Source organism: Amphiura filiformis, chromosome 3 (genome assembly GCF_039555335.1).
Source record: "Amphiura filiformis chromosome 3, Afil_fr2py, whole genome shotgun sequence".
Classification (NCBI taxonomy): Eukaryota; Metazoa; Echinodermata; class Ophiuroidea; order Amphilepidida; family Amphiuridae; genus Amphiura; species Amphiura filiformis.
Window position 1 is genome coordinate 22,756,376 of NC_092630.1, and position 144,179 is coordinate 22,900,554.

General features: G+C 36.7%; 4 protein-coding genes across 8 annotated transcripts; all 4 read left to right on the forward strand.

The window, feature by feature from the left end:
• The first annotated feature begins 10,342 nt into the window (after nt 1-10,342).
• Nucleotides 10,343-19,186, forward strand: LOC140148231 (uncharacterized). The gene is made up of 6 exons (XM_072170099.1): nt 10,343-10,925; nt 11,744-11,860; nt 14,586-14,702; nt 16,585-16,695; nt 17,861-18,088; nt 18,879-19,186. The coding sequence occupies exons 1-6, from the start codon at nt 10,814-10,816 to the stop codon at nt 19,115-19,117; spliced, it is 924 nt and encodes a 307-aa protein (XP_072026200.1). The 5' UTR covers nt 10,343-10,813; the 3' UTR covers nt 19,118-19,186.
• An 11,123-nt stretch (nt 19,187-30,309) lies between these two features.
• Nucleotides 30,310-51,150, forward strand: LOC140147653 (uncharacterized). Of its 3 annotated transcripts, XM_072169424.1 has the most exons (12): nt 30,311-30,570; nt 31,967-32,086; nt 32,722-32,853; nt 38,317-38,427; nt 39,638-39,748; nt 46,435-46,545; nt 47,320-47,430; nt 47,617-47,727; nt 48,197-48,307; nt 49,054-49,164; nt 49,259-49,369; nt 50,651-51,148. In XM_072169424.1, the coding sequence occupies exons 1-12, from the start codon at nt 30,480-30,482 to the stop codon at nt 50,923-50,925; spliced, it is 1,506 nt and encodes a 501-aa protein (XP_072025525.1). In that variant the 5' UTR covers nt 30,311-30,479; the 3' UTR covers nt 50,926-51,148. The 3 variants fall into 3 exon arrangements, with proteins under 3 accessions (XP_072025526.1, XP_072025527.1, XP_072025525.1); XM_072169425.1 differs by lacking the exon at nt 47,320-47,430 and having other exon boundaries at nt 30,310-30,570; nt 50,651-51,150; XM_072169426.1 differs by lacking the exon at nt 46,435-46,545 and having other exon boundaries at nt 30,310-30,570; nt 50,651-51,150.
• Nucleotides 51,151-53,264: 2,114 nt separating this feature from the next.
• LOC140148232 (uncharacterized) lies at nt 53,265-95,467 on the forward strand. The gene is made up of 26 exons (XM_072170100.1): nt 53,265-53,644; nt 61,832-61,889; nt 62,754-62,888; nt 68,543-68,733; nt 69,111-69,264; nt 71,081-71,437; nt 72,302-72,372; nt 73,216-73,491; nt 75,305-75,361; nt 76,015-76,132; nt 78,152-78,274; nt 79,864-79,945; nt 80,706-80,817; nt 81,295-81,347; nt 81,894-82,005; nt 84,829-84,935; nt 85,849-85,951; nt 86,737-86,887; nt 87,746-87,812; nt 88,864-88,930; nt 90,067-90,152; nt 91,565-91,685; nt 92,359-92,400; nt 92,596-92,679; nt 93,526-93,553; nt 94,496-95,467. The coding sequence occupies exons 1-26, from the start codon at nt 53,594-53,596 to the stop codon at nt 94,507-94,509; spliced, it is 2,820 nt and encodes a 939-aa protein (XP_072026201.1). The 5' UTR covers nt 53,265-53,593; the 3' UTR covers nt 94,510-95,467.
• A 24,345-nt stretch (nt 95,468-119,812) lies between these two features.
• On the forward strand, nt 119,813-133,390 carry LOC140148233 (uncharacterized). 3 transcript variants are annotated; one of them, XM_072170101.1, is made up of 18 exons: nt 119,813-119,990; nt 121,043-121,117; nt 121,283-121,321; nt 122,042-122,170; nt 122,749-122,859; nt 124,006-124,116; nt 124,868-124,978; nt 128,992-129,102; nt 129,352-129,462; nt 129,888-129,998; nt 130,162-130,272; nt 130,436-130,546; nt 130,710-130,817; nt 131,005-131,112; nt 131,845-131,952; nt 132,229-132,267; nt 133,209-133,240; nt 133,345-133,390. In XM_072170101.1, the coding sequence occupies exons 1-18, from the start codon at nt 119,837-119,839 to the stop codon at nt 133,348-133,350; spliced, it is 1,686 nt and encodes a 561-aa protein (XP_072026202.1). In that variant the 5' UTR covers nt 119,813-119,836; the 3' UTR covers nt 133,351-133,390. The 3 variants fall into 3 exon arrangements, with proteins under 3 accessions (XP_072026202.1, XP_072026203.1, XP_072026205.1); XM_072170102.1 differs by having other exon boundaries at nt 122,048-122,170; XM_072170104.1 differs by lacking the exon at nt 124,868-124,978.
• The last annotated feature ends 10,789 nt before the right edge of the window (nt 133,391-144,179 follow it).

Below are 144,179 nucleotides of genomic sequence, written 5' to 3' on the forward strand. Positions count from 1 at the left end.
TCAATTGTTTTTGCGCTGAAATGCGCGAAAATTTTGACTTTCATCGCTTGGAGGGGCGCAGAATCGATGCTGAATTGGTCAATTTGGCGCCCCTAAGGGTGGCGCCTGAGGCACGTTGCACCCTGTCCCCCGCCCCCCAGTTAGCCACTGCCTTTTGACAATTTAGGTTAAATGTGTCTCCACACTTTTCAAGACGGGTTGACACCACTCTCTAAGATAGTGTCCCTTAAAATATATATTAATTTAAAAAAAAATAGTTTTCAAGACATCTACCAAATTTACTCGTTGCTCTCTACTGGATACAGCATTCTTTACTCATTGCTTTATTGCTATCTATTGGAGGCAGCTTTCTTTACTCATTGATGTCTACTGGAGACAGCATAATATCTACTCATTGCTATCTACTGGAGACAGCATTGTTTACGCATTGGTATCTACCGGAGACAGCATTATTTACTCATTGCTATCTACTGGAGGCAGCATTATTTGCTCGTTGCTATATACTGAAGACATCATACTTTACTAATTGCTGTCTGCTGGAGATAGCATTATTTGCTCATTGCTATCTACTGGAGGTAGCATTATTTATTCGTTGGTCTCTACTGGAGACATCATTCTTTACTCCTTGCTATATACTGGAGACATCATGCTTTACTAATTACTGTCTATACTGGAGATAGCATTATTTACTCATTGATATCTACTGGAAACATCATTCTTCATTAATATCTACTGGAGACAGTATTTTTACTCATTGCTCAAGTTCAGTGATTCTAATAAAGTAATTAACCATGCCAGCCTATAGATCCACCAATGTCGCCACCAATATCAATGTCTCATGTAGGCGTCCTCGCATATCCACGTTAGATAGCACAGGACTTGACATCCCATCGTTTTCTACGTAAATGATTAGAAATGCCCATTGTAACATCGGAACCTGTGTACGTGTGCTATCGAACAGAAAATTATATCTGATACTAGACTGTCTCCATTAGTGTAAATACAATTCTGAAATTAGGGACCGTTCACAAACACTTGTTAGGGGGGCCTGATGCAAAAAGGGGGCCTCTGAAAATTTTTGACCCTCCTGAGGGGGGGGCTGAAAAATGACCACAAATTTTCCTGGGAAAATTGAGTTTATATGCTTTCCTTTTCTATGGGGTTGTCCCATAATTTTCATGTCAAAAAAAGGGGGAGGGGCTGAAATTTTCGAGGTCTGTACAAGTGTTTGTGAACGGTCCCTTAGGTCTGCTGACGTATTCCGGATTTGGGGTCAACAGGTCACTGACATATTAATAGCGAAAATTAATGTTGTTTACAAAAATGTCCCAAAATGGCTCACAAAATGGGCAAAGATCCACGAGGATCAAATTTCGTTCGGTATAGTCCCAACAACATATGAGTCAATAACGATAAGGGGATGTGCAATAATTATCTGTCCCCGGATTAAGCAAATTTCAAATGGCATGCCAAAAACGTCTTCCCCCTCTTGGCCTGCCAAAATTGCTTGCTCGTCCCCCTCTTTGCACCCGCTTTTGCACATACCGATTTTTGGTAACCCGGGAACCCGATTTGCAAGTGTGCGAGTGAAGCGAACAGAAAATTTTGCAGAACGTTTCCGTACTATTTAATACCTATAAACCTAATATACCTATAGAGCGGGTTTCCTTTTGACTTGCCAAGAATCTCTTGCCCTAACCCCAATCTTCGACCTGCTAAAATTGCTAAAATTCGACCTGCTTTGGCCCTGCTTTGGCCCTGTCAAAAATTGCTAGCCCCCACTCTTTTTTTGCCCGGGGCAGATAAATGTTGCACAGCCCTTACAAAAATGCCACAAAATGTTTTACAAAAATGGGCAAGGATCCACGAGCATCATATTTCGTTCTATTTTATATCATGATTAATATTGTTTTGTTCTCTTTTTCTATGTCAAGTTCAATGTTTTTCACATGACCAAGAAGTATCAAGGGAATGGGATTGCCTCAAATTACATCATGTTTTATTCGTGACCGATTCGTGCGTGACTATTTGCATGTAGAGCATGGGCTTACACGAATTATACTAGTAATACAGAGGGGTCTCCCATTGGGGACTGCTCTATAATCCGACGCTTCTATAATCCGAAGGTTCTTTAGTCCGAAGGTTCGCTAGTCCGAACATGTGTTCATAGCATTCGCTAGTCCGAATTTTAAAAGAGGTTCTTTAGTCCGAAAAAAATTAAAAAGAGGTTCTTTATTCCGACGCTTCTTTGTTTCGAAGGTTCTATAGTCCGAATTTTAAAAAAGGTTCCCTAATCCGAATATTAAAAAAGGTCCTTTAATCCGAATTTTAAAAACGGTTCTCTAGTCCGAATATGAAAATAGGCTCTATAGTCCGAATTTTAAAAGGGTTCTATAGTCCGAATATGGAAATAGGCTCTATAGTCCGAATTTTAAAAAGCTTCTATAGTCCGAAATTGCAAAACGGTTCTATAGTCCGAAACAGATACCGTGTTCTTTAGTCCGAATTGGTAAACGGGTTCTATAGTCCGAATTTTATTTTCATCATTTGTTTCAGTGTCAAATCATCAATTGTTAAATACATATCCGATGAAGTTCAACATGGTTGCTTTTTCTGGATATTTTCCGTAGCATACATTGACGTTTATCTTTATTCTGATGGTATTTTCATCATTTTTATCTGTTATTCATTCCGTTATAATATTATATACTAGTAAGAGACTCAACACTCTACGGTGTATTTGAGCTGTAGTTTTAATAGCGCTATCCTGCGATGCATGTAAATGATGCGGCTTTTGTCCAAAACAAATTTGTTTACAGAATAGTATGATTTTATCTTGCGATTTGAAGGGGGTGTAAAATATCCTGGCTGGCTTTTATCAAGGATGCGAGCGGGTAACATGCATGCAATTGGCAGTGATGGCGGCTGGCCCTGGGATTGCTTGTCCCTTTTTTGTGTTCGTTTTCATTCCGTCTTTCATTGTTTTTTCTTTCTTTCGTATACCTCTTTCCGAATCGTTCTTCTTTTGTTCGTCGTTTAGTTTGTTCTTTAATTCATTTGTTCATTGTTTCATTCTTGATTTTGTTCGATATTTTTAAATTCCCTTTCCCATTTTGTTTGTTTGTTCTGTATTCAAAATGTAGTATACGTTAATGTTATAAAAATTCGGACTATAGAACCTTTTTACCAATTCGGACTAAAGAACACGGTATCCGTTTCGGACTATAGAACCGTTTTACAATTTCGGACTATAGAACCCTTTTTTAAATTCGGACTATAGATCTTATTTTCATATTCGGACTATAGAACCCTTTTTAAAATTCGGACTATAGAGCCTATTTTCATATTCGGACTAGAGAACCGTTTTTAAAATTCGGATTAAAGAACCTCTTTTAATATTCGGATTAGGGAACCTTTTTTAAATTCGGACTATAGATCCTTCGAAATAAAGAAGCGTCGGAATAAAGAACCTTCGTAATAAAGAACCGTCGGATTAAAGAACCTTCGGACTAAAGAACCGTCGGAATAAAGAACCTTCGGAGCGGATGACATGATCGAGCCGGCAACTTGTGAAACCGCCCGGCCGTATGGCATTTTCCAATATAGTCGGTTAGTTTTGTGGGGTTCATTATCGAATCCCAACGGTTTTAGCTTGTACGGTATTTATATTATTTATCAACATATGTCTATTTGTTTGTGATATTTCAAGCGTTTTAAAATTTCAAAATAATCCCATTCAATTACACGGTTGACGATGAAAATTTACTGAATTTAGAGAATGCAATGCGGCCACCACCTGGTTTTAGGTGTCAGGGGCATGCCTTTGAAGGGATTGATTCAGGGATCCGTCGACATGGTCGAAGAGCTAAATAAAAAAAGCGCAGTGATTTATAGTGCGCTACGCACAGGCACAATGCCTACACGTTAATCCACAAGCCTCAGCACACTTTTCAGGTTGTCGCTGACCACTACGGCCCCACATCATTCCATAAACCGTTTCACAACAAATCAGGGACTTTGCTGCTTCAAGAGCGCACACCCTAGACATTCCACAAATAACCATCGCAACCAGGATCAGCTCCCCGAGTTTCGTACGGGTTACAACGAGACAATTAGCAGTAAGTTCCTTGTCCAGGGGAATTTGAAGCTAACTCAATTTTCCACGAGAGCATATTATAGGAACCGCCAGGGTTCGAACCCGCAACCTCTCACCATAGTCGAACGCCTTAACGATTAAGCTAACTTGACTGCCGTCATAAATCTATAAAATTTCATTAGAGAATGAATTTGGAGAAAACCTTCCGATAATTACAAACACTCGTTGAGCAGCAAGACCTTCCCTCTAAGCTTTTAATCCGATAAGCTGATTATCTATTTGTTTTCATGAATTGGAAGACATTCTTTGATGTAGTACTGAGCTCAATCATCTGAAATTACTGGAGCGTGAGTCACCCAGGCTGGTGGCTCAGCATAGTATTTTATTAACAGGTTTTCTCCAAATTCATTTCCAAATGTTCTGAAGTTACAGAAAAATGGTTAATAAATCCGGAAATACCCTGATAAAAAATTTGTGTCCAGACACAATATGGAGAAAACTGAATGAATACCACCGTATTTTGATATCGCGTTCCCAATTTGAACGGAATCCCTTATGCCGGGACATGAAAATCCAATGTCTAACATAAAAACATACCACAAAGGTTTTTCGCGGGAGTGAGTTAATGCGCCAAGATTTTGGGTATACCTTTTCAGCAATTTTGGAATATCGACGGGTAGGATTTAAGTGAATAGACTGGCTCTATTTTAGAAAAATCGCGTTTCTAGCGGCAAGTTTGCGTAAAATTTGCCAACCAGCTTATTTTTGTTAATTTGGGTATGCTGAACTCGAATCTGTTGTCTGCCAAGCAATATTTTGAGACCGTGAACCTCAAAAAGATTCCCAAATGACCACATAGGATCGTATAGGGGCAAAAATTAATGTTGTTCCTATCCTAACACTTTCAAACATATCAAATTATTCCCAGAAATGTAATGTTTGTGCGTGTACGACCTATCGTTAAGGAGATTGCGGGGCAGAAAAAGAATAGTTTGCACTATCTAGGGGATGTCTAGTTAGCATGTTACACAGCAAAGAGTAAACAACTAGAGCTAATTGCGCATACACATATACGCGACCTTAGCAATAGCTAATTAACTAGGCCTATAGCTAATTAGCCCAGCTATATAGCATGAATGCATGTAAGCAGTAGTATATTATGATGATTTTACTGAGAGGTCTTTTTTGAAATGCACTATAACTTTGGAATTTGGCTAGAGACCAAGGTTAATTTGTTAGCTCACCTATAGCATATGCAAGTTCAAAAGGTCCAGCATATATTATGTATAATTCCTTGTAATATACATGTATGAACAGATGTTTGTAGTATTATAATAATAATAATAAATTATATTACATAATTATTTTCCATAATATTACAGTATGTGAAATCATTTTGATAAGGCCAAGTAAAATAAAAAAAACATGTTTCAAAAAAGGAGGAAGAGGGGCTTTTTATTTTTATCGTAAAATTGGTGCAAATACCCATAATTAGAACTGTTTTAGCGCACACAATAATGCCCGGAAAAAGGAGGAGGCCTCTTTTATATCTTGTTCAACGAGATAGGCCTCTTCTAATTATCACAAAACCTTCCAAAAGTGTTTCTTGTATATTAGCAAGGCTATAGAAAGCATCTTTACTCCCTAGACATAAAATTATAAACTGAAGAAACCTCAAAAAAGGAAGCGGGAGAAGACGCGAAACATGATTATTTTTTTATTCGGCCTAACCAAAAATTATTCAAGATTCATGTAAATATTTCTGTGCAACTTTGGTCATGCGCTATTATAGTGCGACTTCCTAAGGTATTTTGCTTCATACTGGAAGTAATACCTACATGAACTTTGACCCCAATGAACTTTGACCCAATGACCTTTGACCCCAATGGATGTATGCAAGTAATGTCATGCTATATTATAATTTGTGGAATGACTTAGAATTTTTAGTAACAGAACAGAAAATCACATCAGCCATAATGACCTTCGTATGACCTTTGACCTCAAGGCTAATGCATGTGTCAAGTGACGTCATCTTGCTGTGTAATTCGTGTAAGGAGTAGCAGTTTTAGTAAAAATAATAGGAAATAACATTTTCGGCCATAAGGACCTTTCCATGACCTTTGACCTTGAGTTGGTCATGTGACATTTGTGCCACCAGCTATTGTACCTGATGACCAAGTAACATTGTTGTACTATATATATTTGCGACAGCATCAGCATTTTAGGGTATTTGGTCATATACCGGAAGTATCCCTTAATGACCTTTGACCCCGATTCTGACATTAACTTTTAGACACTGGGTATAGCTGATGCATGTACCAAAGTGCCATCATCGTGCTGTGTAATTTGTGGAAGGAGTAGCATTTTTAGTGAAATCACGTTTTTGGCCATTGACCGGAAGTGGATGACCTTTGACCTGAAGTTGATCATGTTTCATTTGTCCCCCCACCCAATGGTCCTAATGACCAACTATGGTCAACATAGCTCAAAGCATATGGCTACGGTGGCTCATTATAAGATTGACAGAAAGAAAGAAAGAAAGAAACAAACAAAGAAAGAACTTGACAGAAACAGACCTTAGCAATTTTGCAAATTGCTAAGGAAATATCTAGGATTCAATGGAACTTGTATTTATTTATCATCTATCTTCTGAACTTGAATCGCAGATAGTAAAACCTATTCTTTTCCTGAATCTCTTTAACTGGCACTACCACCATGTTCCAATGGCAATGATACTGAATATTTCAAGTCTTTATTTTCCTACAGTGGTGTTGAAGTATGGAACAAAATTAATCTTGACATCAGAAAGTCACCTAGTATTTAATGTTTTAAGGGGGTACTACACCCCTGCCCAATTTTGTGCCTATTTTTGAATTTTTCTCAAAAATTATAGCGCATTAGTGACAAGTAAGATATGTATATTATAGTGGCAAGGACTACAACTAATGCACTGGAAATTTTATTTCAACACAGACAACAGTTGTGGAGTTACAGTCAAAAATGAGGGAAAACCAATATTTGATCAATAAATCAATAACTACTTGCCTTGAGTTGTTGAATGTTCAGCGCAGTAGTTGTAGTCCTTGCCCCTATAATATACATATCTTACTTGTGACCAATGCGCTATAATTTTTGAGAAAAATGCAAAAATAGGCACACAATTGGCCAGGGGTGTAGTACCCCCTTAAAGGAGTATTTCGTGATCCTCTTTTTATGACATTTTTCAGTACATATCCACGAAAAAAGCCTACTCCCAAAATTTCAGTTGATTCCGATTTTGCGTTTGCGAGTTATGCATGATTATGTGTATTACACTGCTCCATAGACAATGTGTTGTAATTTCGTTCTGGTGCACCAGAACGAAATTCAAATTTCACGATATCTTTGCAAAACGAATTAATCTGCAAGAAATATTTTGTACATAAACATTATGTAGCCAGAGGTTTCCAGTGATATAAAAATCTCAACTTTTTTTGAGAAAAGTGGGGGATGAGGCTGTGGATCACGAAATGCCCCTTTAAGCGCATGTGCAATTTATTATCAAATGGTATACTTCCACGTACTTCTTTGAGGAACATAACATTTGTTGCTTAGGACCAATATACCAATACAATATTACTTTTAGAGTATGTCGCATATTTTGGTTAATGTTTATGAATTTGGTTGTTATTTGCATCTTATTTTATCTTATATGAGTTCAATGAGTTTGCTTTTGATTCGGATTTGTGCAATATATGTGCTGATAATTTTGTGCCATCATGATAACTTAAATGTTGAGTTTCCAATATTAGTACTACTCATTAGGGAACGAATGTGGAGAAAACCTTCTGTTAATAAAATACTCTGCTGAGCCACCAGCCTGGGTGGCTCACGCTCCAGTAATTTCAGATGATTGAGCTCAGTAATACATCAAAGAATGTCTTCCAATTCATGAAAACAAATAGATAATCAGCTTATCGGATTAAAGGCTAGAGGGAAAGTCTTGCTGCTCACTTGTTTTTTTCACTCCAATACTTTGCACGAATGGAGCGATTTTAAACACTCCATCGTAAAACTGTAAGTTCATATGTTAACGATAAGTTCTATGAATCTCGTGCTAGAAATAAACTTTGATTTATACAAATCAATGGAATTTAAACTCCCAATACTTATGTTGGGTCAGAAATACCTGTCTATTTTATTGTTTTAAAACCTATAATCATTAAATGTCACTATTATTTTTTGTTCAATCAAAGTCTCAAAGAACATGAAGAAGTAAATGAAAATTATTTGTATAATTGTATTAGGGATGTTCACCGTTTATCATAATTTTAAATGTTGCAATTATTTGTATATATTGTTTCTTTGCGTCCTGTAATTCTGAAAATATTAGTATACGCTTCTGATTAACAAATGCGATATTTCTAACGGAGCTGAAAACTATATACCTGTAAAGCGTTTTGTTTCGGAAACCGAAAATGTGAAGCCCGCTGCGAATTGATGCTATCCTTCGATTGACCCCGGACCACCAGACAAGATGCATAATAGCTCATAATGGGTATCATACAAAATGAAATTGAACGATTCTACCTGGACTTAATCGTTGCTCTGTTTTCTATAAATTAAACTAATTTGTCTAATTCTATTCAGTTTCATATCGATAATATAAAGATCAGACAATTGTTTCACTGCTTATTTCAAACAGAAAAACAACTTCATTCATGTTTTTTGGCATTATTTTGTATATATTGTTGGCATGGATACAAACATAAAGTTCAGCGTCCTTTTAAATCACATAGGCTATGTTAGTCAGTTAAAAATAAACCAGTTAGTCACTTGGTCAGTTAGTCAATTATTGCTGTTAATGAATGGGTGTATTAATCAGGTCTATTGACAGGTTAAGTAGCTGATTAGTTTAGTCAATAATCTTCCAAACCACGGGTGCTAAGCAGTCGCTTAGTTAATCAAGCTGTCCATAATTATATGCCTACTTATTCAATAAAAAACCTCTTTGGAGTCCTATAAATTTACACTTTGCCCTATATATAAGTGCTTTAAGGCATTTAACAATTTAAAGATTTGACGTACCGTTTAGATGGTTGAGATATTTAACATTTTGATTAATAATTGCTAAAAATCATGCACATTGTAAAAAGATTCATGACACTATGATGTATTTTGTAGGCCATAAATATGATAAAGTAATATAATGTGTACGATTGTATATATGTAGCGAATCAACATGATCAAACGCCTTCGAATCATCGGTTTTATCATACCACTCCTTATAAATAATAGATTGACTTGTCAAACATAAATTTACACCTGGCGTACAGGTATGCTTTATAGGGCTCTATAGCTTTATTTCAGTCGTTGTGTTATTTTTTCAAGTGTAAAATACTTGAAAATCTTGACATTTTTCCCCCAAAAAGAAAATTGGGACAAAATCGTCTGTACTTTGGTCAATCATCTGTGACAGAACATCAAGTTGGTCTTAACCTGCGCTATATCTCTTCCTTAAACTTTCTTTAAATTTGCGACATGTGTTCACATTATTTCTAATAGAACCTAAATCAGATTAAGGTTTACCTAACTCGCTCAACTAAGCTTCACCTTGTCGATAAACATTTCTCAATTTTCGTTGATAAAGGCGTTGGTATCAGGTATCACATTCTAAGGGATTCTAACATCTTGAGCGATGCTATAAACGCTGATTCGTCAATCTATAGCCCCCAAGCAGGCTCTTTTTTCAAACTGGTTATATCTTTACATTAAATTACAGTTTAAAAGCATATTTGAACTGTTTTTCTTTATACTAACAGTTAACATTTAAAAAACATTATTTCACAGCGTTGCATCGGGATTGCGTCAAAACTTTCTTTCTTGATCTTAATCAGCTCAACATTTTGGCTCATAAATGTACAAACAGAAGTCGACCGAAAGTCGGCATTGAATTATCTTATCTAAAATTTGAAATATGTTTAATTAGAATTTCAATATGTAATCTAGAGCAATAAATGGAAGTATAAGCCAAGACTTACATTGACATTGACATTATTGGAAAGATGTTCTGAATGAAATGATGATTTTTTTTTCTGGAGCATAACCCAGTAGTCTTGTTCGGCATCAATGATCACCGAGACGTCATCGTCGGGGCATCGTCGTGGGAAAACAAACCTAAAACATACGCACACGCTGGGAGCATGCCGCGCCAATTTCGGACAAAAATATCTATTCTCTGATCATATCATTCAGAAATAAGAAAACAACGCACTTTGCCTGGTCACTTACACCATTTACCATCCAAACTTATTTCATCACATCAATGAGGTAAATAAACTATCCTGGGAGAACCGCTTTTATGATCATATTCAACAGAAATCGGGACTGATGAAGTGAATTATTTGGCAGGCGATATAATCAAATCCCGGGAATCAAGTGCAAGTTCGCGAAGAATTCATCACCGATCACGTTTGCAGCATTTCTATTATTTATCTTATTTTTGTGGAAGGGTCACGACGCGCCAGGTCGTATATTCAGAAGCTATAGCACTCAATTACGATATGAGGAGCGGACGAGTGAAGGAACATCACGATTTGTTGAGTGTTAAAAATAGGACATGTTTCTCCCGGATGTTTCGCATCTTTTAATCCTATCGTGGTTTTAAGACATCATCAGGCTTCTACAGTAAGCATTACATGTTCAGCTGTTCATATGTTTGTGAATGACACTTGAACCATGAATTTGGGGCCAGTTGAGGCAGTTTTGATATGTGCTGTGTTTGCTAGTTTCTGTAATTTTGTGCAAAATCAAACTGAGGAAACGAAACCTGATGAGATCGACTATTCAAGTAAGTGTATAATGTTATTTTTTGAAGCACAATTTTCGTTTAAATTTAATAATTGATTTGTTCATATCCGTGACTATTAGCTACTATTGGGCATGGGGGTGTGTTACTGAGTTCGCGGGTGGGGGTGAGCTGGTGGTGTGGTGAATGTTTGTGTGTTTTAGACATATTAATTTGTGTATTGCAATTGGGCTTGTATCTACATTTATGAATTGTGGTTCAATTAATATGTGTTTATGGGGTGTGTGATGTGGGTGCGTGCAGGGAATGTTAGGGATGGGGGCCGTGTTCGCGTTTCGCGAGCCTGTTGGGGGTGCGTGCAGCGTGGGGGGGGGGTGCATGTGGATATGACGGTGTGCATGAGCACAGCGGGGTCACATATAAATGTGCCCCGGGAAATGTGCACATTTATTTGTTGGTGGGTATGCTCCCCGCGGAACTAGAAATGGGCTACGCTTATTCCGAAGGACCGTCCCAGTGTACGACAGCAAAATGACGTTAATACAACGTCGGAACGTTGTATTATGGTTGTATATATGAAAGATTTTTTGCCGGGATTTTTTGACTTAAAGTCGTTGGTTTAACGTTGTGTAATAACAAAATTTCACGACCGTGGGCACATTTTGGTTGGGTTAACGTTGTAATAACAAAGGTTTACACCATGCAAAAGGCAAGTCACATAACTTTTGTAAGCTATAGACCTCGTGGTCCAGCAAATACTTTTCTGTAATGTGAATATAAATCATAACAATGTTGATTTCTGACGTTTTACACCTATTGCAAAATTACCCCTTTTCTCTCTTTTTACTGGCCGTATGAAGTATGTGAAGGGGAGGTACAGTTTTGCGACAATGGAGGACGATGCGTACCGAACAAATCTAAGCGAGGATACAGTTGCGATTGTCCGGGGAAATATGTCGGCGACAAATGTCAACAAAGTGAGTATTATAAATCTTGAAGAAGCCAAAATAAGTGTCTATGTATACAGGGTGTCCTAAAATGAATAGACTATAGTGATGTGACGCGACGTGTATCATAAAATTAAACTTTTCAAACACATCAGTTGTCACAAAGTCGGATCTTGTGTGTGGGGTGCGTGTAGATCCATTGCATGTTACGATGTTTGTAACGACTGTTGTGCATGTTCGTGCATGTACTGCCTCCGGACCCCCACCCTCAGGTCCGTGTATCTGCAGGTAGGCCATATAATGCTTGACTGCCCGAACTTTGAGAACAATCCTTTTGCATCTCATTTAGAGAACATTTCAGAGGAAAAACAAGCCTTTTTAAAGCAATTTCGCGATTTGTTTGGTCTTCAACAGTGCCCCTTTTTTTGGTTAAAAGCGCGAAAGATATTTACCCTTTTTTGACGGAAACGAGTGCAAGTTCCGAAACTGCGCATTTTGGTTTCCCAAAATAAAATTTCAACCAATAATATGCCGAATAATAGAATGTGCACATTCTATAGGCCTCCTTGATTCACAGATGTAGAACATGCCGACCCCCCCCTTTTTTTTCTTTTTTTTTTACAATTTCGCCGCCTTTTCGTGAATGTGTTTTGAAAAATGTCCCCTTTTTTGTGTATTTCGCGAATCGCGTTTGATATTTCGCGAAATTTCCGACGAGCGGATACACGGAGTGCGGGGCTGGGACATGACCACGCATGATCAAATAAACTTCAAAATGTTAAACACTATCATAAGGAGCATGCACGTAATCATTTTGGGACACAGCACTGTAGAGCTGAATGGTTGTCCGAGTCTCTCGAACCTTTGGACAGTATATTGGTGTAGTTTCAACAGTAGTACGCCATAGTACAGTTATGTCCACGGCAAATTCACCGTGACCTTTCCAGCCATAAACCCGCTTTAGTGAAGATTAAACCGAGATATGCAGTACTAAACCATTATAGTAATCGATTGTCCAAAGCAAATTTATTACCACGTGATAATATTAATCCAATGAGCGATCGAATTATCCGCTACGGTCGACTAATCCAGTCGATAATGACGCTATATTGACATGTACGGGCGGAGCTCCACTGACCGAGTTTTGGGGTATTTTTCAATGGTTTGCTGTCATTTACTCATCAAGGTGGTCCCCCGTTATTATAAGGACTATGCTAATGATTTAAAGATTGACATGTAGAGAATAAACCATACTTGATTGGCAGAAAGTACTAAATTTGTAACTATTACGGTTTCGTGACACCTCTCTTCCAAATGCGACCAAGCCAGGGCGGCCCGGTGAAGCAAAATGTGCATTGGAATAACACGGGAGTTTGGATAGATGGTAGGATTTCTTTCTCATACAAATGTATGGTTCCCCCGTTATTAAAGCTTGCAAAGGGGTTGAAAATGCAGATATTTTGAAACGAATAAGTAATTGAAACATAGAGCAAGTACTAAAATCATAGCTTTTATACTTTTTGATATATGACGCTAACTAGCTCATCTCCTATATCTACAACACAGCGCTACCAGTAGGGGTCAATTGCCTATTGTGAGTGTCCCTGTGTTGTGTGCATACATGTAGGCAACAATAACTGCATGATGCCTATATATTCAGGAGGAGAACGCCGGGAACTCAGGGTACCGTTAAATTCACACAATCATGTTTATCCACTTCGCTTTATATAATAACGATCCTCCCACATGCTTCTCTCATCCCCCAGCCCCACCGTCCTCGTCTATTTTATAAAGTTTTCATTTTTAACAATCTGGATTTACTCAAGCACATTTTTGTCATGTAGGCGTATTAAGTTAACCGTGTCTACAGCCGACGGGCTTGGCGATAACCCAACTAATATAATGTTAGACCGTATATAAAAAACAAAAACAAACAAGGCAGTTCGAAAAGTATCCATATAGTCTACATTATAGGCCTTTTGTATATAGAAAATATACAGACGGAAAAAACATCAGATTTGCAATTATACAAAACATGCTTATTTAATAAATAACCCTATTTTGTACAAATCTGATTGGCAGTTGACGTCATTATTATTCCAGCTATTTTAAGAATAGTCTCAAATATCAACCTTAATCATTGAGGAATCACGAATGCAAATTGATCCGTTGACTGACCAATAGTGCACACCACCTCTCAAATAGCCCATTCAGCCTACCATGCGAAGGTTCAACGTACACTGACTACTATATGGTTCTATTTACACTAAGCCAAAAAAGAAAAACAATTGGGGGACTTTTAATAATTTATGTTCTTTAATATACTTATAATTTTTCACAAGGTCATATCTTAAAATCCCGTGCATCAAAATGAACCAAAATTACACACAGGATTACATCAATACTCTACTCTAAACACATTTCAGTAATCAAGCAGTTGTGCAACTGACACAACAGCAAAATGTACTTACATTGAAAAGCTTCCTGGACAACATTCACAGACCAATAATTGGCACCCAGCACAAAAAATCAGTTTGAATGCGCATGAGATCCTTACACAGATGACAATTTCCAGAGAGTAAATGGAATAGTGTGGAACGGGCGAATTTCTGTTTTTTACGCACTTTCTTCAAGAAACAGGTCTTGGTCTACACTATTCCACATATTTCTTGTGCTGGGTGCCATTTATTGGGTTGTGAATGTGGTCCAGGAAGCTGTTGTTGTTAAACAATTATTTTTAATGTTTATTTTTCAGTTAATCATTGCTATTCGCTACCTTGTAAAAACAAAGGCGAATGTATCGTAAGAAGATCCGGATTTAAATGCAGATGCGAAAAGCCATTTTATGGAAAAACTTGTGAGTTAGAAAGAGGTAGGTACATGAGCTCTTCCACGCGTTACGTAATTAAAACGCCCAGTCAGATGTATTTCGCACCTGCCATGCACAAGTCACCCAATTTCGAAAACTGGACCAGAGAGTTGATATTCTTGAGAGGGCACTCTATTCACGTGGTTTCTTTTCCAACGCTAAAAGATCACGAATTTTGGTGGTTTGCAAATGAAAAGTGTCCGCACTATCGATTGATTACGTAACTGTTATGAATAATTAATTTCAATGCAATCGCCTCGACCCATTAATACATATTATCTGTATTATCAAAGTACTTGGAATAGCAATCCGGTGAGTTCACTGAACTACGCCCTAATACTGATGGAGTTTTAATGGCGTTTAATGGCGCTAATCCTCTCCATACACAGATGAACAAATACAATAGATGAAGGTCAACACGTATGACCTCCTATGTGACATGTTATATGTGATGTACAAAAACCTGAATATCATAAAGATCAGTATTCGTTTGTGCATATGAACTGCACATTGCTAAATATTACTCATTATATATAATGACAAATATTGGTATTGTGACAATACAGTATATACATTGTATATAAAACGACTAATAGATCCTACTATCATGGCGTCAGGTCAATGTTCATCATACCCCGTATGTTTCTTAAAATTCATTCATATTTGAGACAAATTGATGTGCCAATTTTATTGGTGCACAAGTAGATCCGTGTTTTTTTTAATTTCCATTTCCTTTTAATGAAAGAATTAAGGTTTTCCACTGCACGGGGGCCACAAGGGTGATACTAATTTTAATGCTATATTTTCAAAACGAATACGTGCTCCCGGTTGGCTCTATAGCGATTTCACAGAAAAGGTATTTCTAGTGCAATGCAGCGTCGGACTCTAGCTGAGAGCGTAGCCTAAGTCATTCCGGACTTCAAAAAGGGCTCTCCATACACAAATGAACAAACACAAAGGAGGGTAGTCTCCTCCGTGACCAGCTTGATTTCGATGGAGCGGAACCAAATTGGCTGCGGAGGAGACGGGTCATTTGGATATGCAAATTAGGTAGTGTCGCTGCCCTGACTGGACGTTGAATGTACACTCTCATGAATATTGATTGGCAACATTTTTCCAATATGTCAGCGCTCTAATCAGACACAATAGGACAAAGAACGTTGCAGCCCGCTGGAAATAACAACAAGCAAGCCCCGAAATCTCTGAGTAAACTATATCATTTACATAACAAAGGAACCACTTTAATCAGAGCCAACGCCATTTATATCAATTTAGTTGATACCTGGTTTGTCATGATCGATTGTACACAAATCAGAGTTTTATGCATAAATGTAACAGCCAGAGTATGGGCAAGTGGACTAAACAATAACAATATTATTAGTGGGCTCAGTGGCACAAAAATAACTTTTGGAAAAATTTATACAAAATGCCATAACTCTATAATATAATTATGCAATATTGTCCATAATGTCATAAATGACCGTGACTTCTCTCTAGTCCGAAGGGTTGCTAGTCCGAAAGTTTTCTAGTCCGAAGGGTCGCTAGTCCAAAAACCAAATCAAGTTTGCTAATCCGAAGGTTCGGGTTCGGGTTCGGGTTAGGGTTAGTGTTAGGGTTAGGATTAGCGAGCCTTATTCTATATTCAGACTAGAGACCCATATTTATTATTCGGACTAGCGAACCTTCGGACTAGAGAACCCGATATTCGGACTAGTGAACCTTTTTCAGAATTTGGACTAGCGAATGGTAAATTACGTGTTCGGACTAGCGAACCTTCGGACTAGGGAACCTTCGGACTAAGGAGAGTTGTCACCTACATTACCTTAACAATCATTTGAATACAAATTATAACATTATTATTTTATCATTATATTTAAATTTTCAGTGAATAATTGCAACTCATTGCCTTGTCTTAACAAAGGGGAATGTATAAGTAATAACGCTGGCTTCAACTGCAAATGTCTGCCTGCATACACAGGGAAATTCTGCGAACAAGGTATTGTGAGAAAAAAGTATGATCATGAGGCCTATATTATCGAGGCCCAATTGAACACAGGGCAAGTGGTGGTGGACACGGTTATGTATAAGCAGTATTGCCGACACCGTCAAATGTTATTGGCAAGTATCAAAAACGCGGGTTTCTCGATCAAAAAACCTTGTTTCTCATTTGAAAATTCTGTTGTGACATGATGCTATACATCAACGTCAAAGGAGCAGTCCTAGCTGTCAAATACCGTTTGTTTCATTCATTTTGGTTTCTGCAATCCAGAGATCTGCTTCACTAAACACAATGTATGAAAACCCTTTTGTTCCACTTTTTAGAAAATTTAATAGAATGTTATCTAAATACCTGTACAGTACAGTTATAAATAAAAGAGCATTCATTTGTGGGATTAGAAATGATCATGTAACAAACGTATACGATATGCAATATTTCGTTGACATGATTTTAATTTTACAACAGAGTGTGCAATATATGTTTGTCTTGTTGTGGTGATATATTTTATATCCCATGCCCTTTTATTTTCATTTATTATTTGATCAAAATTATAGCGTCATTCACCCCGAGTAAGAAATCACTCTCCCATATCATTTTGGTTAGTCCAACGGAAACGTCACAATGATCTTTTGTTTCCAGAGTTCTTGTGGAACACGCGAGCTATGATTTAGTCGTAGCTTGTAGCATTCACTCAGAGAGTTAACATCTCATTTCTCCCATGTACATCCTTTTGAAGATTTGGAAATCACCTGATAGACAAGAGCGAGCATAATTCTCACTATGTTTAAGAAACACAAAAGGTTCCTTATGAGCTCCTATAGAACCAATAGGAGCCCCAAAATTTAGACTAAATACACTTTGGAGAACCTGTATTGGAATTTCAAACCATCTCAGGTGTGCCACAAGGTACAAAATTTGGTCCCATAAAAAATACGGTGTCTAGGCGAGTGATGTGCTGAAAATGACATGTTGCATGATGGCTGTTGATGATTGCAGTTGCAATCAGGCATAATACCGGCAATACCGTGAATCCATAGCACTGCTTGATTGATTAAAAAATGTAAACTGTAATATTATATATATTAGTTTTGCGCTGTTTTTCATCGCCGAAACAATTGTCATTATAATGGTCATTTGTTATTATTCTTATACTCTATTTCAGAAAGTAGCATCGAGGAAAAGTGTCGGAATATTACAGAAAATCTTTTTCCCAGATGTTGTAATATTTTAAACAAGTGCTGTATACATGAGCCGAGAGACTTTGTATGTGGCACATGGGACGATGGCAAGAATCCAGTACTTTACTACAATAAGTGTGAATTAAAGAAGGCACGATGTCTGAATCCGACACAGTGTATTCTCAAAAGAGAAATGTCCAACTGTGAAGGAGGTACGTATATTATGACAACTGAATTATTGTAACATTTTCAGAACCTCAAGCATAATATGTGACCGTACACCACGAATGAGCCGTAAATGTCCTAAATTGTATTCTGAGTTACAGGTCGTATACATAGGTACCCCAAGTTGGTGCTACATGTATCTCATTTTGATAGCGCCAGTCAAACACCTTTTAAACCAATCAATAATCCTATTGTTGAAGAGGATAAGCTTCTACTTATGTCTATAGAATTCTTAAATAGCTCTAGCCTTTGTTTGCTAAATCCTGTTCAAGTGGTGGGTTACAAAGCATTGTATTTTGTCTACGTATGTATATATGGTATAACTAACAATTAACAACGAGAGGACATTCCTGAAACTCGTTGACTTGGGGATGATTTGAAAAGACCGCCAATTATGACTGTTTGATTACCAGCAATGTGGGAAAAGAGACACATGTAGAACCGAAAAGGGTATACCATTTTGTTGAAGGAGCAAAGTGCAACAAACCATAACCCCGCTTCTGGATATCATTTGAAGTCATATGATATACCATGTTAAAGCTTATGACATATATTTTCTAAACAAAACAAAACAAAACAAAATTGACCGGGCCGACTTTACGGCTCATTCGTGGTGTACGGTCACATACGGTATGTCATCTTAGCAGTCAGTATGTTATCAATAGCGAAAAAAATGATGTAATCTAAAAGACGCAACGCAATGCGCCCATTGTTATTCGTCACTTTGCGAAACCCACGATGTTAAAGAACAACACCTTTTTGTCTATTATTTTGCAGATGAAGAGCATGTGTACATAATGACAAGACCTACACCGTGTGACCGATGTCCATGTGATGCAATGCAGATACATAATCAGACTATAGAAGATCTTGTACAATACCATAATGTACGGGAAAAACTTGGTGTTAATTGCACGGTAGGAAATTGTGACAATGGCGCTCCGCCAGAAGTACCATTTTGTCTTAAAGAAGCTGTGAAAAGATTGGAACCTAAGTCAATTTGGGATAAGCTATAATAGAAATACATTTAACTGCAGTTATTTTTTTTTGTTATGAGTGTTACAATAGAGGTTATCCGTGTTCTATTCGCTACTTGCACGGTTCCGCCATTATGCACTATGTGCGGGGAGAGCCTCGAACTGGCAGCATACATGAATGGGAATTGAACTAGTCATAACGTTCTGTGTAAGGTTACATAATTCTTCCTTTCATGTATGCTGCCAGTTCGAGGCTCTCCCGCACATAGTGCATAATGGCGGAACCGTGCAAGTAGCGAATAAGCTGCATGTCCTATCAGCGACTGCTTGCTATACCTTGTTTAGGATTTTCAAAAGAAGCACCTGCATGTGCAACCATGACTTTTGCAAATTAGCCCGCCAAAGTCATGCAAGTATCTCCGAGGTCATGTATTGAATTGGTTTGAATATGGAATACTACGGGAACCAGCTCCCTCACAAATGAGTAACGTGGATAACCTCTATTAATCATAGACAACGTTCCATGTCTATGATGTATATATATTTTATTTAAATGCTACAAATATAAGGAAATGCTCGGGAATTAAGACAGTTAACGAGAGGTTGTGATTTCTTACGCCTAAGTACTTACGCACGCCTAAGCTAAATTTATACTCCATTGGCAAGCGATTGGTATTTGACCAATGAGATATTGCACTTTTACCAACGAAACAAAAAGCGCGTTACCTCATTGGCTAGAAACTATGAAAGTGATGTCTCTTCACTGAGTGATGTAGTATAAATTCAGCCTCCCAATTCTAAATCACGTCACCGGAGTGTGATTTTGTATGGTTTTACTGGTGTAAGCAACACGGCGTATTAAGTAATCTCTACTTCTCAAATCTTCGAAGTTACGAAACCCTCCCTGTTCATGATGTTTTCATCTCATTATCAGAATGCTTCGACTATATTTATAAATACGTATTTATAAATACGCACGTGACCACCTCTGCGCTGCCATAACAGCTTGTAGACAGGAAGTCAGGAAGTGACCTTCGGCACGGCGGGTGGTATTCCTGTACAATTTGAATGCAAAGGCGGTAAAGGACACCAGATTGTGCAGCAAAAGTGTCTATTTTGTTTAACTCTGTGATATTATTGTAAACGTTTCCGTCGATAAATATTTTTTCCGTCTGCAATTACTTTCAAAATGTTGTTTTTCATAATATATTAAAAATTTGGAATCCCCAATGGATAATTTTGCTAGTTAAGTTAGTATAAACTTGATGATATTTATCTTTAAAAAATCCTTTCCTGTCTGCATTGATCAATAGCATGAGGATTTGGTCACAGTCGAGGCACATTGATTATGTTCATAGACTTTTATTTGGATATGAAATCTCAGATCGTAGTTTTTATTTTTTTTCTATAACGACTGAAAAATAGAGACACGGTGATCCAAAATCCCAAGGAAGATTAGATGCATATTCAAAAGTTGCAATGGATGACCTTCTGATTTGTACATCTACACCAAGCTTTTTTGAACAAGATAACTATAGGATCGTACCTGCCATTGATTATATAGAACTTTAAAATGCAACTTTTGATGTCGTTCCCTCCTTGGGTTTTTGATCATCGTTTCATTAATTCTCAACCAATTTCAACAAATGAGGTGTTAAAGCAGAGCTAAAGGGTACGGGTATTCGCTGCTGATTTTAATTATGACATATTTGTCTTTGTTTGGGATATACAAAGGTGACCATAAGTGGTACCTTAATGTTATTGCTGTCTGTATTCTGAGATAATAATTTTATATTAAATATAGTATTGCAGAGACAGACACATGTATACATGTGTTGTTTATATTTTCCGATACGTTTCACCACATATGAATACTAGATTTGTGACAGTTTTATTCAAAACGACGTGAGACGAGTATTTTAAGTTTAAATAAGTGATAGTTAATAATTAAACAAATCTGTGCAGCTGAGCAAGTAAGCAATGGATTGATCTGAAATTTAATGCCATACATAGACACAATGTCATCTACAGTAGCAGGCCCGCACAGTAGCAGGGGAGGTGCAGCCGCACCCCATCCAATTTGTAAAAGTCTAAAAATCCCCCCCAAAAAAAATAATTACGTTTTTACGCCTTTTGGTCAAAAAGGTCCAAATTTTGGGAAGAAAGTCCACTTTTCTCAAAATCACCCCCTGGGAAAAGGCCCACTTCAAAATCCTGCGTACGGGCCTGTACAGTAGCCACAAAGTAGCTGGGCAACAGAACCTCGAGGAGTGGCAGCAATGAATCTGGTAGTGTCGACATGGTTTGTCGAGTGGTGCTAGGTGTGACAAAATGCAAGATTGTGTTTTATTTTAACAATAAAATTAAAATCAATAACAATAAAAATATCTGGTATATTTTTCATAATTGAGTGATTAATCAATGATATTACCTCTTATTATACATATTATATGGTTATGTTTGTTTACGTATAGTAATAAATTGATATGAATATAATTTGATTAGGCTATCAGTTATTATTTTTATCTTCGTGTTTCAAGTCATCTATAAGGTAGTATTGGACGTAAGTTCCTCTTTAAATATAGTAGCTCACGCTCTGGTAGTTCCGATATTGGGCGGAAAGGCTGCATAGTTAGCAACACTGTGCTGAATTTAGCTAAGTGTGAATGGCCATTAAGGGGGAATATGCCTTTGCAAGGGCTTAAATTAGAAATGATATATTTAAAGAAAGGGGAAAATTACCTATCTTTCCCTTTTTGTTTGACTTCAATCGGAGCTTTCGTTCAAAAGTTATGGTCAAAAATGTAACTTCGTGAATTAGAATCTCTTATGTATTTTATTGTTTTTCAACCTGTGATATTTCTTATGTATTCTATTGTTTTTTCGAGCTGCGATATTTAATTTTTCCACTTTAAAAATGTATATCTCAAAAACTAATAAAGCTTTTAGTTTCAAATTTTCAGAAATACAATAAAATACATAAGAGATTCTAATTTACGAAGTTGCATTTTTGACTTTTGAACAGAAGCTCCGATTGATGTCAAACAAAAAGCAAAAGAAAGGTAATGTTTCCCTTTCTTTAAATATATCATTTCTTATTAAAGCCCTTCCAAAGGCATATTCCCCCTTAATTTGACTACTTTCCATATACCACTGACCTGGAAAACTGTCCCATAGAATATGTTTCTTAATAAGGAATGTTGCCTCCACGCCACGGGGAACTACCACTATAATTGAAGACCGAATTAAAAAGACTAGTTTGCGTCTGACTAGTTTGCGTTGGTGTGATTGGTTGCTGACCTGCGCAGTACACCATTTTTGGTCTGGTTGACAGGACATCAGACGCAAACTTGTCCTTTTTAATTCGGTCATAGTCGTGATCATACAAGATGAATTATTTGTCGCATTATTTGATTTTGAGGTAAAGTGTCGGAAGAAGTGTTGGGATTCAACATTTCGGAAACTCCCGAAAGCTTTGCAATTGGAGCCTTACTGAAGTATCATCGATGCCTTTTACGTTTTGCAAGTCGAGCAAACATAAAACGATTTCGACATTTAATAATCGCGAAAGGTTAGAAAATTTTGCCAGAAAACGTTTAAATATCGGGTTATATAAAGGGTATAAAACGTTTTCATGACACTCAAAAATATTTTTTTTTAAAACTTATTCAAAATAGTGTAATATGTTTGGTGTGGGGAACAAGACAAAGACAAGATAAAAACTAATGCAGTATGTAAACCATGAGTGTACACTGTTGCTGCACTAGTAAAAATCCAAAACCACAGGGATAGTAGACAAACTTAAACAAAAATACAACCGACGTTTCGAGCACATAAACTGCCCTTCCTCAAACAACAAAAATATATGCAGCAAATAATTGAATCTAGTTACAAGTGATAGCAAGCATAAAAAATAATCAAATGCTGGGAGGTATGTTTTCGGTAAATCCCATAAGCCTTTGCGAGAACACATGAGAGCTCGTCATTTGACGTCACGCCGATCTGCACCGATGCGCAAATCGTTTATCGAACATCGTTACTGCGCATTGCATTGTTGGCGACAATTTAAACCATTAATTATTGTACAGACCAAAGCTATTCAGATTGTTTTCCTTTCACTGAAATAGATATTACCAAATTGTGCATGATGGTAAAAGTTTCGAAACTGCATATACAGGATGTCCCTGAAAGAATTGAAAGTCCCTGAATTTTTACAACTGACCGCTCCGTTTTTGAAATAAAAGAATTTTACGAAACTACCTCATATTCAGCTCGTTCCACGGAGTCAAATATCTGTTAATGACAATAGACGCCTCTTGCGCTGATGATGCGCAGTGATTAGCACTCCGAATACAGATCATCGATTGATATTTGAATCCGTGGAAAGGTTTGAAAATGAGGAATTTCGTGAAATTCTAACATTTCACGAAATGTATATTCAATTGTCAAAATTCAAAAAGTATGTAATAGCTGATAATTCCTCAACCACACCAGTTATTTAGTTATGTTTAGTTGAGGTGTTAAAATACCTACACATTTAAGTTTCCAACGATACAGTTCTTTCAGGGACACCCTGTATACTCGAATAATGATCCACGACACGGTCTTTCACTTTTGCTATGTGATATTCTTTATAAAAAGCCAATTTGTTTATGATCGAAATTGAAAAAAAAAAACACCTTTTAATGCTTGTAATAGAAAGATGAAAGGTATACAGATATATTTTGATGTCAATCAAATCGGTGTTAATACTTTTCAGCATGTCATGTGAACTAGAGTAACAAGGATTTGTTTCGATTTTGCGTTATTCCATTTGAAATCCACACTACCCCTGTGGACGATTGTGGAAATATGTTCCACAGAGGGAGTGTGAATTTCAAGTAAAATAGCACATTTGTAGCTCCATTGAATCTCACGCTCCCTCTGTCATGTCTGTAGAAAATTCAGGTTGAAATTCATTCTCCCTCTCCCTCTGTGGAACACTGAGACGAATATACCTAACATGTTTCCGAAATCCTCAAATAAAATAGCCAATTACCCTTGTTTTAATAACGGGTGGGACAATTTTTCAAACATTTGGCCAGAAATTGGAGGGGTCTGCCATGTTTACTATGAGTTTTTGAGAAATATATATCATAGGTACAACTTTGGGGTGCATGTGAAAGAAGGAAGTCTACAGATTAATATTTTAACATGTTCATTTTTGTAAGCACAGGAAATTCTGTATATAATGTTGTAGTTTGGTTCATGCTCGTGCAACGGAATTATTGTTGAATCTTATCAATGCAGATAATTCAACGTAATCAATCTTTCTAGTTCCTCTAAAGATTATTATCATTTTAACTTGAAGTTTCACTTCACATTTTATTTCTCATTATTTCTTTTGAATTCTTTTGCTTTGAGCATGTCATATGATCTAGATAGTATAAACAAGGTTTGTTTCAATATTGCCTGTATTTAATAAACACAATACTTTGTTCTTAAAAATCCTGTAAAGATTATTATCATTTTATAGTTTCACTTTCCATTTTTAATCATCTAAAGATTATTATCATTTTAAACTTTCACTTCCGATTTTGTTTCTTTCTCCCTGTTGCTTTTAAGCTTCATCTTAGTTTACTGCAAAATTGTTCCCTGTCAGGTCTGGATTTCATTCCACTCTCCCGATTCTTGCAGAACATTATTATGTGATAGTTTTCGTGTAAAATATACTAATTCTCTATCCACATCAGCATGGCATCTGCAAGTCTTCTTTTCATCTACATCGCTGTTATTGTATCACAGATTATTGTGTTGGGATTCGAATACCCAGATGGCGTCATACCTTGTAAACTTTCCAACAATAGTTTTTTGGATTGCCGGTACAGACTTCTTGCTGAAATTCCGCCACTTCCAGAGAACATCACCTGGGTAGATTTGTCACGGAATTACCTAACGAACATTTCACAAGATGTATTTTCAAGCCAAAGACAACTAGTCGATGTCAACATGAAAGTAAATGACTTCGTAACCATTACCGGATCACCATTCTTAGACCTCAATATGACTCAAAATTTTGATATCTCCAATTGCTTGTTGAATAGTTTGGCTTCAACTGCGTTTCAAGGTTTGATTAATCTATACAAATTGGACCTCAGTTCAAACTATTTGACTGAATTTCCAAATGACTTGTTCAGCGATCTAAAAGAACTACGTACACTGGATGTTCATATCAATTGCCTGGTGGAGATTCCAAGCGAATCCCTAGCATATTTACGGTCACTTCAAACTTTAAATATGGATTTCAATTATTTTATGTCTTTGGAGTTTGGAGAAGGATTCAAGAACTTATCAAATCTTAACGAGCTGTACGTTCGTTCTTTAGAATTAGGTTCGTCAACTAATCTCACCATGATTGAACGCTACGATAGTTCACATCAAAATCATGTCGTGCTGGCCAACGATACGTTCATCAATCTCGTCGATATTCCGCTTCAACGTTTATTAATTAAGTTCAACGACGTAGATAATGTGACAGTTGTTGTAGAAGATGGTATTTTTAAACCATTTAAGGATCTTACAGATTTAAATATATTCTACGATTTTGAAAAAGCTTTGCCATCTCTCCAGTCAAACTTGCAAAGACTTAAGCTAGTTCTAAGCCCGACCGATATGAAGTTAACAACTTCATCATTACAATTTATTTCCCAATGGAAACATTCGCTCAAACACTTAAACCTCAGTTTCTCGTTTATAAAAGGAATATACGGGTCTCCATTTGATGGCTTCGTTAATCTTCGGACTTTGTATCTAAACGGAGTCTTATATTCAATGCAACATATATCTCCTTACGCTTTCAAAGGTCTGCACAACTTAAATGAATTGCACTTGGCTTATAACCAAATCAACACGTTACCAGTAAACGCGTTTAAAGCCTTTGCAAATGGATCTTTGAGGGTTCTGGACTTGAGCTTCAATGCATTAACTGGCAAGTTTGAAGACGATCAATCCTTCGCATCTGTGTCTACTGTCACACATCTGAATCTCTCGTACAACCCAATAAAAGCGATAGGTAAATGGATACATGCTTTTACAAATCTTCGAGAACTCAAGATGAACTCTCTGACGTCCATACTTCGAATATATTTCATCGCATGGACAACTCCGATTGATTCTTTAAGATACTTTTCCCTTCGAAGCCCTGAATTATTTAACATTCTTGATTACGATCGGGTTTCTTTAGCTGAAAAAGCACCTAATCTCACAACTTTGGATCTCGCTGAAACTCGTATATATGAATTTACGGTAATACGAAATCTTTCACACCTTGAATATCTCGATGCTTATTACTCTTTTGGCAATTTCAAATATTTTGAGACGTCGTGGAGAACGAATATAAGTTTTTCCAAATTAAAGACGTTGTTGCTTGGCTATAACAAGATTAAATACATAGACAAAATGCAGCTGAATCTCACAACACCTCGGTTAGAATATCTTGATCTAACTTTCAACATGATCCACACACTTCAAGATGCTTCATTAGAGACGTTATTTTATCTTGAACATCTGAAACTGGATGACAATTGGTTACTTTCACTCGATGGAATATTACATCTACAAAAAGTAAAAATACTCCAATTGGCCAAAAATTCCATAAGTGAGGTACCGCCCACCTTTCTCGATCATATCGATAGTTTGGTAACATTGGACATAGGTGGGAATCCGTTTGCTTGTACTTGTGCTATTGAACCATTCCGGAAATGGATTCTATCGGACACAACTGTATATCTATATTCATTACTGGGGTACACATGTAAAACACCGGAAAATTTAGCAGGGATCAGTATCACAGAAGTTAAGCTGGATTGTAGCTCATATATTGAATTGTATATATCTATTGGAGTTGCTTCTGGATTTCTTGCTGTAGTTTTTGTCATTGTTCTGATAAAATATCGCTGGCATATTAGGTACAGATTGTTTCTGCTTGGCCGAAGTTGCAACTGTCGAAAGCCAAATCAACCACTTGAAAATGACGGCATCAATAATGGCGTGAGATATGATTGCTTTGTTTCATTCGCGTATGAGAACGACAGAGATTTAAATTGGGTCGTCAATGATCTTCGAAAGAACATGGAAGAAGGCATCGAGCCGTTACGTCTATGCATTGGTCATGCAAGGGACTTTGTTCCAGGAACGCCTCTCCTTGAAGCCATCACTGAAGCCATTCACAACAGTCGAAAAACATTGGTGGTGTTGTCACCAAGTTATTTAGAGAGTGAGTGGTGTTACTTTGAGACACAGCATGCATGGTTGAGACTATTAAATGAAGGTCAAGATGTGATCATTCTGGTGTTGTTAGATCCTATTCCAGGCGCCAAGATGACGATGTGGTTGAGACAGTTTCTCTGCAAAAAGGGATACTTAAAATGGCCTAAAGATAAACCTGGTCAAAACTTGTTCTTTCGTTGTTTACGAGAGCTGATAAAGAAACCTAATGCTGTAGTAGATCGAAGGATTGATGTTTAAACATTATACCAAAATAAGTGTGGTGGTAGCTACTCTGATTTATCATGTTTATACGCCCTCAATATAATTTGCCGAATATCACTTTTTTCTATAAACAATGAAATAATTGCACTTATCACCCAAAAGAATTCTATCCTATTTCACCCATATTTTTTGGGAAAATATATCTTTTTAAATAGTACTTTTAAATACAATAATAGTAATATTTCAACACACTAAAATGTCCCGAAACAAGTCATCGAGAGGAGGATAAGTGTTTTGCTGTTGCATTATAAACAATTATTTGCAATTGACTACTACGTATAAATTTTGTAAATTCTTGTGATAGTTTTGCAAAATAAACTGAAATCATCGACACTGAAATTGGTGTTGAATTTTCGAAAGATTATGCTAGGCTATACACTGCGAAATGAGAACAAATAAAACAAAAAGTATAATTGTCGATGCATACATGCAATGTGCGCTGTGAATATGTTAGCGCCGATGTTACGTCATCAGGGGTCGAATCTCAAAGATTTTCCGAAAAGGTGTATATATTTCAAAGTTTTTCTTCGCAAAATTCCAATAAAAACTCACGTTTTCCAGACAGTTTCTTTTGCATTTCTACGGAACGTTTAAAGGAAATCTGTACCATAAACTAATCAATGGCTATATAGTTGCAGTAATAATAAAAACGACAAACAGTAAAAGTCCCAAGCTTATATACGTCCAAATAAAGGAGAAATTCTTAATTCCTTACGACAATCAGCGATCAGTTTGTAATCCATGGTGGCGGCCATATTGATACCCGATGTATTTTATTACGCTGTAACGGTACCCCGATTTTGAAACCAGCGAAATCCGTGCCACCAGCCTCGTCCCTCGTGAACTTTGGTGACACGAAGCGAATACTACCAAAGTTCAGATTCAACATTCGTTCAAAAGAAAACGCGACAATTTTACCCATAAAACTACAGAAGAACATAAAAAAATGTATTTTAAGTAATATTTATGATCAACAATGTCTTTTGAGAACGAAAAGTAAAAACAGCACTAAAAACCAAAATTCGCTGTGGGGTCGCGAATGCCATAGCAACACACGCTCGCCGCGGGTCTATGTGAAAGGTTACACTACCGCTTGTGGCAGAAAGGATTCGCAAGCAGCTATCATGGCGGCTTCCATGAATCGCAGAAACGAAGGATTAAAAGTGCTTTTTCTTTGTTAGGAATATTCCGAAATTCATATAGACCGTCTGGTATGTTTAATTTAGGGTTATATAACTATATTAGCCATTGATTAGTTTATGGTACAGATTTCCTTTAAACTCCCACCCGACAGGTCCGACTTAGCCACATGGCGAGATAATTTATGTTGCAATGTCGACTTATTATCAAGATTATGTCGACTTATAGAGCACGAAACGAGCAGAGAAAACTGGCATTTTCACATGTATTTCAATGGGGCGATTATTACGTGGTGTGCCCCTTTAATTTCCCTCATTCTTCAGGCCCTTGTTTATAGTTTTAGCTTGATCGCTATTGTTTTTGAGCACTATTGATTTTGACTATTTGTAACCTTACGGCCGCAGACTGCGGGGCAACCTTGAACAATATTGTTTTGGGGCGCTTTTGTTTACAACACTATTTACGGCCGATTACTCGTTTTTATATTCTATGGTGTCAAAAATATCTTTTCATATATGATGAGCTTGTTTCCAAACCACCATGTTAAGTCCACAACCACATGTTTCTCATTTGTTTGTGTGATACAATCACAATTACTTTGACAAGTTTAACATTAGCAACAATGAGTTGTACCATCAACAAGCCATTAAAGACCAGAACAATACTGCCAAACAATATATGCAGACTATTGTTCTCTTTTGGGAACCAAAGGCCTCTCACAGTATTGTTATTGTGCACCCATCCACTGTTTGCTTAGTAATGGTGCATCCAACTGAAATTACAACCCATTGCAATATCGCACAGGTAAATCAGGTTTGGAACCAAGCTCTCCATATCTTCTAGGGTAACGTTGACCAACAGAGGGCGTCAATATAGGCATCCTAAACTGCTGTATAAGTCGAGATAATATTAATTATAAGTCGACATGTGGTTGGTTAAGTCGGATGGCACTTAAAACGTTCCGTACATTTATCATGAACATTTAATAATTTGAAAATGCGCGATAAACGGTTTTTGCCCCGGGGTTATGATTGCGTAATGTAATGTGAAACCGGTGTTAAATACGGGCATGCGTGTGTAAATACTTTTAGGGAAAACCCCAAAATATAATTTTTGTAAGGCTGCTAAATGGTAACCCGTTTGTTTGGCTATTTTCATGATTTTGCATAATCACCAAAACAAGCTGCATTCAACGCCAGCGTAAAAAAAAAAGAAAATTTCTTTGTATCAATGCAATATCACAGCTGTATAATTAACATGTGATATGGTATATTGAAAGCAACAATGTGACCTCAAAACTGACGCCGACGTGATTAGGAACAGTTCAATATTTTCGCCGGGGGAGTGGGAAATTTTAGATGGAAATCCGAATTTTTGGAGGCCTTGATGGAAGAATATGAATATTTTACTTGAACCATGTCAAGTTTTAAATGGAGGGGAACGTCCCGCGATTTTTGTGTCTATTTATTTGTCAAAACTCCTGATCATCCCTGGCGTAAATAATGAACGATCCCTTATGCGGCCCATACACGATCAAAGTATTGATCAATACTGGGGACCCTAGATGCAGGAGTGGATACAAAATCTACCACTGTGCGTGTTCAATGGTAAATTTTGAATCCACTCTTGTATCTAGGGTCTTTGATATTGATCAATAAGATTGAACGTGTATGGGCCGTATTACGACGCAAAATCTAAATTTGATTGGTTTTAGATCACAGAAAGGTGTAAAATGGCGGCACTGGTATATAAAGCAGCGATCATCGCAATTCTAATATTTGGAGTAGTGAGTGGTAAACTTATGAAAAGTACCAGCCTGAAAGGTAAGAATGAATAATTATGAGACTGAGATTTTTTTAGAGGTGATTTTTTTAGGTGGACCTATTTGTTGCAGCGAGAGCACCAAAAAAGCGGGATTTTTATTCAACAACACCGACAAAGCGGGATTTTATGTCCAAACTTAAATTCTCTATTTTTGTGAATGGGTGGGTTTGCACGTTTTTTGGCGGATTGAAGACTGCACCACTGTGACAACCACATTCAGAAGCTTTCAGATTTTGCACATACAACAAAACTGACTTAAATGTGGATGATCATTGAGGCCTACCATTAAAACAATTTATTTCCAAATTTTGAGGTGTAATTGCTCTAGCGGTTTTGATATGGGAAACAAAAATGTGTATGACAATGATCATAACGTAGTACTTCCGGTGGTGGTTTACCACCTCTTCCTACGTTTTTGTTCAGACCATCTAAACGAAACATATCTCGGGCGTTATATTTTACTGGGATAATGATAAATATATGAGGTTTCTTCTGATACCAAAATTTCAGTTTTGATGAGGGAAAATGAGGCTATTGAGATCTGGTCACACACACGTAAGGTATTACAGATCCGGGATTTTTTTCCTCTTATCTTATGACAATAGTAACAAAACAAAGTCATTAATCATTGTTGGCATACAGATGTTAGATTCACCGTGTAAATCGGGTGCTCAGTGCCAGAAGTGTGTAAGTGTAATAGCTGCCATGTGTAGCTACTGTCAAATAATATAATATACATTTACTGTGTATAAATTGCCAAATGCTCATATAAGGCAGCTATTGCACTTACCCACTTCTGGCACTGAGGAGTCGAAATGCAATGAGAATAGTGGAATTGCTCTACATGATGCTGATCAATGTGGTCTCCACTTGTGCGTGACAGTGCCCGCAGACGGCGTCGCGCCGTGAGCGTCCTACACTCACACACCATTGCGTCATAAGTGTACACTCACACGCACTGTAAAGTCCTGTAACGCCGCACTTTCAAGAACTGCGCGATAATTTCCCGGATGCGGATTCGAGTGCCACGTAGACACTTGCTATTATGGATGTGGATCCCAAAACTGCGCATTGATGCCTATTGATGCGCACTGATGTGGTTCATGCTCTCGTGTGCATTCGCCCAATACCGGCATGTTATCTGTAGCTTTTGATTATTAATGTACGTAGAAATGATATATGGTGAAATAGGAAATTAATGAAATTTCAATATGAAATTAAAGCCGTTGTGCACATCGTTGAGAATATGTATGTTATAGGCAATTATAATATTTGTAGGAATAGCTTTGATCGTCACAGAGTTGGCTTCTTTGTTTATTCAATAACTAGAAAAACATGGTCTAAATTTTTCAATTGAGTTGATAAAATTATTGTAATTTTATTTGTATTTCATAGGCTATCGAAAAAGTGCATGTAGACTTAATCCATGTAAGAATGGCGCAAAATGCCGCGCAGGCTGGTTTGGAGTTCGGTGTGATTGCCCAGATGGATTTACAGGCAGATTCTGTGAAAAAGGTATATGGAGTACAAAAAAAATTCAATCAAACTAAATTTTTAAATGAATAATACGTTTGACAACTGGGCATAATCATAAAGCGGTACTGTGTAAATTATAGACACAAAATTAACATTTCTGAGAGCTGCATGCGGAAGTATACCATTTGCAATGCATTAGGAAATGAATTTGGAGAAAACCTTCTGTTAATAAAATACTATGCTGAGCCACCAGCCTGGGTGGCTCACACTCTAGTAATTTCAGATGATTGAGCTCAGTAATACATCAAAGAATGTCTTCCAATTCACGAAAACAAATAGATAATCAGCTTATCGGATTAAAAACTTAGAGGGAATGTCTTGCTGCTCAGTGAGTGTTTGTAATTATCAGAAGGTTTTCTCCAAATTCATTCTCTAATGGATTTATCTGCCCCATACGCTGATACGCATAATATTACAATCGTTGTCTAAAATAATGTCAAGTAAATTATTAAAAAAAGAAAAGAACAGAAAAAACCCTTTAAAGCAATTTAAACATGTTTCTAGGTTAGGACATAGTACAGTTGTGTCTATTTAAAAATTGTATCACACAACAGCATTACCATGTTTGCTGCCTGTACTTGAGAAGAACTTATTTCAAATTGTAAATGTTACAGGAAATCCATGTGGTCAAAATCCATGTCAAAATGGCGGGAAATGTGTTCCTGGTCATTTCATCGCTTACAGATGCAAATGTAGGACCGGTTTTACTGGACTCAACTGCGAGCATGCTAAATACTCGAAGAAGGGTAAATACTCCCGTATTTTTTTAGTCTTTATGATATAATTATATATCAATATATAAATAACATTTTGGCGAACGTTCGTGATCCAATTTTGGATTTGTCTAAACAGAACCGCAGTTTAATAAAAAGTTGTTTGGACATCTTTAAGAAATAAGTATAAGTATTATGTGCAATCTAGCCTACACTAGATACTAGTATACTGGACTTCATGTTGCACCACCATGGCCTCCCAAAAAGTTATTATACTAATAGAGACATTATTCATACTTACTGTGGCGGAATCTGGTAGCGAGCGTCTAAGGCAACTTGGTGATGACGTGGGCGTGCGACCAATCCGCACAGTCTTATGAATACTATAATACTAGTCACACTAATGAGTCAGACGTTGGATATAATTATGTCATTGTTCTCATCCTTTATTAGGGTTCTGGGCTGATCCAAGTGATCGGCTGGGGAGCGGTAGTAGTGGTCATTGATGCAGAGAGAGAGAGATATGTCTTGACCAACCTGCCTCGACGATCGCAGGGTATGGAAGAGCCAAGAATAATCGGCGTACCGGTTTATATACTCTGATATATCACGTGACCCAAAATAACTGAAGGGCGCCATCTCTCTTCTGAATCCATTTCCGCTACACACCCCCCTCCCCAAACCGATCCGTCCCGGATCGTACATAGTCGGGCCCGGGCGGGAAAGTGTGCGGTGATTGTTTTTCAAAACTGATCAAATCACACGCAACTGAATCTTGCTGATTCAGTAAGGATCGATCACTTACGCCTAATCGGAGCGGGGATCACCAAAAGAGCCGGACAACGACATGCAGGAGCATGCGGGAGGATACGAACATGGAACGAGATCATTCATGATCGTACATTACCCTCACCGCCTGTGCCCATACACATTGCTCTCAGATTCAATCAGTGCTCCTCCGGGTCCAAAATCTGGAGTAAATGATGTTTCCTTAAAAACTATCATCTTTATATTAACGCTTCAACACTTATAACATAATTATCAAAATGTGGGAGAATTGTCTGATTTTTGCAAAATATCTCCAACAAGCAATTTGATATATCCAAAACAAAATATCATCATCTTTAAAATTACTTGTTGTCATGCTTTGTGATAGTAAATGTTTAACAAAGCAGTTTTAAACTTCACAGCATGTATAATTATATGCTGGTAACCTTTATGACATTAAAGTTAGAAATCCGGAGACGCCTTAAAAAATTGTATCATAGCTCCGGTACAAGCATTATCTCTAGTTATCACTCATCAAAAAAATATGTGTTACTTCCACGATTACCTCACAAGCAAATAATAGGAGGGACCATTTATGGAGCCATCGCATCAAAGAAAGAGCCGGCCAGCGACGAGTAAGAACACAGGAGGAGCCTTCATAGATCGAACATCTATGACAGGCAACCGATCCTCGCCAGTGAACATACTCGTCACCGGTACACAGTGTCTTCGACCCTATATCTTCATGGCAGGAATCGCCATGGTAGGTTAAATCCACAGCCACGATTAGCCATTTGGTTCAAACCTTTAAAGCTCTTTTAAACTAATAATTAGTCGAGGGACATAACTAAGGCTACTCACAATAGCCGGGTAATCGATCTTGGTTGTGCGTGATTAAGCTTGTATACCCCATTGAGGTCAATGGTCATCGACTTTTATACTGCCTACAGTGAGTGCAGCTGTACTACACGCTGCACGCTGTAGTCCATAACAGGACCAACGCAATATAAAATGGTCAAATTTTGAGTTCAAAGCGCACGGCCAATTTTCAAAGCGCATTCTAGCGACTATCATATCTGTTCAACACGTATTTCCAAGTTTATGAGACCAAATCTGGTTTCTTGAAAAAAATCATGACGGGAGATATTCATCATTTTCTAACCCGGTATCAGAAGATTTTCGTCTGATATCAAAATCGTGCATAGCAATTCACGTGTATCGATCCCGTGTATTCATTTTAGTGTCCCTTCTGCACCAAATAATTATTAGCCAGGCGGTGTCGGTGTGCGGTAGACTCCCTATCCGATCCGACGAATCCCCATCCGGAGCAACAATGTCTCCTATCATTTAAAAGCAATCATATCATGCAAAATCAACCTGATTAATTGTTTAATACAAAATGCATGGCCATGCTTCCATAAATAATTTTACATGAATCTCTGCACATTGCAACTTTGGTACTCATGCATTATAATCGCGCTATATAACTGACTGACTCCGAAATTCCGGAGTTTAAAAACAAAGCCTAGGTGGGAATGTGCAGTGATCTCATCAAATCATGCATTGTAAACTACTGACAAGCAACACAAGTACACCAATCATCCCCGTTTCCAGAATCACCAGAAGGGCACATACTGTGACAGGACGAATAATCCTTAACACCAGGGATCTAGCTTCCCCGCGTGTCCCTCATCGACTGATTCAATAATCAATCCGACTGATAACTAAAATTCCGGAATGACTGATCCACCAATGTGAATTATTATGCAACATTAACATTTCACTTACGGTAGGCATTCCATTCATTCCTAGATGCTTTCAGGAATTACCGGAGCAGCGGAAGGGCCCAGACAGCGAAATGCAACGACATGGGAAGACTCCGACAAATCCTCAACCAATGCCCATACATGACACCAGGGATCACAACCGATGATCCAACAATTCCCGGAATCTGGAATAAATGATTTACCACCATCAATGCATTTATATTGTTTAAACTAAACAATCAGATCTTTCAAACGCCAATACTTGCGCAAAATCACACAATAATTGTACAATGTCATAGGATTTTACTTTGTACACGAGATCATGAGATTATGCAGCAAGATATTTACCAATCACATATATTTAAACTTGCTCCGACATTCCGGAGGTTTAAAAGAGCCAAGTTTTGTTGGAGCAATAGACATTGTTAAATTAAATTGTTTCAATAATCAAGAATTATTATAACATTGTATTAACTAATGTTATCCACTCGTAAATGTTATCATGGTTATGGTTTGGAAGGTGAAGATGGGATGAATAATGACCGGAATGTGTTGTGATGGACGGATGATGGAATGAGATGAAAAATCAACTGGAATCACATAATTATTTTGACCATGCATGCAAATTACCAATCACGCATTAGTTCACAGTAATTCCCCGCAGTTCTTGCTTGTTTCAATTTCTACGCCGGAGCAACATCTCCGGATCATCGGTAATCATTCCCACCGGAGCAACTTCTCCGGAGACACGTATTTATTTTCGCCGGATCAACTTGCACGATAAGGATTCCTGCCTGATACGGATAAAGCTATCCTGCCGGATTCGGATGAATCCGTCGGATCTGGATCAGAAGCTATCCTGCCGGATAGAAGCTATCCTGCAGGATACGGATGAATCTATCCTGCCGGATACGGATGAAGCTATCCTGCCGGATAGAAGCTATCCTGCCGGATACGGATGAATCTATCCTGCCGGATACGGATGAAGCTATCCTGTCGGATACAAGCTATCCTGCCGGATACAACTTGATAACAATCCTGTTATTTATACACTACACATATTCGCATGTGGTGGAGGCTCAGCTCCCATGTGCAGAATTTTTGTTGCATGGTTAGATGTGGATTTCTTTCAACCTCTCGCTTTACACACTGCCGAAAACTATAAAACTACTAAATTAATTCCCCTTAGTCCGCTTTCCATTCCGGACTCTGCTCCAACCACGGCATCCTTCTTCGTGGGAGTCTGCTACATAATTTCTCCTACCACGGCATCTCTATTTTTCCTCGTGGGAGTCTCTCCTCACTGCATCGACCACGGCATCTCAATTTCTTCGTGTGAGTCTCTCAGTACTGCTCCTACACGGCATCTCAATTTCCTCGTGGGAGTCTCTCATTACTGCTTAATTAGCATTGTTCGGCAACAGTGAAGGAGGACTTGATCCGATTATTATCAACATGCACATATCCGGCGACAAGTTCATTCTGCTACAGTTCTCATTAATGTACTCCGGTGATTTTCTTATGATTTTGAATTACTTTTCTCATTCGTTCTCTTTTTAGTGCTATCGGATGTAATCAATAATTTATCCAACGCTGTGTCACTTCCGTACCCTGCGGGCGAACGACGCTTCTCTCAAACTGGTTACTACATGATCGTTTTGAGTTGTTCAGTGTCCTGTATCTCTCGGCTCTCGGAGTGATTCATGATAAATCCGGCACTCCGGCTCTCTAAGTAGTTCATGATAAATCCGGCGCTCCGGAGTAATTTATGATGTTATTTCTTGTTGTTCTGCTTGTTCTGCTCCGTTAAGACTTGCAATCCCACCGCTGCCACCAATGTGGCGGAATCTGGTAGCGAGCGTCTAAGGCAACTTGGTGATGACGTGGGCGTGCGGCCAATCCGCACAGTCTTATGAATACTATTATACTAGTCACACTAATGAGTCAGACGTTGGATATAATTATGTCATTGTTCTCATCCTTAATTAGGGTTCTGGGCTGATCCAAGTGATCGGCTGGGGGAGCGGTAGTAGTGGTCATTGATGCAGAGAGAGAGAGATATGTCTTGACCAACCTGCCTCGACGATCGCAGGGTATGGAAGAGCCAAGAATAGTTAGTTAGTTAGTTAGTTAGTTAGTTAGGTTCGCTCTCGTAGGAGCAGGGTCACTGCTTAAAAAAGCTTGTCCCTCTGGTTGCAAAAACTGTTCAAAAGAACAGGAACTGGGTAACTTTTGGTCGCTGTATAAGCCGACCCACTCTGGTTGGTCAATCTGAAGTGACTTCTTGAAGACTTGTGTTTCAGCGTAGCCCCTGTGGCAGCCATGTAAGGCGCGTATCGGTTTTATACTAGCTCGCACTAGTCCGAGTCGTCGGTTCCCTTATAGCAAACTGCCAAGTCTTGTGAATAGTAAATTAGTCGCCCAGTCCGTTAACCGGTCAAGCCAGTACAACGAACCATAATGGGATAATGTTACTATTCGGTATAACTTTGGTTCGACCTTATGCTGCTGGAAAGCTCGGGATAGCTTGGGTGCTTCGACACAACAGGTAGGCTCATGTGCAGTGACACGTCGGTATGCACATTCAAACGTCTAGCTGTCGCCGCCCTCGTCACCATCCTTAACCTTCTTAGCGCAATAGGTCTTGCCTCTATTGTACCTTCACGTGCTCGTACCGTAGTCACTTCCCGACCGCCACTCACGACGAGTCGGTGACTGATTCGATTGATTATGATTGATGAGCCAAGAATAATCGGCGTACCGGTTTATATACTCTGATATATCACGTGACCCAAAATAACTGAAGGGCGCCATCTCTCTTCTGAATCCATTTCCGCTACATTACTATAAATATAGTTTTTTAATGCTGGGATAGTCTTTGAGTTTAATGTATTTCTTACAAAGTTACAATAAATTCTTCATCCGATGTCAATATCCTTTGTCACATTTTTATTGTTTTCAGTTAACTTTTGTCAAAAAAGTCCTTGCGAACATAATGGTAAATGTGTGAACTCAAAAACTAAACGAACATGTCGATGTGCGTTTGGATACACGGGAGATTCCTGCGAATATGGTATGTATAGTTGGAAAATGCATGGTTAAATTAAATAATTTAAACAGATTGATTGCTTGATTGATTAATTGATTGATTGATCAGGTAATGGATGGTATACAATCATGGACTAATTAATTACATACATTAATTAACATAATTGTAAATTTAAACTTATGATCTCAACACAAAATTAAGACGTACCTCAAATTTTCGGTCACAACTTTGACCTTCATCTGGAGACTGGCAACCCAAGTTTGGGATCAGTGACCTTTTGGACACTTGACCCCAAAACCCGGTCGTACACTCTGGGTAACTTGTATCGGCCCCCGTCGCGGTTGAGAGATGGTTGGTTGACTCTGTTGTAAATTGACTCCTTCACACCCCTTTCAAAGTATCTAGCGTCCCGGTCGAGGATTTTGACCTCATCCAAATCAACTTGGTGGCCGGGGATTCAATGTGGATGTGCTGGGAGACTTCCGACGAGGTAGTACTCGGACGACGGTGTTCTGAGAATCTGGTTTTCAAAGATCTTTCAGTCTCACCAATGTAAGATTCTGAACACTGGCCCCGTAGGGTTTTCCCCTGACAGGGGATGTAATACATTGGTCCGGTAATGTCTTTCTTCTCAGTTTTGTCTTTAGGTGAGACAAGTAGCTGCCTCAGAGTTTGAGTGGGTTTAAAACAAACTCTGATGCCGTAGGTGCGGTAGGTGCCAAAGATTCTTCGTAGGGCTTCGGAAGTTCCTTTAACGTAGGGCAAAACTACTTGTCCTTTTGTCTCAACGTTTGTATTTTTCGGGTTACTGTTCTTAGATTTCCCTTCTTTCGCTTTCTTCGCTTTGTCAAAGGACCAGTTCGGATAACCGCACTTCTTTAATGCACTGTTAATGTGCGATTTCTCCTCCGCTATGTCCTCTTGCTCAGATATGATACTGTCCGCTCATAGTTATATTTAAGTTATTTGCATTTATTCATTATTATTCTTTCATTGCTTTCATTCATTCATTCATTCATTCATTCATTCATTCATTCATTCATTCATTCATTCATTCATTCATTCATTCATTCATTCATTCATTCATTCATTCATTCATTCATTCACTCATTCATTCATTCATTCATTCATTCATTCATTCATTCAATCATAAATCAAGAAAATGCTTGTGTAGTTATGTTGTTGTTGTTGTTGTTGTGATTTATCCTGCAATATTCTTTCACTTCGATTTTAGTTAATTACTGTAGCTTAGACCCGTGCAAAAACGGCGCCACATGTGAGAACCAAGACAAAGGACGCAGATGTGTGTGTGAAGCTGGATTTGTCGGGAAATCGTGCCAGAACAGTGAGTACTATTAAGTATAGAGTGATAATCTGAATTCACTTTAGTATCATAATACTACATCTTATCAGCATCATGTTACTATTTTTAGGTTTCGACACATACCCTTTAGGTTAAATACCACTAATTAGAGCTGGGCAATGCTTGAAAGAGAGAGGGACTATTTTCTTGCATGGCATCTGAAAAAGGTGCTTCAAAATCACGGAAAATGCCAAGCTGTGTAGCCAAAGTTGTGTACATTTCAGAGAAATATGCAGAGATGACATGTTTTCTACCATTATTTTACAGTTTTGATGAAAAGTCCCCCACCCCCCCTCAAATTCATCCGCTGAACATCGATTTTCCCACCCATCTAGTCCTCCAAAAGAGGAAAGCGCACTGTAGGATTGTGGTCTTTACACTAAAGCGGTTTAAAACAATGAACCTCTCGGCTCGGGTTATCATTTATGTTGATAACAAGCAGATCGCCTAACGTATCTTAAGCTGAATTTATACTCGATCGCTTTTGCAGAAAAGCGATTTTCACGCACGTTCAATGTTTACTTACATTTCCAGAGCGTCAAGCCGATCAATCGATTCAAATCGCCGAGGCAAAAACGACGTCGCTTTTGCAAGTTGAAGAAATCTCAACTTCCCTGCGATATCGCTTGACACGTGAATGCGTCAACCAATCATATACAAGTTGTATATGATTGGTTGACGCATAATACAACCATCTGGATCTATTATTTTGCTAATTAATTTACCTTTCTCGATTATTAATTTTTGGTGATGAATTAATTCAAAGCAATAATTATTGACAGCAACTGATGTTTTTAAAATGTATTTTGTGGCATTTAGAATATTTTAATTGTCGTCTGCAATCGATATCGCAGTGATAAGTATAAATGCAAAAGCGACGAGCGATGCATCGCAAAATTCGGCGATTGCCCGTCGCTTTTCAAAAGCGTTTCATCGCAATCGCTCGGCGATCGAGTATACAGCTTTACGCTAGTTTGCGCGGTTTGTATTGCAAGGAGATCACTGGCTTGTGCGATGCTATTTTGTGCGGTTTATATTATAAAAAGATCACTGGCTTGCGCGACGTTATGTTGCGTAGTTGCCATTGCAAGGAGATGGGTCACTTGGGCGATTATCTTTGCGAATGGATGTTATTATATTATTATATTATTTGAGGAAACGGGTATCTTTCCTAAGCCACCGCCAGCCTGGGTGGGGTCCAGCGGCCCGTCTGTGGGGGTCCAGAGGCCAGTGTGGCCAGCGCCGCGCGAAGCTCCTTGAAATTAGAATGTATAAATTGCTCAGACAAGCTATATTGCAACACATTTTTGGTCACTAAGGAATATATTTTAAAATCCAGGTTTGTATACAACCCGGGTACAGTATGTCTATGAATCTGATTGACGTAAAAAATTTCACTTTGTAGACATACCAACAGCTCTTTCTTCTGCTTCAAGATCAAGGATGTAATGTGAATATTAGGAAATTGTTAAAGTGAATCATATCATATAAAAAGATGAAGATCAAGGATGTGGCGGATGAGATTTGTCATTGATGTTCTATCCAAACTCGAAGATCAAGGATGTAATGTGAATTTTAGGAAATTGTTAAAATGCATCGTATAATACAAAAAGCTGAAGATCAAGGATGTGGCGGATGAGATTTTTCATTGATGTTCAATAAAAACACGAAGATTAAGGATGTAATGTGAATATTAGGACATTGTTAAAGTGAATCGTTTCATATAAAAAGATGAAGATCAAGGATGTGTCGGATGAGATTTGTCATTGATGTTCTATAAAAACGCGAAGATCAAGGATGTAATGTGAATATTAAGACACTGTTAAAGTTAATCGTATCACATAAAATGAAGATCAAGGATGTGGCGGATTAGATTTTCATTGATGTTCTATCCAAACTCGAAGATCAAGGATGTAATGTGAATATTAGGAAATTGTTAAAGTGAATCGTATCATATAAAAAGATGAAGATTAAGTATACCGGCGGATGAGATATGTCATTGATTTTCTATCAAAACTCGAAGATCAAGGATGTAATGTGAATATTAGGACACTGTTAAAGTGAATCGTGCTATATAAAAAGATGAAGATTAAGGATTTGACGGATGAGATGTGTCATTGATGTTCTATCCAAACTCGAAGATCAAGGATGTAATGTGAATATTGGGAAATCGTTGAAGTGAATCGTTTCATATAAAAAGATGAAGATCAAGGATGTGGCGGATGAGATTTGATATTGATGTTTAATAAAATCTCGAAGATCAAGGATGTAATGTGAATATTAGGAAATTGTTAAAGGGAATCATATCATATAAAAAGATGAAGATCAAGGATGTGGCGGATGAGATTTGTCATTGATGTTCTATCCAAACTCGAAGATCAAGGATGTAATGTGAATTTTAGGAAATTGTTAAAATGCATCGTATCATACAAAAAGCTGAAGATCAAGGATGTGGCGGATGAGATTTTTCATTGATGTTCAATAAAAACACAAAGATTAAGGATGTAATATAATGTGAATATTAGGACATTGTTAAAGTGAATCGTTTCATATAAAAAGATGAAGATCAAGGATGTGTCGGATAAGATTTGTCATTGATGTTCTATAAAAACGCGAAGATCAAGGATGTAATGTGAATATTAGGACACTGTTAAAGTTAATCGTATCACATAAATAGATGAAGATCAAGGATGTGGCGGATTAGATTTTCATTGATGTTCTATCCAAACTCAAAGATCAAGTATGTAATGTAAATTTTAGGAAATTGTTAAAATGCATCGTATCATACAAAAAGCTGAAGATCAAGGATGTGGCGGATTAGATTTTCATTGATGTTCTATCCAAACTCGAAGATCAAGGATGTAATGTGAATATTAGGAAATTGTTAAAGTGAATCGTATCATATAAAAGATGAAGATCAAGTATACCGGCGGATGAGATATGTCATTGATTTTCTATCAAAACTCGAAGATCAAGGATGTAATGTGAATATTAGGACACTGTTAAAGTGAATCGTGCTATATAAAAAGATGAAGATTAAGGATTTGACGGATGAGATGTGTCATTGATGTTCTATCCAAACTCGAAGATCAAGGATGTAATGTGAATATTGGGAAATCGTTGAAGTGAATCGTTTCATATAAAAAGATGAAGATCAAGGATGTGGCGGATGAGATTTGATATTGATGTTTAATAAAATCTCGAAGATCAAGGATGTAATGTGAATAGTAGGAGAGTGTTAGAGTGGAGGGTATCATATAAAAAGATGAAGATCAAGGATGTGGCGGATGAGATTTGTCATTGATGTTCTATCCAAACTCGAAGATCAAGGATGTAATGTGAATTTTAGGAAATTGTTAAAATGCATCGTATCATACAAAAAGCTGAAGCTCAAGGATGTGGCGGATGAGATTTTTCATTGATGTTCAATAAAAACACGAAGATTAAGGATGTAATATAATGTGAATATTAGGACATTGTTAAAGTGAATCGTTTCATATAAAAATATGAAGATCAAGGATGTGTCGGATTTGTCATTGATGTTCTATAAAAACGCGAAGATCAAGGATGTAATGTGAATATTAGGACACTGTTAAAGTTAATCGTATCACATAAATAGATGAAGATCAAGGATGTGGCGGATTAGATTTTCATTGATGTTCTATCCAAAATCGAAGATCAAGTATGTAATGTAAATTTTAGGAAATTGTTAAAATGCATCGTATCATATAAAAAGATGACGATCAAGGATGTGGCGGATGAGATTTGATATTGATGTTTAATAAAATCTCGAAGATCAAGGATGTAATGTGAATATTAGGAAATTGTTAAAGTGAATCATATCATATAAAAAGATGAAGATCAAGGATGTGGCGGATGAGATTTGTCATTGATGTTCTATCCAAACTCGAAGATCAAGGATGTAATGTGAATTTTAGGAAATTGTTAAAATGCATCGTATCATACAAAAAGCTGAAGATCAAGGATGTGGCGGATGAGATTTTTCATTGACGTTCAATAAAAACACGAAGATTAAGGATGTAATGTGAATATTAGGACATTGTTAAAGTGAATCGTTTCATATAAAAAGATGAAGATCAAGGATGTGTCGGATGAGATTTGTCATTGATGTTCTATAAAAACGCGAAGATCAAGGATGTAATGTGAATATTAGAACACTGTTAAAGTTAATCGTATCACATAAATAGATGAAGATCAAGGATGTGGCGGATTAGATTTTCATTGATGTTCTATCCAAACTCGAAGATCAAGGATGTAATGTGAATATTAGGAAATTGTTAAAGTGAATCGTATCATATAAAAAGATGAGATCAAGTATACCGGCGGATGAGATATGTCATTGATTTTCTATCAAAACTCGAAGATCAAGGATGTAATGTGAATATTAGGACACTGTTAAAGTGAATCGTGCTATATAAAAAGATGAAGATTAAGGATTTGACGGATGAGATGTGTCATTGATGTTCTATCCAAACTCGAAGATCAAGGATGTAATGTGAATATTGGGAAATCGTTGAAGTGAATCGTTTCATATAAAAAGATGAAGATCAAGGATGTGGCGGATGAGATTTGTCATTGATTTTCTATCCAAACTCGAAGATCAAGGATGTAATGTGAATTTTAGGTAATTGTTAAAATGCATAGTATGATACAAAAAGCTGAAGATCAAGGATGTGGCGGATGAGATTTTTCATTGATTTTCTATCCAAACTCGAAGATCAAGGATGTAATGTGAATTTTAGGTAATTGTTAAAATGCATAGTATGATACAAAAAGCTGAAGATCAAGGATGTGGCGGATGAGATTTTTCATTGATGTTCAATAAAAACACGAAGATTAAGGATGTAATATAATGTGAATATTAGGACATTGTTAAAGTGAATCGTATCATATAAAAAGATGAAGATCAAGGATGTGTCGGATGAGATTTGTCATTGATGTTCTATAAAAACGCGAAGATCAAGGATGTAATGTGAATATTAGGACACTGTTAAAGTTAATCGTATCACATAAATAGATGAAGATCAAGGATGTGGCGGATTAGATTTTCATTGATGTTCTATCCAAACTCGAAGATCAAGGATGTAATGTAAATTTTAGGAAATTGTTAAAATGCATCGTATCATACAAAAAGCTGAAGATCAAGGATGTGGCGGATTAGATTTTCATTGATGTTCTATCCAAACTCGAAGATCAAGGATGTAATGTGAATATTAGGAAATTGTTGAAGTGAATCATATCATATAAAAAGATGAAGATCAAGGATGAGGCGGATGAGATTTGATATTGATGTTCTATCCAAACTCGAAGATCAAGGATGTAATGTGAATATTAGGAAATTGTTAAAGTGAATCGTATCATATAAAAAGATGAAGATCAAGCATGTGGCGGATGAGATATGTCATTGATTTTCTATCAAAACACGAAGATTAAGGATGTAATGTGAATATTAGGACATTGTTAAAGTGAATCGTTTCATATAAAAAGATGACGATCAAGGATGTGGCGGATGAGATTTGATATTGATGTTTAATAAAATCTCGAAGATCAAGGATGTAATGTGAATATTAGGAAATTGTTAAAGGAATCATATCATATAAAAAGATGAAGATCAAGGATTTGGCGGATGAGATTTGTCATTGATGTTCTATCCAAACTCGAAGATCAAGGATGTAATGTGAATATTAGGAAATTGTTAAAATGCATCGTATCATACAAAAAGCTGAAGATCAAGGATGTGGCGGATGAGATTTTTCATTCATGTTCAATAAAAACACGAAGATTAAGGATGTAATGTGAATATTAGGACATTGTTAAAGTGAATCGTTTCATATAAAAAGATGAAGATCAAGGATGTGTCGGATGAGATTTGATATTGATGTTCTATCAAAACGCGAAGATCAAGGATGTAATGTGAATATTAGGACACTGTTAAAGTTAATCGTATCACATAAATAGATGAAGATCAAGGATGTGGCGGATGAGATTTTCATTGATGTTTATCCAAACTCGAAGATCAAGAATGTAATGTGAATATTAGGAAATTGTTAAAGTGAATCGTATCATATAAAAAGATCAAGGATGTGGCGGATGTGATTTGTCATTGATGTTTTATCAAAACTCAAAAATCAAGGATGTTATGTGAATATTAGGAACATGAGTGTCGCATTATAATATAGACTGCACTGGGTAATCTTTATTATCTCCCTTTGTAGTCAGTTTGGCTGGACCAGGAAGTCAACAAAGCCAGCCACTGTCTGTACATTATATCCAATACATGCGCCCTATCATTTACTGCTGGAGGTACGCTACTCTTCTGCTTGTCTTGATTTATGTTGCTGAACATTATGTTGCTGTAAAACCAAGGTCAAAGGTCTAGCTTTCCATATTTGGAGTTGTACTCATTTGGGGTGTTTGGTGGTGGGGTGGAGTGTGCAATGCTGGTGGGATGAGGATGTTTGGGTGCGGTTATGGGGTGTGGCTGATTATACTGCAGTGATAACGTTTTTGAAATCTACATAAAATTATGTGAGGGTATGGACCATTGGACCAGTGACTAAGTGACGTATATATTGTGTGATAGATTTTATAGCTTTGTTCCTTTCTTTAATCACTTCAGGCATTCTTTCCGCTTTATCTTATTTCAGTTGATTACTGTAGTGTCGACGGCTGTGAAAACGGTGGTACATGTGAAAATTTGGACGAAGGGCGAAGATGTGTATGTCCGGTTGGATTCATGGGAGAATTTTGCGATACTGGTATAGCTTTTTTATTTGTTTGTTTTGTTTTCCAATTAAAAGTTACTTTTCGCAAAAATTACAGTAACCAGTTAACTGTAATTTTCATGGACGGCGGTAGTATGTGACAATGTGAGAAGATGTGTATAATGAACAGCTTTTGAACTATTTTGCTGCTGGATAGTTTCGCCTTTGACCACCTTAAAAGTCTGGATTTCCAACAATCAAGACAGGACAAAAAGTCTGGATATCCGAGCTCCTCTATAGGGGGTGCATCTATTGTCTGGAATAGCCCATTAGATAGGCTCCATATGCCACTGTGCGGTTATTATGTTCTGTTAACAGAACACAAATACAAAATGTAACGATATTTTTATTAATCTACAATATATGTTTTGGCACACAAACATTATGTACCCAACAATCAACGAAATCAATGTTGGCACACTCTGGCATACTAAATGTAAATCGCCATCCCTCTCCCCCAGTTCAATGTTGATGAAAGCTTTTTTTTTCCATTGGGCTCTCCAGTCTCCCCAACATTGATTGAGGGGGAATGGGGGAGGGAAGGGGAAAGGAGAATGTTTGTACTTCTCATCAAACATAGTTATACTAATTTCACTGAATTATCAGAGCGGCAATGAAGAGTTGCAACATATTGTCAAGGTGTGCCAACCATTAATTTCGTTGATTGCTGACGTTTTTGATGGTATAAAAGTCTCAACATTTTTCTAGAAAATTGGGGGATGTGGCCGGGAATCACACAATACGTATTCTTTAACTTTTTTTTTACAGTTGATTACTGCAGTTTTCACCGATGTAAAAACGGTGGTACATGTGAGAATTTGGACAAGAGCGGAATATGTGTATGTCCGGCTGGATACATTGGAGAATCTTGCCAAACTGGTTAGTGTATCAATTGGTTGTATAAATTAGTATGTGCTGCATGTGGGAATTTGGGCAATGACCGAAGATGTGTATTATCCGATTGGATTTATTGGAGAGTCTTGTGAATCTGGTAAAGTGTGTGACTTTTTTTTTCATACACAAGCAGTTTAAGCATTCTTTTAATTTTCTCTGATTTTTTTGCAGTTGACTACTGTAATTTGCATAATTGTGAAAATGGAGCTACATGTGAGAATTTGGGAAACAGCCGAGGATGTGTATGTCCAGTTGGATTTACTGGAGAATCGTGCGAAACTGGTAAGTGTAGCCATATTTTGATATACTCTATGTGGCACATGTGAGAATCAAGTGATTGCAAAATAAATGTTGGTAAGATAACCTTGTGTTACATGTGAGAATTTGAGCAACAACCAAGATGCGGGCAGTGACTTTTATTTTAAAGCGGCATTTCGTGATTCACAGTCCATCACTCACTTTTCTCAAAAAAGTTGAGATTCTTATAGTCCTACTACTGGAAACCTCTGGCTACATAATGTTTATGTACAAAAAATTCTTCGTTCTGGTGTACCAGAACTCAGTGCCATAACTGGCAAACGCAAAATCGGAATCAATAGAATTTTTTGTGTGGAAATCTGCCGAAAAATGTCACAAAAAGAGTATGCCAGGATCACAAAATACTCCTTTAAAGTTTACTAAAAGGTTTTGATTTCGATAATATTACTTTGAAGTTTTAAGTATTTTCTTGACTGTTCCTTATTTTTTGCAGTTAACTCTTGCAGTTTGGACGGATGTAAAAATGGCGGTACATGTGAGAATTTGGCAAATGGGCGCAGATGTATTTGTCCCACCGGGTTTATTGGGGAGATTTGTGAAAATGGTTAGTGATATAACTTTTCAAAATTATGAGCCAATCAAGCAGCAGTATCGTGAAAAGTCAATTTTGAGATTTTTTGTATCAGCTTTAATCAACTTCTAATAAGTTTTAATGTCATGTTTGACATCATTAATCATGTCAATCAATATGTGACATTAATCAAGTTTAGTTGAAAACATTTTTTTTTCATTCTTATTTTGTGCGGAAACGCGGGCAAAGAAAGTCGGCGTTACTGCCAAATTTGTTTTTAATCTTAAATTAAACTATAGCTGTAATAAATGTTGTGAATGGTGTATGTGTTTTTTCTTGGAGTGCGTATATGTGGGGTGCGTCAATTGCGCTGTGTTTGTTCTGGGTGACGTGGGTGGGGATGGGGTGTATAATGTTTTGCTTGTTAGTCTATGACCCGAACAAGCAAAATAGGAAAATGCAGTGAATTTTTAAGCTTTTTTTTTCCATCATGCAAATGAACTTTTAATCAACTTTAATGGGGTGTATAATGTTTTGCTTGTTAGTCTATGACCCGAACAAGCAAAATAGGAAAATGCAGTGAATTTTTAAGCTTTTTTTTTTTTTCATGCAAATGAACTTTTAATCAACTTTAATTTAATATCTGATGTTATTAATCAATATTGCAACAAAAGAAAGTCAAGTAATATTATCTTGAACGGTATATATCACCTCACCTGTGAGTTTGTCCTCACAATTTCGTTTCTCATCGTTTTATCGCTTTACCGTTATCTTTTTAGTTGACTTCTGTAGTTTGAAAGGTTGTGCAAACGGTGCTGTGTGTGAGAATTCCAAAGATGGACGACGATGTATTTGCCCAAATGGATACATAGGAGACTCATGTGAAAATGGTTAGTATATTCACGATATTGTATTGCAAAATTTAATTCCAATTTCAAACCATTTTTTTTCAATCTCTTATATCCCTGCTGTATAATTTTTTAGTTGACTACTGCAGGTTTGATGGATGTAAAAACGGAGCTACGTGTGAGAATATGGCCGACGGAAGAAGATGTATTTGTCCGCCCGGCTACACCGGCGAATCTTGTGCAGAAGGTATGTAGGCTACATATTATGTTATGGCACAAATAATAGGAGCTCCAATAATGTTTTTAATATTAGAGCTAATGGGCAAATGCAATTGCATTAAAGCAATATTATAACATTTTCAAACAAAATAGATTAGCATTTCTTTGCCATAAAATGTTAGCTTTTACTGTCAGATATATCCCCTTTTATTTTCGAGCCGAACAACTACGGCAAAGCAAAGAAAATTGGAATTTACTACCAGCGCACATGTCGCCAATACGTACCACTCCTTCGGTCATGTTGTGGTACGACCCTTTGTTGTGTATATCACCGTCCCGCACGCCGTGACGTACTGTGTGTTATGAACATCGTGTATGCGTTCGACTAATAATTCCATCGTAATAATAAAGCGCTGAATCAGCCTTTAATTCAAAATCACGGATTTTGACAAAACTACAGCACTTAGAGTCTTGATTTTTGCAGGGTATATTGGTTTAATAAAGTACAATTTAATCGTGTAAAAAAAGGAATTTTAAAAATTCAGTGAGGACGTCTTCCTCAGCAAATGTTATAATATGGCTTTAAGTATGGGTGGTCTGATTTTTTCATATTTTTTCTATATACTTTGAGGTATATAATTTTCCGTCATATTGCTCCAGTGGTTTTGATATAAAAAGCAACAACACTGTCTTATAGGATAGTACACATATCACTTTTTATTTTTTATTACGTTGTTGTTCACACTATCTAAACGAAACATATCTCGGACGTAAAGTTTTACTGGGGTATTGAGAACAAATATGGGTTTTCTGTTGATACATAACTCTCGATTTTTATGAGAATAAAAATGGAGATAAAGCTGTCGATCTGGCCACACATCTTCCTGTAACTTATAGCCTATATGCTACTTGTGGGGATGCACACACGTGCGTGGGGTGCGTGTGGATGGGGTATATGCGATGTGAGTGTATTTAGGGTGGTGGGTGATGTCATTTAATGTGTGTGTTTACGAACCGGGGTGGTATGCATGTGGTATCTTGCGAGTAGTGCATTAGCGGATACCCGTGGCATGGAAAGTCCACCTTACTGTCAAATTTTTCCTCAATTGAAAATAAATGTAACCTATCCTTTTATTTTCATGTTGCGAATGGTGTGTACGTGGGGTGGTGGGATGAGGATGTATAGGGGTACGGTTATGGGGTGTGGCTGATGTTGAATGTATTGGTGTGTATGTATTAGGGTTCAAAATATTGTAGACGTTATTACGTCGTAAATTTTACACACTCGAGTTATTCTTTTGTTTTGTAGAAAGCATTGTCGTGGCCCCTGCCGCTGGCTTGAAAATATTGCCCAGCAGTGAAGATACCAGTGAAGAGCACGAGACAGTCAGTGCGACTACAGACTCCGATAGTGAAGAAGAAACTGCCACTCTGCCTTGTAACTCTTGCTTTTGCGAAGAGATGAAAGTATCGGTCATAACTTTGGCATATCATGTGTGTTCAAATACTAATTGTTCGACGAAGTGCGACAATGTTCCACCACAAATTCCACATTGCCTGGAAGAAGCATTTCGCAAGATGTGAAAAAAAGCAATAAAAATTTAATTTTGAACAAGATTAAAGAAGATTTTTAAGTCTTCGTTGCTATTGGTATTTGGTATAAACGTTTTAAACAGAGAAGTACAGTATAATTTCATGTAACTACAGCCTGTCTCAAAAAATATTGTGCAAGTGAAAAGCGCCCTCTTTGGCAATTAGCAAATACCGTTGTGACATTATGCTTACATCAACGTCAAGAACGTAATCTTAGCTATTAAATGCCGTTTGTTCTGTTCAATTTGCTTGTTTTAATCTCGAGATATGTTTAGTTAACAACGCAATGGTAAAATCACAATTGTGCCACATTTACTAGGGAAGAGGGATGTAGCCTACATGTAAATCATTGATGATAGCATCATGATCAAGTTTATCAAGAGTTCCTTCGTGAAATCAAAAGAATACATACGCAATAATACAAAATAATATTGTTTTTACTGTTTTATCATGATACAGGTATAATGATTATCTTTTTCCAATTAAAATATATATAAATAAATATTTCACATTCTGCTGTAAAATATAATACAGTGTGTCTGTCATTGTCAATGATTTTATCATGGTAAATACTGTTCTCTTTGTCACTCAAGACATGTTAAAGGACAAACATAATTATATTGCACACTTATCGGTAATGAACGCGTAAGTTACTTGTTGGGAGAGAAATTAGACAAAATAATGGATGCGCGCTGATGTTGATGCGTCTAATGCCTGAAGTGGGGGAATGCATTAGACGCATCAACCTCAGCTATATTGATTTACCTTGTACAGACCTTTTCCCTGTAAAAGTGGCACAATTATTGTGATTTTACCCTTTCGTTGTTAACTAAATATATCTCGAGATTAAAACAAGCAAATTGAACAGAACAAACGGCGTATGAGAGCTAAGACTGTGCCCTTGACGTTGATGTAAGTATTATGTCACAACCATATTCTCTAATTGCCACAGAAGGCGCTTTTTACTTGCACAATTTCTTTTGAGACAGGATGTTTATTGAGTGGGTTGGTATGGCAACTTGACAAGCAATATACATGTGTAATCGCTAATAACGATCGACTAAATAATATAATCATCTTCGACCTTAATCTAAACTAGAGGAGACTTCATTTTTGGTTAATGGGTCATATTTTGGGGGTATACACGCTATATCAAAATGATTGGTACCCATCACGGTTGTCATTGATAAGGGATGAGTCTGACGCATTAAATAATGGATGAGTCTAATGCATGCAAATTCAACATACGATGCAAATAATTTGTACATGATTTGTATAACAAAGTTATACATTCTGGACATTTCAAGAGTATCCAGTGATGAATTTGAAAAAGGCAGACTTTTCAATAAACATCAAAATATGATCATTATGTATGTATCATTTTGATACAGCTTGTGAACAAATTTTGACACAAGAGTCTCTATATTAATAGTGCGTGCTTTCAAGAAACGCGTTCTAAACAATGCCAAATTTGACTATGGCTTATTTATTAGCTTGTATTAATATGCATGTAACAATAAACACAAGATAAATCCTGGAACAAATCTGTCTGTCAGTATTTCTGTGTGAATCCTTGTCTGTATGTTCCCCGCTCCCTATCTCTCCCTTCCAATCTCCCCCTCACGCTCTCTCTCCCCCCTCTCGGTCTCGTTTACACACGCACGTTTGCCGGCTCTGTAAATTATCCTGTTTCTGCGCTATAGCAGTTAACGCCACACACAACTATCCCAACACCCAATTCACATCCCCACCCTACACCCAAATTTATTTAGATATTTGGTCGCTTCAAGTATTGAGTTTCAGTATTGGCTTTGTTCACGTGTTTTCATATTATCCTGCCTAAGCTCTTGACTGACTTCATTATCGATATCTTTGTTTGTACCCTTTGTTAGAAACTTACAACTTGTAGCAAGCCGTTTTGGTTTTCATTTCAGTTTGTTACATAATCGTGTGAACGCATAATCGCTTGGTGTGAAGTTACCTGATCAAAGTATACAAAAGAAATGTTTAAATTTCGCAGTGCAATATTCACGAGCAGAGAAATCGAACATATCAACCAACATTTAATAATTCTGAAAAAATAAAAGTGCATGTCCAAATTCAGGAGAAAAAAAGTATCGGTGATGACAGTAGATCGTTGTTCAATGTCGTTGGTTCTTCTCAGTTTCCTATTTTGGCCTATGATGTTATTATACTAAAAGAAATCGCCACGTTCAGCGAAGCGTCTAGAAGTAATATTCATTTACTCGTGTACTTCTCAATCAACCTTCGGTAATGATCATGATCAGTACAGTGCATCGTCTCAATTCATTTTTGAAAACAATAATTAAGCGTGGATGTGCGCAAAGATGCACTTTCAACATTAGTGGATAGACAATAGTCTTCGAACGCATTGAAAATGATAACCTATTGCGGATTTTTGGAGGAATAAAGAATAATTTTCAGGATATAAGTTTCTGTCTGTGTATTGGGCTGGATATACGCTTTTTAACATAATTATATAATCTGAACGTGAAATACACGCGACGCGAGGAAATGTTTCTCCAAATAATGATTCATAAACTCTATGAAGCATCCACATGAACATTGATTATAATATTCTGGAAATAGCAAAAGACGAAGTGTGCAAATTGGTCGTAAGAAGCTTCAGGACCTGAGGATGGGCATCACTGCAATGAAAATAATTTTGACGTTGTTCTTTTCTTCTTCGGTAAGTAAATATCGGAATTCACCAAGGTTTGAAAAAAAAAATTAACGAATAATTTTTTTATGAATAAATTTGTGTTCGCTCAATAATAATTATTGTATATAGTTTTAAATTTAAATCGTTAATAATATAAATAATAATGAACCATATGCCTTCATTATATATAGCGTTATATATCAGGCAGATTGAATCCGTGTTCTTTATTCAAAGACTTTTGCGAAATTTGACAATAATATATAAAAATTGACTGAAAATTGGGTTAAAAAGATGATAATGAAAAGCCCTCTGATGATTGATTTGATAAATTTGCGATTATTTTGTTTTTGTTTTGATTATGTATTGTGCCTTCATAATGTTATCCTATTATAGGCCATATCCACATCATAAATGACATAAAGTGTTTTAATTTTATACCACAGACCATCGAAGTCTATGCCATATACTTTTAAGTATAACATTGACTAAAATTCTGTTTTCAAATAATTGATCAATAATATAATCACATGTCTTTGATCTGTCAGTACTTTCATATTTACTTAAAATATCTTTGTAACAAAAATGTGCTTTTAGTCCGAACATTGGTCAATTATTTTTCTTGGAAATGCGTCATGATCAAAAAATACATACGAATTTTCAGCCATTTTGATGTCAACGAAATTATTTTCCATTATCTTCTTCTAATTAACTGCCAATGAGCTTAAACCAGCCTTTTTGTTATCTTCTTTAATAAATTAAAGATACCAAGACTAGACTGAAAATGGAATATAGTTGCCATGACAACGTGTAAACAAATGGCAGATCGTCATGGTATTGTGGCAGGTCGCTAAGGCATCTTCTTTATCTTCGTTATGGTCCAGAGAATAACAAATTTTTAACTAATAGAATAAAAAATAATTAGCTTTGAGCTTATTAATAGTTGAGTGTTTTTAGGAATGGGCTATTCTATTTAAAACCCACACTACCCCTGTGGAAGATTTAGCTAAAGTCTTCTACAGAGGGACAATGAGTTTCGAATATAATAGGCAATTGGGTAACTTCCATTTGAAATACTCACTCCAGTTGTGGAAGATATAGGTAAAGCCATAATACAGGGGGAGAATGGGTTTCAAAATGATTAACCCTGACCAATTACATATGAAAAACATGCTCCCCCTGTGAAAGAGACTGTGGAAGATATTTCCAAAATCTTGCACAGAGGTAGTGTGGATTTCAACTGGAATGTTGAGAGCTTCGATAGCAGCAGCGATTTCCAACCCGGGAGCGTAAAATATTAATTCTTATTAGATATTTGCATCAAATGGAAATAATGTCTAATTGTATCTTGTATCATAATTCAGAATACATTCGATCTTATTTTTTTTTTCAGATTCAGATTCATTTATTTGGTTTCATCTCAAACATAGAAATTCACAAATATACATAATAATAATAATAATAATGATAATAATAATAATTGTAATATTGAAGTAATAATAATAATATTAATAATGATAATAATAAAAGGTGAAATATCATATGAAAGAGACGGGGATGCCAGTCCTGAACGCATAGCGTGAATTAGGTGGCACCCCATGGTTTACAAAAAAATATCATATAGGGCCTAATATAAATATAATTACGAAAAAAAGAAAATACAAAAATGGAATAGGTAGGCTATATAAATACAAAATACTAAAGTCCATTAAATTTAAAGGAAAAAACAAAAACAGAAAAGAAAAACAAGGGTATATACAATCACTAAACATTTATACCATGGATGATGTTTTGTACAGAGAGCATAATAGCAATAAGATACAATTTGATACAGAAAAACTAAGTACGTATGTATAATATTAAATATATAAAAGAATATGATTTAAGAGCGAGATTGTACAACGAAAAATTATGGTGCGGAGGGGGGAGGCAGAACATAAGAATATAACAATAATAATGACCTAAATTAATGGAGCGTACTTGTTGATGGTCTCACTAGAGTTGTATTGAGCAAGAATATGTTTCTTAAGGGATTTTTTGAATGAAGCAAGGGAGCGGCAATTTTTAATGGTTTTATTTAATGAGTTCCAAGTCATTGGGCCTTGGGTTTTGATTGTGTTTTTAGCAAGTTTAGAATCAGTAGGATCGATATGAAGATCAAGGGCCTGTCTAGTATTATAGTTATGAATGTCGGATCGGACAGTGAAATTAATATTTGGGAGTCCAGGTGGTAATTGGTCATGATGGTATCGGTACATATGCACTGCAAGTTGATGAGAATAAATATCACGGATTTTAATTCGTTTAAAGAGAGAAATAATGGGGTCGTGTGTTCTAACCAGAGTGAATTAGTGCAGGTTCTAATAATTTTCTTTTGGGTGATGAAAAGAGCATCTAAATTAGAATTATTTTTATCTCCCCATATAATCGTACAATATGATAAGTAAGGTAATACCAGTGTATTATAAAGTGTATGGAGAGAATCTTGATTTAGAAATGGGCGGACTTTTCTAATAATACCATTATATTTAGAGACAATTTTTGTTATATGGGATGTATGGGCTTTCCAGGTGAGATTGCTATCAATAAGGATTCCTAAGAACTTAGTTGTATCAACCTTTTCAATGTTTTTGTTATCAATTTCAATTTTAAAATCGGGAGTTTGCTTATTATTATGTTTGTTTTAAAGATCATAAAGTTGGTTTTATCAATATTCAAAGAAAGTTTATTTAGTTTAAACCAATTAGATATTTTATTTAGTTCATTATTAATTAGTTTTTCTAGTTCCAAGGGATCTTTATGGGAAAAAAGAATATTTGTGTCGTCCGCAAAAATAATAAAATGAGAGGAGGGGGAAGAGAGGGGGAGGTCATTAATATAAAGGAGAAATAAAAGTGGCCCAAGAATTGATCCTTGTGGGACTCCACAGACGATATCACTACAATCGGAAGTGGTGTTGTTGTAGACAACATATTGTTTTCTACCCAAAAGATAATTTTTGATCCAGGAGTTGGCAAGGCCCCTGATACCGTAATCATTGAGTTTATCTAAAAGGATGTCGTGGTTTAGGGTATCAAAGGCCTTACTTAGGTCAAGGAAAATGCCAAGGCAGTGTTGTTTATCGTCCAGATCGCTGGTAATTCTGCAGTAAAGATCGTTGATAGCCATGTAGGTGGATCTTTGTGGCCTAAAACCATATTGATGAGGGCTTAAAATGTCATTTTTTGTTATAAAGTCAAGAAGCCGATCATACGTGATTTTTTCAAGGATTTTTGAAATGGAAGGTAAAATTGAAATAGGCCTATAGTTGCTAAAAATTTGATTATCATTCGATTTAAAGATAGGATTTACTTTAGCAATTTTTAGTTGTGATGGAACAATACCCGTGAGTAAAGACCTATTGAATATGTGAGAGAGTGCCGCGGCAATTTCATTGATTATTGATTTAAGCAATTTAGTACTGATATTGTCAATTCCGCTACTGTTACTAGATTTAAGTTTATTAGTTATCTTTATTATTTCATCTGGGTTGGTTGGGTTTAGAAAAATGCTATTTTGATGATTATTAGATTTTTGTGGAGAGACGTAGTTTACCTGAGGAGGAGTTATTTTATCTGCTAATTTAGTACCAATGTTAGTGAAAAAATCATTGAAATTATTTGCTATCGCATTAGAATCAGTAATTTTGTTACCATCTGTATCCTTGAAAAAGTCGGGTAATTTAGATTTTTTATTTCTGCCGAGGAGATTATTTAGAGTTTTCCAAGTTTCTTTCATGTTAAATTTATTAGAATCGATTTCTGCAGTAATATGTGCCTTTTTGGCTGCACGTATAAGGCTATTCAATATGTTTCTATATTTAGTATATTTTAGTTTATTTTCATCTGTGGGTTTAGTTATGAATTTTTTATAAAGTTTATCTTTAGTTCTGATAGATTTTAGAAGACCTATTGTTATCCATGGTTTACGTGCGAATTTACGATTAGAAACTTTAATTGATTTTAGAGGACAGTGGATATTCAGTAATTCAGTGGTTTTGTTAATAAATTTAGAATACGAAGTCTCTGGGTTATCATCATTGATAACAAAATCCCAATTAACAGAAGCAAGGTGATTTTTAAAGCCTTTAATATTATTGGGTTTGAATTGCCTAGTTTCTTTGTGAATTGATTTAGGGGCATTTTGAAAACGGTGGCCTTTAACCGAGACAAAATTGGGGAAATGGTCCGAAAGATCTGTAATTAGGTTGCCTGATTTTATTATATGGTCCGTATCATTAGTGAAAATGTTATCAATAAGCGAAATGGTTGTGCCCCTTACGGTTGAGCAAATACGAGTTGGACGGTCGATACAAGGGCAGAATGAATATGAATACATTAGGTTGACAAAGGTGTTTACTTGTTGATTATGGTGGTATTTTAAAAGATCAATATTAAAGTCACCCAGAATAAAACCAGTTTTTTTTTCTTTAGTAATGGTGGACAAGGCTTTTTCGAGTTGGGATATATAAGGCCAAGTAAAAAAAGAAACAAGTTTCTCGTCCGGACTTTTTCAAAAAAGGAGGAGGCAGGGCTTTACTATTTACTATTTTTCAAATTTTTGCTATTTTTTCCAAGATGGCCGCCATGCCAAATATGGCTGTTCAATGTATATTTAATCACCCATATTGTGCTATTTTGAATATACTGATGCTATGTATTACAAAACAAATGATTTGTATCATTTTTAGTCCACTTGCTAAGCATGTTTCAAAATTCAGAAACAGTGAAAATGTACATTTGTTCAGCTTGACAATAGGCATATTCGATATACCCAATTTCCTGGTTTATATCGGTTTGAAATCAATACCGAAACCGATACCGAACATTGTTTAAAAAAAAATTTAACATTTAAAAAAAATGTTTTCCTACCCTTACACAAACTCTAACCCACCCCCAAATATACACCCACCTAAGCCTAACTAACCTTTAAACTAATCCAAAACCCTTGCCCTTACCCTCAAAAGGGAATTAGGGGAGAAATTGATTTCACCTGAAAATCGGACATATATTTAATGTTTTAAAATTCATGAATGTGTGAAAGTTTTAATAACTTTATTTTGCCTCAATTCATCAAAATTGTTATTTTCATCGCTAACAAAATAAAAAAGAAACCTTTCACATAATTTTGGAAATTTAAATTTTTTCTAAAATTCTAAAAATACCAAAAAAATACATTTGAGTGCAAAAGCTTTTTTCTTCTGGGTAAGAATTTTTTTCTTACATGCAACAGCTTTTTTATTGCACGTTAGAAATTTGATAAATAGGTCATCATATACAAAATGCATGCATGGGCCTATTTCTTACATTTCTAACCTGCAAGAAAAAAGCTGTTGCACATAAGAAAAAAATTCTTACCCAGAAGAAAAAAACTTTTGCGCTTGAATGTATTTTTTTTGGTATTTTTAGAATTTTAGAAATTTTTTTTAATTTCCAAAATTATGTGAAAGGTTTCTCCTTCCTATAATTAGCCATGAAAATTGCCATTTTGATGAGATGAGGCTAAATAAAGTAATTGAAACTAATTAATATATTCATGCATCTACTAAGTTTAAAAGCTAAATATAGGTCCGATTTTGGGGTGAAATCAATTTTAGCCCTAATTCCCTTTTGGGGGTTGGCAAGGGTGTTTGGCTAGTTGGGCTTTGGTGGGCTTGTATACATGTAGTAAGGTTTGGGGTGGGTGGGTAGAGTGGTGGAAGGTTAGGAAAAACAGTTAAAAACTTTTTTTTTTCGATTTTTTTTTTTTTTTTTTTTTATTTTTTTTTAATAGTAAATAGTAAAAAAAAGGAGGCGGCGGCCAAAAAGGAGGCGGGCGGGGACGAGAAACTTGTATTTTATTTTACTTGGCCTAATGGTCATAATCAACATAATCAGGTTTATAAATAAGGCCTACAATTATTTTTTTGTCAGGAATTTCTATAAATATAGAATCACAGTCGGTCGTATTTAATTTTAAATCGGGTCTTTGACTAAAATTATGCTTAGAATTTATAAAGAGGCTCGCACCACCACCTCTTCTATTATGACGGAGACAATCAAGTTTTTCATAATTATCTAAATCAATTAGGTTTGATTCATCAGTGTTGCTAAACCAAGTTTCAGTAAACCCAATTATATCAAAGGTATGATTCATAATAGATATATAATCAATGATATTGGTAGCTTTTCCGCTCAAACTTCTAGTGTTATGATGGAATAAGGAAAAATCACTATCGTGTAATGCGCCCTCGTCGAGAATGGAATTAGTATCATAATATCTACAATTACAGTTTAAATGTTGGTCAATATTACATGTTCTATCAGCAGAATTAGAATGTGAGTTAAGTACGCTATCATAATTAGATGGGTTAAATTGATGTCCTGATAAAAGACTAGATAAATCGGGCATAGGGGTGCTAAAGGGGAAGAAGGTGCAGAAGAAAAGAATTTACAGAGAACTATATGGCAAAAAGTACCAGGGTATTTACCAGGGTACTTAATAAAGCAAAGCTTAAATTACAAATATAACGCCGTAACACAGCGTTATTAATTATATAATTATATAACACAAAATGAATAGGAAATGGGATTATCTAGAAAAAAATAAATAAATAAATACGAAAACAATGAAAACAATTTGGGACAAATGAGTCGAGCTCACTTAGACCAAAAATGTGAGGGAATGGGGGTGGGCTGGGATATTGATAAATATAAATAAGATTTTAATAAATAAATAATTATTATGAAAATAGTAACATTATCAGAACAGCTGGATATTGGCTGATGCAAAATATGGCACATAATCACACAAAAGAGGCCAGAACACATAAGTCAAATATAATAAATATTAAATAAGTACGGTAAGTATCAATAGGTTGAATAGCCAAAGGAGATATCTATGTTTTTGCCTACTTTCGGTCTGTTGCACTATGCTGTGATGCGCGCGGAATACCAAGAGATAATAATTCTTCCATGATGAGATGGATAAGCATGAGGAAGAACAAAAGGCAAAAACATCACTCAAGCAGAACAAACTTCAAAGACAATATCTGTGGCTAATTCAGCAATCATAATTATATACAAAACATAACCAAATTTGAATAATTATTATATAATGAGTTCATAATAAAATAGATAAATAATATAGCTATTGCAATGAGCGTTTAAGCAAAGGTGAATGATGGGGTGGAGGATGGAGAGGTTTCCATGTTACAGACATCCTGTGCCATGTCAACATGCTTTTATTATAGTCAACAAATATAAAACATGGGAATCATGGGTGACTGGCACATGTTAATGGTGAAACGTATTGCACCACATATAATAACTGGTAATGGTGTATCAAAATGATTTTAAAAAATGAGAGCAACATTATGCGAATTTACAAAAATAATCACAATAAGAAATATAAGTATAGGTTAACAGTAAATGATGACCTATCCACGGAATATTCCTAGGCCTACTTGCATAATACTAAAATGCAGTGTGGTCTTTGTAAAATACTGGGGTGGGGGTCCAGGTAGTTTACATGTTCACTTAATCACTTGTGTATCAGGGTCAGTTGTTTGAGGGGGCAAAGACAAAAAAAAAATCCGGTGGGCATCATTTTGGTCCTGTGTTATTGTGATAACTGCGCGCAAAGCGCGAAAATATTTCAATTGTACACTATCTTAGTTTAAAATTAAGGTAACATTTTGTGTATTATACCAGACCAATGTTCAATTTTACACTATTGTTGGCCAAATTAAAGGTGAAATTTGGTGTTTTTTGTTTTTTGTTTTAGGGATTGAAATTTTCTTTGGGGTTGAGTTAGCAAACAAATTCATTTGAGGCTCAAATCCACCTACGTAATCCCTCTCCCCCCACCCCCACCCCCACAAAAGATGATATTTATGGATTTTAAATGGAATAACCCATATATCTAATTGTGTTTCATCTGGCATGACAAGATAATATTTTTTAATTTCAAAAGTATTACAGTACTATTCTGGAATCGGGAGGTTTTCGAGCCAAAATCTACTGAATTCACCATACTACCATTATTATATTAAGGTCATTTTGTAAATAAGCTCACAAAGTCGAGCACCATAGCGTATTCCTCTGTTATCGAGCTGGACTACGTGAAATTGAAAACATGGTATGGTTTTATATTTTTATACATCATTATTATTTACAATTTGTTTATTTGATATAACAGATCGTATCCACGGTTGTTGGATTGGCTACAAATTTACCAGGCTATGATGTAGACGTTGGTAAGTACAAAAACAACAACAAAAACAACAACAACAACAACAAAAGAGATCAGGTTGAGCGCCTAATAACGTTAACGCTTATAGAAATATGAGGAGAATCTCCGTCTCGCCTTAAGGGCTGGGGTATGAACGTTTGGACAGTATTTATTTTGGGACATTAGAGCACATCAGACATATCGAATTGCATTCTGAATATGAAGAATGTCATTCTGATATCAAATAATTTTGATTTTTGAAATTCGCAATTTAATACACATTTTATGGCAAATCATTAAAATTGATATTTTTGATATTTAACAGTACTTGAAGTAAACTTTATAAATCTGATGATTTATACTTAAAGTGTATGTAGGTGGGATGAAAAGCCGACGATCAATTGAAAATTTTGACCTTTCGTATTGAAGATATGGATTTTTTCCCAAAACTCAAAAAAAAATTAGGTCTTTTTGGGAAAAAAATCCATATCTTAAATATGAAAAGTCAAAATTTTCAATTGACCGTCGGCTTTTCCTCCCTGCTACATACACTTTAAGAATATATCATTAGATTTATATAATTTACTTCGAGGACTGTTATATATCAAAAATTTGAAAAATATCAAATTTTTATAATTTGTCATAAAATTTGTATTATATTGTGATTTTAAAAAATGAAAATTATTTGATATCAGAAAGACATGCTTCGTATTCAGAATGCAATTCGATAGGTCTGAGGTGCTCTCATGTCCCATTATTATTATTATTTTTATTATTATTATTATTAGTGTTATTATTATTATTATTATTATTATTATTATTATTATTATTATTATTATTATTATTATTATTATTATTATTATTATTATTATTATTATTATTATTGTAGCTGCTTTGTATGAAGAAGCGGAGTTTGTCGCTGATGCTTCGATGACTGATGCAGTACATCAACGAAACTATGACAGCAATGGCGACTTGACAGAAACATACTTGCATGATTTCCCTCATCAAGTTAATGTTCCAGGTAATACACACATTCAAATAAACATTACAATCTTGGAAATAAGTCTTGGAACGCTTGCGTGTAAATAACATAAACTGTCACCCCTTTCCCCGTGCAATGTTGAGAAATGCCAATGTCTTCAGCGGTTTCCCAATATGTCCAATATGATTGATGGGGAAGGGGAAGGTAAATCATTGTTGTAGATGTCATGTTTGTTCCCAAACACAATATGTCATTTCCATGATCATACGAAATTCTGTTTTTATTCCGACGCTTCTTTATTTCGAAGGTTCTATAGTCCGAATTTTAAAAAAGGTTCCCTAATCCGAATATTAAAAGAGGTCCTTTAATCCGAATTTTAAAAACGGTTCTCTAGTCCGAATATGAAAATAGGCTCTATAGTCCGAATTTTAAAAAGGGTTCTATGGTCCGAATATGGAAATAGGCTCTACAGTCCGAATTTTAAAAAAGCTTCTATAGTCCGAAATTGAAAAACGGTTCTATAGTCCGAAACAGATACCGTGTTCTTTAGTCCGAATTGGTAAACGGGTTCTATAGTCCGAATTTTATTTTCAGTGTCAAATCATGAATTGTTAAATACATATCCGATGAAGTTCAACATGGTTGCTTTTTCTGGACATTTTCCGTAGCATACATTGACGTTTATCTTTATTCTGATGGTATTTTCATCATTTTTATCTGTTATTCATTCCGTTATAATATTATATACTAGTAAGAGACTCAACACTCTACGGTGTATTTGAGCTGTAGTTTTAATAGCGCTATCCTGCGATGCATGTAAATGCTGCGGCTTTTGTCTAAAACAAATTTGTTTACAGAATAGTGTGATTTTATCTTGCGATTTGAAGGGGGTGTGAAATATCCTGGCTGGCTTTTATCAGGGATGCGAGCGGGTAATATGCATGCAATTGGCAGTGATGGCTGCTGGCCCTGGGATTGTTTGTCCCTTTTTGTGCTGGGTTGCCAACCCAGCACTTATTGCTTGATTTCTGTTTTCTGTTGTTTCTATTAGTAATTCATGAAGAAAACGGAAACTTGTAAAAATATTGCAAAAAAATTATCAAAATGGTTATGACAAACATGAATACTAAAATTGGCCTGTGCAGATATCAGAAATATTGTGTTGATTTTGCATTTTAAGGTAAAATAGGCATATGTTTTAGGAAAATAATATTTCTGAATCTAGACTAGGAAGTTTTGATGGTTCTCTTCACTAGCACACTGAGCTTGGCAGGCCATGGGTTCTATGGGCAGACACACCGGGTACCATACATGCTTTGTTGTTGTTCAGTATCTGCCATGTATGGCCTGTATCTCTGTTGAGAGCTACCTGCTGAGTAGTGAGCAATGAATACACATGTTCCTTAATCTCTTCATGTAGATAGTGGTCTGTCTGTGGTGGTCTGTTATCAAATATATGTTGGATAATTTTCAACTACATGTAACATTGACCCTGCAACATGCAGCATAGTTATTTTAGGGAAGACCTGTGTTAATAAATAAACAAGATCACTGCTTGGAAATAAGATAGGCCTGTGTACATTTCCTAGTAACAGGATGGTGATCAAAAGCTATTGATGCACACATCACTTTCAAATATTTGGGTCTATTTTTATGATGACACAAATGTCAAAACTAGAATGAAGCATTAGAGCATACGTAATGATTGGATTTTGTTACTACGAATATTATCAATAAACATTCACTTATTGGCTTTAAAGGTGCTATTTTGGGGTTCAGTTTGTGTGGGCCTGTAATATATACTGGTACTTAAAAAAATATATTTCTTGAAAGTTTGCTTGTTACTTTGTAAGTTTAAATCATCAAAAAACAAAAAGAGCTATGAATTAATCTATACTATAAGGTGCAAACGTCGGTTCCAACTCATGCCATCCAAACCTGGTGATGATAATATTTGAGTAGGGGGACAACACGTGAGTGGAGATATTTGAGGTCAAAGGTCATTTAGTGGTCAAATGAGGTCATTGTTGATTTAGATAAAGCGATGGGGAAATTGCCCTCCTTTGTAAAAGTAAATTTCAATGTCAAACATTAACTAGTGGTAATAATCTGTGTAAGGGGGCATCAAGTGAGTGAAAATGTTTAGAGGTCATAGGTCAACTAGGGCTCATATTTTAAAATTGTTCGTATTGGGCTGTAAGTTAGTTAACGTAAACCTTAGGAGTAACAACATAAAGAGCATAAAAGTATACAAATTGGAATGGAACTGTTGTAAGGAATCCAACTGAATCATCAGTATCTGGGGAAAAAAGTGCCTGATTTTGAGGTTTGAACCAACTGAATCTTTGCACCTCAAATTATTTTGACTTTTTTTATAAAAAGAAATATAAAGTTACTCAATGTGAACAAACATGTCCCAGCACATCCCTTTTTAAAGGGATTTTTATTTGTGTTCGTTTTCATTCTGTCTTTCATTGGTTTTTCTTTCTTTCGTATACCTTTTTCCGAATCGTTCTTCTTTTGTTCGTCGTTTAGTTTGTTCTTTAATTCATTTGTTCGTTGTTTCATTCTTGATTTCGTTCGATATTTTTTCATTCCCTTTCCCATTTTGTTTGTTTGTTCTGTATTCAAAATGTAGTATACGTTAATGTTATAGAAATTCGGACTATAGAACCTTTTTATTAATTCGGACTAAAGAACACGGTATCCGTTTCGGACTATAGAACCGTTTCGTAATTTCGGACTATAGAACCCTTTTTTAAATTCGGACTATAGATCTTATTTTCATATTCGGACTATAGAACCCTTTTTAAAATGCAGACTATAGAGCCTATTTTCATATTCGGACTAGAGAACCGTTTTTAAAATTCGGATTAAAGAACCTCTTTTAATATTCGGATTAGGGAACCTTTTTTAAAATTCGGACTATAGAACCTTCGAAATAAAGAAGCGTCGGAATAAAGAACCTTCGTAATAAAGAACCGTCGGATTAAAGAACCTTCGGACTAAAGAACCGTCGGAATATACAACCTTCGGACTATAGAGCTTCCACCACTATTACTCCCGAGGACTTAGTCGTGATAACACACCCCCACAACGAGAGCATATCGTTTTAAGTAATTGAATAAAATATCTGCAAATACAGTGTCCAAATTCTTATTCACTTAGCGTTGCCCATATTTTTTAATTTTAAAGGTCAAATTTTCATTTGCGAAAGAAAGGTTACTTTTATTTTGGTATAAGTAAAATATTCCGTTTAATTTAGGATAATTGCAGAAGCACCCGGTGACTAGTAAGGGGCTGTGCAATAATTATGAGCCCTGGGGGAGGGTAAAATTGGGGGGGGGGGGCACTAAATTTTTGGCGAGTCGAAAGGGGGGGCAAGCAATTTTTGGCAAGCCGAGAGGGGGGGCAAGCGATTTTTGGCACGCATTCACGGGGCACCTTTTAATAAAATGCTTTAAAAGGCTTAGGAAAACGGTACGGAAACGCTTAAATATGCAAATTTTCCTGCTCGCTGCGCTCGCAACATACATCTAGACCATTTAAAGTTTGGAATTTGGGATCCCAAAAATTTGGTATGTTCAAGGGGGGAAGAATTTTTGGCAGGCCGAGAGGGGGGGCAAGCGATTTTTGGCGGGCCGAGGGGGGGGGCAAGCGATTTTTGGCGAGCTGTTCGAAATTTTACCCCCGGGGCTGATAATTATTGCACAGCCCCTAAGAACACGAGAGCGCACCACCATTAAACGCGCCATTCAAATGCACAGGAAAACACAATTGGATCGCGTTTTGGCAATAGAAAAACGCATTTCAGCTATAAAGCCTGGTATCAAATTAAAGCTGATGCATGTACTAGTATAGAATATTATTCTTTGAACGGATTATATTCCTAAGCACCGACTTTTTTGGCTATTTTACCGCAAAGAAAACATGTGCAAATTTAACCATTAAAATCACTCAATTTTCGAAACCGGACATTGTTCAAGTTCGCGTCAAAACTTCAACTCTGAAATAAAATATTGGGACTTTTTGTCAGATTTTTTCATGCAGCAAATGAGCTGAAATCGGGCTAATTTGGACAATACGTTTAGAAAATAAAGCCGTAACAAGCTCATAACATGTACTGGCGTTTCTGGTGCGACTGCGCAGTGAAGCACAATTGTTGTCAGGGCGGCAACGCGGCAAGCTGCAGGAAAGTATGAAACCAGCATAGACACGGCGCGGTACGATGGAACAATCGGCCCTCATGAATACATAGTGCAGTTATGCTATACAGCAAACATGATTCGACCTGTGCAGTACTTAAACCTGGTTAACAGGAAATTACTCCAGCAAAATCAATCGATAAAATCTAGTCTATCCTCCGCATTTAATGGTGGACTACACTTATGCCCAAATATGGCACTTGCCAATCAATAACCACCCACTTGAAATCCCCTGACTCGCTGCACTGACCAAAGTCATGGACAGATATGGGAGCTGTTTTTGCTGTTATCTGTCATTTACCTATCAGGGAGGTACGAACATTTGCAGATCCCCCACCTACTCAGTCTTTAGCCTACATGTGATGTATACATTATTCTTGATTGACACCAAGTACAAAAAATATGCGTCAAGTGGTTTATCTTTAATGCTCTTCGGAAGAGAGCGGTCTACAAGTGAGTGATAATCACTAAATGTTGCATTCTATTTACACAGGAATTTTGCAGGCCATGCCGTGCCCTTCCTTACTAAAACACTAAAGTGCGAATATTTCCAAATATCTAAATTAGCGAAAAATTTAGGACATTTTACAAAACTATATTTTCTAGAATTTCAGAGAGTACAAAAATATTGACCGGCTATTTTTCACACAGTGACGTTAACTAGGCAATGGCCTATACCTCTTACATACACTGTTAGTACAAAATCATAAAGATCTTTCTATCTATAATAAATGATTCTCAGAAGCACCGTACCAAAAAATGTGAGGTCACACGTCAATGGTGAGAGCACCACTGTGTAGGGATGAGTTGACCTCAATATGTTTATCAACAAAGGCAAGGGACCGGTATATATTTATGCTTGAGTGAACCTCATGCAACCACTACACTGTTCAATAGTCGTATTGTGATGTGGCGGGAGTTTTAAAAACACGAGCCCTGAACACAATATGATGCACGCGCATACTGTCAGGCATTGACGTCAGAAGTCTATTGTGTATAGGAAAATAAACAGTAACTGCAGTATGATGCGAGAACTCTCAGCATACATAACACGGGGACTTTGACAGGTTGCGAATGGTCTGTAGCAGTCCGTGGATGAGACTTTTGACATAAAGTCCGTTCATACTATGCAGCAATTGCGGTGGGGCGCGGTGCCAATATATCGATCCCTTTTTGCCGCAACTCACCGCAACTCATCGCTTTTTCAAGTTAATGTCCGGTCATACTACGCCCCAATGCGTTACCGATATATCGATCACTTTTTGCCGCAACTCGTCACATTTTCAAGTTAAAATGTATATAATTTTATTTTGCAGTACGATGCAGTACTGCAACGCACCACGGAAAGCAATTGCGGCATAGAATGAATGGGTATGCGATTTGCGTACACGCAAGTTCGTTTTTATTATTGCAAATATTAAGTAGGTATCAAGCAATAATAAATGATTAACAGTTTTACTAACAATCCTTTATATTTTACCATCCTAGAGTTCGATGCTATTATTCTGGACCAAGGCGATACCCTTCGGTTGGGTAATTTCGCGGACCTCTGTACTTCATGCTTTGATTCCAAAGGGGAACCACTAGTTTACACATTCGCAATGTGGATAAGCTTAAAGCCCAACTCTCTGAACGATACACAGGACTCGGCATGTGTTCCTATATTCGGACCAGTAGGGGTAAGTTTGTCTAATTATTGTTTTGTTACGTTTCCCGTCAATTACATCAATCATCAAAAGCGGAAAAGGGTGATATGATTTCACGGATGTCCCCATCAGAACTTTCTTGGCATTTCGAAAATAGGATTGAAGAATACTTTCAGAATTAAAGTCGAAAAAGGGTATCAAAGAGCAAAAGTTCCTGACACTTAAAAGACGGGACGTAAATTTGTCCCATTATAAGAGGACCGACGACTCATAGAATTTTCATTTTAATTATTAGCCTATGATTCCACTTCGATGAAAAGAATGGAGTCTCAACATGTGGACACCAGAAGCGATGTATCAATCAAAATTTATCTCGACCTTTTCTGCAAATATTTCTTTGTAAACTGTAGATGAAATTTCCTGCGTTATCTGCCTCATCAAAGCAAGATCCAGCCAATATGTTGGCTAAGGTCAACAGCGGAGAATATAAAATGATCGAATCTAAGAGAGCTAAGAGGTTGGCTGACACATTCATGTGGAACCATTATGCTGTTGTCGTACAAGGTAGGTCCTGTGACATAGATGTCCGAATGCGCCGGTTACACAACCCCTACCGCTGCGGTGAGCCGGTTATTTTCATCACTGTCTCATCTCACTTGGATCTCAGTCATACTCATCCCCAAGGACACACTTCTTTAACCCTTATATATGTTACACATTTACAGAATGACCTTGAATGTATTGGTTATTAATAACCAGTAGGCTTTCTTTACCTTGTTATTTCAGCTCAAAATAGGACAGAAACCCTTCCCGACAATTATTACTACACTCATAGAAATGACTTGTTCGACTTGTTAGCGCAATTCAAAAGGAGTAAGTTTGGACAACTCAAAAATAGTGTAAAAGTTGCCAAAACAAAATTCATTTTAGTTATCCGAACATAAAAAATGCTGAAAAAGCTCAAAAAGTTCCGTCAACTAATCAACTTTGTTGGCATTACTTAAAAAGTTGATGTAAGTCGTTGCGTCAACTTTTTAAGTAATGCCAACTTCTGAATTCAAGTTCAGGGAACTTAGAAAATAAACAAGGTTCAAAGAACCAATTAGTTGAGTTATTGCAACTCAACATGTAAGTTGATGTAACTCGTTCATATTAAGTTACTGGTACTTATTGTTTTGAGTTATTCCAATTTGGTACTTTGTTACTTAATTCACGTAATTGGATCATTTCCTGCACAATTAGCAGTATTCAAATATTTATTTTTGTAATCAGTGCAAAATTTTGTATACTATAGTACACCTCTAGAAAAGTATGCTAACCTAGTTTCATTTTCTGAGTTGTAACAACTCAATAAGGTAAGTGCAAATGAGTGCGACCAACATAATGATATCGAGTCAGCGTTACTCAAATTTGTACGCGTTTGCATTACTCGGAAAGTTGACGCAACGACTTACATCAACTTACTGAGTAATGCCAACGAACAATTTCTATGAGTGTAGTATTATTTCAGCATTTTGAGTACAGAATAACAAATTTAAACTTAAAGGAAAACGTACATTATGGCTTTAAAACCCGACAATTATTACTAGTATTATTTCAGCATTTTGAGTACAGAATAACAAATTTAAACTTAAAGGAAAACGTACATTATGGCTTTAAAACCTTTTGATATGAAGTTTAAGGAATTGTGTCCTTGTAAATAAGGATATTGCGGGTCATCATAGTGTTTATACGTTTGGATTTGAATGTTCAAATGTAAAAGCTAAGGGTCATTCATTTATTTTGTCAATGTCTGATGAACTTAGAATACGTTGTATCAGAAGGTATTGTAATTTAATTGTAAAAACAGGTAGATTTATATCTTTTTTAAACTGCAAATAATGAAAATATGACAGAGAAACCTGTATTATGTAATGAACCACGTTGTCTATCTGAGAGTGGAGTTCACCCCAAAAAGACATTTTTATGTAAAAATAAATCATCGCTTGTCAGTTGTAGTTTGATGTTTTCATTAGAAAGTAACTGATTTGTTAATAATATTACGTATCATTAGAATTATACGTAAAATTCCTTTTATTTTACTGTGCTTGTTTTCCTGGATTTACATTTTTGATTGGCCTTCTCGGTACATCCTATAATTCTTTGCGGTGAGACCTGAGATGTCGTCATTTGACGTCACGCCAATGCGCACATCGTTTAGCGAACATCGTTACTGCGCATTTGAAAGCCGCGAAGTGCGCAGTAACAATGTGCGCATCGGCGTGACGACATTTAAGTTCTAACCGCAAAAATTGTGCGATTTACCAAAACGGTCAGTTCACTTAATTTAATTTGTTTCATCTAATCTTTTCTGGTATCTTTCGTATTCCCAATTTTTCAGCCAACGGTGTAGAGTTCTACTGCAACGGTGTGCCCTGCAACAAAAATGCAAATCAAACAACACTCACATCCGACATCTTCACGGACTTCAATGAATCCAATCCAGAAATGCTGATTCTGAATTTAATCAAGTCAGCTACTGATCTCACTTTCGGATGCGCACAGGTTGCCTATGACAAGATATCTTTGTGGGATAGAGGACTCACAGAGGAAGAGATTTTAGGTTTAAGATTTGCTCCATTTAGGAGGATAACTACAACAACGGAAAGAAGCGAAGGTAGTGGTGGTGGTGGTGAAGGAGGTGGTGGTGGTGGCGAAAATGATCCAACGACTGCAAAGCAGCAAACAGAAAGCAAAGGTAACATTTTAAAGGGACAATCAACTAATGTACTAGTATTACGTATTTCGCCTAATCGTTCCATTATTGGGCTCAGGTAGCGTCGTTTTCGCGTATATTGGGGGGGACCTGAGAGCACATCAGATACATGATATACGGGAAATGTCCTTCTGATATTAAATAATTTTGATTTTTTGAAATTAGCGATAAAATACACATTTTATGGCAAATGCTTAAAATTGTTTTTATAATGATATGTACTGGTACATAAATGTACGTGTGTTAATTTGGGTGTCTATTTCTTGTGGCAAATATACCACAAGAAAAGATGGAACAAACTACATATCTGATTAATAACGAAAATCATCAGATAGATACATATGTTTACCATGTTTACGGCACCCCTACACCCATCCTCCCACCACACCCACCCCCACAGCTGCATCGATGCATCCTCTTCTGTCCACACACGACACCCCAACACCCCCACACACCCCAGTCACATACAAATTCGCATTTAGTAATCAAATAAAGTTTGCACAACGAATCGTAAGACTATTATAAAGACCTGAGCGCAAGAAGACCGTAAGTACACTTGGCCCCTCAACATGTATGCACTAAAGTTACGTATAGTTTCTTAGGGTTTTATAATGTTTTATACATGTTTCAGGGTGAAAACATCTTGAAAGGTTGTGAAAGATTTGTTTTGGCCCCTGAACATGTATAAAACGTTGCCAAACTATACGAAACCCTACGCAATTTGAGTGTATACATGTTAAGGGGCCAAGTGGACTTACGGTCTTCTTGCGCTCAGGTCTATATGACGATCATATTACATAATTTAAGATTGGAATCAATTAACAGGCCAAATTATTTCATTTCCAGTTACAGGAAAAATCGTCATTCCTTTACCAACGGGGAAAGCAGAGGAACAATTTGAAGCTCTTGAAGAACTGGTGAGTTATTGAAATGCTGTAGCGCAGTTTTATACTTGTTTGTAAATGTCAAAACGTTGAATTTAAGTTTGAAATCGATGGAGAACATACTGAAAGATTTGTTTTGTATCCATCCGATCACCCCTAATTTGTGCACAAGGGGGTGATGTGACCCAAACTGAAGGTATTGGTCAGTATGGGTCGGTTTCCTTAAAAACAGTAGTACTAAGGGTGTTATCAGGGTTAACTTGAACAAGACAATCTAGGAAAGCAAGCTGATTGTCTTTGCTACTTCCTGAGTAAATTTAATGTTGGAGTCAACTTGATTGATGTACTTGAAAAAATCGTCTTGTTCGTTCCGATCAATAACGACGAATGTATCATTCACGTATCTGAGCCAGACTCTTGGAGGTTTGCCTGGAAAGTTCTTCAGGACATATTGCTCAAATTCTTCCATACGTATGTCAATACCAATTGGTGAATGGGGGATTCTTTAACACAGCCATGGATCTGCTTGTAGTATTGGCCTTTGTACAAGAAATACACGGTGTTCAGACAGATATCAACCAACTCAGACAATTGTTCAAGATTCAGATTTGAATTTGTAACTGCTTTAATGGCGTTGTAGTCCTATACATATCTTACTTGTCACCAATGTGCTATATTTTTTGAGAAAAATGCAAAAATAAGCACAAAATTGGCCAGGGGTGTAGTACCCCCTTTAATTTCCAAAACAACATGAAACAAAAGGAAATATATCCTTTGTTTGGTTATATCTCAAAATCAATATTTCCGAGTTCCGACTGATTTTCCTTGATCGTATCACAAATGAAACATGACCTCATCATTTTATATTATTTTCAGTTCAACACCAATAATACCGATGTGACCATCAGTGCCGAGTTCATCTCGGCAGGTGTTGGTGTTGCTCTAGATGTATTGGACGGCTTTCTCACTGGTATTATCATAGAACCAGACGATAACGATGAGTCCGTATCTATAACAGAAAGACCACAATATGAGGGTCCGGCTGATGAAGAGATAATAATTGCTATAGCTGGTAGTGAGGTTCTCTTTAATGCCATGTCGGCGGCTGGATTGACGATGCCGGTTACGGACGGCTCGTCTGATGCACGAAGAGTAAGTACAGTAACTATGCACATAAGTTTCTCACATATTTAATAACTTCGGGCAAGTTTGATAGGCTGGCAGGCAACATCGATCAATAGACCTTTTCAAACCGATAAAACCCGAAGCATGAAATAATTTTCCTATATCGCACGCGCATAGAAGTACCTCTTCAGTATCATGTAGGCCTACAGTGCGAAGTTTCAATGTGTAACAGGCATCATCGACGGTCAATTATGGATGAGAGAGATACTTTTGCCAAGGATACTCAATGTGCAATCAAGCATGTGGTGGTATGACTTGCGTCAGAGACTGACCTGTGGAAGAGGTGATGTATAAAAACCGTCCTGTAAAACAATTTAACCGATGAAAAATGGCGAATTGAACATTTCTTTCCATTCGTATTTTATTGTAAAAACCAAGTAGCTGACGTGTTAGCTCAATATGCTAGGAAAATATTTAAACCGATGACCCCATGTTCACATTGGCTTAAGGTTGGTCTGAACCCTGGAATTATGGAAACTTTCGGGCCTCATAACTGCTAAATTGTTGGTCTAAAGTATATAAAAGTATACATATTTAGAATGGCAAAGACTTGATAAGTTCATCAAAATTCAAAAAATAAAAAACGGTCCCTAGATATTTTTGTCTAGTTTTTAAAAATTAAAAAAAAAAAAGTTTGGCCCAAGAATTTTTTTTTTTTACGTTGCACGAAAAAAAGTGGGCCAAAAAGTTTTTTAGATTTTGGCCAAAAATGAGCATTTTGGCCCAAATTTGACATCACAGATGAACTTATCAAGTCTTTGCCATTCTAAATATGTATACTTTTATATACTTTACACCAACAGTTATGAGGCCCGAAAGTTTCCATAATTCCAGGGTTCAGACTAACCTTAAGGGCTGGGGTATGAACGTTTGGACAGTATTTATTTTGGGACATCAGAGCACATCAGACATATCGAATTGCATTCTGAATACGAAGAATGTCATTCTGATATCAAATAATTTTGATTTTTGAAATTCGCAATTTAATACACATTTTATGGCAAATCATTAAAATTGATATTTTGATATTTAACAGTACTGGAAGTAAACTTAATGAATCATTATACTTAAAGTGTATGTAGGTGGGATGAAAAGCCGACGATTAATTGAAAATGTTGACCTTTCGTATTGAAGATATGGATTTTTTCCCCAAACACCAAAAAAAATTAGGTCTTTTTGGGAAAAAAATCCATATCTTCAATATGAAAGGTCAAAATTTTCAATTGACCGTCGGCTTTTCCTCCCTGCTACATACACTTTAAGAATATATCATTAGATTTATATAATTTACTTCGAGGACTGTTATATATCAAAAATTTGAAAAATATCAAATTTTTATAATTTGTCATAAAATTTGTATTATATTGTGATTTTCAAAAATGAAAATTATTTGATATCAGAAAGACATGCTTCGTATTCAGAATGCAATTCGATAGGTCCGAGGTGCTCTCATATCCCACAAAAAATACTGTCGAAACGCAATAAACGCTCATTTTAGATCCCTTAATAAGCTGGATATTCGCGCAAAAGGGTACCGTAATTCATGACATTTCTTGTCCGCCAGTTTGGGGGACAATTTGACCCCCTAGCTTACTGAATAAATAGCGCGGTTTCCCGAACTCTTCCGATCTTGATATGAAAGGGTCTATTGTGAATCACAACACCTGTTCCAATTTGTGACAACGGGCAAAATACGGGGCACAATATTGGGGAAGATGTATAGAGATGGTGTTGTTGATAAAAAAACAACCAATAAATATGTACTTTTTTTTTCTTACAGGATATGCTGAAATTTCTGAATTCACTTATTGCTATTGATTTAGAAACGGGTGGTAAGGTAAGTAAACGGATAATGTGTTACCACAGGGTGTCTCAATAAAAATAGGCCATGTGGATTGGGGGACTTCACTTGAAATACCTGCAGTAAAATTAATTATTCACACACTTTTTGGAAAGAATAAGAATGATGGAATTGTCTGAATATAAACACAGATTTGGTGTAAGAACTCTCGCGATTTAAGGACTTCCCATCGTGCACTGCAAAAGTGTTATCACCAGAGTTTCAACTGACTGCCACTTTACTTCAAATCCCATTGATTTCTGTGCAAAATATGTTGTTTTCAGTGTGTGTGTCATTATTACTTCGATTGTCGATTTCAGAACAATAAAGGATAATTCACACCTTCTGTAGATAACATAAAATGTGAATTCGACTGGCATGTTGACAGTGCTTTTATTGTTGACATGACTGTCCAAATTCAAATTTAACCATGTACTTCTACGCAATAGTAGAGCAGTGATGTCATGTTTCCTCACACTGCAGCTGACACTGCTATTCTAGGTGCATGGTTAACCCAGTGGGGTGTTGGATAGTACTTATATCATCCTCTGATCTACATGAATGCACATCTACGTCACTGATTCGTGAAGAGTAAAAATGCTGTCGTCTGCAAGATAATTAAGATTTTATTCTAATCTAACGCTTTACAGGATGAAACGCATCTCGATGGTCAATCATTATTAGTCAGCCTTGACAGTTTCATGTCGACATATTTCAGGCAGCGGGGAGTGCCAAAAAAGAGATCATTGGATAAGTACGAGCACATACGTAAGTTCATTCTTCACATCACCATTTATATTATACATGTCTGATACCCGTAGGGCCTGTCCGGCTAGGTCAGCAGAACTGACATGTAGTAATTGTTCGCCGCGCCGGCAACTCAAGCCAGACCTCCACGTGGTGCCGGATTGGTAACGCTAATTTGGGCAATGAGGAATAGGCTTGGATGCGAGGATTTCAGCTAGCCGGAGGATCATGTTGAGTTTTGGCCACGGTCTAGCAACTTCTTCGGCTGACTCAGCCTGGTGTGGCTCTGAAAAGACACCGTTTGGTTTGTTAAACAAGTCTGCAAGGAAATGAAATGAAATCACTGTACGAGTATCCAGGCAGAGGCATGTACAATGTGGCATCAAGTCGTTTAGCGATAGGACATGTAGGAAATAACTAATGTGCAGTGAAGCATATAACGTAATTGTATTGGAACAAAACTATCCAGATGAAATTTGATGAAGGTATGAGTACTGACACAAATAACCTCATCGTTGAAAGCGCAATTTAAATATACAAAAACGAAACGAAAAACCCGGGCCTAGCATGGGATACCATATACCCGGGCACTATACCCGGACTTTTTTTTGTTTCTTTTAATACTAACATAGGGCCCTATTAATGATGAGACGGAACATTTCCGTATTTAAAGAGATTACTTATTATAGATGAGTTGAATTCTGACGTCATTGCCTGGCAGTATGCGCGCGCATCATATTTTGTTCAGGGCCCGTGCTTTTAAACCTCCCGCCACATCGCAATAAGGCTTTTGAACAGTGTAGTGGATGTATGCAGTTCGCTCAAGCATATCGTTATACCAATCCCTTGCCTTTGTTAATAAACATTGATGTCAACTGGTATACGGTATAGTTATGCTAGTTTCATACTTTTGTGCCGCTTGTCGCTGAACGGCCTTACGCACGCGCATTGCAGATAAACGGACACAGTCGAGGCTTGTCATTGGCTAATAGGTTTGACATCATGCTGCTTGCCGCAACGGCAAGCAGCATGGAAGTATGACAGGAACATTACAAGGTTTAATTATAAAACCTAATTAATTACTTTACGAAATATTTGCCTCCCACTTATGAAATCAAATACACCTATATTAGGTGTTTCTGTTTTCACCTTCAATAAGAGAAGGTGGTCACACATACTCGTCAATAGGGTGCCTTCCACGTACAGAAACGAATTCACCTATAATAGTGTACAACTATTGAGGGGCATGGTTAAAATTATAAGCCGAAGGTGAGCTCAATACTATGCCTGAGCAGTCGAGCAGTCAATATTTGTTTAATATACCAAATGAAATAGACTCTTGTCATTTGATTGGTTAAAAGAATATGCTAGGCGAGGCTAGGTTGTTTGGGCAGGCCCAAGTTTGTCAGAGAATGACGACTAGGATCCAGACCGTTGACCAAGGCAAGGCCTCAATTTGTAGAACTATGGTTGGATTTAGGAGCAAGTAAGTTTGTGGTGTTAATTACACAGGAATGTTTGAGATACTTATGAATAAGAACAGGAATGCTCGTCCTTGATTGATTTCAAGCCATCCCTCCTAGTATAAGACAGGGTTGTGGGCAACACCACAGTTCTGAACAAACCACTGAACAAACTGGAGAAAGTTTTTTATGCCCAGTACTCGCCAATGGTGTGGTAGATATAGTGAACGTCCGAACTTGGATTAAGTCTCCGACTCTGTCATGTCTGTCAAGGACATTTTCGTAGACTATCAACGCACGGTCATTGGTTTCAGTTCCGACGGAGGCAAAGGAAGGAAACTTGGATAAGGCTAATGTTAACCATAATATCATATATTATTGCCAAGACAAATTCAAATATTCAGAAAACATGGAATATTAAAATTAAATAAAAATTAAATAAAAGCTTAAATATAGGCTATGTTGAATTCTGCTACTTAAAATAAGCCATACCAACTTTCTTGATATTTTTAATTTGAAAAGCTCCAGAAAGCCACTAATATATAGATTCTATTTATAAATTTATATATTCTTTTAGATTGTTACGAATTAGCGAGAATGGATGCACTAGCGACAAATGTAGACATGGTTCTATCAAAGTCCCGGGATGCTGACAACGTTGATGTGTATATGCAATATCCATCAGGAGCTTATGATGATTGTAAGTACGTGTGTGATTAGCGGGAAATGGCTGTTGAATTTGTGACCAAAAATATTGTTTTTGAATAAAATTAAAAAAAAGAGAGAGAGAAAGATACTGAGCAGAGTAGATATAAACAGCAGGTTGACATTGTCTCAACTTCTCTTTCTTACTATGTGGCAAATTCAATGTCCGCCTCCCTATTACAATTTTTTACAGATCCCATCTTGGGCCAAATTGGGGTCTCCTTTGGGCAATTCGCTGTCGTAGTACACGTTAGAATATGACCGTTGCTAGGTCAACTGGCTCACGAACCACTGATCGAAAAGATCACAACACAAAGCCTATGGAATAGGTATGAGCCAAAGCTTGAACCAGTAACCAATGGTTACTAACGTGCACTACACTGTAAAAAATAACAGTGAAATTTACAGTAAAATACTGTAAAAAAGGCTAATTATTTACAGTATTTGGCTGTAATTGATAAAAACAGGCAAATACTGTATTTTTTAGTTTAAATGATCTAGGCCTATCAAAGCTGAAATTAAAATGGGAGTTATAACTCAACGTTTAAGCAATATCAATATCATCACTACACTGTAAGAATGGTCACTTATACGATTAAGTACTAAATATCACGTGACTAAATTTTACAGTAAAAGTGTGTGCAGCCAATCTGCCAACCAAAACCTGTAAAATTTACAGTATCCTGTTAAAAAGATGAATTTTACAGGTTTCAACTGTATTTTCTTGACAGGAAACTGTAAATTTTACAGTTAGGCGATGTAAAAAACTGTTCTATGGGAAGGGTGGACTTTTGAAGTCAGTCAGCATTTTTTATCCTAAACACATTCTCAAGCTCTAAAATAACTCGCCAAATATACCTATTTTACAGCATTTTGTGTGTGTTCATTTTTACAGGATACTGTAAATTTTACAGGGTTTTGTTGGCAGATTGGCTGCACACACTTTTACTGTAAAATTTACATTTTTTTTACAGTGTACGACAGCAAATTCCAGTTGAAATCTATACGTCCCTATGTAAGATATGATCTTAAATCTTCCACACAAGGATTGTGAATTTCAAATGGAGACACCCATTCTGGTAACACCTTTTGAAATTCACACTCCCAGTGTGGAAGATTAAGATCATGTCTTCCATAGGGGGTGTATGCATTTCAAATGGAATATCCTGTTATTTATAACAACTTACCTCACTTAACTTCGGTTAGTTTCTTTAAAATGGATAGCTAACATGTAATGCTTACTTTTCATGCTTAGTCGACCAACCAATGAATATAGCATAACATTTTAACATGAGAAATCCGCTCTCAACTAAATTGATATTAAGGGCGTTGGCTCTAAAAATGTTAGGCCTTGTTATGTAAATAAGACAATTTCACGCTCCATGGCTTTCACGCTAGATCTCGGAGCTTGTTCATTTGTTATGCTAAATCCTTTCCCTATTTTCTGTGCACAGGGTCCTTCCTATACAGGTGAATGCACATGAAAAGAATGTATCGCACGAGTATAACGTGCGATGTAAATATCGCGATAGTTGTGTCAAAAAATGTAATGACCATTATATTTTATCTTTGAAATTGTAACAGATAAGTATGTGCGAATGATTGTATGCGCAGTGTACGACGGTGTTCAGCTTAGCTTGCCTAAGAAAATATCTACTTCTTCAAAGTAAGTGTTGAGACTTCTCAGAAAGTCCCAATTGAAACAAGAAATTAAACTGTTACCATAGTTAGTTTCTATGGTCACCCTAAAATTTGCTCACCTGATAGATTTCGGAATATATAGTTTGATCAACTCGTTATAGGCGGAAAATGTTTTTTGCCACTACGCCGAAAAGTAGACCTGTCTACTCTATATTTTGTGTGCTAAAGAAAGAAGACAAAGTATAAGCTAGTAGTATAGGACTTGGCTTAATAATTGGCGTGCTTTTGGCAAGATAATACAAGACAATTCTCAAAATAACATAATTATTTTGATATTTATTCGCGATGTTATAAGACCCGCCGATTACGAGCTGGTCGCTCGGTTGATGGACTGTTGATTGATGCTTGTTATTGGTCAGAGACCGTCGTGCTGTGAGTCACGTGGTAGGCTCTGACGTTTATAGTAAGGAGTTGTAAACTCCAGAAAGTGTATGGCAATCCTTGTCCCTGTTCCAGTCATTTTTGTTGGTGTTGATGCGAATAGATTCATTATATTAACGCACCTCTGAACCAATGAACCGTCGGACTATTTATAACATGTAACCAACTTTATAATCGTTAATACTATTTATGTTATTTATAATGGCAAGGTATTTATTCCTCAGAATACAATTGTGTTTTTAAATTTTTGTTGATATAAATCAAAACAAACTTGTTGAACAATTTTGATTCCCAATCACTTATTGGCTGTTTAATAATAATACTTTGTGTTATTTTGCCAACAGTGTTGAAAAGACTGAAACAGTGGAAGTAATAAGTCCTATTAATTCTCTATTGGTCAACTATGATAGCTCCAGTTTGAAGGAAAATGTGTCTTTTCTTTACTATCACAGAGAGGTAGGTACCAAGTAGATGGGGATATATAATATCATGACACACAACATTTCCCCCTATTTCATTCATCATGCAAGGTTCTCCATAACACCGCACACACTGTTTTGATAGCAAAATAGTTGAAACATAGTGTCATACACATTAGGTGGAGGCGCCCTATTTAACGTTAGCTTTGGACAATCATTTTATTGATTTTTAACCCGGGTAAACCAGGTGGAAAATAAAGAAAATAATTCAATGTCCAAAGCTAACGCTAAATAGGGCGACTCCGCCTAATGATTTTCTTTCTCGACATAATATTATTCTTGTGGGTGTTTGTGTTCCTCAGTGTCATACAGTATATGTACTTGTACCAAGGTACAATTAGGTACAATTGGCAGTGTTATAGTTGCGAAGAGCTCGAGCTGCCGATTTATGTGGAATAAGCCTACCTTGCATACGCATCAAACAATGCTTTTGTCTTGAATATTTTTTGTTCAGAAACTAGAGGGAGAGGAAACTATCTGCAGCTACCTTGCGCTTGACGGAACTGCGTAAGTAATGTGGCAAAAAGGTATTCATGTATATCTTTAAACTCACAGAACTCCAATACACAAAGAGACGAAGGCAACAATTTGCATCGGCGCACGTGCAGAAACACACCCCTACCTCCCCGAACAGTAGATATAACCCCGCCACTCCACCCACCCTACATGTACCACACACACACCCCTATGTATATATGCACCACCCCTCATGCACAAAGTCAATTACACGCGCACACCCCTACCCCAACATACGCCATTCAACAATATGCAGTTCATATTAAATTAGATTTTTCAACAATTTAGACGGTAACGAAGATTTTCCTTGTGGGTTTCCGCACAAAATACTGTAAGTGTATAATATCTTACAAGAATATACTGGTTAAGTACAATAATTATGCAAATTTATTGCTATTAATATAAATGACAATTATTTAGATATTCCTCTTTATCAAACAAAACGAACAAGAAAATGCTCAGATTAAAGTTGATAATTCACAATGTAGTTCTTTTTTTGACAAACAATAATTAATTTTTATTCTTTATTCATTCAAGTAAGTGGAAAAGAGATGGATGTGTTGGCATTGATGTGAACACTACATATACCTTGTGCTTCTGTAATCATCTTACGAATTTTGCTCTATTGATGGCAACTGATGGATTAGTGGTAAGAATAATGGAATTTTGATTTATTAGTACAGGGCTTCTTCTTCTTAGCGTGTCCAAGCGCAGGGTCAAATGCGCCCGAGCCAATAGCTGACGCAATGACGAGCATAATCGTTGAATTCAGCTAGGTCCTAATGTGTGCAATGTTGCCCCATCTGTGGACAGACCAGCAGGTGTTCCATAGTCTGTCGAACCGTTCCACACTCACATGTAGTGTTTGTGTAGGGCGCTAAGGGGTGATTTTTGGTTTGGGATCTTTTCTTCCTATATTAGTGGAACTAATGTTTTTTGGCATTCAGTCAAATCAGTCAATTTTCATATTGCACTAGGATGCTTGCTTATAGTTCAGGAGTTATAGAGTAAATAAGGTCAAATGTCAAATATCTCATGCACAATTCTAAGCCAAATTTTCAAAATGCACCGATTAAATCAAAATTTGTCTTGCCAATAGGAAAATAATTTATTTAAGAAATAGATAACCTCAGAATCAAATGAAATCATGGGTCAAATGTTATGCTTGTACATCTTTCTATTGGACTTTGGCTGCATGAACTATAACCGGGGGGCACGACAATACAAACATGCACTTAAATTGTGAATTCTCAAACATATACTTAAAAGTATATGTTTGAGATTTCTCATGTTAAGGAGAGTAATTTGAAACCAGTTTCGATGAAATCGGACTAGTTTGTAATTTTGACCTCTGTGTATGAAATTTTTGACATTTGATCTATTTGATCTATATAACATGTCCCCCCCCCCCACATTTCAAGCCAGATTGGGGCTAATGCATGCACGGCACATATGTGACTCGCCACAACTGAGCCCGGATGTCGCCAGTGCCACTATTGAGATATGCTCCATCGAACTTAACAATAAACAATAGGAAAGAAAGGATTTATTGACTGTTTTATTGATTTTTCACTACTTAAATGTCAAGTACTATAGACATGATATACATCATTTTAAAGCTAATTTCAAGCAGAATATTTTGGTTGAATATCTCAAAAATTATGATTGGCGACATCCGGGCTCAGTTGTGGCGAGGAGTCACATATAACAATAATATGATATCTACAAGTGTCATATAACAAGAAATTGAAAATAAAATGGAATCTAGATGTAGCAACAAATGCCACAATGGAGTTTACAGGTGGCATATTCGCCGTCGAAGTGATGTAATAATCGGATTGACTACCATAGCAATTATATAATTACACTTTTTGAATAGATCGCCTTGCACTACAAGCAGATTGCACTAATCACCTCTGTATGTCTGCAATTAATCATAGATATTATACAATACAATACCGCTCTTTTCAAAGATACTAGTCATACGGGTGCGAGTGATTAGCATTTCTTTGACATCTATTGTTCAATGCATATACTGCGTGAACGTTGCAGTGCAGGGCGATCTATTCAAAAATTGTATTCATCTATTGCTATGGTAATTACACAGCCGTGACGTTAGTCACGGCTGTGTCTTTTTTCTTACAGGTTCTTCTTTCTTTCTTCTTCTTTCTGTCAACCATTACATTTGCTCTAGCACTCACATGCTTACATCGATTTTGACCTAACTTGGTCACAATGATCATTGACCGTGCCCCTACATGTCACATGAAACTTGTGGGGTCAAAGGTCACGCAGGGTCATAGGGGTCAAAAACGTGATTTCAACTCAAAATGCATCTTCTGCTACAAATTACATAGGACAGTGACACCACTTGCACACATGCATTGTAATTACCCAGTGTCTATAGGGTGTACACAGATTTGGGGTCAAAGGTCATTAAGGGGTCACTTCCGGTTTAAAACGAAATACCTTCAAATATTTTTATTAGCTAAGGAAAACATAGGACAGTAACGGTATGTTCACATATGAGTTGCAGTTACTAAATTTATATGTGGTATTTTTTTATTTGGGGTCAAAGGTCATTAAAGGGCCACTTCCGGTATAAATCAAAATACCTTTAAAATGCATCTTCTCCCACAAATTAAGTAGGACAGTAACGCCACTTGCACACATGCATTGTTATTACCTAGTGTCAATGTGGTGTACACAGATTTGAGGTCAAAGGTCATTAAGGGCCACTTCCGGTATAAATTGAAATATCTTCAAAAATTTCATTAGCTAAGAAAAACATTGGAGAGTGATGGTATCTTCACACATGAATTGTGTTTACCCAATGTATATATGGTATTTTTTCATTTGGGGTCAAAGGTCATTAAGGGGTCATTTCCGGTATAAAACGAAATACCTTTAAAATGCATCTTCTCCCACAAATAACGTAGGACAGTGATGCCACTAGCACATGTGCATTGTTATTACCCAGTGTCTATGGGGTGTACACAGATTTGGGGTCAAAGGTCATTAAGGGGTCACTTCCGGTCTGAGACAAAAACCTTCAAAATGCCCCTTCTGCCACAAATAACATGGCGAAGTGATGCCATGTGCACACATACATTGATATTATCCAATGTCTATGGGGGTTTTCATATATTTTGGGGTCAAAGGTCATTAAGGGGTTACAACACGGCTGTGTTCGTGGGTTACACCACAGCTTAGTCTAGTTAATCCTGTTATACATCATCACATCGACGGCGAAAAGCAAGAAGTTTGTTAACTGACTCTTCACACCTTAGAACAATGCCCTACGAATATGATTCTTCTCTCACTGATCTTGAGGCCAATGTTTGAAAAAACATATAATTCAGCAGATTATTATGATTATTAATAATAAAATGATTAATAACCTCCATATAATTCGTAGTAATCTCCAAATAATCATTAATAATCTCCATACAATTATTATATTCCATTACAGATCAATTCTTGGCATAATCAGATTGCTACATACCTGACTTACGCGACGTTGTCCATATCTGTAATATGTCTCATTATTTCTCTGATCATCCTCATCGTATTTAAAAAGTAAGATTTAAACTTAAAACCAATCAGAAGCCAGGCGTCGATTTGGGATGCCTCCACCATACTGGGGCCCCGGATTGGGGCGGTTTAATTTCGGAAAGATATTATAACTACTAAATCTCGAAATGTATGAGTGGTAAACAAACAACCATATTAACGTCAAATGACCTTTGACCTCCGTATGTGACCTTTGATGTCACGAATACATGAAGGTATCCATGCAGCTATGACCTAAGTTTGATATAAAATTGGATCGGTTGAGCCCATATTTATTGGTCGAGTTATGAGTTTAAAAATATTGGACGAGACGTAGTCGAGTCCAATATTTTACAACTCATAGCGAGATTAATAAATATTGGGCGTAAAGCATCCAATTTTATCATTATTATGTGTTGGATCCAATATTTTCACACACTTGGATCCATCAAAACATAATAATGATTGCATTAGGATTTTTAAAACCTTCATATGACACCACATTTTAACCCAAAGTCTTATAAATTATGGTATTTTACAAGTTGACCTCAAATGACCTTTGACCTCAGTATATATATACTGTAAAATTTACAGTTTACTGTCAAAATCAAATTGTATGCTGTAAATCTTTTAAAGTTTATCGTAATTTTCCTGTTTAAAAAAATTAACAACAATATTACGGTTTTCTTATATTATTTTAAAGTGTACTGTAAATTTTATAATGATTTCTTGTAACATTTGTTAAAATGATTTTAGTGAAATCCTGTAATTCTTTTACTGTGTAACGAAAGTACTTTCATTTATAGGACATCATTGAACTTTTGGGTTGTTCCCTAAAATAAAAGAATAAGCATAACGTACATTGAGTATAAGTTATGAACACGTATTTTACTCCTTTTTTTATTTCAATGTCTAAACATTATCTCATATATCTTTACAGAGCTTTGAAGAGCAAACGCATACGCATTTTACGCAACACAGTGTTGTCAATGCTACTGGCACATCTTTTGTTTCTTTTTGGAGATTTTGCCCTCGCCAATAAGGCAAGTACACTATAAATAAATAGTTTTATAAATACTATATTTTATACTTGTAATAATAATTATGTATGTTTTACTTTGATTAATATGACAGTGCTTCTTAACAAAATGGGTATTATTTAAGGGGTAGGGCACCCACCTCTGCACAATATTTTTTGGGACATTAGAGCACATCAGACATATCGAATTGCATTCTGAATACGAAGAATGTCCTTCTGATATCCAATAACTTAGAATTTTTTGAAATTCGCGATATAATAAAAATGTTATGGTAAATTTGATAGTTTCCTTTCCAGTCGCTTAAGGGTATACGATGTATTGCTGGTCGAATCAGCAGAAAAAAAGTAGTTCACAGCATCTTGCGAATGGTAGTGAGCTTTAGCACAAATTGCATTGCTCAATTCATAGGGAGCGTGTAGGAGAATTCAAATATCACAGATATACTTTTGTAGGTCCTGTGGTTCTTGAGTTATGGTGTAAAGAGGGCTGAAACAACAACACTTTTGTAAAACAATAATAAATTAAGCAAGTTTTCAAAGTATATGATTTGTAGAATGAAATTTTGCAAAACTCCATTATTTGTCAATAATATATTGATTCAGATAATGAAAATCGATTTTTTTTTTACTGCTTCGTCCAACAATACCTCGTATACCCTAATGTAGGGAAATGAAATGATGAAGTTTGTCAAATTGTATAGCTGATTGCTTACATTATCTATTCATAATAAATGGATTGAATAAATAATTTCTTATTACCAACATTTATTGTTTCTTTTACGCCCAAAGACTGCTTGCAAAGTTGTAGCTGCTTGTTTACACTATCTTTTCTTGGCTGTGTTCTCCTGGATGTTTATGATGGGATTCCAGCTTTACACAAAAGTGCGACGTGCGACAAAAACTAAAGTGGATTTTCTATACTATCTCATATTTGGTTGGGGTAAGTTTTATATCATGATTATTAAATTGTTCATTTTACTTTAATATACTCAGCGAGGCTTACAAAAGCTGTTATGAAAGTGCATATCCACAGTAAATTCAACAAAATTTGGTTTGCAGTATATTGCGTTGGTTACACATAATTATACTATTCCCGTGCTTAGGAAAGTCTATGTTACTGCTAAATTTGTTGCAGTAATAACAAATATTGCGTAGTCAATTGCAAAGGTGACTTAATTTACTGTGGGGAGTTATCAGCAGTCAAGTTAGCTCAATCGATAAGGCGTTCGACTATGGTGCGAGAGGTTGCGGGTTCGAACCCTGGCGGTGCCTGGTACGCTCTCGTGGAAAATTGAGTTAGCTTGACATTCCCCTGGACAAGGAACTTACTGCTAATTGTCTCGTTGTAACCCTTACGAAACTCGGGGAGCTGATCCTGGTTAGGGTGTGCGCTCTTGTAGCAGCAAAGTCCCTGAGTTGTTGTTAAATGGTTTATAAATGATGTGGGCCGTAGTGGTCAGCGACAACATGTAAAGTATGCTGAGGCGTTGTTCCTGTGCGTAGCGCACTATAAATCACTGCGCTTTTTTTTTTAAATCATGAACTGCGATGAAATAAACGTTTCCCCTATTAGTGATAATAGTTATGAGCCTTGAAACCCCCTAAAATATTTTTTTAAACAACCAAAAACAGAACAAATGGTTTTAAAATAGGCAACATTGCAGTGACCACAGTGGTATCACTAGCCTCGGCCTCAACATTCAAATAGAAAAAGACTCATCATGTCACCAGGAATTTTCCCACTGATATTTTCCAAAACAATTAGTCTTTATAATTACTTTCATTATTCTATTTTCAGGTTTCCCGTTGGGGATTGTTGGTATGAGTGTAGCCACAAACACAGAAGGCTATGGCACTGTTGGCGCGTAAGACATACTCTTATTTCAGAAATAAATAAATTAATATTATGCTAAGAACTTGACGCGCCATGGTAACACACACACCGGTATACATCTGATGCTCTTGGAGGCAGAACCCCCGCGAAAACTTAAAAATACCTCAAATGTGCAGGAATACCGTAGCTTTAAAGTGAAGGATACGTTTATACCTGTTTATAGCATTCTCATTTTAGGTATTTAATCACGTGAACAAAACGAAAGGAAACAGCAGTGCTGAAGAATAGTAATGTAATTCACCTTTTCGGTAAATCCCATAAGCCTTTGCGAGTACACCTGAGAATTCGTCATTTGACGTCACGTCGACTTGCAATGCGCAATAACGACGTTCGATAAACGATGTGCGCATCGGCGCAGATCGGCGTGATGTCAAATGACGAGGTCTCAGGTGTACTCGCAAAGGCTTATGGGATTTACGGAAAAGGTGAATTAAAAGAAAAAGTAGGCAATGGTGTTTCCAATGGACGAGGTACAAAACACACCATGGATCAAAGATTCGAGCCGTATACCTACTTGATGTGGGGAACAAGACAAAGACAAGATAAAAACGAATAGATTATGTAAACCATAGGGGGTTACACTAACAATGCACTAGTAAAAATCCAAAACCACAGGGATAGACAAACGTAAACAAAATACAACCGACGTTTCGAGCAGATAAATTGCCCTTCCTCAGGGACAAACAACAATAATATATTACAGCAAGTACTTGAAAACTAGTTATGTAGGTAGCAAGCTTCACAAATTAATCAAATTACAGCAAATAATGTTTGGCCCTGAGGAAAGGTCATGTATCTGCTCGAAACGTCGGTTGTATTTTAGTTAACTTATGTCTATCCCTGTGGTTTTGGATTTCTACTAATGCAGTGTTAGTGTACACCCCTATGGTTTACATACTGTATTAGTTTTTATCTTGTCTTTGTCTTGTTCGCCACATCAAGTTGGTATGCCTGGGTTGAATCCTTCTAATTAAAAGAAACTTTTCGTAAATGAAATATCTTTTCTCTTGGTACTACTATAGATGTTGGCTGAACCCAGAGGATAACACTATTTGGGCCTTTGTTGGACCAGCATTGGGAATTCTATTCGTAAGTTGTCGAATTATTTTGTTGCATTGTTTCTTTTGCTATTTAAACAATATACTCAGATTTTAAAAACTACAGGGTGTCCCAAAAAAAAAGAGGCCCCTCATTGCGCCCTCTTATTCTCCTATTTCTGAAAACTTAATCAAATATATTTTGGTATGTAAAAAACCTTGAGGCGTTAGCTTTAATAAACCAAAACAATTTTATCCACGGAGAGGGTTTGGCTAATTCAAAGATTGAAAAGGAGTACACATACCATGCATGAATATCAAACATTCCTCAATGATATCTTTATAAAATAACTTTATTTATGGAATGGGCTTTACCGGTGGGTTTATGGGCAATGGATTTTGTTAATAGTGTCATTAATTTGTGGGTAAAATGGATGCCGAATGGGACTTCTTTTGCTTTACTTGCAATTACTTATTTTTTCTTGGTTATTTATGCCTTTTTGTTTTATTATGTTTCTTACTTTCTTACTTTGTTGTTTCTTGATTTCTTTTTTTATTTACAACATAAGTCATTTCTCTTTTTAGGATAAAAGGTAGCCCTAAAAGGCTGTTTGGTTTGTCTTTGGTTCTTCTGAACTGAGTTTACTGTGCTGCTCTGCCCTCTACCTGCTTGCCTCCTTGGCGAATACAGGTTTCAGCCCCGGTCCTCATTGCATCAATTGCGTTGCGTACCATCCTTTTGCGCCGGATACTTGCGAATGCACTCAGTAATACGTCTACGAAGATCTTAGATTTTGCCACAAAGGAAAAAAGGTGGTGTGAGGTCTGGTGATCGTGCAGGCCACACCACAGCATGAGCCATCCCAACCACTCTGTTTGCTATCCGTGGACAGAGTGGAAAACGGGTACTTTTATTCAAAAGGGCATATCTTCAAAAGTTGTGAGCCGATTGAAATAATTGTTTTGGTTTATTAAAGCTAACGATTTATGGTTTCTTTACATACCAAAATATATTTAATCAACTTTTCAGAAATAGGAGAAAAAGAGGGCGCAATGAGGGGCCTCTTTTTTTTTGGGACACCCTGTATATAGCATAATAATCTGATTTAAAAATGAGGAAAACAACAATGATAAGATATGCACGACTTCTCATAAGTAACTAATTTTCAATATTTTTTTTCCTAACAGTTCAACTGCATTGTGATGATTCTGGTGATGCGTGCATTCGTGAATGTGAAAGTCAATAAGGACAAAGAAACTATGGACCAATTAAGGTGAGTTAATACTGGTCAAATTCGTCGTCATAAATTGTTTCGCACATCTTTACCGGCAGTGAGCAGTGAGCAGTCTGTAAAGTGTGCTGAGGCTTGTGGATCAACGTCTAGGCGTTGTGCCTGTGCGCCTTTTTTGTGTGAGGGAGCAAGTGAGACAAATACGGTATAAACGGCTCTTTTCAGAGCCACCATACTTTACAATGATATGATTGTGATTGGTATTATCTTTAAATATTCACAGTTTTGAATATTATAAACCAAAGAGTATGACTTAGGTTATGTATAATAAATATATAAATAAATTTCGGATTTATATAGCGCCTTTTTCCAGCTAGATCTTGAAGGATTCAAAGCGCTGTAATTTCGCTGCCATGGTGAATCATCACAATCAGATCGCATCATCTAGGCCAGTTGCAGCCGAACCTCAGGCGCAGACCTATCCGCACTTAGATTGTAACATCCACCAATTATCTGTGCAGCTCCCCAAATTCCATTGGGTGAAGGAAGTTTTTGATAACCAAACAACTAATCACCGATTTTTTGAATGCAGGAGGAAACCGGAGATCCCGGAGAAAACCTGCGAGAGCGAGCATGGAATCGGGATAAACCAAGTGCACATGAGTCCTTAGGCCGCGCCGGGGCTTGAACCCGGGATCTCAGTGGTGCAAAGCGAGGGCACTACCGCTGCGCTAACTCGCCCTGAATATTTCTCTTTAGAAACCAAGATACGGTTTCACTATATAGGCTGTTAGTATATAATTAAGAATTTCTCAGCAGAAGAATTTCTTATTTAATAGAGCAAGGTTAAAGTTTTATGACCAGGTTATTACTGGGAGCAGGTACCCTCTGTGCCCTTCGTCATTTGATAATCAAATACGGTATACTCCATATGGGCGCCGGGCTGCTTGGAAGTCAAAATCTACGCATACCTTGTTTTTTTGTTTTTTTTGTATTTTTTTTGTATAGTATATTGCCTTGTTTTGAGTAAAAAACGAATATTAGAATTTACCATTATAAATCAAAGAACTTACATGTACGAATGTTAGGAAGTGAGGGAAAGTAACCAATAGAATAACGAATGGCACTTTGCGGCTGTCTCTATTTAAACTGGTTCGAACTGAAAAGGAAATAAACGATATTATACATTGCTTTTCACAAACTTTCCTGGAAAAAAGATTTGGGGAAAATAAATGCAAACAGTCATACATCAACTTTAAAACATTTTGGCCTACCACAGGGATCTATTCTAGACCCATTACTATTCATTCCCTATATTAATGATATAACACATAGCAATTGTCAAATTTAGACATGTTTAGTGCTGTCTACAACGGTGCTTCTATGATTCTAAATACTAATGCTATATCCGATACCCTAAATATAATTGTTTGTGTTACTCTTTACCTTAACAGATCAGCAGCTAAAGCTGTAATTGTCATGCTGCCTATTCTTGGTCTGACATGGGTTGTTGGTCTGGTAGTACAATACTCACTTGCTTTCGTCTATATGTTCATCTTATTCAATGGATTGCAGGTACAGTATCAATATTATTTCACCAAAAACAATCTGCGACAAATATATTTTTTTGTAATAATATTTTGAGCTTAAGTATTTTCATTCTTAATTGTAGAAAACAAATTACACTCGATTTTTGTTACTTTAAAGTAATAATACATTATGTTCAGGGGGTGATTAACCTTACGAGATCATTTTTAAAAGCTTCTTGATATTTAGGTAAAAGAAAGTATTGTTATGTATTGTGAATGCATGTGTGCAGCTTAGAGGTAATCACAGCTTCAAAATATTACGTGTAGTGATCCACAGGGATCGATTCCAGGCCCGTTACTGTTCATTTTCTCCATTAATGATATAACTCATACCTCATTTGTTTACACATCTTTTATAGGTCTTCCGGTTCCTACGTTAAGGTCAAGACCTAAAGCTTTTCAAAACTCTCTAACTGTTTGAAATAAAACTTAAATTCGTATTAGCAGTGCATTTACCTGACCTCAGGCGTCGTCAACTATTGTTATTCTGACACGAGTCATAGAAATACATATCGTCGAGTAACTGCATGACTTGTGTCAGAATAACAAATTCTGACGTTGGTTGATATAGAGCAAACATACTGTTGTTGGGAATTCTGTAAGTAGCGTAACCTTTTGACAAAGTAATTCTTTGTTTTATTTTATTTTCTCTTTTTCAGGGGTTGTTCCTCTTTATATTCCATATTGTAATGAACAACGAGGTACCTATAAATTGATGTTGTTGTTGGTTGTTGTAGTTAGCCTTATCGTTATTATTTATTATCAATATTATTATTATTATTATTATTATTATTATTATTATTATTATTATTATTATTATTATTATTATTATTGTTATTATTATTTAGCAGCTAATTAAATATTAAATATCTTAATATTTGTTATTGTCTTTTTAGGTTAAAAATGCCGTAAAAGGCAATAGAAACAAAGTCCAGGCAACCTCTGGATTAACTGCTGCTTTTGGCACCACCACTACAGAGGTTAGTAAAATCCTAAAATTGTGCGATTGAGCCTATTCAGTACCACTCCCGATTTAGGAAAAACCAGCACTATTTTTTGGGATTAAAAATGTTATCCTGTTTTGCCAAGTGAAACATAAAGAACTAATCCTTTAGTAAGAACTAACTGGCCCAAAGACTTATACAAAGACTAATTTCAAGTTCATTCTAAGTTTTGGAAAACACATGTTCTAATCATTTATGCACAAGTGCATGTTTTATGACCCATTTCCCCTCAAATTTGTTTAAATTATAAAATTGGACTTTTATTGAAAAATCTGGGAATGCTAATAACATGAATAATAACATACTGATGAAATGTGGCAGGATGTCCCTGACATGGTGACCAATGGTGTAAAACGCACGGCCTGGCGATGCACGTCAAAAAGAAATGCACCGTTGGTTGAATATTTCATGTTTATCGCCCAGAACCTATTTGACCACCCAAATGAAAGACTAAATATTTATTTTCACCCGGATAAAACAAGTTGAAAGCGATATCGTGAAGCATACATATGGAGATGTGAATACCCAATGTGACCTATACCTTAATTGTGACAGTAAATGAGAGAGAGAACCCACTTGAGACACCAGTGTTGGGTTCTGAATTTACCACAAGGCAATATTGGTGTTTACTCAGATGTCTGAGTCGTCTGGTTTAAAGAAAGAACTGTTTAAAATGTTGTTATAGACAGAACGGTTTAGGACGACAGTTAAGTGGTCAAAAATTAAAAAGTCGTTTTATTAAAAGCTATTAAAGTGCGGCATTAGTTTTTAAAAGGATCAATTAATCAAGGTATCTTTCTCTCTTTTCTTTTGTTCTGACAGGGTGATGCAGATAATGAAGACAATGCAGGTATAGAAAATACCAATTCATCATAAAGTTCCCTTTAAAGCCAGAATTTTTTTCAATGACAATTTATGTGATCTTGTACATAAGTGGGTGATTATCTCTCTACATAATAAACTGTATTATATAAAAATGGTATCACTAATATTAGATATCAACGAAAGGCAGCTGACATATTTAAATACATATCCACGGGGCTTGATTACCTGTTTAGTTGTTTTTTGTTTTTAAATATTTCACCCAAGAATGATCAAGGGGAATATCAAATACTTTCAGATTATGCAGCCATAAACTGTAGGGTCTGAGATGCAACCATTAATTTTAATCACTATAAATTTGGTTCACCTCAAGTTTGGTAGTGACGTCAATACTACTCCGCGTTTGCGCCGCCAGCATGTCAACAAACCGCCCATGTATGCGTGCGTGTACACTCAGGCCGTTTAACTTTACGCGCGCGATTTGATACTGCGGCGAGCGATATACGCACATACGTCACTACCAAACTTGAGATGAACCAAATTATATAATCTGTGTTTTAATCTTGACAATGGGTGACTAATTATGCTTCCTATAAGACTAAACCCCTTCCATTTAATTTAAAACTCTTCAAGTCCTATAACATAACTAAAATTGACCACCTTCTGTGAATACTGATCCATTCATAAGATTTAATTCCGATATGTGTTTTGGCACAACATTTTTTTTGGTCCTATAGCGCTATCGGTGCCCGAAGAGGTACCGATGACACTTTTTATCGTATATTTGTACAGTGCATTTGTTTTTTATTTAAATGAAAAACAATAACACTATGCAACTCTTAATTATTATGCTTGATACAATTTATTATATCTCCCGGGAGCGATGTTAACAGTCATCGGTACCTAACCGGGCACCGATAGTTCTATAGGACTAAATTGAACGTGGTGCCTTATTTGATTCTTCTTTCAGATATCAAGGGATGAAGATGGTGAAGAACAAATCACTGTGCACTTTTGTGTGATAAGGATGATGAATGCCACTGATCTGTGGCATGCAGTTTGATCTGATCAATGGGTGCACCATTAGATTTCCAGAGGGATATGGAAGTTTTTTGAAAAAATAAAACTTCACCTACTTGCAACGCAAAACAAAATTGTCTACTTTGGACGAAAATACAATCATGCATTAACCCTATATTCTCCCATTTGAGCTTGGCAAAACGTTACCAAAGAGAGCGAGTTGGCGCAGCGGTAGTTCCCTCGCCTTGCACCACCGAGGTCCCGGGTTCAAGATAATTGGTTTATCCGGATTCCATGCTCGCTCTCGCAGGTTTTCTCTTGTTTGTTATCAAAAATTTCCTTCACCCAATGAAATTGTCAATTTCGGGAGCTGCACAGATAATGGTGAATGTTACAATATATGTTCGGATAGGTTTGCGCTGCAACCGGCCGCGGTCTAGTTGATGCGATCTGATTGTGATGATTCACCATGACAGCAAAATTACAGCGTTTTGAGTCCACTAAGATCTGGAATAAAGGCGCTATATAAATGCAAAATTTATTTATTGTTATTATTTTATTAAAGAGGAAGAAAATAATTCAGTCCGACCCAAACTTCCATGCCCATGGAAATCTACATGTAATAATGCGCCCCTAATTCATTGCACAATTTATTATGATGAAAAATATATTTTCACTTTTACCTGTATATATTAAAAAGAGTTTATAATAGTAGGAATTTGATCTTCATAATGGTATACGGTTGAATATATTTTAATCCAACATCTCTAAAAAATATTTAATATAATGTATATGTAATATATAGGAGTATCGTTTATATTGAGTAGGCTATATTCCAAAAGAATCAAAAGATAGAGTGCACATAAAACTAAACGGTTGGGATCTGTTAAAGATGGGTGACCCGATCGACATCAAAATAGAGATTTTGGCATCAGAAAAAGCTCAATTTTTTTCTCATAATCCCTGTGAAACTTAAGGCCTAAAATATATTCCATTTTAGGTTATGAACAAAAAAGTGATAGTCTCATCCCCAATTTTGGTATACCACATATACCATGGAATTTTTGCTGGACTATGAAATTTTTGCTGGACTATGAAATATTAGTAGATATGTTACTAGCTTACTTACTAGCTTACTTACTGACTAACCGTTTGGTCTGAAATGGACATATCTCGAAATGCCACGATGGTATGACCACCCGGGTGGTGTCAAATGAGAGAGATCATTTTGATCTCCAAAATCATCAGAAGTCGCCCAATTGGGCTTCTAATCACGGGTTTGTCAACTTTATAGATAATCTGCTTGAATTTGTCACTAAACAATGCTCAGTGTATATCTGATTTCCCACAGTATACCCATAAATCTTTCACAACTGGGGTACAATCAGTTACTGTATACTACTATTAATTACATGGCTTTATACCAGGAAGTTTGTATTTCGGATATTTTATACAATTTTGTATAAATTATTTATTTATTTATTTATTTATTTATTTATTTATTTATTTATTTATTTATTTATTTATTTATTTATTTATTAATTTATCGTGCCCCTATGTAATTAATATTTGCGCCCCTAATAAATTATGTCCGCAAATCTATGTAAAATTGCCCTCCTGTAAAACGAATATATTATATTATTAAAATTATTTCCCTACCGGGGTGACATTCCTCATAAGACCCTGGGTCAGCATTCATATTTGGGTCCTTTTCACATCTCGAAATGCCAAGAAGGTATGACCCCCTTAGGTGCGAACTGAAAGAGAGCAAAGTCCCCCCCCCGCTGAAGCCACATGGTCCAGCTGTGATCACACGAAAATAAGCCATTCAATATTATTATTATTATTTATATCGGGCTTTCTCTCTGCGGTAAAATGAAAATTTAAGCTTACCTAGCCACTGGGCCCACCAATGCGTTTTGTAATTATGTAGACCTAAGCTTACCTTTTGACCTTCTTGTTGCTCTTTCCTTCCCCAAAGATAAATTCGGAAAATATACAGGTTTAGGTCTAAGTTTGTGGTTTTACTTGTTTATAAAATCTCCTGTGAGCCGGTACGGTGGCCGTATTGTTGTTTTGTTGTATTGTGATGCGTGTTGGTGCTGTCAGGTGCCGTGACCATGGTGACGCGCCATGTATTGCATCAGGTATTTTTCAAATATTGTACAATATACAGTTTTATTGTATCGTTTAAAAACCTGATATAAATAATAATAATCAATATTCAGATGTAGTTACTTTTTATAAACAAATTCTATTCTTGTATATAACATTATAGGCCTAATACAAAACTCATACTTATTATTATTAATTTTGTGTAGGATGTGTGTGGGGGTGTGTGTGCAATATACATAGTTTTCTCTGAATGAGGGAAACATCCTGAAAAAGGTCAACAAAAAGGAGAGGCAATTTAAAGATTCATCAATTGTTTGTTATAAGGCCTAAAAATATACTGGTATGCTCTCCCCCGACTGACCTTTAGACTATGCCATAGTTGAGTTCTAAATAAATTTAAAAAAATACGTGAATCATCATCATGAACGCATCCAGTTGAACTCAAAATTATACAAATGTTTTTAGTGTTCATAAATATGGTGTAAATAATTAGTTATAATAAAAGTAAAGTATAGGTATATTATCGAATGCAACATAATATTGGAGCTTATTGGCATAACTGTAATGAAGGCTCACTTATTTAGGCCTTTTTTACGCACTATATACTCCGAGACACCATGCTATAAACTGAGAACTGCTGGGTTAAGCAGTTCTCGGGGTATAGCGTGTCTCCGAGTATAGCGTGTAAAAAAGAAAGAAACATGGCCCTGTAGTAGGGCTACACTTATTGAACAATTCTGGTTTGGTATCTACCGGTAAAACAGGTTAAACAGAGGGAGTACGATTACTGAAAAGATCGGATGTAGTAAATCTTTTAATTGTGTAAATTAATACAAATCATAATTTATGAATAAATAATCTAGAGTAGGGACAATAACGGGAAAGTTTAACTAACCTTAAATTTGGTACAACAAGGTTCGGGGTTTAAAAAAATCAAACGTTAAATGTCCAATAAATGTTTTGTTTTTGCGACGCCGCAATAAAAATAAAAATGTGGGGTAGAGTTACCTGTTTACATTTGTTTTTATAATTTTATTACCGATTTAACCCAGTAATTCTGCTCGTTGTGCATGATGATTGACTGCATATCAGTGACTGCATAAAGGTGATTATTAGGCATTAGAAAAAGTTGGAGACCATCTCCCATTCACCCGTGTGTGGTGAATTGACTACGTAATAATTACACACTCAAGGGTATAGGCCAACTGCACGTATCCACTCCTTTGGAAAGCCGTATCTTGCTGAACAAATATATTTAGTCCAAAATATCACAATTAATATTGATTTGAATATGTTATCTTCATATTTCATTCATTTTTTTAAAATTAAAAACCGACACAGGTTCATGTAATTTCAACCAAGCATTTCACTGTTTCGTAGTGAATGTGGATGTGAATGACGGCGTCCTACCATTCATACTACAGTTCATTCATACAAATATCAAACTCACTCGATGGTATCGACAATAAAGTATATTCGAGCCAAATTTGGACGCCATCCGGGTATTTTGCCTCAGGTACCATGCAATATTCATAAATATACCACTATAATGCCCCTATTTGGCAAACCATTACACAAATAATTATTATACACAAGTGCGCAAGAAATTAGGTGTCATTTTTTGACCTGAAAAAAAAACACGGACTAATTTTGCATTTTTCTCAAAAAATAACTACACACTGGTAACAAAATTTATGCATATTATAGGGGAAAGGAATCCAATTACATCACTGAGATTACTGTGATTCAAGACAAGTGGTTCAATATTAAGAAATGAGGTACATTCTAGCGGTACCTCTTTTCTTATCATAAAATAATAACGTACCGCGTGTCTTGAGTCACTGAAACACTGCTGAAATTCCAGTGGATTCCTTGCCCCTATAATAATAATGTTACCAGTGTGTTATTATTTTTTGAGAAAAATGCAAAAATAGTCACAAATTTATCAAGGGGTGTAGTACAGGGTTTTCTTTAAGCATTTTGCTGAAGGGGTATTTTCAATTTGTTTTGACCCTTTCAATTGTGAATTTTTCCTCTGAAGGAGTCAGACATTTTTAACAATATGTTTGTTTTTGGAGCCATAGGCGTAGATCCGGGGGGGGGGGGTTCATCCCCCAAAAATTTTGCCGGGGGGGATGGTCCATACAATCATCCCCCAATGTTGACGCCTGTATGTGAGTTTCTCCCCTATATCGCCCGGTAGTCTCATGTTTCTGACCAAATTAACCTCATATTTGGTCATTTTAGCCCCAAAAGTGCACATTTTTGCGCGCTTAGCACGAATTTATTCCACTCTTGAACCATATTTCAACAGTGGCAACATTTTTTGTACCATAAACTTATTCTTTCGCCAAAAGGTGCTGGATTCACTATACTTCAAGACATTTTTTCACCCCCCCCCCCACCCCCACCCCCAAGTCAAAAACAAATCTACGTCACTGTTTGGAGCAGTGGGCGATCTAAAGCAGTCAGAAGGGTGGGGGAAATTTTAAAAGAAAATAATACTATTTAAAAATGCCCCCTGAGAAGTAAGAAACTTTTGCAAAATGAAGACCTAATTGAAGCAATTTGGTGGATCATTTTGGCACTATTAATGTGTAAAATTTTAGTTTAAAAAAGCAGAACATTTGTGAAATGAGCAGTCCATGGACATGATCATGATGGAGCCTTCGGACGGCAAGTTTTCCCTATTATGGTAGGCCTATAAATTGTGTTAAACATTATTGGCAAATGTCGAAAGCAGAAGTGAAAGTGGCCATTTGTTTATCAAATACGCAGGGTGATGTTCCCCCCTCAGAACGTGGAAAATTTTGCTAAATGAAGACCTAATTGAAGCGATTTGGTGGACCATTTTGGCACTATTAGGCCTACTGTGTAAAATTTAAGTTGAAAAGCCGAAAATGACGGTCCATGAAGCCTTTCTTTGTCACGTTTTCCCTATTAGGCTTATAAATTGTGTTAAAAATAGGGCCTAAATTGGCAAATGTCGAAAGCAGAAGCGAAAATGGTCACTTGTTTATCCACTACGCATGGGGGTGTCTGAGGGGGATGTTCACCCCTGAGAGGGAAAATTTTGTAAAATTAAAGTCCAAATGAAGACATTTGGTGCATCATTTAAACAGAAAAAATGACCCGAACCCAATTTGCAAGATTTCAAACTGACACTCTACATTACTCGCAATCACTAAAACATGCATGGATTAATGCTGACAAAATGTGATGGACCCTACATATCGGGAGTAGATCCTAAATGCCAAAAGCCGAGAATAAATGCACAATATCGGGTGTTTCTCTATTCAAATTTTGCAATATCTGAACGCGTACGTTTTCAAGATTTTGTACGCGTTGGACTTCGGGACTTTGGATTTGAAGGAGTCAGCAAAGTGCCAGAACGCGTAAATACGCGTGTTTTGTGCGTTAAAGAAAACCCTGTAGTAGTACCAGCTTAACCCTGGTGCATCGCGATGCATCGTGTTGAAAATCACAAATACGAAGAATAAAGCCATATCATGTAGTCCAAGGTACCCAACGGATGTCAACTCAGCTTAATCAGGGCCTTTGATGGAATTAATGCTCAATGTCGAACACTGGCCAGATATATTTTATCTTTTACTATTGGTAAGTTCTATTTAGAAATTGAATTGTACAGATAAGTTTTATTCAAACCATTGCCTTAGTCACATTCAAAATAACAATCATCCCAACATCCACTCCCAACAGTGGCGGCACCAGGAGTTTTTTTCGGGGGCGGGCATTGAAGGGAGGCAAAGTGAATTTCAGGGATGGGCAAAATCGACACAAATTTTGCGCAAAATTGCCGCAAGAAGTGGAAATTAAATTTACGTAATTTTGGGGTTTAGCCTCAAAAGTGTGTGTGTGTGTGTGTGGGGGGGGAACTGTGGGGGGGGCAAGAACAATATTGGGCCCCCTTGCATCCCCCCAGGAGCGCCGCTACTGCATACAAACCAACACATACATAATATTTGGTACAATTCTGGTTTACCCAGGACACCCTGTGTTTTCAATACAATTTTGGTTTACTCTGCGCACCCTATTTTGTAGGGTTAAGGTTAGGATTAGAAGAGTGGTTAGGGTTATACTTGTGCGCAGGGTATATCAGAATTATTCCTACTCCACACCCACCCAACCACTCACCACGTGGGGGTATCCTGGGTGGTCCAAAGACAACTTTACCCAATTTCAAAGGCTAATATCTCCAATAAGTTGAATGTCTGTTAAATTGTTAATACTGTTAATGCGAGACTATCACAAAGCTGCATAATGTCATATTTGTGACCGTACAGCACGAATGAGCCGTAAATGTCCTCAATTGTATTCTGAGTTACAGTATAAAATGGGCATGAAGGTCATATTCATAGGTGTTTCAATTTGGTGCTACGTGTATCTCATTAAATGAGGTACACGTAGCACCAAATTGAGGTACCTATGAATACGACCTTCATGCCCATTTTACACTGTAACTCAGAATACAATTGAGGACATTTACGGCTCATTCGTGCTGTACGGTCACATTTACAATCAACGTGTCGGCTTACGGTAATTTTATATATATAAGAAAATACGTAGACCAAACTATGCACCTATTTCTTCTTATCAATTTTCTCTTCAAGTACTCATTTAAAAAAGAAAAAACCTAGTAATTATACAAGGAATTTGTGTTCTCTTACTGTTGATACGTGAAATTTAAAGAATATTATCTCAATAGAATACAGGGATAGTACAAGGATACCTGATTGTGATGTACGTATGAAAAAGAAGATATAATATCTTTGCCTCGTTTGAGTGGGTAGCTCGCTTTGTTACACACTGGTCAAGTAAAGTCATTCAACTGTTTTCTTGCTGTCATTTGAATCACAGTATTTACAGAACTATAAGATTTCTTTGTATTACAAATGTCACGTCTGTCAAATTGTTTGAAACATCGCATTATACTATTGTCAAACGAAAAATACAAACAAGATTATAAAATAAGCGATAAAATAAGATATCTTATAACAGGCATGCCATTCTTTAATTAATTGTATATGAAGAGCTTTGTTGCAAAACCCCTTACATCCACATGAGCAATTTTGAGAAAACATCAACAAATCATCAAAAAAAGCACTGATATATGGGGGTTTGCAACAAAAGCAGTTTTCGGGTAGGATGAATACTATTAATTATGTATTTTCTCATCACATTTAACTTTGAGCAGATTGTAATTTTATTAATGTAAATTTGTTCTATCAATTCTAAAAAGTAATCATCAGGTTGGAAATTGGTATTCTTTATACAGTACTTGATTTTTTTCTTTCATTGTTCTCAGTATATTTCATTCCTTATTGTTGAGCTCCAAAATCTTTCTTCTTTCTTCCAATGCGTCTTCGTTTTTTTTTTTAGTGAACATCATACCAAAAGTTTATTAAAATATAAACTCCTCAACAAAAGTTTGGAAAGTTTTTTCACGCATCTGTATCTCAAATTATTTGTGACATATTCATATTGTGTTGCCTATTAATGCATAGCTACAATACTCCTCTTTACAATGACACCCCATTTGAAACAATAACATTTTTCACGGCTGAGTACACGCCTTGATTGTAGTCGGGTCTCAAACAGAATTGCCAAATTGGCCATTATTCTGTGCAGCAAGCTGCAATCCCATATCTTCACAATCTGGGAACTAACGCAACTCACCAAGATGACACCACTCGCCCCACAGAGCCACGGTAGTCAACGACTACCTACAGAATATGGGAGTAGAGTCAAAATGGCCTGCCATCAGGACAGACCCAGAGAAGCCCATATGCAACCACATTGAATGACCTGCGACGAATTCTTGTTGAAAAATGGAATGTCATGCCACAGTAACGAGTAAACAGGTCGGTGAGCTGCATGAGGAGAAGGTGTCTGACTATTGTGGCTGCCTGTGGTTTTTCCACCCGCTATTGAGGTAAATGGCTAGCGTTGTTTGAGCACAGAATAATGGTCAATTTGGCAAATTCTGTTTGAGACCCAACTACATTCACAAGGCGTGTACTCAGCCGTGAAAAATGTTATTGTTTCAGATGGGGTGTCATTGTAAAGGGGAGTATTGTAGCTATCCATTGATATGCAACACGATATGATTATATCACAAATAATTTAAGATACAGATGCTTGAAAATACTTTCCAAACTTTTGTTGAGGAGTTTACTTAATGGAAACTAGGTAGTTTTTGGCGGGAAAAGTTCATACAGTGGTCAAATTTCAAAATCACCTCATTTTTAAAAAACTATATTATAGACGAATCCAAATCCACGCATTCCTACACCTGACTAGCAGCGTTTAGTTGGGTACCCGTCGGCTACAATGCACCCAAAATGTGAAATGATTCGACCTTGGCGGAAATTTTAAACTGCATTCCATCACCCGTTTTACACCTTCCGCGAAAACACAGGTAGGTTAAAGAATGATTACAGTTTACAACACAATAGGCCCCACAGTTCCCTTCGGCAAAACACAGCTTCTACATGGTCTATGCGCTGTTGAAGTGACATAATAATCGGATTAACTACACGCTGTATCTATGCATTGAACCATATCATTCTGGTCACTCGCACCAAAACGATAAGTATCTTTGAAAAAAGCGGTATTGTATTCAATCTATGATTGCAGATATGTGATGAGTGCAACCTGCTTGTAGTGCTTGTACCAGAATATCTTGATTATCAGGCTTCAGGAAACCACCAAAAATACAGAAAAAACTAAATAAAAATGATCAATAATCATCAAAAATGCTAACAATCATAAATTTATAGGCCTATATTATATATTTTGGAGGGGGGGGGCTTTCCAACAAATTATCTATAGAAACATTGGAAATATTTCCAATTCCAGCATGCAAATTGATCAACCATGGCGGTCTCATCGAACAAAGGGACTATCTGTCGTTTCATCTTTTCTGTTTCGGGAGGTCTATTGTTCAGAAACGAAAACGCAAGGGATTAAGTAGGATGGTGTGTAAAGTCGTGTTCACACAGTCGGACTTAAATCACTTATTACCGGTCTTAAATTACGTCGGTAATAGTATCGGATATAAGTGGCAGTGTGAATTAGCGTCGGATATAACTATATCCGACGTAATGTACTTTAAATCCGACAATTTGTTCACACAGTCTGACTTAAATTACGTCGGTGATAGTATCGGATATAAGTGGCAGTGTGAATGAGCGTCGGATATAAAACAAATTACTATATCCGACGTAATGTGCTTAAAATCCGACAATTTAAAGCCGAAGATGACCAGGGTTAAGAGCTGTTATTACCGATCGAAACGTTACGTCCGGTAATAGTAATTACGTGTGGACATGCAGCACTATTGGGCTGTCGGATATAACTCGTGAGTATATCACGCGCACAAAATTTTAAGCAGAGGCGTAGATCCCGGGGGATGGGGGCGGGAATAAATCCCCCCAATTTTTTGCCAGGGGGGATGGTCCATACAATCACCCCCCCCCCCCCCCAATGTTGACGCCTGATAATGGGTTTCTGATCAAATTAACCTCATATTTGCCCATTTTTGCCCCAAAAGTGCAAATTTTCGCGCGCTTCGCGCACATTTATTCTACTTTTACACCATTATTTCATCAGTTTAGCTTCGCGCACAATAGAAACAAAAACTTATTCTGTCGCCAAAAGGTGCTGGATTGACTATACTTGAATTTTTTTTCCAACTCCATCCCCCCAATGAGCAGAGTAATTTACTGCGTGATGTCATCATGGCTGCAGCTGCAAATATTAATATAAATAAACGCAATAGAGGGGTCAATTGGAATGACAAGGAAACATTGGCTATCCTCAAAATTTGGAGAGACACGGAAAGTATTTCTGGGATAAAAAAAAGCTTTCGAAGGAGATAGCCACGCTATTACATGACAAGGGGGATTCCCCATACGGTCGGGGGAGCAGATACATGCTAAGATAAAGGCACTGAAAACTCTCCATCGCACCCTCCATGATCGGGTGAAAAGTTCAGGCGCAGGAGCAATTGACCATCCTTATTGGGATGACCTACACGAGTTTCTAGAGGGGGGTAGCAAATGTAAACACTCCAGAGGGCTCAGTGGGGGGGGCAGTATGGCCCTGGATGTAGATGGAGATGACATTCATTAAGCCATAAGCATGATAACAGAAAGGCATGCAATTGGATTTTATAAGATGATTTGGGGCTCCCAAATATACGGAAAGAAAAATAGGATGTCCTAAAATATTTTGATGACCAAAATGTAGGGAGTCACAACACAACATGACTACAGATAGTGTGTTTATTTTATTCCAAAAGACTGATGCCTGGGGTTTTTTTGGGGGGTGCAAACGGTGGGGGTCATAAAATCGTTTCTGACGAAATAGGGGAGGTCGCAATTTTATTGAAGCCGACTTTTTTGTAAATTTGGGACCCCCCCTCCCCCAAGAAAAAAATAGCATGATGATGGAATTCGTTGTTATTTTTTATTTTTGTCATTTTTTTCAAAGATGTCCACCATGTAGGGCCTACATGTATAAAATGCGATATAGAGCTAAGTCTACTGTAAAATGGGACTACTTTGTCAAACTAAAATAATAATAATAATAATAATAATAATAATAATAATAATAATAATAATAATAATAATAATAATAATAATAGAACCTACATAAATACAAAATTGGTCTGAATTTTGGAACTTTTGAATTTGCATTTTTCTTACATTTCATACCTACCGCATTGTCTGTAATTTTTTTCTAAAGAGGGGCGTTTATTGAAAGTGAATTGTCAGTGAAAAAAATTTAAAATCGGGTTAATTTTCTGATGATGCTCATGTATGGAGGGATTTATGACCGGTAATAGGCATATCGGACATACGCTGGCGAAGTTACGCAATTTATCGGATTAATTACCATAGCAATAGGTGAAAACAATTTTGAACATATGGATTGAATACAAGACTGGTCTTTTCAAAGATACTAATCTTACAGGTGCAAGTAATCAGCATGATTCACCTATTGCTATGGTAGGTAATCCGATTATGACGTAACTTCGACAGCGTATGACAAATGTGGACGCGCTAAGGGATTAGCGGAAATATTTAATTCGATCGGACATAAGCCGAGATAAAATATTATCGGTAATAAGTGCATGTGTGAACATAGCTTAAGTTGAATTCATTGTTACGTTTGGGGCATCATGCTTCTCATTTGAAGAGGTAATAATAGGTGCTGTCAATCACACTTATGTCTGTCAATAAAGGTTGGATAAGTCAATTATATGCAACACTGGCGTCTCAAGTGGGCAACCTTACTCATGTCATCAGTCATTTAACTAGGCAGGATAGGCCTACATCAGGTCCGAACGCAAATTTGGTGTCATTATGGTCCATATTATTACTATGACATTTAAAAAAAAGGACCCCTGCCTCTTCTCTTCTCGCTTTCTTCTCTTTCTAGTCTGTCTGTCTCTTCCCCTCCCCAACTCTCACCTGTGCCATCTTTTGAATTATGTGGATATCTGAATTATATTGGATGTTGTATTTCCTTTAACCTTATCTCCCTCTCACTGTTTTAGCAGTAGGCCTATGATCAACGTGGAAAAATCAAAATAAACGGAATAAACTCCTCCCTGCTCTGCTCGCCCCCTCTCTTCTCTCGATCTCCTCTCCTCTCCTCTCCACTCCACTCCTCTCCTCTCCTCTCTCCTCTCCTCTCCTCTCCCTCTCCTCTCCTCCTCTCCTCTCCTCTCCTCTCCTCTCTCCTCTCCTCCTCTCCTCTCCTCTCCTCCTCTCCTCTCCTCTCTCTCTCCTCTCCTCTCCTCTCCTCTCTCTCCTCTCCTCTCCTCTCCTCTCCTCTCCTCCACCAGATCATCTCCTTGTCTCATCATCCCCACTCTCTCAAATAATATACATTTAAAATAGATTTGAGTCTGGCAATTTTGCCTGAAGCATTATCAAATTACCAATTCCAATGAAAGAAATCCTATTCGTTTCACTTCAACGCACTTCTCTGGTGTTGCATATTACCAAGTTTTAAGGTACATAATCATAATATGACCGATTGTTGCGCGATTGCACGAACACTGTATACGTAATTCTTGGCAACACTGATTATTATTGATTAATTTATATTAATCATGTTAATGTATATTTCTACGCTGGGCTATTTTCACAATCTCCTCCCCCTTAGGCTGGAGTACCTATACACTAGGGTGATTCAGAAATACAAAAGTTTTTATTTTTTGATGGGCCAACATCTAATTTTGTTCATTTTGGTGTAAAAATGCATCATGCAAAATTTCATAAAATTTAGATCAACTTTGGAGGGTGCGCCCGGGCTTTGAAGTTTTGTACGCAAAGTCAATAGGGTTTTGGTGCAAAATTTTTCTCCAACGGGTTTTTCACACAAAGACTCATCTTATGTGGGTGAATTTCTCAGGTGTGTTAGATACACATGTTTCCTATGTAAACCCATCGGAAATTTAAATCACCAAGTTCAAGATTGTCTATAATAATGAAAAAAGTACATTCAACGAAGAGGGAGTGAATCCTCTCAGTAGCACTGCTGATAGTTCAACTTCTTGTAACAGGCAAATGAATAAACTCCTGAATATTAACAAAGGCATATGCACTATCTATTACAGGTTGTAACTGATTGTTACATAATTATCTAGCAGTATGAAAGAAGAAGACCTCCCACCATCAGACATCAAGTTGATATTGCAGGCTCCCATAATGTTTCCTGTATAATGCTAGGATTTCTAGCCATTATGAGTTATGAATAGAGCCATTTGATCATTAAACTCAATAGATACAATGCACCATGGGAAGAGGAGAGATGGACATTTTGTATTCTCTATAGTATTTCCAAGTGGACCATTCATTCATTCTATTATAGGCTATCCTAATTATAATATTTTCCTTTGGTCAGAGGACTGGCCAAATGTTTTAGCTGTTCTGTCTTCTGCTTTCCCACCATTGAAACAATTGAGTTAATTTTTGAATTTTCTCCGCTTGTCAATATTTTCATTTAATTTTTCTTACATATTTGTTTCATGAATACCTAAGACTACATACTAACAGTTTTATAGCATAGTTGGATAAGTTAATTATTACTTTCTGGTGGTTGAGTGAAAATCACCAAAAATCCTCATAGACTTCACACAAAAACTTCAAAGCCCGGGCGCACCCTCTAAAAATTATGTGAATTTCGTGAAATTTTGCATGATGTATTTTTACACCAAAATGAACAATATTAGGGGTTGGCCCGTTGAAAAATCAAAACTTTTGTATTTTTGAATCACCCTACAGTATACACCCAACCTACCCAGGCCACCCTACCTTCCAATAAGAGAAATGACTTTGTTCCCATTTGTCCTTTGTCGCATTTATTTATTTAATATAATAAAATAATCGTGTGTATATCTTTCTTTCGAATCTTCATTACTCTAAAGGCAAGAAATTGCATCAGAGCTCTTTTACCTTAAATTTATTCAATGAAATTTTCATTCACTCAGACTCTTTAGGCAAGAAATTGCATTAGAGTTTTATACTAGTTAAACATGTTGAAATGACTCCTTCGGCAAGAAATTGCATTGGAGATTTTCAGCTAATTAAATTAATATTTTATATTTGACTCTTAAGGCAAGAAATTGCATTAGAGTTTTCTAGTTCATTTTATTTGTAATTTTAATCGGACTTTTTAGGCAAGAAATTGCATTAGAGTTTGGAATTTAGTTACACATTTTCTCAGAAGTTTAGTTTAGTTTATTATATCAGCATAGCATATATGTTAGAGAATTCAGATACAGCCTAGAAAGTCATGATATTTTCGCCACGTTAATTAAAAATGCAATTACATATTAAAACTAAGCCAACATGACATGAACCGACAATCTTTTCATAGTCGATTAATCAATATAATCCACGGCTCCGCGGATACCGTCAATTAGATCAAAGCACAAAGGATGATTGACAGGTTATTGATTGACATGTCAATTAGTATACAAGTTATACTTGTAATAAAATAAGGTATTACAAGTTAGTAATTAAGGAATTTCCAAGTTGGAAATTATTTTTATAATTAATGTATTAAAAATATCCCATAGTTTGGGAATTTACATATATTTATGCCGACTGGAGGCAGGTTCTTTCCGGGACCTATTTCATATTTAATTCCGTACATTTTATCGCGAATTTACGACCGTAAAATTTAGACACTTCTTTTGTCTAGATTAGCATCAACCCTCTCATCTCACTATTTTCATGTCAGAAATTAACATAACTCCCGAAACCGAAACAGAAGTTTTCTTCGTTCAACTTTTCTGCAGTCAACAAAAGACTAGAATAAAAGGATTGTTCACACGTACCATGCTAACAATGAGATCCGAAACCGAAACCGGAAACAGAAACAGAAAAGATAAAACGACGGTAAGTATGAATAGATGCGACGGGATTACCTGCGGAATTATCTCTATTGTATATATTATTCTATTAACCCTCCTCGTCCTTGCATCTTCTCTAGGTGTTAGGCGGCTTTTATTTGCACAATGTGGCGCTCAAAACACCAGGTTGGTGCTAGCGGGTACCCGAAAATGGCCGACCAAATCCTGACCATGACTTGACTCGTTGGATTCGTCTATACCAAAGTATTCCTCTAGTCATAAGGATTCAGAGAAAGTATAGTTGCCATATATGTGATGTACCGTTCTCAAGTTATAAGCAAAAAGGTCAAAGGTCAAATTTGGCCTCCACGTGGGTCAACTTTAAAAAAATGCTCCGATCTCCTACAAAATGGTCTCAATTTCTTCTTCCTTAAAAAACACTCAAAATTAAGAATAGTTTGCCATATCTTGGATGTTTAGTTACCAAGGTAGCAGGGTAAAAGAGGCCAATGATCATTGAGCTATATTGACCTTGACCTATTTTTCGATGTTACCTATGTAACCCAAATAGTGGAAATATTCTTTAAATGAATTGAGACAATTTTGGTTAAAATCAGGTAATTTTAGTTTATGACCTCTATGGAGCCCAACATTTGACCTTTGACTTTTGGCTTATAACTCAAGAACCGTACATCACAGATATGGCAAACTATACTTTTCTAGATCCTTATGAGTAATGGAATACTTTGGTATAGTTTCTTAAATAATTGGAGCAATTTTGAAATTTGACCCCTGTATAACCTTTTCCTGCCAAAACTACCTTTCCACCAAGTATATTTCAGAATACTTTTTGTATGCTGTTCAGGGAACATCTCTGAAATTCATATATAGCAGTGAAAAAAATTCTGTTGCAATTAGTGGTGGCTCAAAACCCACTTTGACTGGACTATTAGTGTACTAAACATGTTCAATCTCAGCCGCATTACAAATACATCATCTATGGTACGAACAGTACAAATACAAATGGTGCAACATAATACCAGGGAAATTTTGCATTGATACTTAAAATACTTTATAATCCTATACTAAAATGCAGTAAACCTTTGACGAGCGCGTATTGTAAGGATACGTCGCTTATTTACTGCGTTGCACGCACTTGTCTCTGATTGGCTGCTAAGGCGATATGTTGTTGCTGAGTGGAAATTTATGAATGAACTGTGCGCCGTACGCGTTGTTAGCGCCGAATTTGCAACATCACGGTAGTCTCGCCCGTCAAAGGTTTGCTGCATTTGACTATATTGCATGTTCTCTGTTCAAGTTCAATTTATGTTTAGAAGTTTGCTGAAGAGTTAGTACCGGATAGGGCTATATCATTTATTTTTTTGGCTGTAGCAGGATTTCTATTATCTTGCAACGGTCCACTTACTAGTATGTTACTAATGCTAGTCTGGATGCCACGGGTATTACCACGATTTATACTAGAAGAAGATAAGCAACGACAGCAAAGTCTTTTCAGAGTATCGCGCATTCCATGACGATATTTTTGACAGCAACAGACATACATGATCGGGTTGATACAAGAGTTCAGCAGAAGACAAATAAACCCGATGATAAAAGCTGTTTTGCTTTGTTTTACATTTAAAAAGTCAATGTTAGTCACATCTTCAAGTATTTCATCCAATAATGTTATTCGACGGGGCAATTGACAAAGGAAAAAGAGTATATTGTTGAGAACCAATGTACGAGTAACTTGATTCTGAGCATTCTGCATTCGTTCATTATTGTTTGTAAGTTTTCTGTTCATCAAAACTGAAATGATTTTAACAGAAATAGAGCTGTTAATCAGAAAGCAACTAAAAAATAAACAAACTGAGATAACATGCGGAAATACAATAAATGGTTTGCAAAATGCAACATGAACAGGTAGATGTGAGAATGCTTCTTCAGGAGGCCAAATGAAACAGGTTTGATGAAGGTTATATCCAGATGAATGTACTACACTATATGCTGAACCAAGCAGCCATACTACAATTATCATCTTAAATGTGCGCTTTCCCCCTTTCATCAACAGATGTTGCATTGGCAAGCAAACTGCCAGGTATCTTTCCACAGAAATCAGTGTGACAAAACCCAATGACACAAAGTATGGGATAAATGTAGACATATTGATAACGTAACAATCTATACTTGAGCTAAGAAGAAAATCACGGATAACATCTGAGGTCGAATAATCCAAAGTTCCCCATATATATACAATCGCTAGATAGAAAATATCTGCGATGGCTAAGTTGCTCATAAAAGCAGTCAAGCTACTCTTCATTTCTGGGATTACCAATACTGATATCAAGAAGGTAGCATTTCCTAATATGCCAAAAGCACAAACGACAGTCAGTACAAACCCATAGGCAGCTGCATCTTTAATGGAGAAAATTGTTTCCATTGCTAAAGTTGGATCAGTTACATTGATGATATTATCTGCCCCAAAACAATTGTTGGTGTTTTGAACAGCATCCATGATAAAATTGCTAACTGTCATCAATAACTTCTTGCAGAATCAAAAAGAAAGTTGCGATGTTGGTTCAAAATTGGTAAGATTGATGATTATACATTCAGTTCTATTATAGTTACAATACAAATGTTAGTGGAATAGTTTCAGGTTTGTTGATACTGACTTCAATTCTCCAACGTCATTACCAAATATCAATACACAACCAAAATCAGTATAAACATATATCTTTGAAAATATTTTTCTTAGATCTCCAGATCAAATATGAACAGATTAAGTCACTAATCACATGAACATACTGACCAATAATATGGTGTGAGGCCAGTTCGAAAGGATGCAATATGCATGCATTGCGTATTTATGATGATAACAAGTAGACCGCTTAACGGGTCTTACGCTATCTTGAGCGGTTAGTATTGCATGGAGACCACTGGATTGCACGATACAATTTTGCGCAGTTTGTATTCGAAGGCGATTGGTGGCTTGAGCGACTGTTTACCAAAAGATGATGTGTGGAGAAACATTATTATTTACTAGACGGTCACCCGTACTTGACGGTTCTCGGCTGTCGCGATTGCCTGGCTTATGGTGACTTAAGTTTCATGCCCATATGTTAGTTTTTACTAATTTGACCTCAGATGACACCTGGTGATCCTGAAATGACCTTCCAAAATTTGGCGCAAATGGTGACTGTACCCACCAAGAGATATACCCACCAGGTTTGAAGAATGTGAGCCCCAAATGACCTTCCAAAATTTGGGCTCTAAATTTTGACTGACCCACCAAGTTTTATGCCCATAAGATGCACCCACCCACCAAGTTTGATGAACGTGCGACCCCTAGTCTCTAAGAAAAACAGTTTTTACTAATTTGACCTCAGATAACCCCTGGATGACTTCGGGTGACCTTGACCCACTAACCAAAACAAACTAGTTCTGTCTCGGTTCAAGATGCACTCGCCCACCAAGTTTGAGGAACGTGCGACTCCTAGTCTCCGAGAAAATAGGCGGACAGACAGGCAGACGGACAGACAGATAGACGTGGCGTACCGGGTCGCATCTGAGCTAATCATCAGAAGAGGCTATGGTCATGATGGTGTTTCAGTTAAATTAATAAAAATATTAACATCACATTCATTGGTATTCTAAGTGAGTAAGCCGATCAAATAAAATAACTGTAACTGCACTCAACTTGTTTTTCCACATCGTATTTATCATATTCATCATAATTAATTATTATTGCTGATAATATCGAACTTTGAGGTGTAAATAATTATGTTGTGACAACTAGGGTCTGTCAGGAGGGTGAAAGTCCATAGGAACAATGCCGGAAACTACGTCACGCTATTGTTCGACTAAGGCTACATCATTTTTAACGCATGCGTGTTCGTCAATACAGCTTTAGTCTCCTCCACCTTCGCAACACGGTACGTGGAGTGACTGGAATCACACTGACGGCGGAGGAGAATACTAGCTGGTCAGACAATTTAATTCTATCAAGCATATAATACCTGAACAATCACCGTCATTTGATCGATTTACTACAGAATATATTGTATACACAAAATATAATTTTAAAATTGTAAACCTGTTAACTTATATACTTGTGTACTAAAGTATAAGGACACGTGAATAAAATCATGTAGAAGACAAAATGGCCGCTAATCCGCCTATTGTCTAGACCTAGGCTACATCTTCCTGTTTGTTACGTAATACTAGGATGCCCATCCCTTTGTATCGATCCCTGGGTCTGTGTTGTGACACTGCCACTATCACATGCATGAAAATATCGATTCGCTTGTAATGCATGCCACTGCTGTTGTCATATGTGACCCGTTACAGCAAAAGGTACCTTAAGTCGGAAGCTACATATGCCTTATTTTGCTAGTAACAAATGCATTCTAAACCAATCATTAATCCTATTGTTGTAGAGGATAATAAGCTTGTACCTGTCTATAGAACTGTTTGTTATACAGCTCTAGTCTTTATTTGATATGGGTAATCCCTGTTCAAGTGGCATGAGTGGTGGGTTACAAAAGCATTGTATTGTATTTGTATAGGTATGTATTAGCCACCCACTAACAATGAAAGGAAATTCCTGAACCTCGTTGACTTGTAGATGATTTGAAATGACCGCCACTTCAGATTGTCATTATTGTTTGATATTTTCTGCCAACATTGGGGAAAAAGAGACACTTGTAGCAGCCGACTTAAGGTACCTTTCGCTGTAACGGGTCACATATGACGTAGACTTCTCCGTAGTACACTTGCCCATTGTGCATACTTTGGGTCGTTTTATCTTTTCTGTTTCTGTTTCTGTTTCCGGTTTCGGTTTCGGATCTCATTGTTATTTTGAAGTGTTACCATGGTACGTGTGAACAATCCTTTTATTCTAGTCTTTTGTTGACTACAGAAAAGTTGAACGAAGATAACTTCTGTTTCGGTTTCGGGAGTTATGTTAATTTCTGACATGAAAAAAGTGAGATGAGAGCGTTGATGCTAATCTAGACAAAGGAAGTGTCTAAATTTTACGGTCGTAAATTCGCGATAAATTGTACGGCTTCAATTGACTTGCGTTGGGTGTATAGGTACTCCAGCCCAGAGGATGATTTAAGGAAGCCCCATCATGCACTGCAAACGTGTTATCACCAGAGTTTCAACTGGCACTTAATCCCATTGAATTCTGTGCAAAAGATGTTGTGCGTGTGTCATTATTACTTGGTCGATTTCAGATCTAAAATAATGTATGCATGAAGGATAATTCACACCTTCTGTAGGTAACATAAAATGTGAAATCGACCAGCATTGTGAATGCGTTTTTATTGTAAATATATCAGTCCAAATTCAAATTTAACCATGCCCGTCAATGCAATGTGCGAGCAGTGGTGTCATGTTCACTCACACAGCTGTGCTAACCGCAAGTCCACACAGTGGCGTGGTGGGAAGTGCTTAAATCATCCTCTGACTCCAGCCTAAGCGGGAGTTGATTGTGAAAATAGCCCAGCGTAGAAATATACATTAACATGATTAATATAAATTAATCAATAATAATCAGTGTTGCCAAAAATTACGTATACTTGTTCGTGCAATCGCGCAAAAATCGGTCATATTATGATTATGTAGCGATTAAACGGGGAATTATTTTCGTCCCAAATACAACTTAAAACTTGGTAATATGCAACACCAGAGAAGTGCGTTGAAGTGAAACTAATAGGATTTCTTTCATTGGAATTGGTAATCTGATAATTGCTTCAGGCAAAATTGCCAGACTCAAATCTATTTTAAATGTATATTATTTGAGAGAGTGGGGATGATGAGACGAGGAGATGATCTGGTGGAGGGGAGGGGAGGGGAGGGGAGGGGAGGGGAGGGGAGAGGAGAGGAGAGGAGAGGAGAGGAGAGGAGAGGAGAGGAGGTGGACCATAATGACACCAAATTTGCGTTCGGACCTGATGTAAGTAAGAGTGAGTAAGATTGCCCACTTGAGACGCCAGTGTTGCATATAATTGACTTATCCAACCTTTATTGACATAAGTGTGATTGACAGCACCTATTATTACCTCTTCAAATGAGAAGCATGATGCCCCAAACGTAACAATGAAGTCAACTTACACACCACCCTACTTAATCCCTTGCGTTTTCGTTTCTGAACAATAGAGCTCCCGAAACAGAAAAGTTGAAACGAGGGTTTGGCTATTTTTAAGCATAAAACAGTTCGGGTCCAAACAATTTTCGCCAATTTTTTTTTAATTAGTAACTATTAAAACATTAACAATAGGTCTATTACATAACAGCAGCACAATTTCGTAACACGTTAATCTTACATAGCTTTGACTACATGTGCCGACAATCACATGGTTTTCACGACAACAGTAAACAAAAATTATGTAGGGGGTGATACCCCCTCTAGCGTCGCCCCTGTTCCCAAGTGGACTACTTACTTTGGATTGCGGTTAACTTGCTTTAACACGGTTGTCTATGAATGAGATTGTCGGATTTCTGGCCTACTAAAATTGGCCATGATGTAATGCATCTTAAAATGGACCGGGCTTGTGATTGGTCGTCCAGATCACGTTATGGTTTAAATCCTCCGAGCACGTGCCATTACCATTAACTACATCGTACACAACTATCTGTGGCATTTGCGGCACTTTTTTGTGTTGGTGCGAAATTTAAACTCTCACTAGGTGTATGATGTACATTCTAGCGCGTCTTGTACCTCCATGCTTTGCGCTTGCGGTTAAATTGGATTGATAAACAAGTGTGATTGGCAGTGTTAGGACAAAGTCCCCGATCAAAGTCCTTTTCAAAATTCAAAGTACATAGTCGATTTTTACTCGGGCTTTCGCGAAACTGGTAGATTCTACTAAAAATCAGAATTGTTCAGTATTGAAGTGAGCTATTATAATTATTAGATATGTTGCATTCAATAATATAAGCCTAACGTATAATGACCTTTTACTGTCACTAATTTTATAAACTTTTTTTATAACCATTTACTAGTATTTTGATGTAATAAACATCAGTACAATATCGAGTTCAACTGAATGCGTTCCTCATGATATAAACATATTTTTGTTTATCAAAAATCGACCATGGCATAGAATACTTTTTAAGTTCATTCATAAAATTTTCAGTGACAAATTTGCACTCCAAATTTGCTCATGCGTAATCATAACTATCACTGTTCGCTATTTTAAAGACACGTGGATCGTGCAGCTATATTATTGAATACAGATATTCGTTTGCATAGTTTTAATGTATTATTAAATCTTTACTATCTGAAAAAAAATAACACCATGAGAAAACGAATAGATGTTTCATTAAGGGGGTACTACACCCCTGTGGTAAATTTGTGACTATTTTCGCATTTTTCTCAAAAAATAATAACACACCGGTAACAAAAGTTATGTATATTATAGGGGCAAGGAATCCAATTACTAAACTGAAATTTCAGTGACTCAAGACAAGCGGTTCAGTATATATGATAGGAAACGAGGTACATCCTAGCGGTACCTCATTTCTTATTATAAATAACAAACCGCTTGTCTTGGGTCACTGAAATTCCAGTGTAGTAATTGGATTCCTTGCCCCTATAATATACATAACTTTTGTTACCACTGTTTTATTAGTTTTTGAGAAAAATGCAAAAATAGACACAAATTTATCGAGGGGTGTAGTACCCCTTAACATATTTTAAAACTTTATTTATGTGGATGGATGGCTAAGATTGATGTATTATATCCCACGGATAGAAAGTCCGTGTTCACGTTTCCGGTGTCATCACACGCCTCAAGGCAGGAGGATGAGAGTTCATACGGGCAATATAAAGGGTGCACACCAGTAAATAGCCCCCATTGACTATCCAATCGATAATCATGATAATGACGCTATTGACATGTACGAGCGGAGCTCCACTGACCAAGTTTTGGGATATTTTTCACTGGTTGGCAGCTGTTTGCTGTCATTTACTCATCAAGGCGGACCACCGTTATTATAAGGACTATGCCAGTTATTTAAAGATTGACATGTAGAGAATAAACCATAATTGATTAACAGAAAGTACTAAATTTGTACCTATGACGGTTTAATGAGACCAATCTTCCAAATACGGCCCAAAAATGGCTGCCCGGTGAAGCAAAATGTGCATTGGAATAACACGGCGAGTTTGGATAGATGGTAGGATTTCTTTTTAATAAAAATGTATGTTCCCCGTTATTAAAGCTTGTACCGGGTTGAAGATTCAGATATTTAGAAAGGAATAAGTATTTCAAACATAGAGCAAGTACTAAAATCATAGCTTTTATACTTTTTGATATATGATGCTAACTAGTTCATCCCGTATAGCTACAACACTGCGCTACCAGTAGGGTTCAATTGCCTATTGTGAGTGCCCCTGTGTTGTGTGCATACATGTAGTTAACAATAACTGCATGATTACCATATTTTCGTTGAACATTTTCTCGACAATAGACGAATCCAACGAACCAAGTCATGGTCGGGATTTGGTCGGCCATCTTTGGGTAGCCGCTAGCACCAACCTTGTGTTTTGAGTGCCCAATTGTGCAAATAAAAGCCGCCTAACACCTAGAGAAGATGCAAGGACGGGGAGGGTTATTTCGCAGGTAATCCCGTCGCATCTATTCATACATAGTCCTTTTGTTCGCAAATACATCCATATGTTTAATATGGTGTATGCATAGATACCGCGTGTAGTTAATCCGATTATTATATGGCACAACAGCGAATAGACCATGTAGAAGCTGTGTGTTTTCGGGGAAGGTGTAACACGGGTGATGGAATGTAGTTCAAAATTTCCGCCAAGGCCGAATCATTTTACATTTTGGGTGTATTGTAGCCGACGGCTACCCAACTAAAGGCTGCTAGTCAGGTGTAGGAATGCGTGGATTTGGATTCGTCTATATAGCTGCCAAAGATCGCTGATCATATTTTCGCACCATACTCCCTCCACCAGTGTCAGTAGTCTAGGAGCTAAATCCCATACGGGCCTTAATTAGTGATTGAGTTCAACACCCATGTCAACCAATGTTTAATACCATGAGGTACCATACCATTAGTATAGACCCTCTAGATCACTGCTAGGGGATAGTGGACTCAAATTGTAGGGTACGTTTTTCGCTAAAGGCCACGAAAGGTCACACAGGGGTAAAAAACAAACAAATATAGTTTGTGCTATCTACGTTACTGAGTTATCCTCCCGGGGGGGTACTCAGTACAAATGACCATACGGGGACGTGCCGCAAATATGGGTAGCATTTTCAGCCTCTTGGTATATCAATGACCCCTTTTTCAAAGCCTATTTTGGTATGTGAATGGGTCCTTTTTTCAAAATTTTCAAAATTGTTTCGGAAAATAGCCCAATTTTTTCGGAAAATAGCCCAATTTTTCCTTAATCTAGCCAAAATTTTAAAAATTTTCCCACAATTTTGGGAAAATTTGTAAAAACTAAGACAATTTGGGTTAAATTCGGCTGAAAATTTTGACTTTTGGTATATCAATGGGTCCAAATTTCTTGAAAAATTGGTATATTTATGGGTCTACTTTCAAATTCTCAGCGGCACGTCCCTACCAAAACCAAACTTGAGACCCCCCCCCCCGGGTTATCCTACAAAATCCTCATATTTGGGCGAAATGACATGTTTTTGGTTGTACGGGAGTCAAAATTTCCAGTCAACTTACTCCGATTTGGGCAAAAATGGTGGCAAATTGATCTTCTTGATACAAAAATGTAGAAACGGTATAGAACTTACCTTCTAATCTGTTTACTTTACCTCTTATGTGCAATGGAAGCCAGAAATCAACAGTGGCCTATGGCCACCCAATGACCTGATTTGCACTCAATCTCAGTAAATGAACACAGTAGATAGGCAAAACTATTCTTATTCTGATTCTAATTTTCTTAGCTCAAGTATAGATTGTTACATTATCAATATGTCTACATTTATCCCATACTTTGTGTCATTGGGTTTTGTCACACTGATTTCTGTGGAAAGATACCTGGCAGTTTGCTTGCCAATGCGACATAATGTTGATGAAAGGGGGAAAGCGCATTTAAGATTGTAGTATTGTTGATTGGTTCAGCACATAGTGTGTATACAATTTGTAAAAACTTGCTTACGTACGTGGCTATCTGTGGTATTTGTACAAATTGCACACTTTCTTTCAACTGTAGGCTATTCGTGCAATTGACTGTCATAAATTGCACAAACTGCAACAACTGTGGCTATTTATACAATTGCACACTTTCTTGGAATTGTAGGCTATTTGTGCAATAGACCAACCTTCTATGGGCTTGCGAACACCCATTAGAGAATGTATTTGGAGAAAACCTTCTGATAATTACAAACACTCTCTGCGCAGCAAGACCTTCCATCTAAGCTTTTAATCCAATAAGCTGATTATCTATTTGTTTTCATGAATTGGAAGACATTCTTTGATGTATTATTGAGCTCAATCATCTGAAATTACTGGAGCGTGAGCCACCCAAGCTGATGGCTCAGCATAGTATTTTGTTGTCAGAAGGTTTTCTCCAAGTTCATATCCTAATGCATAAACTCTTTAAAGCATACACAATAAACATTAAACATGCAGTATCAATGTATTTGCTCATTATCAACCCTCCCATTACACAATACAACAACTACCTTTTGTATATCGCGAGTTGTCAAAAGATTAATATAACAATACAGTCAGACGGATCTAAAACATATGTTTTTGGATCCGGGTAAATCATCCTCACATATCAGAATATAATTTCAGATGATGAGAAAAAGAGATGTTTTCATCATGAGGAACTTTATAAGCTTTGGATATTTTCTTCTACTAGTTGAGCTGATATCGTTGACTACGACGACCTATGGGAATCCAATTTTAAGAAAGACAGGCCAATATTTGAATGAACGAATAAAACGAGGTATTTATCTTAATTATATATATTTTCGCATGTGATACGTAAAAAGAATGCGATGTTAGCCTCAGGAAGTCCAACGATATTAATATTTGTTTAATAGTAATATGCTAATCCTTCTGGTGTGATGCGTTGATTTTTCTCATATAAGTGCTTTAAATATTTACATAATAATCGTCAATAGTGCCTTGGTCTTGGTGTTCGTGAGTTAACGTCAACAATTGCCAATTCAGATGTGATTTGGATCGGGTTGATAAAATAAAGACCAGCAATTAGACATTACTGCCAAAATTAATTATAAACTGCTGATGTAAAAATATGTCATAATAGTTATAGACCGACAAAAGTCTCTTTTACCGATTTATGCGGTAACTTTAAATTTAAACTTTCATTTAAACGATAGTAATGTATGATATTGAAATGATGAATAAATGTGTTTTATAATCACAGCTTAAAGGTTGTTAGTTTTTAATGTGTATAAGATAATCATAATTGCGAACTAATCATATACAGTAAGCCAGCAAATTAAGGTACCAGTTGTGTTCACCTCTGTATATCCTATATAAAGAAAAATGTGTCAAAATTTAAACCAGTAGCCAATACCTGTACTCTTTAGCTCTGATTTAAGACCTCATTTGTTGAAATTGGTTGAAAATTAATGAAACGGTGGTCTAAAAAATAAAGAAAATAAAGAAACGAAATCAAAAGTTGCACTTTTGTGTTCTAATCAATGAAAGCACAACGCTAATTTTAACGTGTTAATCAATGGATGCACGGCGCTGGTTCTCTTGTTCGTGAACGCACTGTGTGCAAATCAATAGGGCACGCAATGGAGCAAACTGCAACTTTTACATTGGCATCTTCCTTGGGTTTTGGATCGTCATATCTTTATTTCTTAAACAATTTCAACAAATGAGGTCTTAAATTCGAGCTAAAAGATGCAGCTATTGGCTGCAGGTTCCAATTATGACATATCTGTCTTTGTTTAGGATATACAAGGGGTAAACATAACTGGTACCTTAATTTTTTGGCTTACTGTATATTACTTTGATTTCTAGGCTCGTCGGGCTGTAGTGGTCTTCCGTGTCACAAGACTGTGTCAAAGAGATCTGTTCTATCACATTTACTTCAAGGTATTAAAATTTATTTTTACGTTTATATTCTATAATTAAGTAAGTGAGTTTAAATTAAATGTGTTTTTGTGTGTGTGTGGGGGGGGGGTGTGTGTTTTTCAAATCAATCTCTGTATTAAAAACGTAAAAAACCTACTCACCTATATATTTGATGTTCTTTTTCAGAGGTTTTCCGATGTTCTTGTCATCACAAATCTGCAGGGGGTGAGTTTTAAACTGAACCGATCAAGCGGCATGTCGCCAAAGTCGTTCTTGAGTTATAAGATTCAAATCCTTGTGCTTGGTGTCTATTGTTTAAATAACCAATGTTGATGTCAACTTTAACATGTTTAACTTGACTTTTTTATTGTCATATTTGACCCAAATAATGTTCTTGTCCACTGTAACATAACTTTCTTATCATATTGTCATATTTACATATAAGCTTGTTAAAAATTTATCATTATTATTACGATACAAAAATTTGAAAAATAATGTTTTACGTTACTGACCCCATTTTGCTTGATCGGGACACATTTATATCGTTGGCGGTCCTTTTTTACGCATTCATGACTTTGTTACTTGATTTCACACTCCCTTTTATTCAATTGCTCCGGAACTGGGGGTGGGCCAATAATTTTGGTGGGGGCCAAGTACTCTACGGCCTCCAATAATTTCAGGTATAATCCATAAGTAAAATTCATAATTTTAGGGTATCATTCATAATATAAGGTACAAATCATGTAAAAATGTATGCATTTCAAAAGGGGATAACCCCTCTCGCACCCACCTCTTTCCGCGTTTCGTGCCTTGGAGCAGATTCTACATTGATGGGCCCCAATATTAAAAATCTTCCGGAACCTCCGTTATTTCTCGTTGCCAATATAATTGTATGTCTTTTGCCCCCCAATTTTGTACGTCATTACCATTATTTTAATTTCTTAGCTACAGGTGGTTCAGCGTTAGACTATTGTAAACGCCAACCATGCTTGAATGGCGGCTCGTGTAAGAAGCTTGTAAATGGACGTAAATGCCATTGTGTGTCTGGATACACGGGTAACTCGTGTCAGCAAGGTGGGCTCATTTGTCGTTTGTTCATTCGTTTGTCTATTTATGCTTTGTAAGCATGGAAGTTCATCAATCCTATCTGGTTTCACCCGGGGTTTCACCATATTCACACAACGGGTTTGGCCGGTATGCACAAAACAAGTTAGATGATGTCCCGGGGTGTGGTAAAGCAAAGAGTACCATCTTCACCATGTTTGTTTGTCACTCATTGAGTGCAAAATAGTGCACCTCCGGACAAATAATCCGGAGGTGCACTATTTGCTCTCCATAAGAGACAAACAAACATGTTGAAGTTGGTACTCTTTGCTTTACCACATTGATTAGACCAGTTCTATAGTTAGACCTGGTCTAACTTGACTCTGTTGTATTCACTTTTTTTTATCAGTGCCTCAGTTATATACATTGACAAAATATGTCAAGTTGTCATATGTTACGGGCAAATTCCTTCACAAATTAGCACTAATAATCAAAGTTGAGCATCTTAGAAAATCTCATTCTTGATAGTTCGTCACAACTTCGCGCATTGCCGCTGTGGCTGTGACTTCCCTATTTATAGTTATTGATGATCCCAATTTTTGTTTCAGTGGATTACTGCAGGACTCAACATTGTAACAATGGCGGCACTTGTGAGAACTTGATCCATGATTATATCTGCCATTGTTTGAGTGGATATGTCGGCGATAATTGTCAGACAGGTAGGCTGCTTTCAACGAGCAATGACAATTCCGGTCATCCTTCGTAAAATCATTTGATTTATAGGGGCGTAGCAAGAGCCTCGGGGGACAAGGAGCAGTGCGGGCCCTCTTAACATATCCTTTATAAGCATATTTCTTTTTGCTTGAGGCCCCTGAACCCTCGGGCCACTGGATTTCGTCCACTATGTCCATCCGCTTCCTACGCCCCTGTATACTGTGGCCCCTGGTTGGTACAAGTGCTTGCGGTAGAGCAAACTACGGTATAGGCAAATATCACTGATTATCATATATCATTTTTCGTACGGTGCAAATGACATAGACATTATTTAACAAATACCAAACACGACTTTTCTTTACATTGAAATTATCGTATACAAATGAATCAAATAGGAAGTCATACATGAATATATATCATGAGGTAAAATAGGAATGTTTTATAATTGAATTTTTGTTCTCTCATAGTAACTAATCCTGGGTGACTATATTCCGCTCCTCTGTATTTAATGAACGATGAGGGCGATATTATCGAATCTATTTACAACATTACAAGTTGCAATGCATCGAGTGACAAACATTAATGAGCTATGGCATCATCACCCAATTTGCATCTCGCCGTGATTTAATAGTGTATTTACTATGCAAATAACCACTTAACTTGCTCCACAGTGTAATGGGAACTAACTGTATCTTCTATAGTGCCCTGGCGACTTTATGCTCATTTTGTAGGATCAGGTCGTTATGAGTTAATGCTTTCTGGCTCTCAACCCTCAAATGATGCTCTACTTATAGTAGCCTACATTTAACAGAACCATCAATGAGGAGAGTTAATGATTACTTTCATAACGTCTTTGAATACGGGACACCCCGTCAGTCCGAAACGCCGTCAATCCGAACCCGTCAGCCCGAAAAACCGCTTGAGTTAGGGTTAACCTAACCCTAACCCTAACCCTTACCCTTACCCTTACCCTAACCCTAACCCTAGCGGATTTTCGGACTGACGGGGGTTCGGATTGCTATATCGTGAGATACTTTTTGAGATATTATACCAAATTAATTATAACTGACGCTAGTTCAATGATAATTGCGTCATTACGTATTAAAACATGTAACTATTTTTAAATGTCCCTTGATTTGATTCATTTTCAGTTGATTACTGCAAAGGTAGACCTTGTTCAAATGGTGGTACATGTGAGAATGTAGCCTTGGGACGAAGGTGTTTGTGTAGAGCTGGATATCTGGGTGACTCCTGTCAAAATGGTTTGTAAAATTCATAACTTAAGGTTCTTATCACTGCTTATGGGTCGTTTTTAGTAGTAAAACATTCGGCATAAATTATGTACATACCCTCCGCAATCTGTGTTTTAAAAGTTGAGAATAGGGATAGGTTGGGATAACTAGGTTTAGGGATAGTTACTGTTATTGTTAGGTTACGTAGGTAATTCTCGAATTATTTCGAAGTTTTGATACCAGCATAAGTTATGATTGAATTTGTTTTTAAGGTTTTATATTTAGAACTTAAATTTATATTATTTATTATGTAAAATTCCTCCCAAACTTGTGTTTTAGGGCTAAGCTCAAGATTAGGGTTATGGTTATGGATGAGACTTACGGTTAGATAAAGGTTATGATTAAGATTTAGGCTGTATTTATGGTTAGGGGTATATAATTGTAGCGTATTCTGGACTGTGTGTATGGTTAGGGGTATATAATGTTGTAGTGTATTCTGGACTGATTCCAAAATGTGTGTACCGAACTTAAATTGGTGAACAATAATTTCTAAGATTTTTTATTAAAATATTTCAATGTATCACGTTTATATTGAAATTGCGGTAATTGATCAGAAACAAAATATGGTAATCTTTAATTTAAGTCCTATCAAGCCCATGTTCAGTCTGTTTTGTAGTATTTACTCTTTTTTCCTACAGTATTCACTATTGCAGGTTACATTATAATAATACGTTTTGGCTTCTGTTTCCCCCAAAAATCTATTTGATTTGATTTTCGTTAGTTGACTACTGCAGAAATAGCCCGTGCGCAAATGGTGGTACCTGTCAGAATTTAGCCTCGGGACGCAGATGTGTATGTAAAGCTGGATATCTGGGAGACTCGTGTCAAAATAGTACGTAATATTCAATTCAAAGTAAAACACTCATGGGTCTTTTTAATTATTGTAATTATCCATTACAATGCTTTAATAGATTTCAGTATATTGAACATTTAAATTGATTTCCGACCTCGACATCAACAGTCCGTAGAAAAACCAGAAACAACTTCCTGACCAGGCAGCGTGTTGCCAGTGCAGGTAACATGGTATCCCATAATGCAATGATCTATTTCAAATAGAGCATCCTTTAATAGACCGTTATTTCTTGGTTTAGACTAAAGAAGTCGGACCGGACTGATCAAGTACATTAGTCCGGCTGCAAACACCATATTTTTGGAGTTAGATGGTTTTGCCAGTTAAAGTTTGTTTTTTTGCTGGTTATTGATCTTTGAGTGGTGTAGAAAAAGATTCCGTGGGATGTAAAATCGTCACCCTTGGGCAATCCGAGATATTCAAGATGGCCGCCACTTATCTCTGAAATAACATTCAAATGGTGTTTTAGTGACAAAAGATATCATACCAAATAACTATAGTGTTTTGGGCAGTTAAAGTTTGTTTTTTGCTGATAAATGATCTTTGAGTGGTGTAGAATAAGATTTTAAGGGATGTGAAATTATCACCCTTGGGCAATCCGAGCTATTCAAGATGGCCGCCACGTATCTCTGAAATTGCATTCAAATAATGTTTTATTGACAAAAGCTATCATACCAAATACTGTTTTGGGCAGTTAAAGTTTATTTTTTTGCTGATAAATGATCTTGGAGTGGTGTAGAATAAGATTCTAGGGGGTCTAAAATTGTCACCCTTGGGCAATCCGAGATATTCAAAATGGCCGATTCGTAACTCTGAAATAGCATTCAAATGGTGTTTTAGTGACAAATGGTATCATACCAAATACTGTTTTGGGCAGTTAAAGTAAAGTTTTTTTGCTGATAAATGATCTTTGAGTGGTGTAGGATAAGATTCTAAGGGGTGTGAAATTGTCACCCTTGGGCAATCCGAGATATTCAAAATGGCCGACACGTAACTCTTAAATTGCATTTAAATGATTTTCTTGGTAACAAAACAAATAATTTTTGTATATTTACTGCGCATATATGGTAGTATGGGCTCAATATGTAATATGTATATGGACGTAGATTATGAATTGACACGCTTCAGTGATCCCAAATTGCCATGATGGCGTCCCGTGAGTTGTGTAATGTATGCTCATAATAGGTAATTGTCTTTTCTTAACATATTGAATGGTTTGCATAACATATCATACTCATACGTTTCTTGTTATTTAATTTAATCATTCTTAACCTTAATCTTAAGTTTTACCTGTCTTTCAGAAGATTTTAGCAATGGAATACACCAATTAGATTGAATTAAAAATCATTACATGTGTATATATTTTCATAATGAAATATGCTCTTTAACACAAATACCTGAGAATTGTAGCTATAATTGTATGACACTCTTTGAAAATACACTTTCAAGGAGTGTGAAGATATAATGATTGCTGTTCCAAGGGAGTCATTTGAGTAATAGCCCACATTTGTATGTACTAAGGTTGAGTTTTGAAAATGACAAACTGGCCTATATTATACAGCTAGAAAACATTCCAACGTGCGCAGAAAAAAGACAGCATATTTTCTTCAGTCTTTAAAAAAAAAATTGAAACAGTATGTAGCCTATTTGTTTCAATTTATCTTCACATACCGATACGGGAACGAATGTAATAATGCTCATCGTTGCTCTCTGATCAATGGGCCAGCACGTATACAAACAATCATCAATACAAGCAAGATTATGAGTATGATTTTGTATGTCAGCTTATATCAGCCTGAAAAATGATAAATTTCTTATCATAAAAAATGTAAATACACACGCAAAACTAATATTGGCAATTATGTAGAAGATGGTTCTATACCCAGTCCGCCAAACGACTACGTTGATCTTCCCCCCACTTTGACTTCCAGGAATACTAATGTGGGGAAGTGTGTGAACTCCAAAGATTCAAAGCATCCAGACAGATAGAAGCTTGCATATATGTACATATCTACACATAAACGTTGTGTCAAAATTTGAGTATCTGATAGCAAAATGCGCAATCGTGGTGATAGCTAGGCAAATGAGATCAGAGAACGTTTAGAAATCTCTGTGAGTGATCTTCACGCGATGGGAATTAGGCATCACAGAGATCCTGTGCCTTAAGGAAGAACAGATGATTGTTCCAAGTTAAAGAAGAAATAAAACAAGCAAACACACTGTTATTTTATTGTTTCTAGTGACAAATTTAAGCAATATACGCTGTGATGTTGCAGCATCTGAAGAAGATGCAACTAATGAATTCCTAAATTATGCTGTAGATGTCCTATCTGGTGATAAGAGTCGCATTTGGAAACCTGTTGAATTGTATCAGGAATGCTGCACACATTTGGAAATCACATTAACTCGTGCTGACCGTAGGTGACTCAATGAAGAACTCCAAACAAACTTTGCCGAAGAGCCTCTAGTTCTTTCATCACAAAGTTATTCTAGTATTATCGTATTCCGTTGCAACTTTAACGCACGTGAAATGTGAAGTTATAATGAAACTGTTATAGGCAGTAGCATCCAAAAAGTAGCCAAACAGGTAGTACGAGAGTGCAAAGACATTCGCATTGTAAAGTCACACTAAAATATCCCTATCGACGAGGATTTGGCTGCACAATCACTATCTGACATGCTACAATTTCCTCGCCGAAGTTGAAGAAGTCCTTGTCAGCTTTATTGATAGGCAACAAAATCCTGTACCAAAGCAAGCAAGGGATCTTCAAGTGGCATTGGGTGTCTTACTCATAGATTCAAAGATGATTATAAACCATCTGTTCGACTACTGGGTTACATGTTGCTATATATAATGATCGGTCGGAATTTCGGCTGCAGTTGCAGGCGCTGTTGATATTAGTCAAGGAATGGAAGGCGCTCAGCTAAGGAAGGATCGGTACAAGTTGGGCAGATAATTTCGATACAGATATCAGTTCAGATATCACCAAATGGAAAGCTGTTTACCCCGAGCTGTCACTCAATACACTCCCTGCAAAAAGTCTTCCAAAATGTATTATATTTCTACCTTTCATCTCGGTGGTGGCCGTCTTGGAATTTTTATGCGATTGTAAAGAAGTAAAATGTCAAAGTGGATCTGCTTAATTCTAGGGTGTACATTAATTATTGTAAGAAACAAAATCTGGCAAAAGAACTTTACCTTGAAACTAATCGTTTTTGCTTATGACGTTAACAGCGGCCATTTTGAATTGCGAGAGTGTCATGTTTAAAACTGTATATAGTTTATATCTAAAGCATCCAAAAGGAAAATAATTTACATAAAATACTTTAAGTTATCATTTATTATGGTACCGCTAGTGAATAACCGAGCTTAATTTTAGCATCCATAGTGGCCATCTTGAATATTTCTAATTGCCCAAGGGTTATCATTTTACATCCCCCAAAATCTTATTTTGTACCACTTAAAGAGTAATAATCAGCAAAGAAAACTACTTTAACTGGCAAAACCATCTAACCTTGCTCTGCCACCGGACTAATCTTTAGATCATCTTTAGTACAGCACGAGTTATCAACAACAACAACATAACGGAGGATAAAACCAGGGGGATTCCCAACTTTGGTTTGGGTGGGGATGTGCGGCTTCGACTCCAACAAACTTAAAAAACAGTCCCTAAATTATACCAATTATACTTTTTAAAGAAAATGTGGAAAATATACCCTTTCATAAACGAAATTGTCATCAAATTTAGACTCATCAATGAACCAAAATGGCTGAGCATGCACCCGAATTTAAACTAAATTGCTGAAAATGCACCCCAAATCCGCGGCAAATCCCTGTACCGTTATTTTCACTAAGAACCCCGGGTGATTACCTTCTCCGTTTTATTGTCGTTCCATTGTCCTCTTGTCTCGTATTATTATTGTTATTATTAAACTTATGTTGGGAGCCTCTGTCCTGATTGCTTTACTCAACTAGTTGCCTTTTACTTTTTCAGCTGATTACTGCAAAGACAGTCCCTGTGACAACGGTGGTACGTGCGCGAATTTGGACAAAGGTTACGATTGCACATGCCCGGCTGGGTTTCTTGGGGACTCTTGTCATAATGGTTTGTATAATCCAAATACAACTTAAATCACAAGCAATAAGAGCATATTACATATTCCATATAGTACAAATTTTACAAGCAATTGTAACAAATCAGATTGTTAATCGCCCAATTTTGCGCCAAAGAAAAGCACTTCATCCAAATTTTTGCCCAGTTAATACCATTTTTCTTTGCTTCACTTTAGATGTGACTGATACGTAAGGCGTTTATTTCATCGAATCGTACAAAGTTTGTTGTTTTCTTTTTCAGCTGATCACTGCAAAGACAATCCATGTAAAAACGGTGGTACATGTGAGAATTTAGTTGATGGTTACGAATGCAAATGTCCAACTGGGTTCGTGGGTGACGACTGTCAGAATGGTTAGTTTGGACGTGATCCTAAAAATGGTGAAAAAAGTTACTAGTTACGGTTACTAGTTAATGAACCTAAAAGTTGAGAAATAAAGCTAGCAAAACGACATTATGAAACATCATTAATTAGTACGGAAAATTACTGCTAATTTTTCAGTTGATTACTGTGACAGTAGTCCCTGTGAAAATGGTGGTACATGTAACAATTTAGACAGTGGTTACGAATGCACATGTCCGCCCGGGTTCCTGGGTGACGACTGCCAGAATTATGGTTGGTACCGTATACTAGTATAATCGCAATCTAAGTTACACAAGTTTAAGCAAGGATATTTTATTAAGGTTAATTTATTAACTAAAAGTGGACAAATAAAGTTAGCAAAACAAAATTATGTGACATCATTAATTAGTACGGAACATTGTGGTTTAATTTTCAGTTTACTGTGACAGTAGTCCTTGTGAAAATGGTGGTACATGTAAGAATTTAGACAGTGGTTACGAATGCACATGTCCGCCCGGGTTCCTGGGTGACGACTGCCAGAATTATGGTTGGTACCGTATACTAGTATAATCGCAATCTAAGTTACACAAGTTTAAGCAAGGATATTTTATTAAGGTTAATTTATTAACTAAAAGTGGACAAATAAAGTTAGCAAAACAAAATTATGTGACATCATTAATTAGTACGGAACATTGTGGTTTAATTTTCAGTTTACTGTGACAGTAGTCCTTGTGAAAATGGTGGTACATGTAAGAATTTAGACAGTGGTTACGAATGCACATGTCCGCCCGGGTTCCTGGGTGACGACTGCCAGAATTATGGTTGGTACCGTATACTAGTATAATCGCAATCTAAGTTACACAAGTTTAAGCAAGGATATTTTATTAAGGTTAATTTATTAACTAAAAGTGGACAAATAAAGTTAGCAAAACAAAATTATGTGACATCATTAATTAGTACGGAACATTGTGGTTTAATTTTCAGTTTACTGTGACAGTAGTCCTTGTGAAAATGGTGGTACATGTAAGAATTTAGACAGTGGTTACGAATGCACATGTCCGCCCGGGTTCCTGGGTGACGACTGCCAGAATTATGGTTGGTACCGTATACTAGTATAATCGCAATCTAAGTTACACAAGTTTAAGCAAGGATATTTTATTAAGGTTAATTTATTAACTAAAAGTGGACAAATAAAGTTAGCAAAACAAAATTATGTGACATCATTAATTAGTACGGAACATTGTTGCTTAATTTTCAGTTTACTGTGACAGTAGTCCTTGTGAAAATGGTGGTACATGTAAGAATTTAGACGATGATTACGAATGCACATGTCCGTCTGGGTTCCTGGGTGACGACTGTCAGAATGGTTGGTATACTAGTGTAATCCCAATTTTAGATACACAAGTTTAAGCAAGGATATACATAATATAATTCATGCTGAGAACACTCTCCCGGTTACTAGTTAATTTAGCTAAAAGTGGAGGAATAAAGTTAGCAAAACGAAATTATGTGACATCATTAATTAGTACGGAACATTGTTGTTTAATTTTCAGTTTACTGTGACAGTAGTCCTTGTGAAAATGGTGGTACATGTAAGAATTTAGACAGTGGTTACGAATGCACATGTCCGTCTGGGTTCCTGGGTGACGACTGCCAGAATGGTTGGTATACGGTACATGTACACTGAGCTCAAAAAGAAACTTATAATTTTTTACAACTTGTGAATCACAAGGTCATATCTTAAAATACTGTCAATCAAAATGAACCAAAATTACACACAGGATTACTTTAATACTCTACTCAAAACACATGTCAGTAACCAAGCAGTTGTCCAACTGACACAACAGCAAAATGCACTGTCATTGGACAGCTTCCTGGAAGTTCCTTCACTTTCACAGCCCAACATTTGGCACCCAGCACAAACAATCTGTGAGAATACACGCAATATCCTTGCACAGATGATTAAACGGTGTTGCTTTCTGCTTTTCATACACTTTTTTCATGAAAAAGGGCTGGGCTGTGAAAGTGGTCCAGGAAGCTGTTCCATGTCAGTGCATTTTGCTGTTGTGTCAGTTGGATAACTGCTTGGTTACTGACATGTGTCAAGAGTAGAGTATTAAAGCAAACCTGTGTGTAATTTTGGTTCAATTTGATGGACAGGATTTCAAGATATGACCTTGTGAAAAATTATAAGTTTCTTTTTGAGCTCAGTTTATATTAGTATAATCCCAATTCAAGTTACACAAATTTAAGGATATATACATAATATAATTCATACTGAGAACACTCTCCCCGTTATTATCTAATTTAACTAAAAGGGGAGAAATAAAGTTAGCAAAACGAAATTATGTGACATCATTAATTAGTACGGAACATTGTTGCTTAATTTTCAGTTTACTGTGACAGTAGTCCCTGTGAAAATGGTGGTACATGTAAGAATTTAGACGATGATTACCAATGCACATGTCCGACTGGATTCGTTGGTGACTCCTGTCAGAATGGTTCGTATATATACAGAAGTATATTTAGATTAGAATAGATGTCGTGTGTTCAATTGTGGCATGAATTAGTTGTTCGAGGCAGAGATAGGATTCATAACGTGTTCACTTGACCACAACGAAAAACTGTTTCTGTTGCATGTTAATTAGTCTGTGATAGTTTTAATTGCTTTAAGTTGGACATTTGACTTTAAAACCGAGAAAGTAAATGGATATAATTAATATAAGACCGTATTAGTAACAGATTGACATCGTCGAAGTACTCATTTTCTTTTTCAGTTTGTGGCCGTGGAGATGACAATGACTGTCCAAATGATGGTACGTGGTGAGAATTTAAATGTTGGTCACAAATGCACATAATATGGTGTGTACGTATTCCTTTTGCAAAAATCCGACCCTATTTTATGAAAATAGATTTGGAAGGGAGGATAAGACTTTTCTTAAGTGTGCCAATATTAGTTTCCTAGTTATCAGATATATACCGAAAACATGTTTTCTCGATAAAGAAAGCATTACCACACATTTTGACCTCTTTCTTTTGATTTTGTTTTTGTTTTATTATACTATTGTAGTAGGGAAGACCGGGGCTGGTTGAAACAATTGGCCTATTTTTGCTCATAGCTAGCATATCTGTGATAGGATAAAAACATTGTTGGTACCTAGTTCGAGGTTGAAGCCTCCTTTATTAACACAGTTATTGACACACATGTTTGTTGTACAGTTAAAGGGGAACAGCCCGATAAAATGTGGGTGTTAAACGTCCCTTGATACTCTTTTCTCTCCCGGTCTTTGTCTTAGTCTATAATATCTGTTTGTCTCTATGTCTCAGTTCGCCTTTTTGGTAAATCCCATAAGCCTTCACGCCGATATGCATTGTTAGCGAACATCGTTACTGCACATTTCAATTGACCTTTTCGGTAAATCCCATAAGCCTTTGCGAGTACACCTGATAACTAGTCATTTTACGTCACGTCGATCTGCACCGATGGCACATCGTTTAAGGTTGATGGGATTTACCGAAAAGGTCAATTTGCAGTAAAGTGCGCAGTAACGATGTACACATCGGTGTTACGACATCAGGGTTCGAAGACACAAAGGCTTATGGGATTCAACGAAAAGGTGAATTGGTTTCCAACCTTACTTTTGAAAGTATTTTGGAGGTGTCAAAAAACACAAAAGCTTTAAAGCTTTACAATTCAGAAATAATGAAGAGGTTTTACCAAAGTAACGGATTCTACATCTGTTCTCTCCCCACGTAGGTTTAACAGCAGGCGGTGACACTAATATACAGGTAAGGCAGGTTTGCGTTTTGTTTGTTTTTGTTAAGGCAAGCCATAACAAAATACATTCCCTTAAAATACTTAAAACATTGTGGTTGTTGTTCATTTTTTGCAGATTTAATGCCTGTGGAGTTGCAGATCTTTCGTGCTTTGGGAAAAATGATGAACAATACATGTTATTATTTAGTTTGAATAAAAAGAAGCCGAGCAATCACACCATTTACAGCATTTATAACAAAGAGAATCAATAGTGTTCAGACTAGTATTGGGCTGTCCCAGTTGAAATCAATACACACCTATGGAAGACATGACCTTATTCTTCCACACAGGGAGTGTCAACTTCAAATGGGGTTACATGAATGGGTGACTCCATTAGAAATCTACACCCCTATGTGGGAGATTAAGATCATGTGTTCCATAGGAGGTGTATGGATTTCAACTGGGATAGCCCATTTGATATTGTTTATTATATTTTAGCACTCAATCTTTAGGGTAGCGTGTATGACTATCAAAAGCATTATTTCCATATTACACTGATAAAGCTATCGGCAATATGGCTTATATAACACACTTTATTACAGAGTAATAATTAATCTTTCCCTAGAGAAGTCCTTTTCAGAGGGCTGCGCTTTCGGAACTCTAGCGAGTGCCATCTTCAGGGCAACTAAATAAACACGATGATGTGCCTTATATACTCTAGGGTAACTGTCGGTAGCACATGTCAAAGTGATTGACATAAATTGAGGGAAATGTCATGTCCTACTACTCTGTAATAAAGTGTGTTATATAAGCCATGTTGCCGATAGCTTTATCTTACTCTTACAGACCAAGAGTACCAAGTAATTTCAAATGGCAGTTTATTACTGCTGTATTATTGTGTTAATCGTAATCTAGAAAAAATATCGAACCGATCGTAACACTTACATCGTTAAGGGGATGCAATTCCTTATGTGAATGCTCACTGTATTACTCAGCATAATTTAAAAGTCCAAGATGTCTACTTTAAACATCATACAATAAGCTTCTAATTTATTTCACACTTAAAGGCTGATAATTAAAAAACACAGAGAGTCTCTTTATCAATGTGTATACATAGTTGAGTAGTTGTGGGTAATATAATAAAATGGTGCAAAATAAAGAGACTTCGGGTCAACCTCTGGAAAATGTAGAAAATCTAAAAAACTGCTGTGTACTGTATGAAAACGAGTTTTGAGCGTTTTCCCCTCCGGAGAAAAAATGCACATGGGCGGAAATGACACCTCCTATATCAAGCTTTGGGATGAGATCTCCTTTATAGAATCCATACTATTCCATCTCTATTTGTCCTAATATTTGAGCACAAACATCACTAGGTCATGCGCCCTTCCAACCTGTCTTAAAATGCAGATAGACATTATTTTGAGGGCGTTCTTGGTAAAATAACACACACGTAAATAAATGAACAAAAATAAAAAAAAAAAATATACAAAAATCAAGAACACCAACAAAATAATAAATTGACATATACTCGGGGAGCTAGGACCACTTTCTGTGCACCCCCCACAGGACCAAACCAAACCAACTTTTTTAGGTTCCTGAGCTGACCCCAAAACATAATCAGGATGTTCCCAAAAATATAAACTGGCACCAAGGGGGGTAAAAGATCATCGAACTTTTAATAGGGTCAAAATTTCAAACTTGCTTAAATTGTGTTAAAAACCATTCCAATGTATTCCCCTAGTAAATTTGGTTTGGTTTGGTCCTGTGGGGGGCGCACATAAAGTGGTCCTAGCTCCCCGAGTAATAAGCTCATTTGATAGAGTGCTTTATATTTGAGAACAGAAGCTGTAATTAAAGATCTGTTGTGATTGATTATGTATGCTGATGTAACCATGGTTAAAGTGGTTGAATCTCGTGGTTGGTGTGGGTTCAGTTATATCATTACGTGCTGCTGGTACAATGTGTTAATACAGTGCCCATCTTAACGAAAATATGGAATAAATATTTGATAGGTAAGTGAAGATAAACTTTTATACACAATCTTTCTTTTTTTAAATTAAGGTCAATAAATTAAAGTGTATTAAGGGATCTAGAATGAGCGTTTATGGCGTTTCGACAGTATTTTTTGTGGGACATGAGAGCACCTCAGACGTATCGAATTGCATTCTAAATACGAAGCATGTCTTTCTGATATCAAATAATTTTCATTTTTGAAATTACGATATAATACAAATTTTATGACAAATTATTAAAATTTGATATTTTTCAAATTTTTGATATATAACAGAAAAATATAATAAATTTTATAAATCTAATGATATATTGTTAAAGTGTATGTATCTGGGAGGAAAAGCCGACGATCAATTGACATTTTTGACCTTTTATATTGAAGATATGGATTTTTTTTCCCCAAAAGACCTATTTTTTATTTGGTGTTTTGGAAAAAAAATCCATATCTTCAATACGAAAGGTCAAAATTTTCAATTGATCGTCGGCTTTTCCTCCCACCAATCATCAGATTTATAAAGTTTACTTCAAGTACTGTTAAATATCAAAAATATCAATTTTTAATGATTTGCCATAAAATGTGTATTACATTGCGAATTTCAAAAATCAAAATTATTTGATATCAGAAGGACATTCTTCGTATTCAGAATGCAATTCGATATGTCTGATGTGCTCTAATGTCCCACAATAAATACTGTCCAAACGTTCATACCCCTTCCCTTAAGGGGAAATGGTAAATTTAAATAGAAGTCGAGCGTCAGAATACAGTACCTGATAGACAAACAACGTCTTCATATAATGAGGTTTAGTTTTTACCAATAATACATCACACAACAGTATTATAGGGCATGTCTATATAGTCTGTAATGAACTGGGTAATGTTCTGCCATGTCATTAGCAACACAATTACATGAATGCACGAGTAATTATTCAAATATTGTTTTAACAATGTTGTTCAAATGTCGTTGTAAAAAATGTATTTCAAATATTACCGTTTCAAGCTACTATGTAGAGAGATTAATGCGAATATCTAACCAGCTATTCTGCTTCTGTGCTTTCTGTAGTAAGTCAAAGGATTTGATATTTGTCAAAAACATCTAATGCTCTCTTGAACACGTTTAATGCTCATTATTTGATATTTTCACCGTTCTTACTTTTCAGAATATTGATAGACTAACTCTATGACAATGTGGTCAATTTATACCGTGTATCTTACCTATTTGTTCTACTTGAGAGTAGGACAATCTGAAAACGACTTGGGTCTGGGACAATCTGAAAACGACTTGATCGACTACGAACTGGCGAGATTTCAAATACCAATCGATGGCAGCCAATTTGCTCACTTTGCGTTCAGCAAATACGATGGGTCCGTATATATTGGAGCCGATAACGCACTTTTTCACATCGATAAGAGCTTTCACACCAAACAAATTGATGTTAAAAATCGAAATATTAGTAATATTATAAAGGTAGTTTTAATAAATCAGGCAAATGACAACCTTATAACTTGTGGCAGTGATGGACGATGCCAATTAAGAAAGCTTACCAATATAACCTCGTTAACAGAGAGCGACTATCAAGTTGTTTCATCGGTGCAATTTACAAGTGTAGCGGTCATAGCATCTGGTCTGTCAGGGATTGAGACATTATATGTTGCGAATACATATGATAAGGAGAGATACGGACGTGACAAAGTTCTACCTATAACACGACGTAGTTTGATAAATGATAGCTTGCTCTTCAAATCCGAGGCTAATATCCGGTTTAAGGAAGACGCAATTCCATTTATTATCAATTATATCTACGGGTTTACACGAGATAAATTTACGTATTTTATCACAAGTCAAATTCAAGACTTTGATCCTCAAAATTCGAGTGAAAAGTTTTACGTTCCTAAGATGGGTAGACTGTGTCATGATTCGGACACATTTGATTCTTATACGGAAATTGTGCTTCAATGTGGAGGTTTTGGTGAATATGATGAATATTCATTACCTCAAACTGCTTTTGTTGGATACCCAGGTTCAGATTTAGCAAAATCAATGGGTATAAGCGTTACAGATGAAATTGTCTTTATAGGATTTACGACGAATGATGGGATTGATCGAACTGCTGCCAAACGACGATCCGCTATATGTTTGTATTCGATGCGTGATCTTGGAAATGCTTTTTTAAACAGTGTAACTGGTTGTCTTACAAAAGGTAACGATTATCAACTAAATTACGCCAACGGAAGCTATTGCTCAGTTAACAACGTGAGTATGTCGAAATTTTGGATAGGGGTTGATCGATCGGGGTATTTCTTTTACAAAGATATGTTGCAAAGCTAAATAAAAACTAAAGTAAGCTAAAGTAAACTAAACCACCCGCTGTGTCGAAGGCCACTTCCAGACTTCCTGTCTACAAAATGTTATGGCAGCCCGGTATTTACGTGCGTATTTATAAATATGTATTTATAATAATCGAAGCATACTGGTTAAATGCCTAAAACCGAAACCGACTTAAAACCCGTAATTTTGAATATGCAATATGATAAATTCCAACGTTGTTTGTTCTTCCATTTACTAATAAATGAAGCTGTTATTATAGAGTTAAGTTTCCATAAGCATTTTGTATAAGTCAGCTTACTGACCTCGGTCTGTGTTTTAAATTTTCATGTATCCTGTTATTAAATCATAGCTTGTAATGCAATCTTTTCACTTTCCCTTGATTTCAGTCTTTCACTCCAGATGATGCAAAAAACCAGTCATGCAATCCCCTGAATTTTACATATGCTGATGGTATTCAACCTTTGACCTCGACAGTAGCAATAGAACTGCCAGGGGATGCATTAATATCATCACTAGTCACAGTTGTTGAAGGACCGCACACCGTTGCTTTCGTAGGAACAATGGACGGTCGCTACGTAAAGGTTGTAATATAATTCGCCGTAGAAATGATTAAGGATTAACTACCATAGCAATCGCCAATAGGATAAACAATTTTGAATATATCGCACTGAACTAGTACTTTCACGCGGTACATGCATTGAACCATAGATGTCAAAGAACAGGGATAAAGACCTGAATCGTAATTCAATATGATATTCATATCATGCTGATCACTTGCACCTGCAAGAGTATTATCTTTGAAAAGACCGGTATTGTATTCAATCATTGATTGCAGACATACACAGGTGATGAGTGCAACCTGCTTTTAGTGCATGACGATATATTCAAAAACTGTTTTAACACATTGCTATGGTAGTTAATCCTGTTACATCATCATTTCTACGGCGAATAGTCATACAATACAAACGTATTTAAAAATAATTATAATAATTTAAAGTTGAGACAGTCACTAAGAAAATTGTTATTACCATTTGCGTGTTGGCAATGTTATTTTACATTTTAATTTTCCCTATTACAAGTTGAATACCTAGTACCATACTCTAGCATGTTTATCGGAAACTACCGAATATCATAAATGTGTTTATATTTTAGATTCACATTGAGAGTAAGGTCTCTACAAGGATCTATGAAGAACTTTTAATTGGTGGAGGAATTTTACAAGATACAGCTATTTCATCCGATGATAACTATACATTGGTTCTTACCGATGACAAAGTGAGACATTTTATAGCGTAGTTCAATGCCACAAACTAATTATGCAACACACATACACCCGGGACATACACCCCTACACCCTACATGCATCTACAGACATACTTTATAACCCGATACTCAATAACACCCCCCACTGACACCCCAACCTCCAAATACCAACGACCACACCCCAGAACATCCACACCTACACTGTACGTACCGAAACACAAAGAGCGGAAGTTGACACAATGCTGCTACTAACGTAAACTTTCCTGACAGCGGATTGCCGTGCACAATTCCTTCATGAATCGATTTTTGTAAATTTCAGAGAAAAGGGCATTAGAATGACCGCACAGGTGGCATCCCCCACATATACACCCACATCCCCGCCCCGCCCCATACATACACACTCCCACAAACGTTCAAGATATCCCCGCCATACCGGGAATACCGTTATGTCCAATGTAAACCACACAACAAAGACTGCTAATGTATGCATGATAATAGTATTCTCTATCATTACAGCTTTTCAAACTCGCTCTATACAATTGTAGTAGGCACAAAACATGTGTAGATTGTATCGGAGCTGGAGGACCGTCGGATGGAGATCCCTTCTGTGGATGGTGCACTTTGGAAAACAGGTCAGATAAAGATATCCGTGGTTTGTTTCGTATAGCTTCATCAATCTGCAGTTAATTTGGTCTATGCCCATGTTCAGCCAATGTAGATAGCAGAACATAATACATACAAATCACATCATTATTTAATAATCGTATGATTTTTGCAGCTTCTCAATGAATCACTTTCAATTTGAGAGGCATTTGAAGACCCATAACAGACATGTGAATAACATTAATGTTTGTTTTTGTTTTGCTTACACAATCAACTCTCAGTCTTAAAAAGGGTAAACGAATAAAACCAAGGTCTGTCCCCAAAGATCCACAAATAGGTTCATCAGGATTGTCAATAAAACAGATAATTGAAATATTCTTGATGTTACATACCTCAATGACAGTTTCTTGCTGAGACTTAGCACTTTCTCAAATTGACTGACCAATTTCTTCACCTTAACCGCTGCTTCCGGTTGGAGCTGACGTTTTAAACAAACGCAAAGCAAAAATAAATCGCATAGCAAGGATCAACCAGAGTCTAAATCCAGAGGAATGGCAGTCCTACCTTATAAAGAAGGGCTCTCCCAGCGCGTAAGGCGGGTCTTTAAAAAGCACGGCATTAACACCGCCTTCAAACCTCGCCAAACGCTGAGAAATATTTGAGTGCACACCAAAGACAAGCGGGATGTCACACAAACATCTGCCTGCGTGTATGAGATTCCATGCCTCAATTGCGACAAAACATACATTGGAGAAACCGCTAGACTTTTTGGAACTAGACTCAAAGAACATAAAACCGAAGCAGAAACAGCTTAAAAGAAAGCATATACCAGATCTTAAAGACAGGCATCCATTACAGGGGTGGACATCAAGTCCGCAATAACAGATCATGTTGCAGAGGACAATCATGTAATTGGATGGGAAGAATCACAAATGAGAGATAGAGAACAGAACAGAAAGAGAAGACATAATTATAAGGGAGCCATCTGGATAAGAAAGAGGGGGGGGGCAAAACTCTCAACAGAGACGAGGGGAACTACTTTCTACCGCATATCTACGACCAACTCCTAACAGCGCCACCAACGTCAACTCCAACCGGAAGCAGCCGTCAAGGTGCAGGAATTGGTCAGTCAATTTGAGAAAGTGCTATGTCTTAGCACGAAACTGTCATTGAGATATGTAACATCAACCCAAAATATTGGATTTGTTCACAAGAATCTTTCAATTATAGGGTCTGTCCCCTTATAACAAATCTTAAGAATAAGTACATGGGACAAGGTTGCTGATGATCGGCCCGGATGATCTGACCATCCGCCTTTAAAATTGTGTAACTTTATTTTTCTTTTGGATAGATGCTGTCATTTTGGAGATTGCCCATATTCTGACATACAAAGGCGTTGGTTGGGATATGAGGAAGTAGAGTGTCCTAGGATAGCAGATGTGCTACCATCCAGTTTACCCGCGACAAGCATTGAGCAAACGGTAGGCTATTGTTTCAAAAGTAGTACAAATACTTTAAAAGTGTTGGACTTCCCTTTCTTCACAGGGCTAGCAGATATTCACAAATGTATAGCCTGTATTGGTCCATGCTGTTTTGCTTACGTGGACCGAAAAGTACGCTTTCCTGAAAAGCATTAGCACCGTAGCATACTTAACTACCCAAGCCTACCACCGAGAGGAGATGCAGTTATCTCACAGGGTTGTAACATTGCTGTGAATGATTATACTCGTATCTGATAGAGCTCCGTATTTTTGACATGGACCGGATTCACTAAAATTAAGTGTTTCATTTTGTCCCGGGCATATGTGTACCGATACATGATAGCAGAAGAAAGTAATCTTATATACCTCTTTTTGCAATACCATGTCACACCATACTGCAGTTACTGTCTGTTTTCCTATACACAATACACAGTGCTCTCACCATTGACGCGCGACCTTTACAAATGATGTACGTTGTAAGAATGGGCACTTGCCTAGTTAACATCACTGTGTGAAAAATAACCAGCAAATATTTTAGCTTTTCTCCAAACTTCTAGCAAATATATTTCTCTAACATGACCTAAAATTACAGCTGCGTTAGATGTTCAGAAATAGTCGCACTTTCGTAAAATATGAGTGAGGGCAAGGCATAGCTAGCCAACTCCCCGTGTTAATTGAATGGAGATTTGACCGAAAATATTGGTATCGGACCGCTCACTTCTGAAGGATGCCACAAAAAAACGGTACAAGCTACATTTTAACTATTCTAAATAGGTTCTAGAAAATATAGTTTTGTAACATGTCCTAAATTTTTAGCTAATTTAGATGTTTGGAGAGGGTCGCACTTTTGTGTTTTAGGAAGGATATATAAACAACAGATAACACCAAAAATATGAAGAAATTATTTCCAAACCGTGTTAAGTCAACAATCATTATGTTGCTCATTTTCAAGAATGCTGGTTTACAAAAAGCACGCCATTGTCTCATTTCGTGAATAAAACCACACATACCATTGTTTCCTTTCGTTTCCTTATAATTTCGTTATAATCGGTTACCCAACTGAAGCTATGAATACCAGCTTTATTGCGATATCGCACATGAAAACAGACACTTGTGCACAACCAGAGAAGATCCGATTTAATCAGTTGAGCTGTTTCAATGAGTGTTATCTTGGTTTAATAGCTTTTAATGGGGTTAAGTCCTGCAAAGGTCGAGATGAATTCTACTGTAGACATGACTGCATCATGCACCCCATACCCCAACACCACACCCACACTCTTACACACCCCACACCCACCCCATATATATACACACACCACCACCCGCCCCACACCACCATCTCTTCCACCACAACCACCACAAACAGTATAGCACATCTTTCAATACCATTACACAAGAAACAATCATCGTGTATTGCCATTTATACAACAGGTTGTCGTTACGGTGGTCAATTTACCGGCTCTTAACCAAGATGACTTCTATCGCTGTATCTTTGCCAATAGTTTTGCTGTCCGAGGAGAGGATGATGGAAATACGGTGTCATGTGTCGTTACGCTCAATATTAGTGTTCCAACAACAAATACCAATGGTTTGTACGATACAAGAAAATGAAAAGAGGAGGAGGAAGGCGAAGACGAAAAGGAAGAGCAAGAAGAAGAACAAGAAGAGGAGGAGGAAGAGGAAGCAGAAGAAGAAGAGGAAGGCAGAAGAAGAAGAAGAAGAAAAAGGAGAAGAAGAAGAAGAAGAAGAAGAGGAGGAAGGAGAAGAAGAAGAAGATGAAGAAGAAAAAGAAAAACGGAAGGCGAAGACGGAGACGAAAATGAAAAGAAGAAGAAGAAGAAAAAAAAGAAGAAGGAGATGAAGAAGAAGAAAAAAAAAAGAAGAAAAAGAAGATGAAGAAGAAAAAGAAAAAGGAGAATAAGAAGGAAACGGAGGAGGAGAGGAAGAAGACATAGATGAAAGAGAGATGAAAGATTATAACGATATTGATTACGGCGATAAAAACATAATAATTAAAAGTAACTTCTGTCTTATCTAACTAATATCTAGATAGCGTTGCCGTCGATTTATCCATTTCTTCTTACGGTGTCAGAATCAGTTTTGTTTCAACAACATTTCATTTATTTGAATGCTCTCTACACCAGTCGTAAGTACAAATAATCCAATGAGGAATTATAATTGGTTTTTGGTTTATATCAATGAAAGCGAGGTCTCTAACATCCTCCGCACCCCGACACTAACTAAACTATAAACCCAAACACTAACCCTAACCCTAAACCTTATACCACAGCCCTAAACCTAACCATAAACCTTAAACCTAACATTAAACCCTAAACCCAAGCCCGACTCTACAAAACCATTAACACTTAACCTAACATTTTTAGCCTTATTTTTTTTGTTTTTTGTAATTTTTGTTATGCAAATATTAATCAAACCCAGAATTTAAGGTTAGCCGAGAGTTTTTCATGCGCTTGATTTCAGAGGGGCGTAAGTTCATAACAGAACCAGCCATGCAGAAAATGAACAAGCGTACTGGGACGTAGGCCTATACTTACAATAGAATATTGATCCACGGTCAAGACATGAAACTTGGCTTAGCTCGTGCCCGGAGCTCGTGAGTCGGGGCGGGCGGGGGTGTCATGAGGGCGACATGCCGGGTCGGATGCCCGGGGAGGGGCACAAGCCGTTTTCGGCAATTTTCATAAGGATTTTATAAATTCTAAAATTGATTGGGGCACTTCGTCAAGCTACGCCCTGGAAAATGTGTGATTTTGAATTTATAGCCTTGATATCTTTGATGAAATAAATCAATGCTGCTATTCCGCTGATTACAATGTAATAGGGTACAACAATAACATCAACAACAATATCAAAAAGCAATTATTTGCAAATCGAATTTGGGAAGAATATTCAAAAAGACAGACTTAGCAGGCCTACAAATTTCTGAATTATATAAAGTGAAAAACAATCAATCACGATTCACTGCAGTCAGCGAATCAATCAAATAAAACTAAAAAGAAAGGAGCAAGAAAGAATAAAGAAATAGTGAAAAGAGAAAGAAAGAGAGAGAGAGAGAAAAGAAAAGAACGAAAAAGAAAGTAAGAAAGAAAAAGAAAGGAAGAAAGAAAGAAACAAATGAAAAAAAAATGAAAAAAGAAAAAGAGAAAGAAAAGAGGAAAGAAAGGAAGTAAAAATGAGAAAATAGAGAAAATAGGAAAGAAAATTCATCGACATGGGGACTCGAACCCACAAAAATTGTTCATAACAGATTCCCAGTCCAACGCTCT

What these genes read in the sequence shown, in the direction of transcription:
- LOC140148231 (XM_072170099.1), top strand. Translation starts at nt 10,814, where the DNA reads ATGAATTTGGGGCCAGTTGAGGCAGTTTTGATATGTGCTGTGTTTGCT. An exon ending in TGATGAGATCGACTATTCAA is followed by an intron (nt 10,926 to 11,743) that starts GTAAGTGTATAA and finishes GGCCGTATGAAG; the next exon opens with TATGTGAAGGGGAGGTACAG. An exon ending in AGGGAAATTCTGCGAACAAG is followed by an intron (nt 16,696 to 17,860) that starts GTATTGTGAGAA and finishes ACTCTATTTCAG; the next exon opens with AAAGTAGCATCGAGGAAAAG.
- LOC140148233 (XM_072170101.1), top strand. Translation starts at nt 119,837, where the DNA reads ATGATGAGAAAAAGAGATGTTTTCATCATGAGGAACTTTATAAGCTTT. An exon ending in TCTATCACATTTACTTCAAG is followed by an intron (nt 121,118 to 121,282) that starts GTATTAAAATTT and finishes GTTCTTTTTCAG; the next exon opens with AGGTTTTCCGATGTTCTTGT. An exon ending in TGACGACTGCCAGAATTATG is followed by an intron (nt 130,273 to 130,435) that starts GTTGGTACCGTA and finishes TTTAATTTTCAG; the next exon opens with TTTACTGTGACAGTAGTCCT.
- LOC140148232 (XM_072170100.1), top strand. Translation starts at nt 53,594, where the DNA reads ATGGGCATCACTGCAATGAAAATAATTTTGACGTTGTTCTTTTCTTCT. An exon ending in CGTTGTTCTTTTCTTCTTCG is followed by an intron (nt 53,645 to 61,831) that starts GTAAGTAAATAT and finishes TTGATATAACAG; the next exon opens with ATCGTATCCACGGTTGTTGG. An exon ending in GAAACTATGGACCAATTAAG is followed by an intron (nt 90,153 to 91,564) that starts GTGAGTTAATAC and finishes TTACCTTAACAG; the next exon opens with ATCAGCAGCTAAAGCTGTAA.
- LOC140147653 (XM_072169424.1), top strand. Translation starts at nt 30,480, where the DNA reads ATGGCGGCACTGGTATATAAAGCAGCGATCATCGCAATTCTAATATTT. An exon ending in AGGCAGATTCTGTGAAAAAG is followed by an intron (nt 32,087 to 32,721) that starts GTATATGGAGTA and finishes TAAATGTTACAG; the next exon opens with GAAATCCATGTGGTCAAAAT. An exon ending in TGGAGAATCGTGCGAAACTG is followed by an intron (nt 47,728 to 48,196) that starts GTAAGTGTAGCC and finishes TATTTTTTGCAG; the next exon opens with TTAACTCTTGCAGTTTGGAC.